This window comes from Platalea leucorodia (assembly GCF_965183815.1).
Source record: "Platalea leucorodia genome assembly, chromosome: 10".
In the NCBI taxonomy this organism is placed as follows: Eukaryota; Metazoa; Chordata; class Aves; order Pelecaniformes; family Threskiornithidae; genus Platalea; species Platalea leucorodia.
This window is the reverse complement of record NC_138832.1, coordinates 19,885,757-20,029,935: the sequence shown is the minus strand read 5'-3', so window position 1 is coordinate 20,029,935 and position 144,179 is coordinate 19,885,757.

Here is a 144,179-nt window from a genome sequence, read left to right as displayed (position 1 = left end):
CTTAGAATATTATACTGATTTTCTTAAAAAATTTTCTTAGCATTTGTAAACATTTGATAAGTAAACTTCAGACTTTTAACCAATCGTTTCTTTATGAAATACGGAAGAACCTCAGTGATTTATCATTCTCTGAGTCTTATCGTACTGCCTTTTTTGTGTATTTAGGATCAGTTAATATGATTTGTACAGCAGACCAGAGGGTAATTTAAATTTTAATATATTACAGTCAGGCAGCGTCAATGCATTATTTCTGTCTGTGGACAGGTACCAGTTCTCTGATTGACTGGTTATGGCAAAAAGGAAAAATCATATCCCCAAGCTGCATCACAAAACGACATAAAACGTACATAAGTGTGTCAGTTTATTATGACATCACAGGCACTAGCAGGATTTGCCAAATGTCTGTGCGTTGCAGGTATCTGCAAGCCTTAGTGATTCTAGATCAGTCACTTAGAAATAATGAGGAAAGATCTCACTTGGCTTCCGAGTTCAGCATGTTCACTGTGCAGAGGAACCCAGACTGATTTGTAAATCCCTGGCTGTTCAGAAAGGAACTAAAGAGGATGTTATGCTTATAATTCAGGATATTAGGGTCCAATTCTTCACTTGGCCACAGACCTTCTGCATGCTCCCCTGGTCCCTCGTACACCAGGCACCTGCTCACGTCCCACACCTTTACCCCTTCCCTGTCCGAAGGGAGCCTGCCTGGATGCAAATCCTTCTAAAGCAGTTTTGTCTCGTCTTGTGTCTGTATAGCATAATGAGCGATGGAGCTCCAATCTCTGCTGAGCTTTCCAGGCAATACAAGTAATACTGTTAATATTTACTAATCATAATAACGAAAGCTTAAGTCACAAGAGCAAGACAGTGGAAGCCTCAGCTCTTCTGAATGCTGCCAGTCAGCTGGTCTTCACCTTTATCCCCATCGTGTTTTATGAAGAGCCTCCCAGCTGGCTCCCAGCATGGTGCATGCAGTCTATTAAGCTGTTTTACAAGAGTAAGTGGCATGTTCATAAAGGCGATTAAGCAAGGTACAAGTATCAGAAAAAGCAAGGATTTTGTGGTGTGCTTCATCAGCACTCACGCAACACAGCTGAAACTGCAAGTGGAACCTTTGAATTAAGCTGTACTAAAGGGAATTATGACAAGGATATTCCTCAAAGTGAATCCTGTGATTATAAAATACACTAGTTGCTAAATATATAAACATGTTAATGGCTGACCATTAGCCCGTCTTATTATAGACATAGAAAGCAATTTATTCAACGCAAAAAGTAATGCAGTCTAGATTTTCCTTCTCTGCTGAATTACTCAGCAATCATAATGTAAGTTGACTTCTGTTGTCCTTTATGCAGTAAAGTTCAAACTTAGATGACTTAGGAATGGAGTCTCTGTACATCTATAAATGATATATATAATGAAGCTTTTGAAGTTTTACTGATTTATACCAGCTAGGGATACGACTCCGATTTTTTAAATAAAAGGCAAGTGGCTTAGTGACAACTTTGTTAATACCTGTTAAGCTGAAATCTGGCCCTGATTCTAAACCTTCTAGACAAATACAAATGCAATATCTTCTGATATTCCCATTTTACATGGTGCATAGATAAGAGTTTGGAATCAGCATTACAGTTTTGGTAATCATTAATTATACAGAAAATTTTGGACCATTTCTACTTAAATTCCATATACTGAGTATTGGTATTTACACCGTTTGAACAAAATATTCAGAGTAACAGAACTTGCTGTGTTGGTAGAGATCATTTATTCATGAAGTCCAGTAGCCATCTGCAGCAGTGAGCAATAACTGAGAAGGAGGCAATCATCTTTCATAATTACAAATAACCAAGTGTCCATCAGTGCATACTATTTGTTATAAAATTCTCAGTTTATTGTCACAAATAAACTCAGGGGTCAAACTCCACGTTAAAGACATGAGTAAGTGGATTTGAAGCTTAGGTTACTGGGAGCTGCAAGCTCTCAGTGCAAACATAAAACTCTGGACTATAAAAATCTCTGATTCACTTGCTAAGTGACTCAGCAGGATGCTGACTGCACATGTATGCAGTACTGAACAAAGCAACTCAGGAAAATGAGAGAAAAATATGATAAGCAAAGATGATGTGTCTGACAATAATAGTAGTGAATTATGTTATTATGATTATATAATAAAAATCTTTGTGCAAAAAAAATTACGGCAGCTTAACAAGATGTTTTAGAGAAAATATATATATAATGTAATTGTTACAATAACGGAGGGGGAAGAACAGATATTTTATGTCAAATGATCTGTTTTAGCTTCTTGATTAGTTAGATTTTACCAGAGAGAAACTGAAATTAAGAATTGACTACTATTATTAGACATGAAATTGAGGAATATGAATCTGTGCAAGCATATTCTGATTACCCAAGAAAGCTGGCATTCAGACACTTGCGCATAGGCAGGTACTCCGATGTTTTCCAAATACCCTGTCGAGTCCTTTTTGGAAGTATCAGTACTTTAGAGGTGGAATATCTAAAGGATGAGCTCAGACCTGCGAGTGCAGAGCATTTACTTTTTTGCCAAGGCCCTAAAGCCAGCACAGCCAGAGGTGAGGAAATGTCAAAATGCAATAGGATCTTCCAGCCGTATCTTGATCCCAGCGTACCGCGGAGGACAACCTCAGCCTAAGTCAGGCTGGTGAATGCAAATAATACTTGTCAGAGAGTATCTCCTCTTCTTGCATGACCTCAGGCACAGAGACAGCGCTGAGCTCAGGCCACTCCTGGCTGCAGTGGTGCAACTGGAAAGGAATGGTGCGGTGGAAGGGAATTAAAGTCCTAATTGCATATTATTAAGTACAAGGAATTAAATACCCAGTAGATGTTGACACTGCCTGAGAGTGTTCTGTGCAATTAAAAACCCATTATAGAGTATGGTGCATAGACTTAAATAAAAGATTCAAATGGCTGGATCTGAAATTTTTGAAAGGCCAGATCCATAATCTTTGAATATTTAACCTCTCTAAACTAGAGAATTTTATAGTGTGTACACTACGTCACTATATGACGTAGCTCAAAAACCTCAGCAATAGTACATAAGCGTTACTGTAACTGATAGCCAGAGAGGTCAACAGTGTTTTGCCTCTGTGGTGGTGGACAAAACGTGATCATCTTGGAGGCAGCAATTCTTACTTTTCAGAGGAGAGCTAACCAGCTACAAAGGAGCAGTATGATTTCTCCCGCCACCTTTTGTTGCTCTGTGACTTCTACAAGGAGTTATCCAAGCTGCTATTTGTAAGGGATGGTGCAAGGATGTATAAAAATGTGATAGCACATTACTGTGGCTGCATCCAAAAAAAATCCCCCCATAATAAAATCTGCAGCACCTCCAGGTCCCAAACCTATGTGCCCATCTGTATTGTAAAGTCATTCTGCTTCACCTGCCAAGGTCAGGGGAGGTGAAATGCACTTCTGTGCCGGCTCACTCGAGGAGGAACGCACTGGCTGCTACCCACGCTGTGCCCTGCAGGTGGAAAAGAGGGTTAAACGCTCGGCACTTAATGCGGGTGATGCTTACTTTCAGTTCCTTCTAGTGGTGACTTTCAGAAAAAATCCATTCTCTTTGCCAGATATCCTAAAGGTGTTTAGGAAAAATGGAGTGCCTTAGCACAGCTTTTCTCCCCGGTGGCTTTGATGGCCGATTAGGCTCCTTTTTTTAATTCACTTAGTGGCTTCCTGGCCCCAGGCCTGCCTCTCTCAGTCTCTACATCCAAAAGAAGTCAGATGGAAGAAATTTCTTCCAGGGCTAACTTGAAAAACAATCAGTTCTTTTAACTGTTGCCTTCAAGATGGCTGCATACTCCTTATCATATCTTGCTGTCGTCAGACTCAGTTACCTCCCTTGAAAGTGAGCAACAGATCCAAGCAGATGTTTTCTTATCAAGAATTCATACCAGACCTATTTATTTTAAATTAGCATATCTCATTAACTGTCTCAAGGACACTGGCTGAATTCATCTTTTAATGAGTATCTCAGAAATCTAGCTTTTCAAAAGCGAAATATAACCACAAATAGCTGTGCTTTTAACTCTCTCACTTCCAGCACAGGGTTTGATAGGCGAGCAGTGGAGGACAGGGCTTTTCTAGCCAGCCTTTGTGGAAAGCCACACTACTACAGCTGGTAGTTTGGGGTCAGGATACACCAGCCTGTCTTGATCCATATGCGGGTGTAGGGCTGCTCGAACAGCAATCAGAGAAACCCAGAGGGGAGGATCGGCCATGTGCCCGGCACTGCACGGGAGAGGCTCCGGGCCAGCCCCATCCACCGATGGGCTGCAGCCCAGATGGCTGCAAAACACCTTCTCCCTCCCTGTGACCCCACGGGGCAGGCACTGTTCCCCCGCATGTCCTCCCACCAAGATTTTAGGAGTGCCCTGCAGCGGGGAAGGGAATGCAATGAAGAGCAGGGGTGCCTCCATCGCTGTCTGCTGCATAACCTATCGATATGTGCATTTTCTCTGGTTCTCTGATCATATTTTCCCCCTAAATAGCTGCACTAAAATTATTTTGGTACAATATTTAATCATTCAAAAGGAAACCACAGGCTGATGTGATATTTCAATTGGATATAATCCAAAAATCCACATTTATTTGTTCTAATATATGACTATTAGTGAAGCTAGAATGCCTCCGAGGCTTCATGGATTGCATTTTTTTGTACTTAAGAAAAGGCCTCAGCAAGTGTGTATGATGTTGTCTATATCTTCCACAGAAAGGCATGCTGGTATAGTCCTTATTAAAGGGAATATAATTACACTAGAAATACTAAAATATTACACTGACCATGAGGTCTGCAGAAATGGGTTCTTCCAAAGGAATAGGCACATAAAGATATTTTAGAGTGAGTTTATGTGTGACATTGCAGCAATCAGCTAATCCGCTGTACCTGCTCAGGCGAATGCTTTTATGTGAGATACGAGATATTGGGGTAATGCAGGACAGGTGTGGGCATGGCCCAAGAGTAACCCAGAGCCCACTGTAACTTTGACTTTCATGAGGATATTTCTGTCCTAAATGCTGGTTAAGCAAGATCCAGAGAGACTCCAGCTACTCGACTGCCCATAGGAGGGAAGTGGAGACAAAACTAAAAGCGTAACGTGCATCCAGATGGGCCTCAGTACAATACGCTTTTGAAAAGCATATCAAGGGAGTTATGGCTGGAAAATAGAACGGAATAAAGGGATTATGGGGAATGAGTGAATATTTAGAAAAGAAGAAAGACTCAAGGGCAAGGATGTTACAAATAAAAAGAGATTTGAACTTCAAAGAAACCCACAAAAATAAAATATGTAGGAAACCAACCTGGAAATTCTGTTCACACTTGGGATGATTGATTTGTGAGACATTTCCAGCTCCTCAGCTGTAGTTATCCGTTCCAACGGCTCATTTGAATTTCACAGAATTTATTTTGAACCCGAGCAGTGTATCACCACGTAACCGTGTTGCCGAAATTATATTTCAAGGCGTTTGGGCCTTCAGTTCTGTGGGGGGTCAGTGTGGCTCAATCCATTTAGTGCAGCATCACAGCTCATGACGATGTAGTTAAGGGTGTGCCAGCACTTCTATTACAAACCCCATTTTCAAGGGTTTAAACTTGTTGAGTCCTTTAACAATACACTATACCACACAGCAGTGCTGGGGGAAAAATCAATATTATAATTCAAAAAGTAAGTAAAAAGTACCCTTTGCTAATGAAAGCAACGACAGCTGTGCTTTCTGGAAGAAAATGAATAGTGCCTAAATAACAGGCAAAACATACACTAACTCAAACATATTCATATTTATACATAGCACACCTAAATTTAACAGGATTGAAGCAGATGGAGGTAATACATAAAAACATTAACATTTCTGCAGCCAGAATATTCACAACAGCCAAAGAAACAGGCGCAGAGATCTCTCCTTGCTTCACGTTCCTTTAAATGCTAATGGAAATTGTATGTATGCACTTGGAGAAGAACTCAGAGTCTCCAAAGGAATTGTATTATCTGCTTAAATATATATGCTTTTTTTTTTTTCCCCTCAAGAGAGAGCTGTTTAGGTCTGCTTCTAGATAAAAACAACAAATTGCCTTAAGGTAGGGTGTTATTATGCAGAATACATTGCTGTGTTTATGCCATAATCCCATTAGGTTTCGAAGCACCTAACCCCTAGAGATTTCAAGAGAACAAAATCATGGACGTACAAGCATTTGCATGAGAAACACTGTTTTGATGGGCAAGGGAAACGTGGTATTAAATAGCTTTGAATCTTATTCTTAAAATAAATATTTGATACACATAAATAAATATGGTCCTAAAGATGCTAATCTTCCAGCAGGGAAAGGTGCATAGCAAGGAAAATAACAGTGTTACTTACTACTCCATGGGAGCACTAATCCCAGGTCAAACTAGCAGCATGCCTGGTGTTTACATTTATTAATTAGGTGATACGTGAAATATGGTAATGCCCTTATATGCTGGTTTTGTTCTTACTGTGTTGCTTTCTTTAGTTAGAAGGGGCATAAGCTACAAATATAAGTCATTTCAGGGAGTCCCATCCAAACTTCTCTGAAAGTAAATGTTTTTAGTCCTGACTGGTATTTAGTGGTGCTTCAGCCACAGCTATCCCTTGAAAAGTCTTGTTGCATGATTGTAACTACGGATTTGCTATGCAAGGCAAACTCCAGCTCTTTGTTAGATATATGACTTCAGCAGCAATGTACGTGAGAGCAGATTTTGACTTATTTTCACTGCCTCTACACTAGCAGTGTATATAAATCTAGAAGCAAAATCTCTTCAAAGTGTGTATGTTGTCTGAAGCCTCGCACAAATAAAGGCAGGTGAATTTCCATCCAGTCTGAAAAATCTTTTTGCCAAATAACTGCTTAATCATTTCTTCCATACTAAATGAAAGTGGCTAGAGTTTGGCTGACAGAGTTCAAGCTGCTGGACCTGGGCAACGTACAGCCGTTACACAGGGTCTTTTACGGCACTCAGTTGGGAAAGGATGCGATTTTACATGTCAGCAGCCCATACAGAATATACTTAGTCCCAAATCCAGTTCCCTTTGGGGACACTGAATGCAGCAAGAGCTGCTGTCCCCTAACTCAGTGTTTCTTTCTCTAAAATGGGATCTGTCATTATCTCTGGAGAGAATTACAAGGGACCAAGTTATAAACACTGCTTTTTTAATCATGGAACTTTTGCAATAATTTTTAATTTAAGATTTTGAATTCAATACACATTCCAGCAAGGACAACAAAACAAACTTAATTTTTTTCCCTAAATTCCACTTTTACCTGCTCACAATCTGTGGCACATTAGCTGGATGCACAATGCACGTAATTATTATTCTCTTCTTATGACAAATTATTGGGGATGAAAAGGGAATTTACAAAATTTTTCTTGAAAGAGAACATAGCATTTCTCTGTTTACCAGGAGTTAATTAGCCAAAGTTCACATTTAAACAGAATTTTATTTAATCCTACAAAAGTGAAGAAAAATATGCAAATCAGTCCCAACAAAATGCAGTTTTAAAATGGAAGAAATATCCACCTGCCACCAATTAAGTCTGTATTTTTTCATAAGAAAGTGATGGTTGATTATACTAATTTTACCCTTGTGGTAATTGTCACTAATCTTCAGCATATTGTATGTGTCTTGCTCTTATGAATCCCATATCCCCTTCTGCCATAAATATTTCATAAAATATTCAAAGCCAGTCCACAGCCAAGTAATAACAAATGTCAAATGACACATTAGGAAGATTCATAGCTATTTTAAGTATGAATTTTATATAAAAGCCTAACTCATTTATTGTGGTCAGTGTTAAGGATTGATTTTAGCAAAGAAATGCTCAGCAATTAGTATCAGCACCTTTACTGCCAGTTTGTTATTAAAGTAGAATTAATAGAAATTACTCAGAGTACTTGGTAGAAGACTGTGCACATGATGGTCTATGCAGTTGTGTGTGTGAGCCTAATTTCCAAAGGCCTAATTCAAGACTGCTCTAGTAAATGGAAAGATTTCTGTTGATTTTGGTGGGCTTTCCATCCTTCTACGCCTTTAATGAGTTTTCAAAGACTCCGTTCCTGAAGGCTAGGATACTTGGGTGTTGGTGTTCCCTTTATCACCATTAGCTTAAAGCCTAAAGCCCTTCTGTCTCACTCTCTCCCTCTATAAAAAATTCATTTTTTTTTTGGGTAAAGCACAATTTCAGGCTTCCTTTCCTTTATAAATAAAGAAAATAAGAAACAGTAGGAATAATTAGGCTCACGTTTCCCCAAATGTGAGTTTATTGAACTTGAATTGTGGTGGCCAGCCCAAAAGAGGGTGGGTGTCTGTGCACAGGTGCAGGCAAATAATGAGATGAGGATCATGTGCAACACATAAATACAAATTACTTGCCTGAACAGTGGTGGAGGGAGGGGAGTAGCTTATAAAGGGGGTTCCTTTAGTACAGCTGGGCTGGCTGAAGCAAGGTGGGTGTATTGCTGAAGGTGTAGACCTTGTTAGTGATGATCTTGTGGAGGCAAGTTCTTGGCCACATGCTGTGTGTCTCAAGGTGAGCTTTTTTGGGGAGCATTGACTACAGGTATGAAGAATGAGTGAGGAAAAACTGAGAGCCAGCGTAAAGCTGAAGGATACTGATTCTATGTACATGTTTTAATCTGTATTTTCCTGCTTTATGGTTTAGATCAGCACCTACCAGCATATCTTCTGAGACAGGCAGTGGCAGATGTTGCTGACTCCAAAGCAACAGGCAACTCATTGTTGCGCTTTAAAATAGAGTAACCTCAGCAGAGGAGATGGTGGCTTCTCTCATTGTGTCTTTGAATAATGAATGCAAGAAACTGCCCTAGCTGCAGGGGGTGATGCACCTGAAGAGGTGCCAGGCATACTACTTTGCATGTGCTGTAGACACAGGCAACAAGGGTAGGGAGCTGTACGCTGGGCTGGTTAGTTCTGTGGAGTGAGTTTCTCCAAACCTGGTCACAGAGCTACTCTGGTGAGTTGTGAGTGGCTTTGCTTCTATAAAATGTGAATTTTAAAGTTGGGGAAGGAGCAAGCAGGACTACCAGAATGGCTCTGTAGGCTACTGCAATGCTGAGAGCATTGCACAGGGATGGGCTTGTCCCTGTGTTGCTCTAAGCTTATTTGCCTTTCTTTTGAGATGTGTATCTACATTTTTCACTCTGGAAATATCTATCTTTGGGTGTGGAAGAGACCTTTGATTTAAGAATGATGTAAATGTTGGTTAAGTTATGTTTGTGATTATAAATCATAAATAACACAATTAATGAGGTTATGATAATGGGAAGTGGAGATGCTGCTTTTTACCCTGGGTGAAAAGGCTTGTTTCCAGACTGTGACATCTTCTTTGCCTTTTCTGTTCCTAAGTCTCTCTCTTTAATATTGCATTTGCTTATTTTGTGGTTAAATAAAACTAAACACATGGGGAGTATTATGAAGTTTCTGCTTTGTTTCAGTATAGCTGCTATGTATTTATATGCTTTTGTTGAACTTTGTTTTTTTTAAGCCACCTTTATGAATGGATCTGTACCCTGCGCAGGGTTAGGCCCCTGTCTGCAGCCTGTCATTTTACTCCTCTTATTGCCTTGAAAATACACAGACTGACTGTCTAAAGGGGTGTAAAGATTTGTTTTTAATTACTTTGGCTTCATTATGGATTATATCCTAGATTCCTCATATAAATAATAATGCATCAAATGACTTGCTAGAATAATAGAAAACATTCTACTCTTAGTTACCTATTCATATTACAAAAATGAGACTATGATATCATTTAAAAAAACCCAAACCTCTCCTTGGTTTCACTTGGGTCAGGATTTACCCCATAAGATGTTCAAGAGATGGGGTGAGCTGAGCAGGGTGTTAGGCACCAGGACAACTTCTGGTACTGCAGACGGCTGTGGCAAATGAGCTTTGCCCATTGACCTGAGGGTGAGCCAGGAGGTCACAGTCCTCCGCTCCCTACCTGATCCTGCAGCTGCAGTACCACCCGCCTTGCGGGCTTGGCAGAAGTGAACGTAGGCCAGCTCACACAAGGGTGTATTAATTCAAACTGCCATCAATTATAGGGTGGAGTCAGGCGAACAGACAAGGGCAGTAACCTCTTAGATTTCCCCATCATAAGTCAGCAGAGCTTGTCTAATGAACTCCCTTTGTCAACGTGGACAAATTAATTCTGTTCTCTGGGCTGAAGGAGACAGCATAACTCAGCACAGTTGCCCCAGAGTCAATGGAGTCCTTTGCCTTCACCAGCCTAGGAGATGGCCCCAATACTTCACCGTCCTTGGGAGAGGATTCATTATTAAAGTACAGTACTCTGGAGACTGGGTAACTGACTGGGTATTAAGAATTTAAGTTAAATTATCAGGAAACTGTGATAAAGCTGAGTAGAGAAGTGGGGTTTGTCTGAATCTCAGGAGAAAGTAATAAACCGCACATAGCACCAATCAAGCTTGGTGAATGCTTCTTGCTTTAGGAATCTGTTTTAAGGATCTTTGTAGAATCATGTTTAAACCAAATGTGAAAATGGCTCGGCGGAGACTCCTGTTAACCCGGAACAGATGCACATCTTTACAAATATATTCCTATTTGTAAATGTAACAAAATATTTTGGGCTGTAATTTTGTGTAATTGTTTTTCCAAATGTTTACTGTTCAGTGAGTATGAAACAGTTATGATCACAGCAAAATACAAATGTGGTTTGCTTCTGTGGGTTTTTCCTTTGGAAACGAGCAAACTTTCCAAGTACTTCTCCAGCCTTTTGCTTTCTGGTTGACTGAGTGGCTCTTCAGAGGGTAACGAGTGCCCAGATGCACGTCGAAATGATTCTGAAAAACAGTGGTAGTTTGAGGACAGTGGTTTGACTGACTGACACTTTTACAACTAAGGCCCATCTGAGGAGCTGATTTATATGAAGTGTAAATGTTGTAGTGTTACAGCCTTGTCACCCTATAATTGCAAGTACAGCTCTGCTGTTTTATGTTGCCTCTTAACTGCATGTTTCTCCCAGCTATGCTGTTATTAGATATGCAAGTATCAGGCTGATCTGGCAGCAGTATCTATCTCCATTTTTGATATTCATTCATTTAGATGTTGTAATTTTTGCTCACATGAGGCATACCGCTTTCTGTAGCAGTTCCTACTAGTATTCCACCTAGTTGTGTTCAATGCTTTAAAAATGTTATTGCTGCTATGTAATATAAATTGCTAATTAGGCTTTTTAATACAAATGTTTTGATTGAGTGGCATCTGGCATATCAAACATTCTTATTGTGGCCGTGCACGGCCCTTGGGCACTGCATGGAGAGCTGGGCACGCAGGGAGCCTCGGCCGGGTCCCGTTGGGCTGCCCTGCCTGCTGTGGTTAGAGCGCCCGGTGCTTGCATGCACAGATTGGCCTCAAACATGTACACACAGCTCTCGCTAAATTAAATGGGGACTGTATTCATGCATCCAGCTGACTCCTACAAGAAAATCAAGACTCATTTACTGATCAGCCTTTCTAGTTTGTAAGGGAGGTGTTTACAGTTGTTAAATGCGAGAGGAAAACAGGCAATATAGGCAGCACGTTTGCAGTTGAGGGAGTCTAACGCTTTTCACTTAAAGGTCCTGTTTTCAGTCCTTCATAGCTTTGATGGATATAAATCATGCTGGTTGACATTCTCTTGGCTGGATATTTGCTGCGCTTGCATATTCCCATTTTAGGAGTGTTTAATAAAACTATTGCAACCATTACTGGGAATGAATTCGGGAGATACTACAACTTGGTCTGTGTTAAATAAGTATGTCTCTGTGAAATGCTTTCCTGCATACTTTGGAGGAGAGATTGGAATCTGGCAGCTAAATGTCACCTCTATCAAAAGTGTGCTTTTGTGCTCTCTCAGAAACATGTCTGGATTTGATTTCTGAAAAAAAAAAAACAAAACCCAAAACTCAGTCCACATAATACTTGTTAGTTTGGCGGGTAACTTTTGTTCATCCCACATTATTTCATGATATGACTAGGGAAACGGCCTTTCTGGAACAGTAAATGATAAACTAAGCATGCCTAAATCATAATATATTGTTATATGTCCCAAGAGGGGTGAGCTAAGCTAAAAGTGCCAACCGCTGGTATTCTTTAGTACTTCAGTTCTTGACTTGACCACTTGTAATGCTATTAGCCTTCCTTGTAATACAGCAGAGATTATTGTCATAGATTGTACCTGAGTGAGAGAGCCAGTTTGTTAAGCTTTCTGTGTAGCATTTGAGTAGGAAACAACAGCCAGAAATCACTCTTTTTTTGCCCCTCTGCATTCTGATCGCGAGTTGCAGCTGTACAGGACTTGAGGAGGGGAAGCAACCTTGCAGCTCTGTGGGACCTGAGCATCCTGTTGTAAAGCAAATTCACATCTAGAATCAATTGGAGAATGCTTTTGCTGAGGGCATCATAGGATGGTAGGGCTTTTTGGATGCATGTATGTTATTTGCAAAACAAACAAACAAACAAAACCCAAAAAACCAAAATAAGGTTCTTTGAAAATTTCTTGGGTAAATACATTGTGCTTTGTATTTCTGTGATAAATCAGTAGTTTGTTTATTTTGACTAAACATCCAACATGGTTGTGTAAGTAATAAATTTCAGCTTGGCTGATAGAGCACATCTTGAGACCTGAAATACTTTTGCAATGTTTCAGAGCAGCAAAGTGCTCTGGTCTGGGATTTCTTTCTGCACCCCCTCTCTTCCTCCCCCCAGCAAAACCTTCAAATTTTTCTTTTTACAGAAATAATATCCATTTTCTGGCTATTTCTGGTACATGCCTCTCAGCTCCCATTCTCTGCCCCCTGACAGGGCGATTTTTCTGATTTTCCTGCTGCCTTTGATTCACCTATTGTTCCAGCTTCCTGCAAGGCAAGAGACATTCAATAGATAGTATTCTGGGAGGCATGAATTTCAAGCAGTTTTTCTTGAGTTATGTGCCTGAGGTTGCATTGCACAGGGAAGTACGTGGTATAAAGATATTGCTCTAGTCGTCCTTTCCTCATGTAGGCAGATTTTTACTCCTTGACATCTCCAAATTGGCAGGATGTGAATCATGGGTTTTTTACATGAAAGGCAAATGAAGGGTTTGGTCCAAGACAGCTCACTGAAGAACTTCATTTTCACTGCCTTAGCCTTTTTTTGCTCACTTTCTCTCCCCTTTTTTGCTGCTGTGCGGTATGATGGGAATAAACAAGAGGCTGCTTTGAGGGCTGGGTTGTCTGGGCAGGGAAGTGGCCGATGTCTGAGCAAACAAGTGCTTGAATGGTCTTGCAGAGTGTACTGTCTCTGGAAACAGCCAAAACCTACTAATTTAAATAACCAGAGAGGTTAATTTGAGAGACTGTGAACCCCACTCCCCCAGCCACTAAGGATACCCCAGGAATTAGCACGCACTCAGCATCTCGTAATCAGTTGCTCATCTCGGGACAGCGTGATAAGCAGCACAAACTTTTTTATAGTCAGTAGTTGTGGCTCTCTTACTTAATCATAGGTTAATAACAATTAGCCATTTCAATCTACTGCTTAATTTAAACAGGAGACTGTCTTCCAGTTTAAAGCACTATTCAAAAATCAACTTTATAATTAATTCTTTGGATACTTCTGGGTAAAAAATAATATTGAGAGGTATAGCAGATTTCTTCTAGGGATTAATGTTATCGCTGGTAAATGTCAGGCATACAGATGATATTACAACCTACTTGCTTTCTTCAGACATGTGTGCTATTGATTGTTTCATCGATGACTGGTTCCTGGCTGGGTTTCATTATACTGCACAGCAGAGGGTTGTTTGTGTTTTGTTGGGTATGCTTGACCTGTGATTGCCCTATAAGAAGTAGTGGAGAAAATGATTTAAAAACAAAAAAAGCAGGAACTCCTGAAATTAAAAATAATGATTTACTTTTACCACTCTTCATAAGAGTCTAGTGGATATGTGTATGCTGCTCTGGTATGGCCTTGTTAACCTGCATTGGATTAAAGACTGGATAAACTGGAAAGACTTAATTTTTTAATCACTTTGAATTCCTTAATTTGTTAAGAAGTAGTAGAGAGCATCAGAAACCATTACTAATGGGGTACTGAGCCTATTCTCTCTGTTCAGCTTGCCTGGCCACTAGCCCAATACAAAATGTTATCTCTTGTTGGTTCTTGTGTGCTCTCGATACTGGGCAGCCCTCACCACAACCGTGCGTTCCCCAGGATCAACTCCCATAGCTCAGTACAAAGCAAATAGGGTCTTGTGGATACACTGTATGGTACCTACAGCCTCCTGATGCAAAGCTGGGCTATCGATGGAGAAGCTTGTATTGCTCATGCCTCTACTTCCCTCCCTTTCCACCTACTGGTTTAGAAGTTACTGGACAGAGCCACATCTCTAACAGCAATTTTTAGAAGTGCAGATCTGCTTATAAATGAAATTAAGTAGAGAAAACTGACTTGAACTTAATCATTTAAGCCTCTACACTTACATTTTCTTCTAAACAGCTCTGATAACTCTTATGGCCAGACAAATAAATCAGCAGCCTTTCTTTCACTTCAATAAGTTAAAAATATTATCAGTCTGGCAGTATTTTGAGTGATGTTGCATTATCTGACTTTTTACTTAAGTGGTGTTACAATGTCACCAGAGTAGTTTTTAGAGAATTTCTCTTTACAGCACTCTAGCCTCTCATCCTGAAGTGACATTATAGACCACCGATCAAGAGATTCATCAATATAAGTAGGTACCATTTTCTGAAAAGATAGTTCCTACTCTTACCTTGAGAACTTTTAATCATTCATCTCCCACATTGAAACTTGCTATCACTTAATTAATCTTCCCAGTTTCACTGAAACCTCAATGGTTCCTGAGTAAATGCTGAAATAAGGGCAGCTTTGATGTTTGAAAACTGTAATAGAAGAAGGCAGGCGATGCTACTGACTTCAGAAAATATTTGAAAGGTCCCTCTCACGCGGCCGGGGCTGCAGCATTATGCAGCTCTCCCAAGGGGCTACTGCCGTACTACAGTAGGAGAAGCCGGCACTGTTGTGGCAGTGCTGCTCTGTGGGGAAAATGGGAGCAGCAATAGTTTAATTATCCCCTTGAGTCACAATTTAGAGGAATAGCTGCTGATATTAATGGGGACAGCAGTACAAAGTGGAGGACTGTTGCAGGCTTGTTCCCTCCCCTCTTGCTTCCTCTTGTTCTTTATTGCTTGAATTTGTACTGGAGCACCAGAATAACAGCATCTCCTGCATGCATTGCTTTACCTTTTATTTGTTTTCATATTTGTGGCTTTATTTGTGATTATAGTGGTGTTCTTTTCAATATGTTCTCATGTAGCAAAGATATAAAAAGGATGACAGGTTGTAATGAAAGCCCATTGCATTTAATGCATTCACTTAAATCAGTCGTACTTTGCACAGTGTTGCGGCCATCCGTGGCAACACCTGGCGCCATCGGCAGCTTTCAGGAGCGGCACGTGGCAGGGGTGGGCAGCAGCCTGCGATCCCGCGGCGGCTCAGGGACTGTGCTGCCGAGCTTGCGCCGGGGCGAGTTCAGCGCAGGACCGTGCCATCCTCTTGTCAAAGAGGGGCTGTAGCTTTCAAACCCTCTCCAGCTGGATAATACACTTCTCTTTCTGCTGGAAGAGAGCTGAGCACAGGGTATGGACTGTACCTGTTCTAGGGCAAATATGGAAATCTTTTTTCCTCCTGGACTAAGCGGGTATGTTGCCTCCAGCTCATTAATTCTCAGCGTGTTGAGCAGGTTCTCCATTTGAATTTTATTGTCCCATTCGTAACCTTTACTCCACTTTAACATAACTGCTAGGTGATTTCCCCAGGTTACCTGATACAATACATAAAATACTTTGTATTTTACACTTTTTCCTTTTGATGTAATAATAATTATACTTAAAAATTGCTGCTTAAGAAACAGTGATGACTTCTCTGGAAGCAAGTTAGAGTATGGACACTGTCCAGATGGGAACTAAAGAAGGCCTGTTTAGCCAGCAATACTGAAACAGTTGGTGGTTCCCAAAGAATTATTTTTCCACTTGTTAGCGGAATGCTAATTCCTCTAATGTCGTGTATAATAATGCTCATGCTAAACTACAAATTATTTGAGATGAATTCTTTTTTTTTTTTTTTTCCTGCTTTTGGATTGCTCATGCTGAACTACCAATTATGCAAGATAAATTTATTTTTTTTCCTTTCTTTTGAATTGTATACTGGAGCACAGCATCTCTTCTGATGTGAAAATGTCACTTTACAATATCTCCTAGAGCACTTGATCTTCTTCTGGGGAAGTAAATTATTTTGCTAATTCCACCCTGCTTCAGAGGGCAGCTTATAGACTCAGGTCTTCCAAGCAGTACAAAGAGCTGACAGAGGCTGCTGGAGGTTGAGCCCCTTACGCCCATGCTGTGCATCTGCCCCTTGTTCCCATCTAGAATTGTACAGCCAGAGAGCTGTAGAAATTTACTGCTGCAACAACCAGTTGCACACAAGTTGCCAGCCTTATTAAAAAAACTCACCAACTTAGCTGGTTTTGAGGTTCACTCTTCTCAATCTCCCAGGCCCTTGGGTTTCAATATATAGCGTGAAGCACCCTAATTGGCTTCAATTTCGTTGTATTATTTTTCCTCTGGTTACTTTGTTCCCACAACTGGGCAATTAATATCTCCTTGGAGACTGCTAGACTGCTGTGGTTGTTTTATGTGACCCACTGTGGGTTGCCTTTGTAATCTGTCTTACCTTCGGTAGAAAAATGCCTAATCACTAAGAGTATAGGTAATATATAAATCATTAAATAAAAATCAATAAGAACATCTAATAAAATCAAAGAACTCATCAGAGTATTGAAGATGAAGTGAGGCTCCATGCAGTCTTGCAGGGAGATTAACAGGAGGTGGGTTCCAAACAGAAAATGTACAGTCTCTGTCAGTCCTTTGACAAGGAGGCACCTGGAGGATCTGGGTTTTGCTTCTGCCAAGTCTCTAATGTCAAATATTTTTTCTTCTGCTTTAAATGCAGCTCCATACATTGTGTCATTACAACTCATTTAGGTGCAGCAGAGCTTCAGCCCAGCAGAAATCTCCAGGAGATGTGCACAGACCATCTTCTTGAACAATATGAGAGATGCAAAAGTTGACCTTAGAAAGTAGTTTAATGAGCCCATCTGCTCCAGGTCTTGTGCAGTATTGAATTTCTATTGAATTCAGTTTGTACCTTTTTGGGGTTTCCAGTCATGTGGATAATAAATGTGTCAAATGACAGTGGTCTGGCTAAAAAAAAAAAAGCAGCATGATTAATCCAAAGTATCCTCAGATCCAATTGGTTTACATACTCTAGGTACTGGTATGAAACTGAGTGCCGTTGTGGTGTGGTTTTTTTTTTTTAATAAACTTGCCACAGGTCATTTTTAGGCACCTTGTTTCTTATTCAGAAGTCATCTGTAAACCTCTGAATATAATCCTTAAACTGCCACACAAAAATACCAATTTAAAAGATCATACTTGGCTGAACCTCAGAGGAAAAATTTTCTTTTTTTCTTTTTTTTTTTTTTTACTTGGCTTGCTATGAGGAGTTGTATTTTTGTCCCATTTTCTTTAATCTGGTTTGCCTATTCCTAAATTCAGGTCTTAATTTTGAAATTTACTCGCTCATATATATTCCTGAACTCAAAGGGACTATTTATGTAAGTACATAATCTTACTTAGTAAGCATTCTGTGTTTTGGTGTTATGATTTGTGTGCAAAAAAAGTCAATGGCTTTGCCTACACTTAATTATTTTTTTACCTCATATTAGGGTTGATTAGAAGTAACATTGCTAATGACTATGACACCACATTGGTATAAAATTAGGGTGGAGAAAAAACAGAATCAAACTCTTAAGGCATAATGCTCTGTCCCTTTCCTTACTCTACATTTTTGATTAGTGTATTCGCAGTCATCTCGTGTTTCTGTGCAGCATGAGCTTGGATATTAGCCAAACTCAAACTGAACTTCTTCTGGCTTTGGGAAAATGTAAAGCGAGTGCACACATTCATTAAGAAAGAACAGCCTTTCCTTGGGGAGAGATGGACCTGGAGCATGCAGTGTTAACTGTCTGACCTGAATAGATGTGAATGTCAAGTCTACTCCATGTTTGCCTCAAGTCAAAAGTTTAATGCAAGGTGATGTCATTTATAGGTTTTTTTTAATTGAATCACTATTGTATATAGCTGTTGCTATGCACATGGGTAGTATATCCTTGACATGACACCATATATAAAAGAACATTTTTAGGGAGGAATATTTGGAGTCCTTTGAGAGGGAGCAGCAAAAGTGGGGCTGCTCCACCAAGGCAGGCAATTTAGGAGCCAAGGATGACCATGCACGGGTAGGGGCAGTGACCTTGCCAACCAGGGTGCAATCCCACAGCACCAAGCCAGGCGAGAAGAACGGGGCTGGGGACAATGTTCGTTAGAGAAATGAGAGGTGGCAGGGTCAGCCTGGGAAGTCCAGTCAACAAGTCAGGAACAGCAAAGGGCAGAGTTGAGTAGAGATAGAGGTCTGCCTACTGCACAGCTTGGGTGAGGACTGACGTAGAGGCCTCGTAAGGCTGCTCAAAGTGGTCAAGGCCTACTGGTACACTCTGGGCCATGAAGCTGTTCTTAGCTTCAGGCAGGGAAAACACTAAGGAATATCTGGGGTTTATTAAATGCATTGTAGAAGTTCTAGCTCCTCTGAGGAAAATGTGTTAGTGTTTTGGCTTTTTCTGTACACATAATCTGATGGCAACTGCATGCAAGAAAGAAGGGGTGGTTGGTCACCTAGCACTTGTTCAATTATATTTTCCTTTAATGGAGGTAAAATGTAAATATTTTAGTTGAGGTAAAATCCAGTAGATGTCACTAACACAAGAAAATGAAACAGTGAACTGTGAGGTTTTATTATGCTAACATATGCCATGAAAGGCTGTAGTGCTTTTTAGCTGGTGGTGGTTTCAACAGAGAATTTTGTGGTGCATGTGAATCGGTGCATTCACATGCATATAACACGGTGGAAACCAAAGAGAGAAATATCATACAAAAAAAGGCAGGGTAGGTTATTATCAAGATAATACTAGGATGGGAAAATGAGCAGCTGTGTGGTGCTTAGATGCTGGCTGGGGTTAAACCATGACAGGAAGGATGCTTTTATCCCAGAGGAAGTGGCCCATGCATATATTTTTTTTTTTTTAACCTCAAGTGCAGTAACAGCTTCTAATGAATTCAGTGTGCTTGTGTGATGGAGTTTTAATGCAACTGCAATGGTTTGCAGTATAAAAGGCTTGAGCTGCAGTTTATTAGTTTGCTTTGCTCAGCATAGCGCTGATGTTTTGGCGGGAGATATGAACACATGACACACAGTGATGAGGACGAAGAATTACTGGGCATGCTGCCTCATGCAAATTCTACTCCAGAGTTTCTTTAATAATTGCCAGGAAAAAATGTTTCAGTGATTTCATGAGTGTGAATTAAACCAGGAAGCTTCAACATATGAAGCCAGAGCCTGAATGGGTGAAGTTGCAGGAAAAAATTATTGGCAGAGCCTCCGTTTAGAACCAGCCGTCAGAGGAGGACATGAGGAACATGGGCTGGGGATCCATCATTATCTCACTTCATGTGCTTGTCATCTGTTCCCTATTGTGCTATGTGTGTGTAGCAGTAATAGAAGGGCTACGAGGACTGTCGCCTGATCCATGTTGTGGGGTAGTGAGCTGGAATCAGTTTTGCTCTGGTTAGCATCAAAGAGCTAATGTGTGGGACTGCAGTATTGGTGCTTATGAGAAATATTTGTGGCGATTGATAAATATATTTAATACATGAAAGGATAAATAATTAAAATGAACGTATGATACAGTAGCCCAGTTTGAGAGAGCTTAAATACTATTCAAAGCAAGCTCTGATTTCTGACTTCTGCGGTACAGATCGACATCCCAGCAGCACGTGTCCTGATTTGCATCATCTTAAACTGTGGATTATCAATTCAGTGTGCATCTGCCTCCTATAGCAAATACTACTTTCTGTTGCATCTTCCCCAAACCAGAGTGACTCTCATGTCCTCCCTAAATATTGGCCCCTCTGTAGGTGTTTCCCAACTTTTCCCAGTAACTTGGTGTGAAGGTAGGCAAAATGCAGATCAACCAGACCAGTAGGTACTGATGGGAGGAATAAGGCAGATGCATCCATTGAAGAGTCTTGGTTCTTGGCAAAGTATGTAGAGCCTAGAGATGGTGTCCTGGTGCAGTACTGGTGTTCTGCCTGCTCTTGCTTTTTTGGGGGCAATTTTAAATAGTTATGGGTCTGAAATCCCCGTCATACCTCCTACCATTCTGTACCTCTGTTGCGCATGGGTTCGAGGTGTCTCCTTTCAAGTGCTGCAGCTCCCCCCCAGCAGACAGTGCTTTAGTGCTTTAGAAATGACATCATTTAACCTTCTGTCAGTTCATCTTTGTGCTGTAAATCCTGGGCTCTCCTTGGGGTTCTCTTGATACATTTCACATTCTCTTGCTTTAAGCCAAATGGTGCTCTGTTCTACCAGGGAAACATTGGTGAAGTCAGTAGCGTTAGGCTTGCTTTCTTTTTTATGCTTATCTGAAATTCCCTACAGGCAAAAGAGAAGAGGAGATGCTGTGCCTTGTGGTTCACAGCTGAATACAAGCTGCTGCTTTGGAGCAGCAATGGCTCATCTCCAAAACACAATAAAACTGAAGGACAGAAAAGAATAGGCAGATAATACATGTTTTAAGCATCTCTCACATAATTTCTAGCTTTGTCTTCAAATGTTGCTTTCCCTTTTGACACCCAGATGAACATATTTCCATTTCTTAACTAGATGGGGCAAAAAGTGTTTCTTAAACACAGCTTAGGAACATACCCCAGTTTTTACTTTAAAGAAATTACTGAATCAAGGCCACCTAAAGTGAGTCATTTAAACATGACCATTTCAACATCTCTAATGAAACTACCCTCCTTCAGACCTTACAGATACTGTGTTAGAGAGCTGCAATGTAGCACTGAGAAACTTGGTCAATATTTCTACGATTTTAGAAACTACTGGAAAATTTTGGGGCACAACTCCAGCTGATCTGCGGAGGGGAATCTCTGTACTACTGTATGCTATTCTACTACTATAGAAACTCCCAAAATCTCACCAAACTGAGTTCTACATTTAAAACGGGATATCAGGTAATAGCCCATCTTTAGAAAAGGTACTAATGTATCACTTTTTCAGCAAAGTTCATAAGATTTTTTGGAGATGCTGCTGGTTGTTTAGCTATTCCCAGACAACAATGACAGAGCTTATTGGGTTGACTGTCCTAATTGCTGTAAGTGTGACCAGCCAACCGGAGTCACTGAGACTAAGAAACTTTAAAAATATTCTAGTATCTCTTTATGATGTTACAATAAATGTATTTAGTTTATAGCTAGCTACCTACCTTAAACAAAACAAAACAAAAACCCAAACAAAACACCCCACAAAAATGTCATTGCTGAGTAGTGTTTGCAAAAGTTAAATTCTTCATGAAGTAGAAAAGATTAAGATATTTCACAAAAAAAAAAAAAACCTTTTTCTGTTGTTTTTGTGGGTGGTTTTTTTTTTAGTTCTTGACTACCTGAGATGAAAGTATTTCCATTATCAAGCCGTTATTTTTTTGTGATATAGGATGGGTTTTGAACCTGTACCGTTGATGCTGAATCCACAAGCTTTTTCTCAGCTCAAGCAGCAAAGGAAGATGTCTGCATACAACCTATAATAATTCTTCTCTAATGTCAAGTATGTGTGAAAGATCAGTAAAGACCCACATAGGACTAGCACGGGCCTCACCAGGGAAAATGAGCCTGTCGTTACTAATGAACTAGAAGGAATTGCTCTGAAAGCAAATCCAGCTCAGCCCCTGGGCAGGCAAGCTGCTAGCAGTGAGAAAGATTTAAAAAAAAAAAAAAAACAGAACACCAAAACAAAAAAAAAACCCCACACCCAAGCAAAAAACCAAAACCCCTAAGGCTGTTATGCATAGGTGTTCCTCACAGTCCTGCCGGGTCACGGTGAATCTGCCATACCTGTCACCTGGGAAGCCCAAACACTTTGTCATCTGGTGAAGTACCACTGCTTTGAAATGAATAAACACAAAGTGATTTCTTAGCTTTCTTTTCTCAACTTTATTCCAGATCAGTTTTTTTTATCTATATATTTTTATAGTCTGCATGAAATGAGGAAACTTAGATAATACAGTTTAGAAGTGCCAATTGTTCTGTCACCTTCCTTTTTCCAAAGGGCTGTCACTGAGTTGTTATTTATCCTTTAGAAAAGATGAGGCTCTGTCTTTTCATTACATATTTGACATTACAAGGGAAATTTGATGTTAACTAAATAATAGACATCATAATGCATCTTGAAGAATACAAGAAACGGGTGAAATGTATATTGTGTGTGATTAGCATGCAGCCACAGATGCAGCAGAGAAGCAACCAGATTTACTTGGTTGCTCTAATTGCCTGCAAGTTTAATCGTATCTTTGATACCCCTGAACAATAGCAGTGAATAACTGCTGTCCTTTTTTCCAATGGACTCTAGAGTTGACAGAGTTTTAGTATTATAGCCTTCATACTGAAGGGAAATCAATATCTGAAGAGAAAGTGCTGAGTATATTCTGTTAATGCTGTCCCTAGCTTTGATCAAAGAAGATCCCCAATTGTTAGGAAAGCCTACTATTAAAAATAAGGTTTATTCTCTACAATTAAGGTTTTCATTTTCCTTGTCTTAATAGGTAAAATAGATTTTTTTTTTTTTTCTTCCCTGCAACATGAGACTCTGATCTTCCTGTAATTATTTAACAGTGGGAATCGGTCTCCAGCAATAGATCAGGAAATATCCTGGGACACCTAGTTAGTCCCTCAGCAATGGGTAGTTTGTGAGGAGGAAATAACATGCTGATTTGCAGTTATAATTGAGGAAAATTGCTCCAGAGGATTCTGAGAGTACAGAAAATAGGCCAATTAGTTACCCAGCTCTGATCCTCCTATGATTCGTGATTGCTTCCATTTAATTTTGCTGTCACTTATGAAGCAAGGTTAAGAATAGATTAGCTTCTTTTAGCCATGTCTTAGCTTATTCCTGCCTGGATTTTGGGGAAGTAGGTAGGCAGGAGAGTGTGGGATTGTTGTGTATTTTTTTTTCTTCATGATTTTATGACTTGAGTCTAAAAATCAAAATTTCTCAATGTTGCACTTAAGACTTATTCATCATGGAGATATAGATGATGATTAAAACCTTCAAACACAAACATTTCTTTTTTTTTTTTTCCAAAGATAAAATGTAGCCTACAAGTAAGTTAACACTTTCATGCTGTTACCTTACAGTACTCTACAGTAATTAATATTAAACAAAAAGGACTTCAAGAAAAAAAAAAAAAAAATCACAGCTCAGTAAATCAGCCAAGGGGAAGATAGCATGGCTCACCCTTGAGCAGTACCCAACAGCAACGAGGCAAATGTGGAGACTTTCAAATGCCAGTGAAGCCACCCAAAAGGCAGCCCGAGGACACCCCTCCCTCCGAAATCCTGGTCTGTGCCTCCCCAGTGGCTCTGTCCCATCGTCTTTTCAGCACAGGGTTTTTATTTGCACCAACCCATTTCCAAAATCCTGAGAACTGGCCCAAGCAGGGCGAATGCTGCCTTTTGCAGCACATTTTGCACACAGGTATAACCCTGTAGCTGCTCAGTAGTGCCCTTGCTTATTGATTATCAGCTGCTTCTAGCTGTCTCTTAGCTTACTCCTGCTTTCCACCGCAGGGGGTCGTTTTTATCCCTGTGAGAGAGGAGCACAGAGTAAAGCTAGGCCAAACATTTGCAGGTTTCTGTTTCTCTTGTAAGTGTGGTGGGCCTGGCTGAACAGTGACCCGAGCGCCTGTTGGCATCAGCAGTAGTGCTGGTCTGAGACCAAAATCCTTCTGAACCCTGCCTGGCACCCCACAGGTACCTCATTAGCCAGGTATGGCCCTCATCCATAGCTAAATCTGTAACTGGGGTCTATCTTAGATGTCACCTCTTCCAAAACTGTATATTATTCATTGCTTGATAGATGTGTTGTCATTCTTAAGCACACAACAGCTGGAATTGTTGCCATCTCATTTATTTAATGAAATTTTTTATCAAAATTAGACATCTCTTAAGGAGAATAATGAATCACTCCAACTATTTCCATTAGACAAAACAGCAGCATCACAATAATAGTTTCGTTACAGGAATCAAATGTATCAGAATGATCAAGTCATCCTATCTCTTTTTACTTTTCAAGTCTGCATTGCAAAGTGAATATACAAACATCAAGTAGTATGTTCCTCCTTGTGAACGCTGACCAAGCAGGTAAATGGAAGGGGATGATTATACCTTCTATTCAATAAGTGTGTTTGTGATGCATGTCTAGCAAAGAAAACCACTTGCAAACAAATGCAAAAGCAAAGGAACTATCTCAAAAAGCACATTTGTTTGTTTTACTTCCCCCATAAATACAGTGCATGCCTCCTTCTTGCAGGGAGTCAGGCTCACTTAAGCTGTTTGGCACTGCAGAGGGTAGACAGGAGACTGCTAAATTGGCAGAACCCTGTATTTTCTACCCCGGCAGATAAAATACATGGCTTGTTCTGTGTAGCAACACAAGTCACTTGCCTGCACAGGCAGTTGTTCTTAAATTTCAAGAGCACTCAAGAGTTGTATTGTGTTAGTATACAGAAAGAGGAGCACATGCATATTTTTTCTGTGGAAAAAACCCTGTGGTTCTTATTTTAACTGTGCACATTTTGGCTACTAATGTCAGATAGCTGTAGTTGTGTGAAGCCACTATCATGCATAGAAAAGGTTTCAATTCAAACTGAGCCAGGCTTTCCACGTACACATCTCAAATGCCCTTTTCACAGGAACTCATGGAAGTGGTGTCCCCCCTTCACAGCAACATAGACTGGGAATGGGCAGGTGAAAATAAATGTATGTGTCCACATAACAAAAGCAGGAATAAAAGAAAAAATACTAGTTGGAGCTTTATATAGTTGAAAACATGTTTTGATTTGACAATGTAAGTTTTTTTTTTTGTAACAAGTACCATTGTCGCTTATAGCTCATGCGATTTTCATTGACTTATTCTATATACTATATAATAAAAGTTAAGGAGTAGAACAAAAACAACTTGCAGTTTGGAGCAAGTTAATGGTATTTCATTAACAAACTGTAAATAGTAACAGCATAAGCTAGATGTGAAACTGCTTTCACAGGCCATAAATGCTTAATGTTTATTACCAATAAAAGTCAAAGGAGCATTTAGCAAAGCAGTTTACCAAACAAACATTAAATACTTTAATGCATTAGATTCAGTGGACAGAATCAGGTTATTTAATTAACAATGAGTAATCCGTTAGGGCTTTATTCACCACAAATGATCTGCAGCTTCACACATTAAAACAGCTCATGAAAGCTGTGTAGTGGTGGAAGAACAACTCAGAGGTGCCAGATGTAGAAAGCCCCAGTGGGTGAAGAGTTCACATTTGCGATTTCCAGACTGATACACCTTGGCCTTTGCATGTGCAGGTCTAGATTTCGTGTCTTTCTGATAGTGTAAGGATTCTGGATAAATCACGGTAAAACTCTCTTTTAGACACTAATCATCTCAGTTATCAGTCATGTTTTTCTGATGCACGGCATTTAGGCTATCTTTCCAAAAAAAACATGCAACAAATGATTAATGAGAATAATATCACATTTAAGATGTGAAACTCAATGATAGAATCTTCCCAATTAGAAATAGCAACATAAAATGAGTATTTGGCATGAAATTATGATGCCCTCAGAGTAAAAGTTGACAGTCTCTTTGGATTTGGTGACCTTGTATTTGAATTGCAGCAAATGTAAGAAAGTTTAAGAAATAATTACATTTGTTCACTGATACTATAGGATAAAATGATGCTGTCCGAGACTTTTGCATACCCCAAGTGGTCAGAAAGATGGGGATTTAATCAAAGCTCCTCAACAGAAACACGTCCAAAGAGGATCCATGTGCAGGATCTCAAACACCTTCCTTTGTGATGAATTCTTCCCTGGAAATGCCTTGTTCTCTATGATGGAAACTGTATGTCTGACTTAGACTGGGCATCCAACTTACAGACAGCTGATGTTAGATCAGATGAATCCCGCCAGATTTGTGAGGAAGACTCCAGTTTGAAAACCCTATAGGCATCTGCTCAATGTTTCTTGAGAAGGTAGCCTCATTCAAATAAATATCTTAAGAGTTTTCAGGGTTGGAAACTTGGCCAATTTAGCAACCTGGAGGATCTATGTGGGTTGCATCAGAATCAAACCAAAAGCATGGAACTACGGAACAATTCCAGTGGAAAATAAGACAGGTTGTGTGTGTTGAAGTTTTACAGGTGAACCAAGTTAGGACTGTGACAGTGATTAAACGAGTCAGTCTAAAGAGCAGAATAGATATAGTGTGGTATGAACTTCATAACTTGAGAGTTTGGAGTCTTATTTCACAGTCTTCCATTTGATAGCAGTTTACGATCATAATAATCATGTGGCTAATGTTCTGTAATTCAATTACTGCACTGTTGTGAACATTAACAATTATGTAGCAGATCTGCAACACAGTGGGACAAACTGGCAGTATTCATATTTCAGTTAGTTACAGCCTATTGCATAATTACTACAGATAAGTTACTGTTTAATCCATAGCAACATAAAGAATGAATTACAACAATAATTATGTGGCTACTACTGCCTCTTGAAATGAATAAAACATACAAAACCAAAATTATGGCAAAGTTACAGAGGACCTAGTCAAAGAAGTGTGTGCTGTTTCTTCAAAAGAGTATCGGTTGTTGGAAACTCTAGATGTGTGTTGCTTTCTATTTTGGATCTCCGTTTTTGCTCAAAATCATTATTAAAATATCTTTTGACATATTTGAATTTGTTTTGACTTTAGCATAATATGTGTTTTCCACTTAATAGCAGTGGTTTAAAATTCCCATCATGGCTTTTGTTAACACTACATAATAACATTGGTTCACTAACGTAATCCAGGTCATGACCTCATACACAGCTTTGGTCACCGACCATCACTTTTGGCTCACAATGAAAACAGCAGTGATTTGAGGTAGGTTACCCATTGCTTTGTGCAAATACTGTGATATATTGTTGGCCTTAATCAACAAGTTACCACCTTCAGAAATTCCCCTTTTTTTTTTTTTTTCCATTGTATCTCACTCAATGTCAGAGTAAATTGCATGATGGATGTTCTAGTCTGCTTATCAAGGAACTCATGCATTCCCTTTTTAAAATCAATATTTAAGAATAAAATAGCACTGTGATAATTTATTTTATCAATGCAAGTAAAAATATTTAATGTTTCACCTGAGGAATTAACTCTCTGAAGATTAACTAAAAGGTAAAATCGATGTAACTGGTGACAGGCTTGGCTGACTCAGCATTCCTCATGTTGGCTGCCTTCATGCAAGAAACAGGGCAAAAGTGAAACTATTAACTTCTGCTGAGCAGTGTACAAAAAAGTCATATGTTCCAAAAACATGGGTGGTGAATTACTGTAGAGGCCATGAAAAGCAGTTGTTTCACTTGGTTTTCCAACCTGCAGCGATTCGAGTCATGGAAGTGTATTTTCCTCTTCCTAGAGGGAAGAACTAAAGTGTACTTCATTAGCTTTTAATGCTAAAGAAAAAGGATGAAACGGCAATTAAAGTTCAAATTGCAGTGTGCCTAAAACAACTGAGTAAGATTTGAATTTATATTTGGACATGTGTTATATCAGTCCTCCGATACTGAAAGGTCAAAAGTACATCAGGACTACTATAGATCTCTTGTCTGGTCAAACACATCAGCCCCACCCGTCACCTTCATTCCAGGTATTCATATTTCTGGTGGAACATTCTAGCTGAAAATACAGATTCCTTATGAGTTTACATAAACTTACGGTGGTAGGTGACATTTCATTGGAGCGGTTGGTTTCACTAATGACTTGCTCATGTTTGTTCTGCCCTTGGACTTGTGCAGAGCATCACTGTCAGGGTTCTGATAACAGCGTATGCACTTCCATTGACATAAATGGCTCTTGAGAAAGATTAATTTCTTGTGCTGCATTTTTCTGTTTTTCTGGATTTAATACAAAATTGAATCCATCTAATGATAACATGTTGCTATGACCTTATTTTAAGGAAGGTATAATTTTGTTAGTACTCATTATTACGGTATTTATTTTTTTAATTCCTGTCTGAATGATGTAAATTGAAAGCACTCTCTTCTAATTTGCTCCCAGTCACAAGACAGATCCCGAGTGATTAAGGGGTATTTAAGTGCAAATGTAACTGCTGAAGACACCAGCTCATTTTCAGAACCAATGTGAAAGCACTGGCATGTATAAGTGGCAATACTTCCCTTATGCATAAATGTTCTTAGGTTTTCATATTTTCTTTACCACGGTGTCCTCAGCTTCTTTCTGTCGTCACCTGTAATTTTGGTAAAAGTGCCCCCCCCCCCCCCCCCCCCCCCCCCCATCATTTGGAAAATACAAACTTCTGTTCAAGGACGCTTCAAAGTCAGACCAGAACTCGTCGCTGTACTGAAAGAACCAGAACCACTCCTCTGATCAAGGTCTGAATTCTGGTTTTGGTTGGCAGGTTGTCTTACCTGTTTAATTTTTTCACATAAGCCAATGTTCATTATTTTTAGACTGTAGAAACTGTTAGCAGTCAAAATACAGCCAGAATAAATCAGATTCTCCTAATGCCACTCAGAGTGTGTACGTGCACGTGGGTTTATGTATACAGAAATAAATCAGTATGTGGAAATAAATAAGAAACCAAGTCCATATTTTCCTGTGGAAAAATCATTCAAGTTCCAGGGAAGCTGCCCAATATCTGATGGGTGCATCATCAAATCTTCATATCTCACATATGTTGTACCCGCATTTGTTGTACCTGTAGTCATTACACCTCTGTCTCCTGTCTGAAAACACAGTTTTCTTATTCTGCCTGACCTGTCTTACAGGGTCCTCCAGTGCTGTCAGTAATTACATCAAATAGTTGGATTTAAGTTCTGACCTGCAGTTCTGTAGTGCCATGCAATAATTAATGGTTGCAGTGAGTCACCAGGAAGGTTCCTGGATGTAAGAGGTGTTTTGGCGGGGAAAACTTGTCTTAAACAATGGTTGATCTACAAGACACCAGCTTACCCTGTATCTAGCCATGTTCCCTGTGGAAACGTTTGTGCGTTGTAGGCACAAATCTTTAGAGGTATTCAGGTATCCACATTTCTGTTGATGACTTCTGGCTTGTTGTTATTATACATAGTGGTTCATCGTCCTCTGAGGGTTAGCTAATGGGTTTTGGGAGAAACCCGAGAGTTGTAATGTCCTTCAACTTCATCTTCTCTGAACTTAAGTTTATAGACATATTGTAAAGATGGTTCACCTATATACTTGTATTACTAAGTATTTTAACTACAGATCAGTGCGTTCATACAGAACTTTAACTCACCACAACAGTACAGTAACTTTACCTTACTCATTAGATGAGCTTTGTGAAAAGTGCTTCTATCCTTGATACACGATTAGGATGTAATAGTCACCTAAATTACAAATGGTAAGGAGTTTTGTTTAAGCTGTGATTTCTTTTGCAGAAAGAAATAAACTTTATGAGTTTTTCGGTACCTCCTCATTCTTGACATTTAACAAGTGACTGGCAATTCATAGCCTGAGTCAATCTGTGACAAAGTTAAAAAGAGTCAATCCTGTGAAAGTCTAATGTGAGAACCTGGGCAACTTTTTATGAGCTTCTTTGAAGTGCAGGTTTTAATCCTGTATGTACATGTGACAGTCTCAAGACTTCATCTCTAGCTCGTCAAGTGAGAAGCCTGGCGATACAGGTTCTTCAGCATCTTCCAAGAGGAGATGCTCCCTTCCTTTAGCTTTCTTCTAAATCTCTTTTTAAAAAAAATCAAGGGAAAAAGCATTTACTGTGCACAATTCCCCTTAAGTTCATTGTGACGATGACAGCACATTCGCCTCCCATACTGAACGCATGGCAGTGGTGTTAGGTGTTCAAGCGCGTGTGTATCTGCCGCAACACTGTAATTTTCATGCTGATAAGAAGAATGCTCCCTAATGAAGCAACTCATTTTGCCTATACAGATGGCACAGCTGAGGAAATCTAACCTTTGACTACTATTTTTAAGGTTATAATGCTGTCTTTCACTCCATCGAGTTGATATTATTAACTGTGACCAGAAAATAATATTTAGTTGAAAGCTTAGTTTAGGTCTTGGTTAAGATTCTGCTTATTTCATCAGAGATGTCTTTATTTGGGATCTGTTTTTGCTGAAAAATTTTAAATGGTTTTTACTTGTGAGTGTTCAAGCTTTATGTTTGATTTTCGTGCTAAATCTCAGATCAGCACATAAAACTCTTTGTTAGAAAACACTAGATATGCACAAAATAGATATGCAAAACTTCAGAATAAGTGTTTAGACTCTCTGAAATCTCAGCCCTGTTATAACTTGCAAAGCGTAGTTAAATACTTAAGTCAGTCACCAAACTAAAATCATCAAAGTTTGACATGCAATCAGGATTATATTGTTAAAAGCTTATCCTGTGTGCTAGGAAGAATCATTTTACTATTCTCTTTGTCAGGACCCGTGTGATTAAAAGTTGGATGCATACGCATTGTTCCATCGGCAATGTGTGCAGTGCCTTCTGAGCAACAGATTAAAGAATCTCTGTATTTTAAATACTTTTTTTTTCTTGACAATGTGAATCACATAATCCCCTCTTACCCATTTCAATAAGCTGTGTTTTATGCTGATCTAGTGACTGAACATTTGATAAGGATTATAAAAACGTGTAACGTTTATGTTAAATCACCAACATTGCACTTTGAATCAGACTTCAATAAAGTATATAGAGATAGATATATTTCCTTTCCTTGGCCATTTTCGAAAGCACTGATCCCTCATCTAAGACTATTGTACCGTAGCTTCCAATTATATTAAACTTGTTATGATTGTGCCTATTATGGCTGCTTCCCTGGCTAAGGGCTCCAAACGTTTGGCTCCCTAGTTGTGATGGGAGGACAAGAGAGAATTTGCATGCAGACTGGTTGCTGTTGGCAGTAGGATTGTCTTTTGCAGGTAGCGCTAATGACGAGCCTCTGAATAATTTGCACAGCAGAACGAGCACATCCTCCTCCCTCTTCATCTTTTCAGTTCAAGTGCCTTCAGCTTACAAAAATCTGTCTGCAAGTTTCCTAATCTTGATGCTTTGAAAAAAGTGGTAGCTTCGCTTTTCATTACTTCAGTGATGGGTGCAGACGGATGTTCAGAGGGGTATGGAGACAGCATCGTCTAGCATCGTGAGGTCGGATCCAGCAAACCGTTATGCAGAAAAGTGAATCAGGTAAAACTGGAGCTGTGCAAACTCCTTGAATGTCTGCCATGCTTTACTTGTGGCTGTAATCTGCTACTGAAACAATCAACAAACTTGAGGCAACTTTGATTTGGCCGTTCATAACAGCCTTGCTCCCCTCCACCTTTCTGCCAGCGCCTGGAGGGAGCTGGTCAGGCACCAGCTGCTGCAGGGACCCTGAAGATGAGGAGAACGTTAAATACTGATCTATTGCTCAACAGATCTGACAAGAAAATTGCCTTGAAAAGCAGCTGTGTCAGCATCGTGCATGGCTGAGCTGGAGGTGTTCTCTTGGCTGCCTTCGCTCCCTCTGAAGCAGCGGTGTGCACGCAGACCCTGATGCTCTGTCCCTACTGCTGCCTCAATCCTCCCCGCGTTCTAGGCACCAAAACTGGATGTGTAGCTCTGGGCTGAATCTCACTGAGGCTTCAGGCTCCAATGAAAATGTGTTCTCCATCATAAGGAATACACTTATGTATATGGTGGTATCATTTCTGTGTTGTCTCAGTATTTTTCCTCTCAAATTGTTGAGTAGGGCAGGATGCTGTCATGTATATCAAGTAAACTACTCCACAATAGGTTTGGATTTCTAGGATCCTAGAAATGCTGTTGTTTGACCATTTTATCTATAGACAATAAGAAGGGATTTCCAGCCTCAGATAACATCAAAAGACCAGATGTGTCAGTGCAGTGAGAGAGCTAGAGCACATCAAGTTACAGTGGCATGCAAGTGCCTGGTAGAAATCTGCCCAGAGCTGCTGTATTTCCAACCTTAGCATGGGGCATGGCAGGGGTAGATGGCAGAATCAATCTGTGCTGATCCCCCTGTGAGCTTTTGTTAGCGGTGTGAGGCATGCGATACACAGCCCTGACTCCTGCCCTGGGCAGGTGTTTTGGGACTGGGGAACTCTCCAGCAGCTCCTTCCCACACTTAGTCAAACTCCTTTCTCCTTAACAAATGCATTGTATCTGATTTTTAGGGGCTTCTGACAGGACGATCAACTTTTATAGAGTTATGCCAATATATATTACCCCACAGTCTCACCAGAAAATCTCATTATAGCTGCTTGGGATGAACTCAGATGAGAGATTAGAGTTCAAGGGACCTTTCTGCCATAGCCAGCTGCTTTGCTTATTTCTGCTCCTCAATCCAGTGGGTCTGGAGTGCTCCCTGTGGGCTCACATTTCTCTAAGGTTCATTTTTATAAGTTCCTTCCTTTTTTTTTTTTTTTTTTTTTTTGTTGTGGATGCTTTGCATTGCTGCTCTTCAAGTGGAGAATTAAAAGGGAAGCTTGAAGAATCCACAAATGTCTTCCAAGCAAATCTGCACACTGATGGGGAGGGAATTCACACATGGAGAAACCAAATAATCCATTGCTTTCAGTGACAGCAATCCCAATGCTCCAGAAGCTCTTCCTGGAACAAGAGGATACTATAACAACATCCCTCATACAAATAAATTATAAATAGAATAGCTATGAAGAAATGTGTCAACAATACTTTGAACATCAAATAACCACAAGTCTGCATAAATAAAACATGCAAAAGAAAGGCAGTCTGGATCTGTATTCTCTTATTCACGTATGTAGCCTTTGCTCAAGTACCTGGGCCAGTTACAGTCAGCAAAGAAATGCAAGTGATTGACATGTGCGAGTAAAGGGTTTGGTATGAGATTCTGAGTCCATTTAAATAATGTATTTATATCAAAAATGACTGCATGGAACCAGTATTTATAGTGAAGACCTATGTAAGCTGTAACTAATAATGAGTAAATCAGCCATATAACCCTTGCCAGTCAGTCAAAAATAATGATTATTAGGTCATTTTAATTTGTATATGATTGCTTAGTAAGACTGAGCACTTAATTCTGTTAAAGAGATAAAGCTGTTACAGGAATATAGGACCCAAAGGATGTGTATTAAAAGATGTTTCCACTGTAATGTAGTAAGCAAAAATCACTGCATTCAAAGCAGCCCTGTCTCAGGCTCTAATGCCTCTGGGGAAATTGCTGGCTCCTTTTCACCTTGGTGTGTGTAAGCTGTGATGGTATAGTCTCTTAGGGCCCAAATCAGTATGAAAAAACCACCGTCCCCCAGGTTGTGCAGGAAGCAAAGAGGGAAACCAGAGCTGAACTCTCAGTCAGTGCCAGAGAGACCTAAAACTGGATTTACACCCACGTGCTATCTTGGTGTGGGGGGAAGGCTTTGGGCTTTGCCTAGCACTCAGGCAAAGTATCAGGGTTAACCTTTCATGAGAAAACCTAAGCGTGTCCATTGACTCCTTCTGATACTAATTAGCAAGCACTTGATGGTTGATTGTCATGTTGATAGAAGAAGGACAATGAAACTGCAAGCTGATCAGGAACTATTCCTTCCGAATCAACTATCCTTGCCTAGGAGTGTGTGCTCTCAACCACCTTTCCCAGCTTTGGACGCTGTAAGGTCACAGAGTGAAGTCATCTGGGTCTGGGTTTCTGTTCTTCTACAGCAATATCCCCTCCTGGGCTTTGGATTAGGTCTTTATTAATAACATATTCCCAGGTTTCATAATGGGAAATAGTGTCCTCAAATGCTGGACCATAACACTGCAGTCTTGTTATCTATGGGAAAACTGATTTATGTAATTTTGTGTTTCTTGACTAGTACTAACAATATTTTCCATGTCTTAGAGCATGTGCAGTTGGATTTAAGGTTACTAATGCTGCTTGTCCAATACAAAAGATGGCATCATTAACATTTTAAAGCACTCCTAAGTACTTCCAAGTTTTTATCATAAATTATACCACGCACATAGCACACCTGACAGTCTGGTGTAACAAACCAGCACTGTCAGCACTCATCTGCAATGCCTCATCCACTGTCAAATACAAGCCATTGAAAATCTGCTTCGAGAGCCTTAAAAACTCTGAGTTTGGCTTAAAATTAATAAGATTTTGTTTTAATATTACATTCTTCCCTTTCTTTCTGTGCAAATAATGTGTAGCTGCGTATGTATTGTTGGGGTGAATGCATGTGAATGGGTAAATGTTAAATGTATGAATATGAATACAGAGAAATGATTTGAATAGATACACATCTTGACTACGCAGCAAAGAATATAAGAACATCAGTGGTACAACTAATGAAGCAATAATCTTGTGAAGGACATCCTGATTTCACTGATTCTCTCCATGAATAGTGCTTTGCTTTCTTTTCTGCTACAAGAATTATCTGAAGTCTTTTGTTGAATTTTACTAGCAAAGTTGCTAAGGTGGTGTTTTTTTTTTGTTTTTGTTTTTTTCTCTGGAATGACTAATAAAAGACATCCTTGAAGTTCATGGGAGAACAAACAAAAAAACAACCAAACAAAATGGGGCTGTTACTGCCTGGGAAGTCATTTTGCGATGGATAAAAGGTCAGAGTAGCTTTTTGTCAGTGGATTTGCCTGTTGGGAATATTTATCATCTATAAAGTGCTGCATCTGCGACCTTTGTGAGTATTTTATCAATAACAAAGAACTGAATAATTCTACCATTTTTGAAAAACTACTCATCTATATTTAAACAGTGTGGAGGAGAAAATCTTAGTGCTGAGGGCTTTGGAGGCAACTTGTGTACAGTAAATGCTGTTTCTTATGGCCATTAATAACGTGCTGCACTTGGTTGAAGAGGCAACAGGGTGTATATAATCTCCATGTTTTATTCAGAAGTAATTAATTCAGTTGTATTCAGGTTTATGTTCACTTTCTTATGCATATTTGTCCATCATTAGCACAAGTGACCATAATACTCCACAGCCTGTGATGGAGCGTGGGTTTGGCTCTGAGCAGGTTCTGCCCGAACGCGGTGTCGCCGTGAGGTTGCCTCGGACCCTGGGTCCTCCCTCTGACTCCAGCAAAAGGGAAGGAGGCTTAATCCAGACTGGAGTCAGGTCCTCAGAGTGAAGCCCTTATTCAGGCCAAAGACTCCTATCACTGTGTATTTTTGAGGTGGATAATTTCCACAGAAGGGCGTGTGATTATTCTAATTGTGTTTTGTTCTTAATTCAGTGCAGCTTATTGAGCTGATGGATATATTTGCCATGTTCTGTGTTCTCCTCTGGAGCATCAAGGCATTTGAATTTGGATGAAAAGCCTGAGTGTTTTCAAACATACTATTAACTGCATTGCACACCAGAACTTAATTTTCACAAAGAAAATCTGCTGAGGATCTGAAGGAGTCTGCAGGAGATCTAGAACATTGTAAGAGCCTGATTAAATTTGAGAAATTTTACTAGCCAGAGCAAGCAATTTACAGGGTTACTTAAAATTTATTTTGGGGGAAAATAACTTGGTCCTAATCAGTGTGTTTTGAAAGTCAAAACATGTTTGTATAGAGGGAGGAGTACACTGGAAGAATAATTAAAAGACTGCTTGTAGTATTAATAATCTGATTAAACAGAAATGAACACTCAACTAGTTTCTAATTTGAAGATTAATTGCACTGGCTTAGCTAATTAGCAGGCATTGGATAAACCTGCAAGAATGACTTGTTTTTTGAAACTTTTATCAGAGGCAAAGCTGAGGTAGGATCCCAGCCTCATTAACAGCGTAAATAGCCACAGCCGTTGTACTTCAAATGGCCAAGCAGCAGTGCTCAACTACTCTTTGGTTATCACAGGAATTGTCATGAGGGTAAGAGAAGCCCATTTTTCTTAATGAGATAATGTAGTCTCACACTATGCACTGTGGTGTTTAATGGTAAATCAGGTAGGTGTGATAGCATGAATTAATGGAGCAATAGTTTGGGAATATCACTCAGATTAGTATATGCACAGGGACTTGGTTATGATTAAAGATGATACAGCATCTTATATTTTTTGCAGTTTCTTAAAATATTGTTTGGTGGTTTTTTTTCCTCCCCCGGCTACTATCCATTGTGCTATTTGGGCTGTCAAAGTTTGACGTGTAATGCTGTAGCTCGGGACTGCATGGGAGCGAGTAGGGAAGGGGTGCTGGGACTGCCAAGGATGCTTTCCCAAATACAGAGGTGTACAAAGGTGGTTTTTTTCTTTTTTTTTTTCTTCTCAGTGTGAATCATATTTTTAGAGGAATGTCAATATACCCAGAAGCATGTTCTAATGTTATATGTATAATGGTAGATGCCCAGAGCTACTATCTTGGGCACAAATTTTTGAGGTTTCTTTTTCTGTGCAATAAATACCCAAACATATACTTCACCTATAGAATCAATATAAGTAAGGGGATAGATGAGATTATTGCTTAAAATATCTGTCTTTTTGGTCTACCAAGCTATCCTGAGAAAAATAAAAACCCTGTGAGTATTTTCTTGGCTCAGGTAAGAGACCTTGGGTGGGTTACATAGCAGTGTGAGGTGGCCCTGCACCAGGACTCTCCAGGAGCTGCCTGGCAAGGCAGCTGCACAGGGGAAACAGGTTTTGTTGTAGAAGCTGGATGAAGAGATATCGTATGGGCAGCTGAAGCTAAAATCTCATTGTGAGGGGTGTAGAGAGCTTCATGGAGACAAAACTGAGTGTTCTGGAGGTGGATAAAGGCTCACTTGCTAACAAAAACCATTTCTGGATGATACCTAGCTGTGTCTGTGACAGTTTGCTCGCTCAGTTTCTTCCCTCCAATATCTCTGAAACACTTTTGTGGAGGTTGAAACTGGGCTGGGTCCTAGACCTCACATCTCTTCACATGGGCTTTGAAGAAATAAGAAATGAGCCCAGGCGGGTGGCTCTGACAGCCCGGCTGGGTGGCACAGCTCGCTCTCTTGCGCTCAGGGAAACACCACGTTTAAAGAACAAGCACAACCTTCTTAAGCCTGGGCTGCGGGCATGAGGACTTTTAAGTAAAAATGTGATTAAAGAGGGTTTTTTCCTTGTTCTGTAGCGAAATTTGATACAACCTGATTTTTTTTAATTTTTTTTTTTTTTTTAAAAGCTCCCCTAAAAACACTTTTAAACATTCTGGTGGAAGTCTAAAATTTAAGTTAAAGACATGATTACATCAGTGGAAGAATGAATGTAGTCCATAACTTTTCAGAGAACTGATTTCTTGAAATAATTAAAAAAATCATATATGTTTTTCTGATCAAGTAGTATGACTCCTTTTCCCCCTATTTTGCACGTGTCATGTTATACTTGATATTTAGTTATTTTCACCTCTTGCATGTTTCTAAGAAGAGCATTATGAGTGCATCAGACAGAACATTAATGAACATAAATTTCCTGCCACCCACTAGGCACTTGTGAAAAATTATAATACATTATAGGCAATATTAAGTTAGGGGTGCCAAAATTACATTAAAGTGGCTTGTTGCTAACATTTAAATTCAGCTCAGCCAGGGTCTGAGCTGAAGTGATGACCAGCTGCAAATATTATCACAATCTGTGTTTTCAGCTGGTAAAATCTTAACATAAAAAGCTCTCAAGAAAAACAGCAAGAACAAAATTCAATAAAAAGGTAATTTTGGGGGAAATTATGATTGCTTCCTAACATGCAGCTGTAATCTACTTCTGTATTTTGAGTTAGAAGAAAAAATAAATGTTCTAAAGCACATATTCCCTCAAAAATATTATGGCTGTTTTATAGGGAACATAGCAGTTCAGAAAACAGAGAGAGTACTGAGGATTATATTTAAATCTAGCCAAGCTTGATGAGAACTGAAAAGTTCTATGTAAGTTTTTCTTCCCATTATTTGCCATGTGCTAATTGAGAAAAGTCTAGCAAAAATACTATCGGAAGAGTAACAGTATTTTTATGCTGTCATCAAAAGGCGTTAAGCATCCTACGAGATTTCACATTTAACTTTTTATTAAAGATATAGGAATAAATATATTGGAATAAATGTAAAAGTATTTTTTGTGTGTTTGTATATATATATATATGTATATATATACACACACTACATGATAATAGCACGTGAAGGGAGTACACCGGCCTGCTGGATTCAGAGCTAGAAATGAAAGCCCAGGGTACGTAAACCCTGCTGTGCTGCCTGCTTAATGGGGGCTTCTAAATCATACGGCTCAGTAACTCCTGCCAAATTACTCACAAATTATTGAAAGGGATTCTGTGTCATTCCTGTGCAACCAAACAGATCCCCAAGTCTTTTAGATGTTTGCTCTTGCTCACAGGTGAGAAAATGCAGCAAAAAACCCCCTTTAGAATATATGCTAGAAGAAAAAAAAAAAGTCACTAACCTTCCAGCATTTCTGTTTCTATATTTCTGTAATACTTTTGTGTTTGGGTTTTAGTTGATTAATGTTTCCAGAAAATTAATTTCAGGGTTATGTGAGCGAGCAACATTCTTGGGGCAACATCTGCAAGAGCATTATTCTTCCTGGTAAAGCATCTGTATGAGTATGTTTAAGCAACCTCATGTCCTAATACATTGGCACAAAACTATCTAAGCAACCCACATTCATTGCACACACTTTCTATTTGGGTTTTGTCTTAAATTTAGTTTTAAGCTCTTCGTGAAAGAAACTGTCAGGTCCCCTGATTTTGCAGCTCCTAAAGTCACAGACCTCCGCTTCGGGGGCACAGATGTGTCACTGTGAAATGAGTATCACTGTTGTGTTGAAAGTGCTGGCACAGTCACTAATTTGGGAACATAAACACTGTTGTGTGATTCATGGATAATGACAGTTAATGTGTTTTAAATTCTTAAAAATTGCTATGAGATTTTTGTTTACTAATTTTGTAGTTAATTTAAACAGTGTAATTCAGACAAGTTCAAGGGTGAGCTAGAAGTCAAGATTCACCAAATACAGATCGGTAGAAGTCGGTGAATGTGAATCATCCCTTCTCACTCTGTCATTGAGTTCACCCTGTTATATAAAATTATAAATAACCCCATGATGCCTGGAATTTAGCTGGATGCTTGTCGCATATATGCAATGAATGCTATATAGGAATTGTGGTCCCAGCAGCTTGCCTGGAATAGCCGCAGAGAGGGAAATAATGAAATAAAATAGCCGTAGTCACAAAGACAGACACTTTCCATAGCATTCTAATAACAGCAGAGTGCAAACAAGGGAAAAACTGAGCAATTTGAGACAATAGGTCAGCAACTGAAAGTCAAGGCGTGACCCTCCCAAACCCGTTTAATACTGTTTGACACAACCTATTGTTTGATCTCACTTGCCAGTGTTGCAAAACACATTTTCAGGCATCTTGAGAGTCTTGTCATCTTGAAGCAGCATCTTTGCTGCAACATTTTTTGGCAAATGAATCACAGAAGTAATTAAGAAAATGAGTCAGTGTTATTGCTAGCCAAACAGAAAATTGTCAAGGAAACCATATGAATGTAAACTTTTAAAAGGCAATTTCAGAATTCCAAGGCTGTATTAAGAGCCTCATCCACTTGACTGCTTTTGAGAGTAGAGTTATACTGCTAGTGATCATTCACCTTGCTCCCGCATTGGATAGCTTTGTATTAGGTGTCTGACAGATTCTGTGTGTCTAAAATCAATCCAGAAAACTCAGGACAAGTGTCTACTGTGCTTGCACAGTTAATCTGCAGAGGCCAGAAGTGCCCCAATTTTTTTTTTTTCTTATCTTCTGACCAGCAACAGTAATCGTGGTTCATGCAACAGTTGCTTTTCTGGAATGTGGTACAATATGCTACTCGTTTCCTAAGCTCATGCTATAGTTTGTTATGAATAATCAGTAAAAGGGATTAAAATTCTATTCTCGGTTGCACATGTGTCAAGCCATTAAAAGGACTTAGAGTGCCTGTCGCAGAATACATCACTTTGCTCAGTACGTTTATGCATATACATATATATATATGCGTGATGTTTGCGTGCACCAGTAGTTGTGCAGTGTTGTAGTGTTACCATGATACGATTCCTTGGTGCAAATCATTCTGAATCAGAGTCTGATGATTATTTGCCCATTTTGGAGTCAAACTCAGAAGAGCTTAGCTTGACTTGCTGAAAAAGTCTTGTTTGGCTTCTCCATTCTGACTCTCAAAATATTAATGATGTGATGCAAAAGCCATTTAAATCATCAGTGGCTGCTTTCTGTTGGGTAAATATGAGATCTGTTCCCCACCATGAGTATCTTCAGAGATATCCTCTTTCTTTACCGCTATTTCCATGACATGGGACTAAGCCTTCTGTTTCAGGAATCAGTCCCTCGTGTTTCAGCTATCCTGCCTTTTTTTTTTTTTTTAACTCATATCCATGCAGTACCAGACTTGCTTCAGGTGAAGCAATGCCTGAAGTTGTACAGGATGAATCCAGGTGTTAGAGCTCTTCATTTCCATCCAAGTCTAGATGGAAAAAGAGATGGAAATGCTTATGGAATAACAGTTGCCACCGTATATATGTGGCACTCTTTGTATTTCCAGACCCAAGAAGTCTGGGTAGATGGGTAAGTTTTTAGATAAAATTATTTTCATTGCATCCAACCACAGTGTCAACTCTTTTGAATACATATTGGCTCGTAGTGTTGTTTACTTGAAAACTCTGGAAACAGCCTAGCTACAAGGAGATACTTAAATTCCCTCCCCTCTTCTCCCCAGGGATTATTTAGTGCTTAGTGTCTCAGAAGCTTACTAGAATCTTCCTTACCATAAATTTTAATAGGGTGTTACTGTAAAATATCAAAATGCCAATATATATTTTCTAAATATTTAAAAAGATTCTCTTGCTCAATTATTTAGATCACATCCAGAGTTCCCTTGAAACAAATCGCAAGTTTTACATGGATTCAAACAAAGTACACTGTAAACTGTACAAACATATTTGTGTAGTGACACTGCTGAATATAGAAAAAAATTCAGTCAAACTTCCAAATTAGAATTCAAGAAATTTTTCATGTGCTAAGTCAGATAAAAGTACTAGAAATTACAAAGAGGAACCGGAAATATTTTATTAATGTTTTGGCTTTGCTTTACCAATAATGTTTTACTTGTTTTCTTTTTTTCTTCTATCAAACAATATTCTGTATATATTCTTCTTCTTTTTTAGTTTTGTTGACAGCTCTTAAAATTAAAAAGGAAAACTTAATCTGGGCCTGTGTATACTGGGAATTTTAGGTCACAGACTTTAATCTCAGAATGTTTTACCCTTTGCAAATCATTTCTTTATGTGGGAGCAAACCTGTGGCTTCTCTGTAACTGAAAGAGCAGTAAAATAAGACTGGGAGGAGAAAGCAGGCAGATGTTTAGGTCTTCTCTGCAGGCAGGTAAGAAGAGTTTAGGCAGCATGAGGAGTATGAAAAATTTAGCGTTTTTCCGCTGCTGACCCCCGACACATCTGCAGGAGCGCTGGCATTGCTCCCTGCCTCTGCGTGCCTGTTGCACGCTGGCCCTGAGCATCCCCAAATCTGATGTTTCCACCAGCTCTGTGCCTTCCTGTGTTCACGTTTGGCCAGCTCTGTGCTACTTTGCTGCTCTGCAGCTGCCACGGAAGAGAGCTCTGTTTAGGACCATCTGGTTAATGAATCTGGGTCTGTGCTCATTTTTGCTGATTTTACCTGGTGTGTTAAACAACCAGCAGGTAATACCAAAAGGGTTCTGTAAGCCTCAGTTTTCTCCAAAAACTGCACTAATTACTGACAGTTCAGAGGTTGTTACTTCTATCCTTCCCCAAGGTAATAAAATCTACAAAAATCTGTTGCTAATCTTGTGAGTTTTGCACTAATTACATAAATAAACATTGGATTGATTGACTGCCCTTATCTATTTGATAATAAGCAATGAGGGTTAGGGTTATCATGTGGTAATGAGACCTTCTGGTGTTACATGATTCATCATACAGATGAGTTCCTTGATTTCCAGAATACAAATAACCAGAAACCCCTCCCTGTGCTCCCCACTTCGGGGTTTTGCTGCAAAAAATGTCCCTTACAGGTCCCTGCCTTTGATTTTGGTGTCTTTCTCCCCAGGTTATAGTATACTTTATTTACAAGCATGCTTACATCCCTCCTTTTTTCAACACAGCAGGAACATTGGGGAGTTCAGTTTGTATCCTATTTATTTTAAATTTTCAGCTGTAATTTTGCCTGGAGTCGTAGTATAGAAAGCTCTCCTCACCAGAGATCACAGGCGTGTTGAGTCAGATTTTAAAATAGCAAGCAACAATATCTTATCTAAATTTCTCTTCTTTTTGGTTGGATCCTCTTTCCTCATAATACCAGTCATTCTGCTTTATTTTGGATGCCAGTCAGACTGATATACCTGCAAAAAGCAGAATTCCCTTCAATGTGGTTTTCTTTTGAGGTACTGCAGCAATCCAAAATGCCCCCTTTGGCTCCTTTGATCTCCAAACCACTCTTGGTGCTGGAAGGTTTCAGCAGTGCCTTCTGCACCATCTCTCCACATGACCAGCTAGACTGCTGCTTTACTCTGCTGTGATACAGTTCACAAAATAAGTGGTAAATTCAACTTAATAGGAGAGAGTAATCCAAGACCTTAAAAATACATTGCACTTGAATTTTTTAGTATTTTAAAGATTGCACTAGATTAGTTCAGTATTCATAAACTGAAGCTTGAGGTTTACTTATTATTTATTAGGTACTTTCTTATTTATTCTCCTGTTTTATTTTTAAAAGGAACATTAAAAAAGCACTAAGTCAGCACCTATCAGCAAACATTTTCACTTGTTACAAGTAAATTTGCCCCCTCTAGCAACCTGCCCCTTACAAAAATCTTGGGAAGATACATATTCCTTGAACACCAGCAAGTCTGGGCTCTCTTCAGCACTGAATAGGAGAACTGCAGTGGGGGAAATTCCTTCCCCTCCTCCATTCAAAGCAAATACTGTCCAGAGGAGCCCCTTATTTCTTTTCTCTGCCAAAGAAAGCCACAAACAGCGAGTTTCCTTGCAAGATTTGCTCCCAGTGAGCAGGGCCAGTTACAATGCAGGTCTACACTGTTACAATGTGAAACCTGATTTTGAGATGCAAAAGGCCTGAATATTCCTGCTGCCGTTATTCCTTCTTCTGCCCTCAAAGGTGGAGGCAAATAAGGCCCAGGTCCTCACTATTTTTACTTTCTTCCCTGCACACCATTGTAGCTCTCCAGAGCAGAGTTTAATGGCAATCTTTATAACCCTTGTCAAAACTCATAATTTTAAAACAATAGGAGGAGAATTATCAGGGGAATATATGTCTGGCATGGGGCAATTTTACTTCCTAGCTAGAAGGAGAATCCAGGACGTTTAAAAATATAAACCAATTTCTACCGGTTATTTTTCACTTTAAGACAGTAAGGCAGCTTGTAAAGCCCATCAAATGCCTGATGTGAGCTCTAATGAGTTTTAACCTTGCTTTTTGCACAAAAAGCTTTGCAGACTTCCTGTGCTCATGGAAAAATGTGGTATTTACTGATGCACAGATTGTTTCAAAACCACTCTATAAAATCCCTATGGACACAAGCACTGCTAATATTCATGTGCTAGCATTTGAATCTTCCTAGAAATGCAGTTTTTAGCTCAATTTTTTGCTTCCTACTATATTCAAGAGGTGAGTTAATCTGTGACTGCATCAACATGAGGCTACCATCATGAGGATGTCGTTTTTTCTTAGTGGCCCACAGTTTTCCAATGTGCTCTTAGAATTCAGATGAGAGGGAATTGCTTTATTCCCCTTGATCAGGTATTCTAGAAAGAAAGATGGACCCAAGCACAATGTTACACATTTAAAATGCTGACAGACTGATTTAGTACTTACTTACAACTTGGGTATACACTCTAATCTTGTTTCAAGACACTGTCTAGAACAGTGCTGTCGAAATAGTGTTCAGAAAGTCACTCTCCCAGCAGTCGTAGTGACAAACCTCAGGATTACGCTAATATTCTTTTTAAAGAACTGAATGTGGGAGGTATCACCATAAGCTGTGTCCATGCCCCTTTTTTTCATTTCGTAGGTAATGGTTATGTGGTTTTACATAGCATTTGTAAATAACGCACAATAATGAATGTTGAATGTAAGGTAGAAACATCCCCAACATATGTAGAAAAGGCTGTTGCCTGTTCCCAAGAGCCTGGTAATAGGAGGAAAGCCAGCTTTCCTCCTGCTGGAGGCAAACACTCTCCACATGTTACACACATGCAGAAGTGGGTTGTCTGGGGACAGATAAAATCAGCCTAGAAGGAAGGTGAATCCTGGTAAGGGATGGAGAGAGATGCTAGAGGAGCACTTGGCCTATGTGTGTATTCATATGTCTGACTACTGTTAAGGCAATTATTAGTAAACACAGATTGTGCTTTGCTTTCTGGATGAATTACTTCCTCAAAGCGAAAGGGGATCTTCCTCCAGCTGAGGGCAAATTGTGGAGGTAGGCTGAGGCCAGGTCATGGCATGGATTTTAGGTAGTGATGGAAAGAAGAAACAGCATTTATCTCAAACAAATGCTTTTAATTCTCCTTTATATTGAGAGATACTTTTAAAACCTGTAGATTATCATAATTCAAATTGGTACCTGATGAGATGGTTTGTCTCTTTGACAAGCATGAGGAACTCTGCCCCATCTGTTTTGCTCTACTGCAACCCTGATAATGACCATTTCTAGATTGCAAAGTGCTCATAATCAGCTCATATCTCAAGTATGACAGACCAGTTCACTTTGTTTTTAAGCCATACCATCTTTCAGTGTGCTAGCATTATTGACATAGCTTTAATGGTAGATTTAAGTTCCAGCGTAGCAGAATGCCAATTTTTTTTATTTTTTTTTTTAATTTATTGTCATGAACTCCTCATTCCCTGCAGAATTTCCTGCATTTTGGCCATCTGACCATTTGTCTTCATCTTAGCCTCTGCTAAATTAGAGATGGAGAAGAGGAGCAAAGACTTGAACCAAGCAATACTGATCAGAATTTTTATAGTGTCCAAATAGGCCAGTGGCAAGCTGAGCCCCCCTCTATGCATACTTAGCTGTTATGCATATATGAGCAAGTCTTATACAGTCTTAGCAAGCTTCTCCCCTCTTCAACCTGTTGCCTATTTTGGGTGCATCGACACAAGCCACCCAGCCATGACCTCTCTCTTTTACTTGAGTTAATACAGAGGCAGGCTATGCAAAGAGATGTGGAAATATCAGCACATACCTTGTAAATGCAGGTCAGCTCAGGCTGGATCCTTGGTGATACGTACACTTTCATTGTTGTTTTCTGTGTGCTTACATAGGCATTGCTGACCAGAACAGAAAGGCTGCTGTGCAGGTGTGCTGGTTTTGACTAGGACAGAGTTAATTTCCTTCACAGTAGCTGGTATGGGGCTATGGTTTGGATTTGGGCTGGAAACAGGGTTGATAACACAGGGGTGTTTCAGCTGTTGCTGAGCAGCGCTGACACAGAGTCAAGGCCTTTTCTGCCTCTCACCCCACCCCACCAGCGAGGAGGCTGGGGGGCACAAGGAGCTGGGAAGGGACACGGCTGGGACAGCTGACCCCAGTGACCCCAGGGATATCCCACACCGTATGGCGTCATGCTCAGCACGTAAAGCTGGGGGAAGAAGGAGGAAGGGGGTGGACGTTCGGAGTGATGGCATTTGTCTTCCCAAGTAACCGTTACGCGTGATGGAGCCCTGCTTTCCTGGGGATGGCTGAACACCTGCCTGCCCATGGGAAGCAGTGAATGAATTCTTTGTTTTGCTTTGCTTGTGTGCGCGGCTTTTGCTTTCCCTATTAAACTGTCTTTATCTCAACCCATGCGTTTTCTCACTTTTACTCTTCCGATTATCTCTCCCATCCCACCAGGGCGGGGGGAGTGAGTGAGTGGCTGTGTGGGGCTTAGTTGCCGGCTGGGGTTAAACCACGACCAGAATAAATAAGCCTCACAGCTCTCTTTCTGCAGTCTTGGCTGTGTCATGGAGGAAAAGAAGCAGGAATTGGACACGCTTCCTCAGTAGGTGTTGCTCTGAATGTGCACAGGACAGACTTTCCCCAGTAAAACCAGGCTGGGGTGTTCCTTGTAAGACCCAGACCTCCGCCTTGCTGGGACTCACTGTCTACTTGCAGGAGGAGTGGGGGAACCAAATTCAGACCCAATTCACTGTAGTATTAACTAATTCAACTTAGATGCTATAATTTGTGCCTTGGCAGGGTGATTTAGTCCTGCGCTCACTGGGACTGCTCTCCATGTCTCCAGCTGTCACAAATTCACTCTCAAGATCATCTGTTCAATCCACAGTGTTATGACAGAGAATGGGGAGAGATTCCAGTGTAGGCTGAGAAGCAGAGCACTGTGCTGTATGATCAGAAATCTAGCACTTTGCCCCCAGTTCAGTATATCTATGTTGCATTAATAATTGAATATAACTGAAAATAACACATAGGACAAACCCCTAGAGAACTGTGTGTGGTGCCGCTTGTTACTGGGCTGGCTCCTGCACAGGCTTCAGCGGTGCAAAGGAGCCGCTTTGCTTGGGGCCCTTACACGACCCCCTTCCCTAGCAATTAACACAAGCAGTAGGACACCCCTTGCTGCGCTATTCATGGCCTGGGAACAGGGTGCAGCACCCCTACACCTCCTGGTACCCCCTGCTTTAGCTCGCATGGAGGAGATGGCATCTACCTGCTGATTAGAGGGCCTGAGGAAGTTTAATTTAGTAATTATTACGATTTAGGGCCTTGAGTTGTGTAATCCTTTATTAATATAAAGCATTTTAAAAAATTCAGATGTTTGAACTTTATAAATGCTAATGTATAAAGCACCAATTAAAAGAACAAGTATAGCATTAAAAATTTCTTCAGCCGGGGAAAAAAAGTAGCACTCTAATCTACTTTTCTGTTTTTAATACTTGTAGCAGTGATCGCTTTTCCTTTTTACTTACTAATTATTCATGTTAAATATTTTACATATTACTATAACACTGTGATTCTGTTGTTTTTCCTTTTGAGAGGGAGACTTTTTTTCCAGTCAGCAAGAAATGAGAGTTATACGGTGTTTATTCAAAGAATTATACGGAGTAAAGAGACAGGAAGAAAAATCAAGACCATAATAACCAGTAACTAAGTCAGCTATGAGGCTTACTATTCCCAATAAAATTTTACCTTGTATGTACAAGTGCATGTGTGTTTCTTGGGTCAAATCCAACGCACTCTTTGCACTTTATTTGTTCCTTTGATGTCAAAGGGACTAATTCTAGCTGTTGAAAATAAAATAAGAATTATAATTTTTTGTTTCCAGAAGCTCTATCAATTCTGTATATCCTTGGGCAAGTTTGATATTTTGAGATATCTGGAAGACCAATAAGCAACCTGTATTTTCACTGCTGGCCAATCTGAGTCTATAACCTATACTAACTATATCCAAGGACTCCTGTTGGATATCTGTTCTGCTCTGTTGCTATTTACCTCTGACTACTTGTAATAGTATAGATTTATTCTGGATGTGAGCGCAAGTTGCAAGACAAGATATTGATTCAGAATACCTGGTAATAGAACAGTAATTGCTTTGCTTTAAAATTAAGTGACCATACTCATTTTAGAATCTATAGTATTTCATCATTTCTAGTAGTATCTCATGATATGAAATAGAAGAGACTCCACACCCAATTACCCTCACAGAAACAATAGTTCATGTTGTATTTCACAAACAAATGACAATCAGGAAAGCTCTTCTTACTTACCAGAAGTGCATCTGATTTGAACACGTTCCCTTTCCGGGGCGGGGACCAATACAAGATGTACCTTTTGAATTATTTGTAGGTACCTATATATATTCACAGAAACTATTTTTACTTTAGTTCATATAAGTATGTTTCAGTTTTATGCTAAACTAATAAAGTAATGGGGAATTAGATATACTCTATAGTTTTTCCGTGAATACAAATGCAATACAAAAGCAATAGTCTTCAGTAAATAACAGCGTTTTCTCTCCGTTACCATATTTAACAAGTCAAGAAAAAAAAAGTGCTGCTTCCAGTACTGACTGACTTTGTTACGCTGGAAATGGGGTCTGATGCATTTTTCTGCTTTCAAAGATTAAATTCCCTGCGGCACATAAACTGCATATTTTCTGAACTGTGAATGAATTTGCATTTTTTAAAACATCTGTTTATGAATATCTTTGTGATAATAATTACTATTTACAAAATTTTAATCAGGAGAGTGAAATTTTAAATGAAGACTACTGGGGGGAATAGATTTTTACCTTCTGGTCGTTATTGCTACAATTTATTCTTCTACAGTCTGCCAGTTCATTCTCCCCCAGTTATTTTGTCTTCATTTTAAGTCCATTTCCTTTCTCATTTGTATGTTTTTCCACTTCTTACCAGGGGCATGAAAAACCAAGAATGAAGCTACTGTTTTACTTTGTAAACAAGGCCTTGTTTGAGAGGGGATGAGAGGAAGGATTTACTGAGGGGTTTTTGCTTTCAAAAAGATTAGCGCAGTCTTTCATAAATTTGGAGCAACATAGGAACCTGATGTGACTGCTAGACACAACATAGGCATGCACTGAGCAAGGAATTGCCACCAATAATGTAGCAGTTTACAATAAATTTGGTCAGAGTTCTACTGGCTGATTCAGAACCTCTAAATGAGAAAAACCACATCCGATGGCCATATAGAACTTCAGACAAACCTAGTAATTGGGCTTGTCATTCAAAGCAAGAAACAATAACTAAGCAGCTTTAAGTGTTTGTGCTAGTTTTGGCTGGTTTTCTCCAGCTCCTCAGCAGAGCTGCGGAGGACTTTACAAAAGATGCCCTGAGCCAACTGTGCACAAACAAGTGGAAAATCTCATTAGATTTTAACACCTTGAAGGAGCTGCACTTTCTACAGTACAACCGTTTTTTGGTTTTTTTTTTCAGGCCCTCCAGCATCTTAATCAATTAAGCACCACAGTCCTGACACTGATTCACACAAAGGTTACTTTAAAGTGTTTTTGCAGTGCGGAAAAACATATCTTTAAAGTCAATGTAAAGGGATTTTTGTCTACATGAGAATCAGTCCCGGTGTTGTCATATGACACTTCCTTGATCTGCTGCACGTTTTTCAGATCTGCTGCATGTTTTTCAGTTCTGCAGACACTAGACCTGGGATTTCTGGAAGTGATGGTAAGAAAAACAAGAGGAAAAGTCTTTGGCTTTTTTTATCCGGGGTGGGAGGAAAGATGTCTTTGTCTTAATCCTCCTCTCCCTCTCCTCACCCCCCAATAAGTTTTCTAATACTGGGTAATTAGCATAAGGTAAAATATTATCGTGGTCAAGCAGCTGGAAATTTAGTATGTTGCTTAGCTGAGAAAAATATGCTACTACTCTATTGGCTAATTCAAGATGGGTGACTTGGATAGAAAGCTTAAAGAAAATCCTAGAAAAGATAGATGAGGTCAAATCTCTGTTCTCCTTCTCTTTTTACACAAAGGCAAACCTGATAATCCTCACCTCTGCTTGGCTTGTACCTTGTTATAACTCATCCAAGTGGGTACCACCGCTGCAGAAACTTCTCCATTCGTCCTAGTTAAGACAGCCCGCACAAAGCGTTGTTAGGTGGACCAAAGTGTAGCATCTATTCACAATGTTCTCTATAACTCTATTACATAGGTTGAGTCATTTAGCTATCAATTAACTTAGAGTAAAACACTTGAGAAAGACAAGCCCTTTAGGGCTGTGATGAAGTAAGGTGCTGTAATGCTGAGCTATTACGTTATCACGGGGTTTGGCTAAACAGAAATAACCAAAAAAAAGTAAAACTTCTGCACTATTTATTTTTTACATCATACTGTATGGTTTTTACACCACACTCGTCATGATAGTTGTTGAATACCCTTTGGTAGTTCATTGAGCAACATTAACATCAGAATTGTGTGATTTTCTCTTTCTTATGGTCAGAGCAGTGCGTGAAGCATTCTGCTTTCTTTTTAGATGTTCTTGTTTCTCAGCTTCTGGAAAAAGTGGGCTTAAAAGAGAGTATATTTTACTCAGAGCAGAAAGAGCGGAAGTGTTTTGATTTGCCTTTCCACGTGTGAGAACTTATTTCAAGTTTGTGGACTTTTGCCCCAGTAGTGTTTCAATTTAAAAAGTAATTCAGAATTAGAGGTGGCCAAGAATTTCCTTCCACGATGATTATGTAATGGGAAATGTACAGTCTCAGGCTTTTTTTTCCCAATGAGGAAATTTTACTAGATTTGAAATATTTCACCTGCTTCATACAGCTAAAGCATTTTGGGTTTTGTTGATTATGCATTTATGTGCATCTACCTGGATGCTGGGAGGATATAACATGGGAATTAAAATTGAAAGGAATACTTTATTCCTTTCTCTTCTTCAGTGGACCAAAATCTTAACACAAACTTCTAAAACTATGTCGACTGCCTTCTAGTGGCACAGGCTCTTTTCTGAACCATACAGGGTGCTATGGGGCTGCAGCAGAATGAAGGCACGAGTTCCCCTAAAGCCTTTAAAGTGCTTTAGAAGGAAGCGAACAATTTCAGAATTTCCAAACTTAAATTTGTTCAGAAACCCTGCAGAAAATGTTGATTGTTTCAGTTTTTATTCCTAATCTAAGAAAGAAATTGGGAAATTGGGAGTTTGCATAGCTCACAAGGGGAAGAATAGCGGTCACGCCATAACCCCCCTTATTGAGAGGGGTCATTACTTGTAGTTGTTGTCTCCCATCCACTTTACAGGCTATGCTATTTGTCTGCAGAAAATAGTTATTTGATAAACTCAGCAGCATTATCAGTCTCGTACTTCCTCTTCCTTGTATTCTGTATTTCTTCGTGTGAGCATCACTAAGTTGCCTGCCTACCTTTTTTTTTCTGGTTACTGCAGCTGTGATAGCAGAAAGCCCCAGGCTAAGCATTGCTAACAGCAAGAACACTTTTAAGGCTGCTTCAGTAGACAAGTACCCTACATGGCATATCTATATGTTATCCCCTCCTCAGACTTTTTGTTGTTTGTTCTGCTTCTTCTGGAGCAGAGTTTCACTCTTGGCAGCCTTCCTCTGCAATCTAACACACCATCTTTCAGCTCCTCTTGTCCTGAGACAACGGGGAGCCCTGTCAGCGCTAGTGGAATCAAGCATTTCTGGAGAAAGAAAGAAACCCCCTGACAATGGAAAGAAGATCTAGCAGGAGAAATAATTTGATATAGTGGTGGAAAGAGGAGGAGGAGCATGAAGACAAAAGATAAAGGCAGAAGAGACAGGATCAAAAGGGAGGGGAGATGAAAAGCAAAAGCAGAACTGTGGAGGAGAGAACAAGGGAAATACTGCAGCAGCACCAAAGAGCTTGGAGACTCTAAAAAAAAATGTTAAGAGCATTGGTATGTTCAGAAATCAACTTTTCTTTAGCTGTGTGTAGAACAGTATGTCCAAACTTAGTTTTAGCATCTGCATAGCGGCAAAGCAACCACCTTATCCATTATTTTAATGCAAAGTGTCAAGGTTGACAGTGAGACTTTGCCCTAGACAATGGCAGGTGTCTTGTCTCCTTTGGGGAAAAAAGACCGCATTTTCCTTTGCTAGGTCTGCACTTGCATCCTGAAGCTACTCTGTGCTTTGCAGAAATAATGCAGAAGCAGATGTATAAGCTATGTCGCACACGACCTGCAGTCAATTTCTGCCCGCTCACATTTGCCCAAGAAAAGATAAATATTCCTTTGAAAGCAACAGGCAGATTGGGTATCTGCCTTTTCGTATTACCTTTAAGATTAAGAAGATAAGTGGTGTTTTATTTTTTTGTCTTTTAAGGTGCCATTTAACTTTCCCAAGCAGCTGATTACATGTTAGAAATGGGAGGATAGAAGGGTGCTTTTTGTCTTATCTCTGTGATTTATTGTTGAACTCTCAAACCATTGGATTCAGCCACCTGAAACCCTCACTCATCTCACCAGCACTAAAGAGAAAAGTGCTTCTGGTTTTGATTTATTCTAGAAGTACATATTTTTTATTATGAAGCACAAATTTACTATAATGGCTTTCAGATCCCTAAGGAGAAGCTTTTCCAGCCTAATTCACATATTGATAATGCAATACAATATATTTTCCCTTATGGCTTTGAAGTGCAGGTCTCAAAATCTCAACTTAAAAAAAATCTGTCTGAAACTTGTAAGTTACTCTATGGAGGTGATTTGTGTAAGGTGGCAAGACATGCCTGCAGACCACCCTGTCTGTATCGGATGGAAAACAGCACCTTGATATTAGCAATGCTGAAACAGAGTACATCCAATATTTAGTTTTATAAATGTTTCATTCCTTTTTTGAGCAGCATTTGTTTTATATCTGCTTCCCTAAGGTGACTGGCATGGCACTGTGTGATTCATCACAATATGACATGACAAGAAAAACACCTCAAAGATACAACATTGTTATCAGAAAAAGATGGGCCTTTTTGGCATTAAGAATGTTTAAGGACATAGTCTATAGATGTAAATACATGTAACTCCTATTGGGACTAAATGTCATTTCTGTTCGGATAAGAAGTGCAGAATGTAAGAGCTTTATATTGTCAGTGAAAAAACATGACAAGATTTACCAGGGTCTGCTGACTGAAATCACTTCCCTCGAATCCATGGGTGCCACCAGCCTCACTGAGGGGCTCGGCTGTGCCCTGCGGTGGGGCAGCCCCTCAGCTCTCCTCAGAGGGGACCCTGCATGGTGCCAACACTGGACATAGACACCCAATCCTTCCCCCTAGATAATTCAGCATATCTTCATCTTTGCAAAAACGTTTGACTTCTGAAGTGTGTGCTCAACAGGATTCCTGGGTGCCTCCCTGAAGGCTGTGTGGCTTCTTGGCATCCAAAACCTTCCTGTCCATCCGCTGTCCCCGTCTGCCCCACCACTTTGGGGACAGCCACCTTCGGCAGTCTGTCATGGAGGTCCTAGGTAGAGACGAGAAGTTGAGTTTGCAAGATGAGGTCAGGACCAGTGAGGTACCTGGTGGGGCTCAGGTGAGGGCTGGAGGAAGGAGGGATCTGCCCAGGACCTGGGGAGCACCCCCAGAGCCATGGCACCCACCAGGCGTCCCTGCAGCCCGGGGCACGGCTGCGTGGTTGGCAGCCCTGGCCTCTGTCGCACTGGCTGGAAAGCCACTCAGTTTCTGGAAAAGCAGAGGTTTTCAGCAGCATTAATTTGCTTGGCTTTCACTGGAGTTATAGAAAGGAGAGCTAAGAAGCTGGCAAACCTTCAAGATATTCCAGGAAATACAGCACACTTCTAATTCATATAATTTAAGCATCTGAGAAGCTTAAAAGCATGATAATAGCACTTCCGTCCCCAATGCAGCCATTTTGCAGGCCTTTTGGAGATAGAGGGTGGTTTTAACCCCAGTTTCTGCTGTAAGTTTGCAATCATCTCTGCTGAATGTTCTCTAAATACATGCTTACATTTTGATGCTTGGGGCATGCTTGAAAGCCCACTAAGTTACCGGCAATGTTGATCTTTCCTCTATCAGGTATTTTTATTAGATCCTCTGTAAACACTCTCTCTAGTAAGCATACTTTCAAGAATATATTTGGGAAAGAGACAAAAAAGGATTGGGATATGTCTGTGAAGAAATTCTTTCTGCAGTATTCACCCAGGCCAGTGGCGGGGAGGAGCGAGGCTGGCTGGGGAGGTGTGAGAACAGCAATCCCACTTCTGCTGGTGAATGAACCTCTGTATAAAGCACCCAGGACTGTTGTTAAAGTAAATCAACTAAAAGCCTACATGAGAAATAGAAACATTTCTGAAAGTTAACCCAAATTGGGATTCATTTCAGTAGTGTGGAGATTCAAAATATTTGGATTTTTTTTTTTTTTTTTTTTGTATTTCAATGCTTTCAGTGCTGTTCTCCTTATTGTGCCACTATAAGGGGATAATGGCAAGGGGTGAGCTCCAGGCACTAGGACAGTCTTTGGTCTAGTAAACGCCAGATAAACTTCCCCCAGTGGCCTGTTATCAGCCCTGCCCGATGGCCTGGTTAAAAACCATGCCCTGTAGGGCAGATCTGCTAACATTGCCCACGAAGATGAATTGTCTCCAGGTGCCATCCACGAGCGAAGTTTTCCTGTTATCTCCATTCCTACAGAGTGAAACAGCACCCGGTAAAGTGGTGCTGCAGCACTTGCTCCTGCTGGGGTCTACAGGCCTTGTACTGCTGGAGGAGGCAGCATCCCTACAGCCCCCTTTTGTGTTACCCACTGGCATCGTGGCAAGTCACTGTCATGGCAGAGGAAGGCAAGCACCTGCTTTTGGGCTGTTTGCTGGGTGGGAGATACGGTGATGAGGAGCTGAGCTTCCCTCCCCACGCTATTTCTATGCAGGCAGCTGGGTACCTGCTTGAATGCTCAGTGCACCTGAACACTTCTCTCTCTCTTCCTTACATTTATTTCTGCTCTTTACTGGAGCTATTAGAGGCATCGGGGCTTTAACAGTCCCAAAAGTGCATCTCCTGAAGCAGAGGTGCTCTGGATGGGAATGCTGTGAAGCAGCGTAGACAGCTGCTTGGGGAATACACTGAGGGCGGGAGCTGGTGGAAGTGGTTAATGTGAGCCATTTCAAAGTAAGTTGATGCTGAAGTTACACTTGATGAATTGCAAGAGGTGCATAGCAGTTAGGGATGTTACAGCAGCGGCCACTGGAAAAGTCACCGTTTCTGAACAGCTACCACGTACTGGTACCAGAGATACCACCGGTGTTTCCTGTTGCGCAGGCAGGAAATCCTGACACCTCACGTGCAACCCCGTCCCTGGAGTTAGCACACGGAGTAAACGCAGGGTGATGATGCTTGGGAAGGGCTAACTTGGAAGTGACACATGGAAACCAAATGCTGTTCTTAGTCCATATGGCAAGTCACTGACATTACAAGGAAAGGAGTTCAAGGAAGAGAAAAAGGTTAATAAGCTTAATTTGTCTTTTAAGAACAGCAATCTTCAGAATTAACTTTCAAAATGGGGTCATGGCCCACACAATGGTCTCTGAATGCTGCTCCCTCACAATAAATGCAGAAATAGTACAATAGCCACACTATCAGCTACCCATTTTACATTCAGTCTCTCTGGCTTTAGCATTTCAATACAAAACAGTATTAATCATAGTGTCAGAGCTGGAGTACCTTATGCCTCTAAACATTTTACAGAAGGAGGGTTTCCATGGCTGCCAACGCTGTCATGTAAATCTTCTGGGACAGAGCATCTCCATCCTCTGCAGTGGCCCCTGGCTACCCCAAGGTCTTTTCCAAACTGCAAGATGCTCTGTGATCAAAAGGATCATAACAACACAGAGCTGTTTCCCTTACATTTTTGCTTGGCATGAACCAGGGCCTGGTCCCAGCCCCAGAAAGGCAGACAAATCAACAGAGCTTTCCAATAATTTGAAGATGCGCTGGGATTCTAGTGCTAAACAGATTGAAAGAGAGCACTGCAGAAATTACCACAGAGGGGAGGTCCTGACCACAGCACCATGCAGGGAATGCTCTGCAAAGCTGAACCTACTATCCTAGGACTGCTGAACATCTGGCCCTTTTTCTAAATTGTGTGTCTCATTTTATTAGTAAAAGACACACTTTTTTTCCAGCATTGACTGAGGGAGGAAAAGAGAGGTTGAGGAAGAAGATAAGCACGTGCGAAAGGTACACTGTTTGACTTTACCCTGGTTTCAATAAGAACACAAAGGGGGAAACCACGCTCTCCTTTGGCTATTTTTGGCTGAAAACCTGGTGTCAGCATTACTACCTGTGCTCCACTTCTGGCCACCTGTACAGTGAAACTCAACTCTACGCTATGTGTGCAGTGAATCCAGACTGTTCCCACCCCACGTGTAAATCAGTGGTGTTTACAGCAGGGATAACAGATATGGTACCACGTCTGTTGTCCTCACAGCGCTGTGTCAGAGCTCTTTCCAGATATGTGACAGCAGCCCCCATCCCTGCAGCCCATTCATTCAAATTATACTGATGAAACGTTAAGGAAATTCTGCTCTGGCAGTCTGATGTTTTGCTTACAGAAATGGTGATGTTCTAAATAAAAATAGTTTGAGATCCTGCCAATATGAAAACTATTATAAAACAAAAAGCTATTTTGTATCAAAAACAGTCACTTATTGTCCTGGAGAAACACGCAAAACATTCTGTCTTGAGCCGCCTTGTGTGAAAATCAGGAAGAAACCTAATGTTGTGTTTCATGTAGCTTCAATCCCCCCTTCTGGGCCAGCTGGCAACCCTGGAATTTGCAGTTTGTAGTTGCTTCTTTAATTGTTTTCCAATTATTCATTTTAAGATTTTTAAACATAATCCCAGGCCGTTCAATTAACATCACTTCACAGTGCACACACTCTGCCATCCATCTGCTCAAGTTGTCTTTAACTGACATCGTCTTGTATCTGGTGTTCATAACTATCAAAAGTATCTCCAACATAATCCACCTTCTGTTCCCACCTAGAAAACAGATTTTGCCATTTTTTATTCTAACACCTGTGCAGCTATCAACATTTTTCCACTGGAGATTTGTCACTGGTGAATGTACACGTTGGGAACTCAGGTTACTTTAACACATTCACAGAAAAAGCGAGCGATCGTATATTTTAAGGCCAGAAGGGATTATTGTCTGCTCTGGCCTCTTTTGCAACACAGACCGTAAAATTTCCCCGCTCTAGTTCCTGATACTGGCTTAATAATAATACTTGAACCAAAGTCTGTCTGTTAAAAAAAATTAGTTTCTACTTAACATTTAATTGGTAATAAATCCATATAGGTATCCTGGGTATTAGCTACTCCCACTGATAAAAATTTGCACCTTATTTCTCACTCTGAAAATGTTGAATTTTGACTGCAAACATTTTGTTTTATTTCGAATGAAAAGCTTTCCCATCCACCTGCTGGCTTTTGCACAGGTTCTTAAAACCTGAGCTTGTCACATCTAAACCTTCTCTTTGGATAAATAAATAGATTTACACCCCCATTTTTTTTACCATAAAACACATTCCTAGACCTTGATTATTCTTAGAGCTATAAAACCTAAGTAGTTAATCACACTTTTTCCTAAAATGTGGCTATAGAAAGAAGACAGTATACTTGCTATTGTGTGCCAACAGTTGTGAATGTAAAATAATATAGCCTCCCTAGTCTGACCTTAATCTCGAGAAAAAACAAGTGATCATTCCCTATTCATCTTCTTTGCACTGCACTATGGTTTTATAATCTTTTATTCTGAGCCTGTCAGCAGCTCCTTCCCCAGGAGGAAGCTCTTTTCCCCCAGAAGGTACCATGGCTCTCCCTACACTGACGCTTTCCTGCCCTTCTCTGGCCTTGCTGTAGCTCTACTACTTTGCTCCTGGTTTTCATGATACTGGGCACATTGTGAACTTTTCAGGTAGGCAGCTCAAAAAAAATACCCCAATAAAACCCAAATAACCCAGGAGGAAGTCACTGTTTTCACAAAGCTTAATTAAACTGCAGAACTCATTACTAACAGATATTGTGGATGCTGAAAGCTTGATGAGTTCAAGAAGTGAACAGACAAAACTATTGGGTGAGTGAATTCAACCAGGCCTATCAAACACCTGGAACCTCTGATTCAGGAGGTCCCTCACCCACAGATTAGCTAAAGCTGAGGTCACTCAGTAGGAAAGGGTCAACACCTGTGTTTCTCTCCTTATATGCATGCTGTTGAGTGCCTACAAGTGTCCTTCATCAGGAGCAGGGAGGTGTCCTGGTTCGGACTGCAGTAAGCTGGCTGGTGCCCTTGAGGAGTGCCCTGCTGCCAAAGGATGGGTGTAATGCCAGCTACAGAGATGTGAAAGCTTTGAGCGCTTTTGGCTTAACTTTCATGAGGATTTATTGATCATCCTTCTGTGTTTGAAGTGTTGTTCCTCAGAGCAGACTGCAGAAGGTACGATGAGATTTCCCACCTATGCTATGCCCTGCAGCACCTTTCCTGGACCACAGAGGGATTCTTCTCTTCCTCTTTTTTTTGTTGTTGCTGTTGTTATGCTTAAGTTTGGTGAAGTTTGAAGGAAAACTATGTTACAATATGGTTATTTTTTTATGATGCCTGTATTGGTGTAAGTAGACTGTGGTCCTGATATTCCTGTATTATCCTAGAAGGGAATTGGACCTCTGTTTCTTGTGTGTGTTAAATGAGTAGCTTACATTTGGGAGTATTACAGCTTTTCTGTATATAGTCATCTGTGGACTCTTCCTATCTCGTTAACACTGCAGGTGATGTCCTGCCCCTATAACTTTAAGGAATTACTAAAAGTAAGCATCACAGTGTTTTTCTGGTTGTGGCATATATTAAGCTGATGTTTGTAAGGCACTTGTTTTATGTAAGGTCTTAGTCTTACGAAAATAGTTTTTGTTTAATGAATCACTCGGGTTCCTCCAAAATTCTACTTTTCTAATGTTGCTAGAAGTGTTAGTGTGTAAGACACAGCATTCCTCCTTTGGTAATCTCTTTAATTTCACAAAGAAGCGTAGTCCCACATTTCACACATACACAAAGTATTTTCTTATGTCGCTGTCCTTCCCAGTAATGATTTATGGAATAGCCTTATTGAGCAGGCACACGATGAACAGAAGTGTTATCTAATCCCTCCTTGCTCCATTTTTCATCTCCTCCCTCTATTTTTGCCTGTTGGGAAGTACACGACTGACTTGTGGCTCCTGCTGGTCCTGCCTAGTGGATAGCCGTGGTCTTGCTGCCGCTACTGCTGTTTGTCTTTAGGATCATCAGTTATGAAGTAGGACTCTGCTATAAATTCAAAAGCAAAGCTACTTTGAAGTAAATATGCACTAGAAATCAGAATTGCACTGCAAAACTTTTAAAATGAGGTTGTGAATTCAAACAAACAAGTCAGGAGATGTAGGAATAAACAGGATTTTTCTACGTGTATGTTATGCTACAGACCTAATTTCATCCTTGTATGCTGCTTTTGCACATATCAAAGATTTGCATAAGACTTACACAATTTTTGTATGTTTTACAGTTGGCATCTGTAACGGGACAGAGAGGCAGAGCAAGGCAAGGAAAAGCAGCAGGTGGCGGGGAGTGGGCTTTGAATAGGATATGAATTTAAGACCAGGTTTATTTGCAGAGGGCTCCAGCTGTATTTGCTGCTGATCCTGGTGCTATGGCAATCCATGGCAATTTCATGGGGAGCTGATGCCTTCAGTCTCTACCTCTGCAGCTGTGAGACGTGCAGTGGTGCCCACCAGTGCCCCATGCCTGCACTTTCAGCCCTGAGCGTGGCAGGGATGTGGCCAGCGCTGGCACAGAAACACGAGAGGGGTTCTTGAAAATGGGGTGTTACTTTGGCATACCAATGTACATTCTGGGTACTAACCAAAGCCTAAATTATCTAATGATCTTTCTCTGTCTCATATTTATACTTGCAGGTTTTTAATATAGCTGCCATCTATTTATTATGTCTCCTATAATTAAAGTTAGCCAAAAGCACAGGGAGCTCCATATTGCTCCTGTACTCAAGCTAAGCCGTGCTGCTGTGCCTGGGCTGTGTATATTGTCAGCTGAAAGCATTCCCATTTTTCAGTGCCTCAAAACCACAGGGTCCAGTTCTGCAAACCTTAAGCCACATGAGCGATCCCTTGTCCACCAAAATCAATGGAATCCCTTGTGTGAATAAGGATTACGCTAGTGAATAAAGGGTTTTCAGATCAGGGCCCTAACCCTTTTTTAATTAACCTTCTAAGAAAGAATTTATACAGGAAAACTCTGGCTCAGTGGTGAGCAGTCAATAAACCATGTCTTTGTAATTCCTTCCTTCCTTTATGGGCCCTTTGTGTGAGGCTTAAGTGAAATGGATCTCGCTGTCTATATCCCTTCCTTAGTTCCCTCCTGCCCAAGCCAGTCACTTTATAAATGTCATAGTATCTCTCTATTGTTCCCTTTTTGGGTATATTTGCTCTTTTCTCATCACTGACTGCTAGCTTAAACATTTCTTTTTACATTAGGGGAAAAAAAGCAGACAAAATGGACTGAAATGTCGGGAAGAGAGATTCCATCTTATTTTAACCTCTGGGAATCAAAGTACTAATTTTTATATTAAGAATCCAGTAAGTCAGTTTTTGCTATATGGAAGCTTCTGCTTCCTATATTTCAATATTGCAGATGATCTGTCCTAAATATAAAGTTCTAGGATTTGGAGGATTATCTTTAAAATAATCTCTTGTAATTTTCCATCTTCAGGTTCACCTCCATGCCTTAGAATGTCACAGTTATTGTTTGCCATTACAGATTAACCATGGTGGCCTAGAAGCAAGATCAGCAAATGACAGAAAATAGAATAATACTAAGATGTGCTTGTTTAGCTAAAGTGTTTTTTGATAACATTGAAGACTGGATAATCGAAAGTGGTAGAAAATGGTGGAGATAGAGAAAACAAAGATCGCCACTGGTATCCACAGACAAGTGCAAGTTTTGCTGCAATCTGCAGGACATAAGGGATTCATAACCATTGCAAAGAGTATAATGTTGTTTTCTCAGTGCTGAAACGAAGCTGAAGGGTAGGTGAAATGTCCTGCCTTTATGTTAGTCAACAGAGGTATTCTGTTCTTTTTGTTTTCTAATTGCCCACAAACAGTTTTTTAATTTCTGAGAGTATTTGCAGTTACCTGTAAATTGTAATCACTCCACCACGTGCGTCTTGCTTTGTGTGTAGCTACGTGGCTGGGACCGTACGCCTTGGTGTGACGGTCTTCCTGCTTTCTAACTGGATAACTGTGAGTTAACCACAATGTCTCCTAGTGAATATAGACGCTCCGCTTAATTTTGGGTAAACATGTGCAAGTCAGGTTGCAGAATGATTTACGAGAAGAAAATTTCCATTCACACAAACATTTGCAGGTGCATGGATAGAACAGAAGCTCTGAACATCTTAATTCATGACAGTACCAGGATAAAAATGTTCATTAATAATTTTTCTGCTGTTGGTCCAAGTCTTAGCATTTTTATCTCTATGAAGATGTTGAATTAGCTGGTAAGTGGCTGAGTTGATACACTGAGAAGCAATGTTAGTGTTACACGGACACTTTGTAATCCTGAAATATAAAAGGGATGTCAATTAATGCTCATATTGGCCTCAGTCCAGTTATTCCTGATGGATACCTTGCACTGCATTTGTTTGTCTTTCCTCTGATCCTTCTTTGAATACATTCCCTCTTTTCTTCTCTCTGCTCAGTCATTCATAGTCTGTTCAAAATAATTGGTTTGGTTCTGTGAAGATCTACGTCTGTAATGGCAAAGTCTCATTTTTCTCTCTTATTCTTTTTTTCCACCATGGTGGTTAGGAATAGAGATTTTTCTCTTAAATAAATGCAGGCGCAAGTACAGAAACATGGCGGATAGTTTCTGGAATTTCAGCTTTGGAGGAAGTTGCCTTTGGAGAGGTATTCAGTGGAGCATCTCTCCTTTTTAAAAGTTCTCAGGAAATTCAATATTTTTCCTCTTTCATGGGCACATTAGGCAAAGACAGTAGGTTTATGCCTGGGTGTTCTACAGCTTGGGACTACTGTTAAGAGAACCTTTGTCTTGTTATCTTTCTGGGTACAGCATGTTCTTTGCTGGAAAAAGCCCAATTCCACAGTTGCCAACTTTGCGAATGGTCTAAGGGTATTGTCAACTCTGTCTTTCTGTTAACAAGCTGCAAGCAGGGATTTAGTAGGGTACAAACAAAGGATTTTTTTTTTTTTTTTTTTTTTTTTTTTTTTATTTTTAGCTCCTCCCAAGTCAGAGAGACAGGGCAGTGTTGTACAGGAGCTGTGAGTGCAAACAAAATTTTATTCCTGACTCGTGACTTTGTGGCACTGAATACTGGTACTGCCCTCCCAGCTCTATGCATCCTCGAAACCTGGCATGGGGCAGGGATAGATGCCCTCTGTTAAAAGGCGAGGGTGTTATATTGTTTAAGTTTCTTCCTACTATTCTGGCATACAAGCTGAGGTGGGGAAGCTATTATTGTGAACCTTAATATGAAGAAATGTTTTCTCTGTTTCTAACTGGTCTTGTCATGGTGCTTCCTGGTTGCTGCATTCCCCGTCCTCTAATGCTCCTTTACCAGACCTCCAATAAGACACTTCACTACTTCTATCTGAGACAAGCTGTTGCTTAATCTCAAAATTTCCCTCTTCCTCTAACTTGCATTTCCTTCTCCTAGTTTGTTGCATCGTACTCACAACTCCCTTGCTAATGCTCTCTGTGTTTTCTAGACTTCATCTCTCGGTCTCAGAAAGGAATTAATAATCCTTCTGACAACTTGATCCATTTAGCCTTTCACCCTAATTTTTCCTCAGATAAAATTTTACAGCCTAAAAATGTCCTGGTATGAAGTCACATATGGCTCTTAAACTCATTTTTGCCTTCAATGACCTATCATCTTAAGTAGACTCAAATATACAGTCTATTATGTACAGTACTCATTTGTTAACCCAGTCAATCCCAAGTTTTAAACTCAGATTTACCACCATTCTAAAAAACTGGTTTATTTACTAGGAACGACTCCTTTTTGTAATCGGAGAACCTTTAAACCTCACATAAAAACAGTTTCTTAAAACTGCAACTTATCTGATCCCCTCAAAAGAGATGATTTTAAAGGGCTGCATCATTATTTTAGATTTCTAAGTATTCCTACTTCTTGGTTTTCAAAACAAGATGAGCATTAAGATTCTCTGAAGGCAGCAATCTTTTTTTAATTAAAATACCTATTAATTTTTGACATATAATCTAAATTTAAAGCTCTTATTATGACTGTCTTGATGATAAAACTTATTAACAAACATTTCTTTAAGGGGATGGGCTAAAAGTGTCATTTCTAAGCAAGCTGAATCAGCAGTAGATGTTTCAGCAAATTTTCTATTAATTTTTTTAGACAGTCTAAAAGAAATCATTATGGGTGATTTGCATGGATGGAAGGAAAACTCTCATAAATATAATTTTGTTTCTTGGTAATTTCTTTATCGATAAAATAATAAGTACTTTTTCTAGCCTTCTTCCAAGATCATGTCACATTCCCAATGCAGTTCAGAAAGGCCTGATTCTTCTAAGTAGGCATTTCCCATTGCTGCTGGGTTGCACCAGTTTGAACCTCTAGTACCCCCTTTTCAAGTCAGTTTTTGCCAAATGTAATCTGTAAGTTTTCTGAGGATATGTTCTTGGTGTCTCAAATACAGTACTCTTGAATATACTCCTGTGTTTTCCAGAGTAATTACAGATACTGAATGAAACTGAATTTGATTTATAAGTGATCATTTGTTCTTTCAAGCCCAGTTAAGCTATTCCTTTTAGCACCCATTTAAATAACTTATAAATTCCTAACAGTTTTATTTCCTTGGTAGAAGATACTAGATTATTATGGAGCATTGCTGTGTGTCTAGTCATTCTGTATTCATCTGGAATGACTAAAAACAGGTTTTGGAATCCGATGGCCTGTGTGATTTCCTTTTAACATCGAAAGATAAAACGCTGCAAATGTGCGGGAGAGCCAGATTCAAGAACACAGCAGCAGAGAGGGCTTACAGAGAGCTTGGGGTTTGCACCATGAGAATGGCAAACACTGTGCAAGGATAGAAAGGAGTTCACAGGGATCAGAGAAAGCATGGTTGTTTGATAGCTCAATAGACAACTGGTCTGTGTCAGGAAATTGGAACACTGTATTATAACAAATGATATCAGTGATGAGAAAAAGGTGACACTTTTACCGAGTGTAATGAGGGCTAAAGCCTATAACGTGCTGTACAGCTTAACAGCTGGCATTAAATCAGCAGACAAAACATTTGCTGAGATTGTGGAAAGTCTACAAAATTACCTTTTTGGTATCTGCGGAATGTATCTGCTTTTATAAAGAGGATCAAAAGAGAGAATGAAACAATTCTTGAATTTGTCAGTTCAGAAAGAGTTTAAATGATGTGTTAAGAGACTAGATGGTGTATTATATGCAAAAATGAAACAGTCCAAAAATGGTTATTGACTGGAGTAATTGATCCAAAGCAGCACTTGGGAGAGCGGCACGGTAGCGGAGGACACTGAAACGCTGTAGGCAATCTGTGTAACGGCTAAGTGGTGTTCTAAGCAGAAAGCTCACACCAGGCAAGCAAAGCAGCATGTCTTGTCTCTGTCTTATCTTGCAAATGAGTGCTGATCTGAAGTAGCTAAAAGAAATTGGGGTACACGGAGAAAATGTGCAGGTCGCTTCCAAACCTATTACCCCTTACGAAGGCAATATAAAATGCATTCAGAGCTGTGATGCTGCAGAGGACAATGTCTATTGTAGTCCATTGTAGTCTATTGTAAAAGCACTGGTATCTTTACAGCAATTTAAGTTAGGATACAATAAGCAAAATGTTATTGGATTTTGTTAGAAGTGGAGGGAGTAGAATCTGAAATGTATTTTTGACAGTATTCTCAGACACTAGAGAAGAAGCGGCAGTAAGACTTGATGCTGTAAATGCACAGAAAAAAATCCGCATCTTCTAAGTGTTTTTGCAATGAAGGTAATGTGTAACTATAAATACTGCATTCTCCAATGCTTTCTCAGAAGACAACAGGACCCATCAGTGAACAGAGCATATTGCTTCTCATTTTCTGGTAGTTTATTACACAGTGGGGCCTCCTCAGTACATGTCGCCTCCTCCTCTGGCGATATTCTGAAATCTTTGCCTTCTGGCCAGTCCATGATCACTTCCAAGATTCCTGGGTGACTGGGGTTTCCTATTGGAGCCTGTTGTGTGATCAGTGCAACCCACTTACTCCACGTAGTATCAGCTGCACGGTGTGTACGGGGGACCCTCCCTTTGAACATCCAGCCCAGCACTGGCAGTCGGGGTGCCAGGAGGAGCTGTGCTTCAGTACCAAACACTTCCAAAGCAGCTCGAGCCCCTTCGTATGCTGCCAATATCTCTTTTTCAGTTGGAGTACAGTGGGCCTTGGATCCCTCTGCATCCTTGACTCCAAAACCCTGGGGGCTGACCTCGCGTCTCCCCCGGTGCTTTCTGCCAGAGGCTCCAGGTAGGGCCGTTCTCACCGGCTGTGGTGTAGAGCACATTTTTTACATCTTGCCCTGCCTGGACTGGCCCAAGGGCTACTGCATGAACTATCTCCTGTTTAATTTGTTGAAAGGTTTGTTGTTGCTCTGGGTGCTATTTGAAATGGTTCTTCCAGGTCATTTGATAGAGAAGGCTTATGATCAGACTGTAATTTGGAATATGCATTATCCAAAAACCCACAACACCTAAGAATGCTTGTGTTTCTTTTTTTGCTAGTTGGTGGAGACATAGCTGTTATTTTGTTGATCGCATCCACTGGGATCTGACAACATCCATCTTGCCATTTTATTCCTAAAAACTGGATCTCCTGTGCAGGTCCCTTGACCTTACTTTGTTTTATGGCAAAACCAGCCTTCAGAAGGATTTGGACTATTTTCTTCCCTTTCTCAAAAACCTCTTTTGCTGTGTTGCTGCATATGATGATGTCATCAATGTATTGCAGGTGTTTGGAGCTTCACCCTGTTCCAATGCAGTCTGGATCAGTCCATGGCAAGTGGTGGGGCTGTGTTTCTACCCCTGGGGCGGTTGATTCCAGGTGTACTGGACACCCCTTCAAGTGAAAGCAAACTGCGGCCTGGCCCTACTACCAAAGGGATTGAGAAAAACGTATTAGCGATATAAATTGCAGCATACTGCTTGGCTGCCTTTGACTCCGATTCGTACTGAAGTTCTAGCACGTCCGGCACAGCAGTGCTCAGTGGTGCCGTGACTTCGTTCAGGCCCCAATAGTCTCCTGTTAGTCTCTACCGTCCATTAGACTTTTGCACTGGCCCTATGGGACTGTTTAAGGGTGAGTGAGTCTTGCTGACCACTCCTTGGCTCTCCAGTCAACGAATCAGCTTATGGATGGAAATTATGGAGTCTCTGTTGGTGCGATATTGCTGCTGGTGCACTGTTGTGGTGGCGATTGGCACCTGTTGTTCTTTGACTCTCAGCAAACCCACAACAGAAGGGTCCTTCGAGAGACTGGGCAAGGCAGACAGCTGTTTAATTTCCTCTGTCTCCAAGGCAGCTATACCAAAAGCCCACCGGTACCCTTTTGGGTCCTTGAAATACCCTCTCCTGAGGTAGTCTATGTGAAGGATGCAGGGAGCCTCTGGGCCAGTCATGGGGTGCTTCTGCCACCCATTCCCAGTTAGGCTCACTTCAGCCTCCAGTACAGTCAGCTGTTGGGATCCCCCTGTCGCTCCAGAAATACAGATGGGTTCTGCCCTTTTATAGTTTGATGGCATGAGGGTACACTGTGCACCAGTGTCCACTAGAGCTTTATACTCCTGTGGGTCCGATGTGCCAGGCCACCAAATCCACACAGTTCAGTAAACCTGATTGTCCCTTTCCTCCACCTGGCTGGAGGCAAGGGCCCTCTAGTCCTGGCTGTAGTATTTGTTACTCCCTTCTTGTAAATGTGAATCAAATGTCCCTTTATTAAGATTGGAAGTAAAATCAGCCCTTCTACTCTCTCTGGGGAAATGCTCACTGGAAACTGGGGCAGCAATTTTTCTGGAAGAACCCCCTTGTATGATTGTTTTTCCTTGCAACTCATGTACCCATGCCTTTAGGGTCGAGGTAGATTTTCCATTTCACTACCTCATGTTGTCTCTGTGGTCATGCAGGTAAAACCACAGGGTGGCTCGTGGTGTGTATCCACTATATCCTCTCTCTTGAGCAGAGGGATGCTTACTCCTAATGGCTGAGATACTGGTCCATACGGGTGCGGAGCAGGACATATCCTCTTTGAGTTGCTGGACCTTCTGGGACAGTTTCTCCACAGCCGAGACGAGGGAGGAAGAGAGACTTTCTTCATATTGCCATAGTTGGCCACTGTCTGTTCCTTTCCATCTTTCCAGGTCATTAGTGCCAATGAGTTTGCACGCGACAATGGTGCGCTCCATACAAACTTCTGCCACATGGGTCGTGTGCACCTGACTTCATCTGGATTTTTGGATAACTGCTCATTGTTCAGGTCATCATAAATCACCTCCAGCATGGCTAATTCCCTCAAGTACTGGATACTTCTATCCATGGTGGTCCACTCGCCTGGGTGACATATAACATCTTCCTTGAAGGGATACCTTTCCTTCACACCTGACAGGAGTTGCCTCCAGAGGCTGAGGGATTGTGCCCCTTTTCCAATTGCTTTGTCAATGCCCCCTTCCCTAGAAAGGGACTGCAGCTGCTTGGCTTCCCTACCCTCTAATTCCAGGCTACTGGCTCCATTATCCCAGCATCCGAGCAACCAGGTGACAATGTGCTCGCCTTGATGATGACTGAAATCTTTTTGCATGTCTCACAGCTCACTCAGGGATAGGGATCAGGTGGTTACCATCTCATTTATGGGTTCTGCCTCTTCCTCCTCCTGTTCTTCTGATGGCCCTGCTTCATCTTCATCCCTTACCGTTATTTTGTCATCAGATTTGGAGACCTTCTCTTCCCCCGGAGGGTTCTGAATAGTGTTGAACAGGGCTCAGTAGGCATGGGCCAGGCCCTAGCACGTTGCAGTGATTTGTGTCTCTCTGGAGTTGACACGGTGACAACATACTTTTTCCAAGTACTTTACTAGTCTTTCAGGATTCTGCACTTGTTCAGGGGTGAAGTTCCAAAACACTGGAGGTGCTGCCTGTCCTAGGTACTTGCCTGTACTATCCCACATACCCTGCCACTCATAACTATCCAGCCTTGGGGCAGATCTCTGGATGATATTCTTACACCGCTTATTAACCTTAGACAAAGTTGAAACAATATTCCTAAGAAATAGTGATAGAAGCATCTTAATTACCCAAGGATGTTCAAGACACTGAAAAGCTGTTGTAATGAAGGAGGAAACATCATAGAAGAAGGCAGCAAAGGTGCCATTCTGTATTTTCTCCACAAAAAAAACGTCTCGGAGGAAGAGGTATAATTGCTAATTGTCTCCATTAGGTGGTACCTGCAGTACAGTAATGACTTGTACAAAGCCCAAATACCAGATTAAGCACAAGGCCAGTGTTTTAATAACAAATTTCCCAGGCAAAACATCACTAATCACTGCAGAACACAGCAAACTGCAAAAACCAACACCAGTCTTTAACGTGTACAGCAAAAAAAAGAGCATGGCGTAGATCAGATAAATTAACACTGTGAACAGATGAATCAATATTGTGATTGGCATCTGTTAACAGATATAAATTCCTTAATATGCTCTGATTAATTTGTTATTATCTCCAACCCTTTGTGACCCATATTGGGTACCAAAAAGGACTGTCGTGGTTTAACCCTAGCTAGCAACTAAGCACCACACGGCCCCTTGCTTGCTCCCAGCCCCTGGTGGGATTGGGGAGAGACGCAGAAGAATAAAAGTGAGAAAGCTTGTGGGTTGAGATAAGAACAGTTTAATAATTGAAATAAAGTAAATAATAATAAAAGAATATACAAAGCAAGTGATGTATAGTGCAGTTGGTCACCGCTTGCCCGCTGATGCCGAGCCAGTCCCAAAACAGTCATCACTGCCCCTGCCCCCAGCTTATATACAGGGTATGACGTGATGTGGTATGGAATAGCCCTTTGGCCATTCTGGGTCAGCTGTCCTGGCTGTGCCCCCTCCCAGCTGCTTGTGTACCTGGCAGAGCATGGGAAGCTGAAAAGTCCTTGATTTAGTGTAAGCAGTGCTTAGCAACAACTAAAACATCAGTGTGTTATCAACGTTATTCTCATCCTAAATGCAAAGCACAACGCTATACTAGCTATTAGGAAGAAAATTAACTCTTATCCCAGCCAAAGCCAGGACAATGCTATGAAGGGAGGAGGCCATTTATTACACGATAGACAGTAGCTAGGAATGTGATTTAGATAGACTGATAGAGCTTAACACTTCTCCAGGCTTTCAATGGTGTTGGGAGGAGGTCATACGTGACACACAGTGGAAATTAGCTGGACTCTTCTGCATAGTTTCCCCCAGTTTTTAGGACAATATTAGGGTCTTAAATTTCTGTTCTTTAGGAGAAACCAGTCATACAGGTTGTTAGGCTTCTTCAGTACTTCAGAAAGCAAAAGAAAAAGGTGGAATATAAGCGCCTTGCAGACATCACGATACGACAATGAGGGTGGAATACTACAACACACTTCCGCTATCTATGATAAAAATAGATGAGGTTCTATACATCCAAACATAATTCAATATTAACTCATACTTGCAATTTAGTAACTTTTAACTGAAACAGTGGATGAACTTATTCCATTACTTGATAGTAAGATCCCAAGTCTACCTAGAAAAACATGTCTATAAAATTGGAGATTGAAGTTGATAGCAAGAAATGCCTCTTCAAAGACAGTTGTAATATCACCAGCTAATCCTATCAATGCCATCAGAACTCATTTTTTTTATCACTAAACAATAAAGCAGATGTTTTATGACATTCCTAGCACTTAAGTACTATGTGGAAGTTAGTGCTATAGAGCACCTTAAATAGTACTGCTGAGAAATTGTCAAGAATTTGAATGGAATAAGGAAAATCTGAATTTTTTTTGAAGATTCAACTGTGTTATGGCTGGCAGAGTTTCACCTAAGCCTTGTGATTTATCTTTAGGAACCTTAATCTTCAAATGTTCCCCATGTGTACCCCTCTTTGCAGATAGTTATTTCTGTAGGCTTTTGCCTGCAGCAGTAACAGTATTCGATCTGCAGAATGAACTGTTTCAGAATGAATAGAAACACATTGATTCACATGGCATTTTGGGACTTTTCATGAGTAATGGTGCTCATATTGTGCGAGAGAGTCCTTACACACCTTTGTCTATAAAGTTACGTTATGATGCTTCCCTAAGTGGAACAGGAGCAGTAATTTCACTTCTGATGGAAGATCAGAGTGAAAGGGCCATTGCCTTTGCCTCTAAATTCCTTACCTTGGCAAAACGGAGCTGTGTGGAAATTGAGTAAAGGATCCCTGAGCTGTTCTTGGCAGTTAAAACTTTTCACCAGTGTTGTAATGATTTATGCTGGTTGAAGATCATCAACTTCTAGTTTCATCTTTAATCCCACAAAAAGGAGTTCCCACCATAACTGCTACAAAGCTTTCAAGATGGGAAGATAGCTCACTGTAGTAGTATTGATTTCAAAACTATCAACAGCCTCAGGAATGCAGATTATTTGGCAAACTTTCCGTTGAAAAATCACCTTTAAGGGTACTGAAATTGAGTCAGAAGCAGTCTATAGACTCTGCATGGCACAAATTAAAGCTCTCAACAAATGCATTAGCATTCAAAAATAATCTGAAGACTAAAATTTGTACAACATAAAGTGGGCAGGCGTATTTGTACAAACTTTGCGTGAGCAGCATAACTAACATGTCCTTTCTACAAATTTGTGTCTTATACCTCTTCCTTTTTCTCATATTTGGAAAAAATTTGTGCTCCTCTGTGGCTTTTACAACTTCATCCTTGCCATAGTATTTCCAGTCACATTCTGCATCCCCTAATTTCCATCAGATTAGTTTCTGTTCTCTCCTGTGTATTGTGGTGAAGGCAAGAAGTAGCTTGTGCTTCAGCTCCAAACCAAGCGTATGCAAACCCGTGGCTGCTGTGCAGCTGCCCCACCTCATGGGCCAAGAACACAAGGTGATGCGACGCAGCCTGCTCTGTGGGGTCACTCACTTGCAAGTGGCTCCTGGGGCCCGTCTTGATGATGGCTGGGGTGCGTGTGTGGTTTGTTTGTTTTTGTTGGTGTGTGTTTGTGCCTTTTTTTTTTTTTAATGAAATTAAAATCTTTGAGCTCTTTACTCACATGGCAGGTTTGGCTGAATTTGGTCGATGGATCCAGAAGTTGTTGGAGGACTGAAATAGTTAAAACAGGCATGTTTAACCTCAGACATGGCATTCTGCTAAGTACCTGAGAAGTTACAGGATAAGCCTGGTAAAATTTGATTGCTCCTCTTATTCTTTGATGACAGAGTCATCACCTAGAAACCAGGCTTAAGATAGCTCTGGTTTTAATTCTATTTTATTAAAAAGACCTGTTGGGTCTCTGTCACAATTATTAAGGCGTGACTTTTAAAGTGCCCTTTTTTTCCAAATTTGAGGTCCAGAAAACTCCTAGGTATTGATGTCAGAAATAAAATACTAGAAGCCCAGGTTAAGTCTGCCTCCCTCCTCTATCTCAGTGGCTAGGAACTTCTACAGAAATAGAAGATACAGAATAATTGTCTCAAGGGTTTTACAAAATGCATCTCATGCCTAAATATTTTCATTTTCACCTGAGTTTTGCTAGCAGTGTTTTGTTTAGACTATTCTGGGCCATTTATCAGGTATGTACGTATCTATATTTGTGGGATCTAATGTTTTTTACTTCATTAGATATTCGCTCTAATGCCCAGGATATAGCAGTGCTGGGACTGGAAAGTGTAAAATTCTCATTTCTGAAGCAAGGCGTTCCTGGATAAATTGCACAAACTTAAAGAGCAGAATGTAATACTCACCTTGAGGGCCCTAATTGTTTTTTGAAATGAGTAGGATACAAAATGTCACAGCAGCTCCTTACCACCCTTATGCAGTGCATTACTGCAAAGATTTATTCATACTTTCAAGAAAGGAGCGATTCACACTGTAACTATGGGCAAAGATAGTTTACAACAAAATATCAGGTTTCTATGGGGCAGCTGGAATACAGAACAGACTATTACAAATCAGATCTTGGCTATGGCGCTGAAGAGCTGCACTTTGAACTCTCTCAAGGTTGTTTTTTTTTAAGCCCAATATATAGAGGGATATTGGAAAGAAACAGAGTAATCAGGTGGCTCCATGAGTATTGCTTTTATGTAAGAGGAAAATGAAGTAGCGAGATACAGCAGAGATAATTTATGGAAACTTGGGGTGATAATGTCATAGCTTTATCCTTTGCCTTATTAAGCAGAAGTGGTATTGAATGCGACATAGAAAAGTAGGATGTTTATTTGGATGTTCTGCAGGAGGGACGCTTATTGAAAATACAGAGCATACAATACAGCCAGACGGTGATGTGTGCTAGTTGGCTTTGTCCTTCTGCTTTTACTTGAAGGAACTCTCTCTCAGATATTTTCTACAAAGAGAGAAAGTATAGCTAGAACAAATACCCTTGAAAGTTCCAGAGTATTTGTTTCATGTCTGCTAGTCATACCCAAAGACACATTATACATCATCGCCTACCAGGCTGCTTGTGTATTGCATTACATGTCAATTCTAATTTTGATAGTTAAGGTTGGAGTAGTATTTAGTACACAGTTTCTCAGGGCGTTCACCTTGCATAGCAGGAGAGCCCACTAATGAGCACAGAGCAGCTGCTTGGACACCTACGGAGTGGCGGGGGTAGCTCTGGCAGCATGCAGAAGGGCAGTGCAGCAATATGGGCCAGCTTTCCAGCCCTTTGCTGTAGGACGTGTTTGTTTGCATCCAGAGTGCTGGTTATTTCCCCACACTTCACATTCTTGGAGAAATGCTGGTGTAAGATTATTGTGCCATGATCCTGCTATGGCAAATGATTGCAGATTATTATAGATCATGTCTGTATGTATGTACAATGCATAATTAGGCTTTTTATATTGCAACACAGCGAGTATAGATATGTGGAAGTCCTAATATTGTGTAGGGCATACAGACACACTGGCAATACGCAGAGTAGTACAACTGGCACTGTATCCCTGAAGTGGATGTTATTTGAGAAGTGGTCACCAGATAATCCAGATGCTCAGAATTTCTGAACTGGTTACGGAAAAAAAGTATTTCTTAAATCAGCTCGTCTAACAATTTCTGCTATTACCTTTGCAGTAAAATTTGTTCAGCACCTACCTGATTGAGGTATAAATGCTATACAAAAAGGTGCAACTTGGATCTTACGGGGAAAGCTTTAACGATGCATTGATCAGAGTCAGATGACAATCTTGGATTGTGATGAAGCCATGAAGACCCTTTGTTTCCTCATTTAGTGTCAATAGAAGTGTTTATAACCTGACATATTTGAGGTAAACTTTTTTTTTTACCACCTTTTCTTAAGTCTTAATTTCATAAGTGGCTGTTGACATTTTGGAGTGAATGACAAGGTGAGAACGTTAAGCAAACGTTCTAATCAACCTGAAAATATACTGAAGTGGGACTGTAACAACACCTTCTCATCCTGGTACCCATGCAGTGTTTGCATCTTCAACAGGTTAACCCTGTTCTAATGCTCTCCAGAAAGGCTGCCAAAATACTTCTCTTCATTAAATCATACAAGAATGCCTTTATAATAAATTTACCATGATTTACTCGCTGACAAACTAGTTCCTCTTTACTTCTTGAATAATAATATTGTGGTATATTTATTCTTATTTATTTAACATAACTTTAATATGAAGTAGGTCCACAAGATGGCCCTTTTGTCTTCCCAAGTCTTGGGTCATGGGTGAGCTAAGAAACCAGCGCTGTTGCTATTGATCTCTTCTGCCCTGAAGTCCCATATTCAGAAACACAAGCTGATTTGTGTGCTTCATTAATGTTTGTTTCTTCTTCTCCATGATAATGCGCTGCTTGTGTCTTGCTCAAAAATAGACATAGATTAATGCAATGTCGACAGTAAAATCACCAAGGAAGAAAACTGTTGCACTAGATAAACTTTATAGGTCATGTTCCTCCAGTTTCACAGTCTGAGACGACTATTTGTGTAATAAGTCATGGCAGGGATTGTGATTATCACAAAATAATCAAACCCTGGAGTATTTTAAAGGTACAAAACATAACTGCCACTGTTTGACTTCCTAGAAATAATCATATTTGGTAACATTGAGCATCATTCAGTTTCAGGGATCCCTGTTTCAGCCTAGTTAGTAAATACATACATGCTTACATATATTTATACATATCCGTACACACAGAAACACACAGGCACAAAAATGTACATTTTTTACGGAAGAAAAGCATCAAGAAATTAGAACTGGAAAAATGCAAAGCAGTTCTATGCTGAAGAACTAAGGTTTTCATCTTGCTTGTAGTATCAGTAATAAGAAGAATTGCTATTCCATTTCTGATGCAGGTGCAGAGATATCTTGCACTGAAGTAAAACGTATCAGCACTGATTCTGAGTGGTTTCTGAACATGCCAGAGGCAAGGGATTAGAGCAACACTCAACTCAAGTTAGGGAATTTCTCAGCCACATACATTTATCAGTTAAAAATAAACATCTGAACATCATTACGACTTTCCATGTAGATGTTGATGGCATGATCTGATCCTTTTATTTTTTCTTGAAACATTCTCTGTACGTATTTCTGAATCTCAGCAGAGTGGATGACACTGCATATTGAATACGTTGATTTGTCTGTGCACAACAAATCCTAAACTGAACCACCAGCTTTGCTTTTAAATTTCTGTGGTTTTGTCAGGCCGAGTCAGGCATATGCCTTTTGTTTTCTTCAGCACTGATCTGTAATTGCTCTCTCGGTTTAACCTGAATTTCAGCAAGTGTAGGATGGTTGGACGTATTTCATCTCCACATTCTTCACATCTGCTCCCTTAAAAGTGTGAGGTTAGTGCAAACATGCAAGACTGCTTTCATCAGATAGAGCAGGAACCAGGTGTATCTTCAGTCCTGTGGATCCTTAGAATATAGCACCAAGGCACTGGGGCTCTTTTTAGTGTTGTACAGGAAATATTTTTCTTACAGCAAAAATCTTCAAGAATTTAGAAGCAATTTGCAACACTTAAGAATGCCCGATAATGAGAGACTTTCCTGGAAGAATCTGGTTGCTGGACAGAATGAATCAAAAGGCCTCTTCAATGGTTATCCTAGACAACCTTTTTAATAACGTGTTTCTTACCGGACACAATTTTTTCAGTGCCTATAGATTATTTTTTTTTCTCTTTGAATTAATTTTTCCAAAATATTTTCCTTAATATCACTCTTGTCAGAGCATGTGACATACACACCCCTTTGTAAACACTGGGCTCAGACACAAAACTTTATTCTGAATTCAAACATTTACAGTCTTCAGGAAAGCTTAGAATTGTGTTTGCAAGGTGCAAGTCCTAGTGTAACCTCACCAATTAAAAGCACAGATTCGTGCAGATCATTACACTGAATTTCACTGGCATGAATCTGAATTCAGTGTAGACATACCTAGTGGGCATCAGCATGAGATACAAATCTTATACCAAAAGTAATCTGCATATATGGACCTGAGCATCATTTTGGGCTCTCGTGGGTTGACCAAATGCAACCTCCAGTTCTTAAAGCTAGTGTGCACATGCAAATTGAGTAAATGCTGTTATTTAGGATGCAATGTTAGCTTCTTTGCATAAGCTTCTGCATTATTGCAGTTAGTCACACAAGCATGCGCTGTGTTTTGGAGCATGTTAGTCAATCTGTAGATGTGTCATAACTTGTCGTTAAGACAAATGACTGTTTATGGAAGAAAGGTCACACCTGTGGAGAAGAGGTTCTACAAGACAACTTGTGTATCACCTCAGTAGATGATTCCCAGGTTGACACATGTACTGAAGTTAGAAGTGCCTAAGATGTTAGATTTCCGACGCTTTGTTTTGTGTTAGCTGATAGATGCGTAGTTAAGTGTATGAAGACAAATGCACACAACATATTTCTTCCTAATATTATGCTGATGACTCTTCAAGCCAGTGATCTTCAGGACTTTTATTATAAAAAATAAGCTGTCATCCTACAGTATTTCACTCTGTCATCATGTTTTTACATGAATCATCAGTTTGGTTTTGTTTTTTTTTTTTAACATTACAAAACATACTGTCTACCAACCAGCTGCAGAACACTTACAATGGCCTTGAAAAATGCAAAGCGCTACTTCACGGCATCTAATAAAAATATTTAAGGCCCCAAAGTATAATTTCTCTTTATCTTCTTCCTTCAGCTGTTGATATCATACTTGTTGCTCAGTTAACTTAGCAGTATAACCCAGGGCAGGAATAATTATCATTAGCAGTACAATTATTTAGGTACTGCTAGTGGTTTTCTGGACAGTTTATAAACAAACGTAAACATGAAAGAATATGCAAACAAATTAGCACGGCAGGTTAAATTTAGTGCCAGAAAAAGCAACTTGATTCACATTGCTAGGTTACAAACTAATTGTATCTGTTTTCTACCAAACACAGAATTAATCTGTAGAACTCATTGCCACAAAATAGTAAGCTCTTAATGGAGTTCATTGACCAGATGGCTATTGAATGTCCACAGGGGTGATAGACTGTGTACGCTCATAGTTCTGACTATTGCCAATCCGCTCAGTGCCTGCAAATTAGAAAGAAACCTTCCCCAGAAAGTGAGTTATTCCATAATCATCCGTGATAGGATCTCCTGAATCTCCTGCAGCTGCCTCGGGTTGCTCCGGGAAATGCAGTGTCCTGTCTGACACAACATAGGTGTTGCGAAGTTAAAAGTCATTCTTACTAGCAATTTAATGACAACCTAGCTATTCATCAGTGCTCAGTCAGTTTTTTGTCCTAGAAAGCACTGAAGTCTGATCAAGTGCTTATGACAGCTGTCCTGCTGGGTGGGCTTGTATCTGGAAGCAGCTTGAGAGATGGTGAGCAGTAGTTTATGAAATGTCTTGGTGCCATATATAGAAATGCTTTTCCTTTGTTTTATTATGAGGCATAGGAGTCTTTCCCTATCCTGCTCCCCCCATGCGATTCTGCCATTCCTCCCCAGAAGTGTTGAATGTTGTGGCTAATATAAGACTAATCTGATGGAGGTCAGATGTCCACAGACTACTGTGTTCTGGCAACAGAAAGACAGGGAGTAGTGAGAAACTCAGACGGACACCCACCCTGGATGAAGGCTGAAGCTGGTTTCCCTGGACGCCGCACTGCTGGGCTTCCTGAGTGCTAGTGTCCATGGAGAGACCTGCTATTCCAGAAGGTGCATATCAATCTTCACCTTCTCCATCAAAATCAGAAATTTTGGCATCTTTTATCAATTGAGCCTGTCTTACATGATACCCTGTGGCCTGTTTTGCTGAGTTACTTTCAGGAAGGCAAAATTGTTCTAGATTTTACAGTGCATTTTTTTTAAGCTAATGAGGCTGCATTGGAAGAAAGCTGAAATAAAAATGAACTTAAAAGCAATATGAAATACCTCTCCTGGGAAGGTGAACCGATGGGAGGTGAACCAATGTTTGCACAAGGAAAAATGAGTATATCTAAATAAACAGAAGACCTTCAGTTTGTGCCATGTAGCTTCTGAAGATTTAGAATGAAAGGGTAACTTAGCAAATAGTTAAATATTCATATTTAATAAGTAATGCACTTCAATAAAGTGTATTGTTGTAATAATGCATGATGAGGAACATTAAATGGTAAGGATGGCTTTACTGTCATTTAACATTCATTCTTTTGTGGTCAGAGCAGCGCTCTCAGTAGGAAGCACCAGACAAAGTTCCATCTTAAACTGACAGTGGAGGAGTGTGTTGAATTGCCAGGGAGCCTGACCCATTATTCTTGTGGCACTGACTCTGTTAAGCTACTGGTGTGAAGAACACTTTAAGGGACCTTGTCCTTTTGCTGTCTGCAGTCCGAGTTAACCGGTTAAAAACAGGACTGCCAGCCTTCAGATAGCTATCACTGTGCTGGCTTTTAAAAGCTGGGGTTTTTATGGTGTAAATTTGCAACCCAAGATGTTCAGGGATTCTGACCCTGATTTTTCTTTCACAGAAGCTTTACTCTCTTGTAAGTACAGTATGTTCTCTAACGTTATTGTTACGTTATGGAGCTGCTGTAAATGAGATGGGTAACTTTAAACAAACCTCCTTAAAGGCCTATATGCTATCAAACACACATTTAGAGTCCTGATTGGGGGGGGGGGGGGGGGGGGGGGGCGGGCGGGGAGGCTCTTTTCTAAATTAGTAGTTTTCCCCCCAAGATTCGATCTCAGCTGTTCAAGTGAGTTAACTAAGTTTGTGTTCTCTTTATAGCTATCTTGTTCTTTAATGGAACCTCTCACCCCAACACGCAGAATCATTGCTTCTGTACTATTAACGCTCAGATGAAGATGGTGACATTGCAACTGCAAATTAATATCCTCTTTTTCTTTGCCATCAGATGGGTTGTTGATATAGAATGTGAAGCAGTGAAGTGAAATACCCAGGGTGATGTGTAAACGGGTCAACACGTTTTTCAGGCACCTTTGCCAGGAATCGTAAAGTGTGTGGAGCATCTATTTAAATTTTTATATTTGGCTGCGTCTCATTCAATTAGTCTATCAAATTCCTCATTAAAGTTCTTGAGCATTTAGAACTACATAATTAAAATACCATTACACTTGGTGGAGGGGAAAAAAATCCTTTAAAGTGCTCTGTATCATTAAAAAAAAATCCCATCAAGGAGTGATATTGCATTAGTATTCATTACTATTAAAACATGTTGGAAATGGAAAGAATAAAAAGGATTCATTTTATAACGCCAACTCCAGGAATGAACTAAGGCTTCAACTTTATATCGATTCCTTTGGTTTCTGGTTTCTCTGGGATTGCTGTGTACATACAGGAAGACTTGACTGAGGAGAGACATTTCAGCAAGGCTCCAACATCTACCCATACATTCCTAAACCAATGATTTCAGCACCAATTCTGGTACTCTGCTTTTAATGACGTGATTATCACTTACAATTGTCACTTACAAGAATGATAATGAATGATAGTTTTATGAATAGTACCTTTTATGTCCCCTCAGTGATTGCAGACTATGGTATGTAAGAAATAAATAAAAAACCCTAACAAACAAAAACCAAACCCCAAACCCAAACAAACAGAAATGCAGCAGCCTCTCAATGCAACAGGGAAACTGTCCCAGAACTAGATACAGTGCCTAATCAGGGGTTTAAATAAGGCAACTTGAGTTTTTTGAATAATACCGTAGACTTTCCACCAGAAATCTGCTATGCTATTGGCATGGTAGATAGCTAATCTTCTGTTTTGTTTTTGCATTTTAATAGAAGGGGCAAGAACACGAAGCCCATGGCACTCATGGGAATGACAGATTATAACAGTCTTTGAGCAGGGTGGAGAGGTGTATATAACCAGCTGGTTCGGCTGCAAGCAGTGTTTGGCACAAATCCTGAGCAAAAGCAATATGCCTTATTCATGTATAAGAAACAGGATACAGCACATTTGAAAAACACTGATTTTCATATTTTCATAGAGAATAACCTCTGGCAAAATTGAATTTGCTCTTCCCTTCACTTTTTACTGCCTTTTAAAAATAATTGTATCCTTAGGATTTTCAGTAATTGGTTCTATTGCACTTACAGTTAATTATATATTTTTGATTAATGTATTCTATTCTGGAATCATTTGCTTAGAATATCTGATAGTGATTTAATTTCCAGGTTATTGTCCTTCTTAGCAACCCAAGGAACTGGCTTCCAGATAGCGATGTTAATAGGTTTTGGTGACAAGCATTGTGGTCCAAGATAAATCACTGTATTGTAGTTAGTAAGCTTTATGTTGTCAAACCATGTCAAATATTACCTCTTAATTAAAGTGAAAAAGGAAATCAGATAAATTTAGTGCTCATGAAAACCACTGGCAAGAGCCAAGTTCAGAGCAAGAGCTCTTAACAGACCTGGAAATGAAAACGTGCCCAGAAATGCCAAAGATATTTGTGTTCTGTCTGTAACAGAGATGCAAAGCAAGACGTGGAGTTCAGTCTTTGACCTACTCTTAACCTGGTCTTATCTGGGAATGAAACAATCACATTGTATTGGGTTTGTGTGGCAAGGTTTTGGTAGCGGGGGGCTGCAAGAGTGGCTTCTGTGAGAAGATGCCAGAAGCTTCCCCCATGTCCGATAGAGCCGATGCCAGCTGGCTCCAAGGCAGACCCGCTGCTGGCCAAGGCCGAGCCCATCAGTGATGGTGGTAGCACCTCTGGGATAGCATTTAAGAAGGGGAGAATAGTAGCTGGGAGAGAGGAGTGAGAATATGTGAGAGGAACAGCCCTGTAGACACCAAGGTCAGTGAAGGAGGAGGGGGAGGAGGTGTTCCAGGCGCTGGAGCAGAGGTTCCCCTGCAGCCCATGGAGGTCCATGGTGGAGCAGGTGGATGTGCCCTGAAGAGAGCTGTGACCCTGTGGAGAGCCTGCGCTGGAGCAGGCTCCTGGCAGGACCTGTGCCCCCTGTGGAAAGGAGCCCAGGCTGGAGCAGGTTTGCTGGCAGGACTGTGGCCCCGCGGGGGTCCCACACTGGAGCAGTCTGTTCCTGAAGGACTGCACCCTGTGGAAAAGACCCGTGTTGGAGAAGTTCATTAAGGACTGTCTCCTGTGGGTGGGCCCCCGCACTGGAGCAGGGGAAGAGAGTGAGGAGGAAGGATCGGCAGAGGCAACGTACGATGAACTGACCACAACCCCCATTCCCCGTCCCCCTGCACCGCTCGGGGGGACGAGGTAGAGAAAATTGGGAGTGAAGCTGAGCCCAGGAGGAAGGAAGGGGTGAGGGGAAGGTGTTTTTAGATTTGTTCTTATTTCTCATTATCCTACTCTCTTATTAATTGGCAATAAATTAAATTAATTTCCCCAGGTTGAGTCTGTTCTACCCATGATGGTAGCTGGTGAGTGATCTCCCTGTCCTTAATCTTGACCCACAAGCCTTTCATCGTGTTTTTTCTCCCCGTCTGGTTGAGGAGAGGGAGTGACAGAGCAGCTTGGTGGGCACCTGGTGTCCAGCCAAGGTCAACCCACCACACATACATTGAACGGTTTTGTTTATTTCGGATTGCTTCCTGTTTTGCAACATTTTCCTTTGGTTTACTTTTAGATGGGCCCTTCAGATCCTAAAAGCTGCTGATTTCTAAGTTAATTTTCATTTTTCTTTGTTTGAAGCAATTAAGTGGCTTTAACATTTAGGCAAATGGAAAAAAGTGTAGTGTCAAAAAGAAAACATGAAAAAACCAAAAGTACCCACATTATTAAATCACACTAGACGTTTCTTTATGGTAGCTGCATAGTACCGTATCTTTATTTTCTAGGGTGATTGAATTAGATTAGATATCTATACCTAGAGATCAAATGATGTTTCTTACCATTTCATGAGACACCTGTCTTTGAATTAAACCTCTCAATACCCAAGCCAAGTAGAATAAGTACTGATATTTGCCTTGTAGAAGATAAGGCAGTAAAAAAACAGAAAGGGAAAGGGATTAAATAACTGACTCTAATTTACCACTTAAAACATATGGGAATATGGTGCCTAAGTGCCGGTGCCTTTTTTTTTGTGTGTGTGTGTGCATTGTTAGGGTTAGACTGTCCTTGAGTTCCTAAACACGGAGAAGCAGCAAAACATGACAAGAAGGCTCTGGTAGCTGAGAAGGTAATTCAAACAGCATTACTGTCTGAAGAAAACCCAGTTTCATTTTAATGAGATTTCCAGAAGTTTGAACTGTTCGCTTGTTTACACATTCTTGACTCTTTACTTCAAGAGTTCAGCCAACAGTACTTGAAAAACTGCTGGAAATCCTGTCTTCGTGTTTTCCTTGCTGAGATTTTTTTCTGAGAAAATCTTTTTCCCGGAGATTTCCTGTCCAATTTTTCAGGCATTGGCAACTTGGATACTATTAAAAGACACTGCGTATGCCAGCTGATCTTTTTCTCGCTAAACTTCTGAAAGTTCTGTGAGATGCTGATTGCAGCTCATAAGTTTCAGGTTTCAACGACACTTGTGGCGTTTGCAGGTGATAAATCTATCTCCTTCGTCTTCAAATTGCCGTGGTGTTATCTGTGTGGTAGTTTGCTAATGATTACTGCATGTTTATTTTCACTCAGCTAATTTGCCCCTCTGTATAGGATTTGCTCTTTAGCAAAATATCTTCCTCTGAAATTCGGCTGACTTCTATGAGTAACATCAAAATGCCTCACACTGAGCTAAAATGTGAGTTTCTAGGTAGAGAATTTTTTTGGAAGAAAAACCCCGTACTTAAGAATAATGGGAATTCTTGTTAGTCCTTTCTAAACACGAAAACTTACTTCTGAATGACCTAAGGTGTAACGTATACTTCAGACAGCCTGGTATTTTTCATATAATTTTAGTACTCCCAGACATGGTCATTTGAGATTTTAAATTAATTAATGTGGCTCTGCTGCATGGTTAAAGAATAGACAAGATCCAAATAATAAAAAAGACCAGTCAAAGAAGAGAATTGAAACTGCTGGGTGTTACATTTGCCTTTGTGTCAACTTTCCTTTAAAACGCTCCTTCACATAAATCTAATGAACTAGAACAATCTAAATCTTCATCAACAGCTAACCAAACACATTCTGATTTTTTTAATGGTGCTGAGAAACCACAGCTCCAGTTGCAGTTAATGGAAGCTGTGGTAGATAAGCACTCCTGAAAATTGTTTTTTAAGGAAGAGGCAGGATCTGGCAATGATACAGTCCAAAAGCCTCTGAGAACAGAGCTGGCCAATACTGTGTTTTCAGTCAGAAGAGAACTTTCCAAAGCTGTAAATTTTAATTAACAATTTATTGAAGACGCTGATGAAACCTAGTATTTCCCCCCTCCCCCCCCCCCCCTCCCCGGGACTACAGGAAATAAACATTAATAATGACCTCAGTATGAAAAGTTTAACATTATCTGGCTTCTCCTAATCACAAATTAACTTCTCTTACATATTTGATAAATGACAAGAACATACCAAAACTGCATTTTTTATATACACACACATACATGGTTGTGTAAGCATATAGATATATAAACAGATATGCTTATACATATACACACTAAGTGTGTGTGCACGTATACATGCACATATACTTAGAATTTGTGGATAATAAATAAAACCTTCCTATGCTGGCAAGGCTCTCACTACTGTTTTTAAATAATGACTGCACTCCTTGATATCAAGAATAAATATTCCAGCTATCTTCATGAGGAAAATATTAATTTAGTGTGTACAACCAGCAACCTTAAAAGTATCAGTAAATACAAGACAGCTCTTATTTTGTCTGTTTCTTCTTCATCTTATTTTATAATTGAATAGGCTCTATAGATAATTAGATTCCTTTATGAATTTTATTAGGTTTTTAAATCGATTGATGGTTTTAGCGTGAGGCGTCCAGAAATCTGAAGCTCTTGGACTTGCTATATTTTTCATATCTGCTAATACATCTAATTTTAAATTGGTGTCTGCGTGTAACATGATGGAAGCACTTTCATTCTTATCACTTCTTGTCTGTAAGCTCCTCATAGACAGCTGCTGAATGGCATGAGAGGGAGGCGTGTTGTGTTTCACTAACCTGAGAAGTGCAACCAGGGTGCCCCGATGTGCTGGGGTTGTCCTGCTGCCCTATTGCTCCCCAGAGGGTAACGGCAGCTGCCATAAATTACAGCAGCCTTTGGGTTCTTTTAATGACTTCAGAGAAATATAACAGAGAGTAATATTACACTCGGTATTTCCATGTTTGTTTTCATGCTCTCAAAGCCAAACACACAATTCATATTTTCAAATATTTTTGGTGTTGGCTAGCCTTACTATTGGAATGTTTGCCTATTTATAGGGAAAAGTTACAGGAAGTCCTCCTAAGCAGAATACTTCCTCTAGGAAGAATGCAGGTCACAGTCTGGGTCTCAGAGTGCAGATATAGGCTAAAACAAGGTTTAAATTTTCACGAAAATGCAAACAACTGTGCTCCTCTGCTTGCTTGGACGCTTATTGATAAGAGAAACTGTACCCAAGGTTTCATAACAGGATCCTTAGAAACAAAACTCGGTATAAATACAACCGAATTAGAGCAAGTGAGTCATCTGACCTTTTCTTTAAAGCTACAGGATATTGGGTACAGCAAAGATGTGTTTGGTGAAGTTGGTCTGTATGACACCTGAACAAAGCAGAGCAATATACCATTCTGGGGCCCAGGATGTGCATGTTTACCATCAGGATTGTGTGTGTTTGGGCTGGCAAGGAGATCCCCTAGAGGACTGGGGCTGATGCAGAGCCGTCCCACGCGTTGGGTAGGATGGTACCCACGAGTGATGATACCCTGGTGTTGGCACCCCTTGTAACACTACCTGTGTCATCACCTGTAGCGTGGACCACATGCATCCCTATCCCACTGGCTACACATGAAGCAGAATTTGTCTAGCAGTCTCTTTTCTGCTTCTGGGTTTGTCATGGGCAAGCAGAAGGCAGATTCTCACTCACAGTCAGCTGGGACTTGCCTTTCTCCAGTACAGCAGCACATGCACTACTGACTTGTCCCCTCTGCTCCTTCTCTGGACTTGGGAGGTCAAGAGTGCCAAATGTCTGCTGCTAGCCCTCTGCCTGGCCAGAGCTGGGGCTGGCTTTTCCAGTTTGTTGACCACATTGCTACATAGAACTTGAGAATACAATGGCTTTTGCAGCACTTCTGATGATCAGTGGCTGTGGTCATCAGCATAGTGCAAAATGTTCAAGATGGCTCTCAAAATATGTTCTTCCTAAGCAGAGTTTGGTCTAAAGCAAACCTATGAGTAGAAGCCCAGGTGTGGTGAAGGGTATGTAAAAGTTACCTTGGCTTTATAGGTCAATTTTGTGCATCTGCAGCTAATGGTATTGATCTTTCATATTTTCCATAGCTACTTTTACCTGTTTTCCTCCTGTCTTCTGTTCTTTCTCGCCAACATTTTTTTTAACTTGTTTTCCTGCAACGAGTCCCTGCCACTTGATGGGCACCAGAGGAGCAGTACACTGTACAAAAACTTGAGATTAGCACACAAGTTCTATTTAAACTTCTAGTACTGAGCTTGCAAAGATGTCCTGAGCTGACTGGGTGCTGGGTAATCTACCTGGCGCTTACGCAAGTTTAAGGGGTATGAAGCTGGTCCTTCTGTCCTGGGTAACTCATGAAGACATGCTTCAGCTTCACCCTGAAACCTCCCTCGGTTTCCTCCTTGCCAGGGAGCAGCAAATGTGGGAGCTGCCCAGCAGGGATGAGCTGGGGTGAGGCTCCGTGGGTGGGTGGCAGAACCGGGTGCTGCCAACAAGGTCCAGCAACAGCCCCAGATGTGGCAAGGGCTGGGGGCCCTGGGCTGAGCCAAAATGGGCCCCTGAGCAGGACTGGGTGGGGGTGCCAGGTGAAGTTGGTCAGGGTCATTAAGACCTATTAGTGCCCTCAGGGCTGGGATGGCTCATTTGACAGGATTTTAGGATTTTCAAATGCTTGAATTTTAGGAGACCGAATATTAAGAACAGCTTAAAATCTGTATTTTAAAGGCCAGGAGAGTCAGCGTCTTTCTGATTAAAAAAAAAAACAAATAACCCCCTCCCCCGCCATTCTGTTCAGCACATGTGCACAGTGAATTTCAGTCCTGCACTGTTAAAAACACACATTATTGCAAAATGTCCTGTTCTTTATCTATAATCTGGCAGATGTCACGGCCTTTGGGATTTGTGGAAATCTTCAGCTGTGGAATATGCAGTATTAGCCTCTGTAGGATTTATGGCCACATTTGTTCTCAAAGAGGAAAAAATGTTTCAGACAAGAAAATTTAAACCCCATATATTAAGCCATTATTTATTTATAAATTTCCAAAAGGGGGCCTGTCTAAACTAGGACTTACTTTTGGTTTCTTTCAATCATAAAAATGTACAAATGCAAAATATGAACAGGATGAGGGGACAGGTATGTGTGGGCACAGATTTCGGCATCCAATACACCCTCAGGGACAGATTCCTCATCCAAGATGAGAGGCTCCGCTGTAGCTGCCACAGTCATGGTACTTAATAGTTCAAATTAATGGTTAGCCCTAGGCACATTATCTTGTTCTGGATATGGCAATTTTCTAAGGCTTTTTACACCACTGAGCAATCCTGTTGGTTTGTGGATCAATGTCTGAGTTTGGATGTCAATTTTCTCACAGTTTAAAATGAGGTTATCACAGCAGGTGGTTTGATTCAGGATCTTATACAGCGTATACTTAACTTTATATAGAAAATAAGTTGTTTTTTAAGGTGCATCAGTAACCTTTACAATGATAGCACTCTTTACATGGAAATTTTTGTTTGGAAACAAATTTTTGCTAGACTTTGGATGAGGCAGAAATCCAGGCTCTGTAGAGTTAGCGTGAAGCTTTACAAGCTTTTCCGTAATTAGCTCAGTGATAACTGAGCAGCTAAAAATTGAAAACACAAAGTGTTTTAATGCGTATTCACATGGGATACTGTTCATATCGGTCTGGTCATTAAAAAGCTGGTTCTATCAGTATCTAAAATCGGAGAACAACATATTTGTTATCATTTATGGAGATTCAGCAGCACTAAGTGCTTCCTGTGGAGCCCCAGCTATTCCTGCAGAGAGCCTCTGCTCCACTCCCTCACAGCTGCCGCTCCCTTGTAGTTTGTCTGTAATAGAACTAGAGGAAAAAACATGTTCATCTCTAAATTTTACAACCAAAGTATATAATTGGTTGCATGGCTGTGCTTTGGGAAGAATGCACTAGGGATTTCCAGCAGCCGTGTCCTTGCAATTCGATTTTCTCATATTTACTGTACCTCTCTCGCAGACTGGCTGTTCATTTGTGGTCGTTTGCCATGTTGTGTGCTTCAGAGCTACCCTTCATCGCCTCTCTGTACTCCAAATGTGAGTGTTAGAAGGCTCATTGGGATGTCTCCAAAATTGCTGTGGTTTGGTCAGATGTGTTTGCAAAAAACCATCAATTTCCATGCCTTCAGTGTTAGCAGTGCAAACTAACCTTCACCGAATATTTAATGTTCCCCTGCAAAACTACCTCTGTATAGCGCTTTTCACTAGCTCCATATATATATATTATTCCATTTTACTATTTTGTACTTATTCTCCTTTACTCTTGTTATTTTTTATTTTTTTTTTAATAAACTGCACTAGTATCACATTCAGCCTTTTTCTGCTTACACATTCATAGGACAGAAAATGATTTGTAGAACTATAAAGTACCTATAATGTGGCTGGTGAACAACCCCAAAAAAGGTAAGTACTTTCAGAAATCAGTACAGAGAATACATGTAGAAAAACAATGACTCTCATTGTAAGATGCACTTAAAATTCTACTTTTAATATATTTTCCTACCCTGGATCTTTTTTTGCTTATTCCCTCCCTGGAAAATATGCAACTTTTGTAGCTACTTTTTCTTATTGCAATAATATTACTTAAAAAACAATCTTCTTGCATGTCCTCTAAGAACTGTGGCAGAGATCCTGGTAACATTTATTGAAGTTTTCAGGGTAATTGAGCTTTGATGGAGCATAGACATAGAAATAAGCTGGACAACTGCCAGGAGCCATTTCTTAAGTGCAAAGAGGTATTTGCAGTTTGGGGAAGCAATACACACAGAACGCACATAGTATAGCAAAAGCCGACAGGATAAATCCTGGCTACAGGTCAACAGCATTATCTTCACATGGGGTTAAAATTGGGATTTTGTATAAAGCCGTTCTAAACAACTTTTAAAGCAACTAAAGAATGAAACATTGACTAGTTTCTTTATTATTCCAGAATTTGAGCTTATTATAGAGTCTTCTAGCTATAAATGTAGTGCTGTCCTTGGTTTCTTACTCTACTGAGGCCTTTTATCTGATTTTTTTTTTTTTTTTATTAATACTTCCCCCCCACCTTCCATCAAAGGAGGACTGATCTTCTGTTAAGGTAAAAGTCTGGAATTGAAGGGGAAAAAGTGCTATTACCATTTAACTACCTCTCAGGCATGTAACAATGAAGTTGGAAACACGAGTAATTACACTGAAATCTGCGAGCCACATTTTTCATAGTTGGCCATAAATCGTTGCTGCATTATTGCAGAAATGTGGTATGAATGCACAAGCTAGCGCTGGGCCAACAGTGTGAATACTGTGGACGTGTATAACACGTGCAGCATCCCTGTTTGCATCAGTTAATGACCAAGAGAAACCATCGCATTTCTGGACGCTTACTCCAGTTAGGAAGGGAGAGGCCTTTGGCCACAGTGACCACAGCCTGAGAGAACAGGCCACTGCTCAGATTTGGCAAGGCATTTCCCATTTTCCTCCTTAGAAAGATTACAAAGATTTGTAGCAGGATCTGTTTCTTCATCTCAAGAGCATTGTTTTACAAAGTCTTAGACTGCTAGGAATTCCACGGGGGGGGGGAAAAAAGGCGTGGAGGAGGGGAGAGATCATGAAATCATGTAGGCATGTGGGTCCATACAGTTTGAAACAACTGAAAATTAGTTTCAGGCTCCACTGTTGGTGGCACATCCATGACTCAGCCTTGTCCCTGTTGGGCAGGCAGTGCCTGGCTTTCTAGGACGTGCAAGGACTTGAAGGCGTTAAGGTCTTCATGCTGTGCCCTCTGTAAAAGCTCAAAGGTAGCGCTCGATGGCTCAGATGGACAGGAGATGAGGCTGGAGAGAGCCCTCGTACTGCTGTGTGTCATATCTTGTGGTGTTTGTAGGATCAGGACCCAACAGAAATGCTGCAGTGGTTTTCATTCATAGGGCATTATCTACTGGCAATTTGTGGCTGGATTAAGGCCCCCTTGAGCCACTTAGGTGGTATAAAGGGGATGAATCTCATAACGAGCACAACTCTTAATAATATTGATTATTCTCACCAGGCACATTCTCCCCCCACTCCTGGCACATACACACAAATCCAGCTCTTGCGATTCTTGGTTTGTAACAGCTGATGGATAATCCTCTGCTTTGCTAATGCATTTTGCCATGTAAGTCTGGGTCTGGGGAAACTGGCAGGAACGTACTACTTGCTCTACCCTGAATTAGTAGAGCTGCTCATCACGTAGTCACTTGGTAAATCCTTTTCCTTTTTGCTTCATGTCTCTTTGCCCCTCTGGAGAACCAAGGCATTTATGACAAAAACTACTGCAATTCCAAAAATTGTCATTGTAAGTAAAGATCTATTTAGCTTCATTCTGACACACAAAAATTTCAAGAACAGTTATTGCTCTTGATGAACAGTGAAATCCAACTCGGACGTACAAAAAGAGGTTTATTCTGCAGCCCTATATTTGCCTGTGTGTGCTTCCAAACAAGCCTGCCACATTTTTTCCCCTGTTGCTTCACTCACGTAAGAGGAGCTCTTTGTAAACATCTGCAAGCATCCTGCTTCAGAGCCCCCTTTGAGATCTCCTGTGCTAGAAAGGCTGCAAAAACTTGACAAGGAGGCAGTGGGTGATTTAGTATCAGCGTTGCCTCCCCTGCTGAGAAGTATGTTCTCAGAGGTTTTGGTGCTCCCTTTGTTTTCTCTGTCTCCACGTGTTTTCTGTTGTATGAGCTCTCCTGAGGAAAGAAGCTATCTTTTTTTTGTTGCTGTTACTGGTTTATTCAACAGCAGGGACAGCCAACTTCCGGTCCCATGGCTGTAGCTCTACGCATTATTCAAGTGCAAATAAATAAGTTCGTACAGTGTATATTCAAGAAGGAAGGATGCAGCTCTCGTAAAGCATCCCCAGTCTCTCAGACAAACTCGGAGACATTTTCTGCACAGCTGTTGTCAGACATGGAAGGAAATAAGCACTTAAATGAACAAATCTAATGAAATTCTATTATTTAAATAGCCTAATTTTTTCTTCCAATTTTGTTGTATTGATATAATTTTGAAAGTCTGAGGGGAATGTTTTAGTTAGGTCTGAAGTAGATATAGTTCATCAAAGTGAATCCAAATGGAATATACATTGTAATGTGTTTGCTGCATAATAACTTAGAGGTTTTGTGTCTTTTGTGCATGTTGAGATGGAAAAAAGGGAGATTTGTTGGTATCTCAGTAATTGCCACACATCTAGCAAGAAAGGACAAAAAATTCTAGGTCTATTTGCTAAGCACACCTGGCTTCCACACTAATTTGCTTTAATGGTAGATACTCGTTTGCATGATATGCTATTGCTTAGTCTTTTATGCACACAATTCCAGGCTGCAGACAAAAGGTTTTCTTTGGGACTGCCTCTCAGCTTAGAGTTATGCAGCATTTTTCTATGCAACTTGCATAAAAATCAGGCAGATTTCAAAATCAATGTTTGCCTTCTGTAAATTCTCTCCCTATGCATGAATTTCACATATTCCAGAGTCAGGTGAGAAAAGCCCCCACTATGGTACGATATAAAAATGTGACAGCGACAGCGTAATCTGTTTGTTGTGCATGAGGCCTGTAGCATGGCAGGCTCCGTTGAGGACACAGATCAGTTTATTTTGCATTAGTTCATAAACCTTCATTTAGCATTAATGTACAGTATCTTACAGTATAAAAATGACATGGCTATTTGAGGAAACGGAGACAACATTTGCATACTAACAATAAAGAAGGGATAAACACCATTTCACTGAAAGGCAGAATTAGGAACAGAAACAGCAAGTGTAAATTAAATTATTAGAATCATTACTTCCAAGCCATTTAGGATTTCTTTTCATTGGCAGGCACTGCTAGCCCGCTTTTATCCAGCAGGGAGAAATACACTTCTGTGTAGCTTGTTATGCTTCCTCCCACCTCCTGAGAGGTGCCTTCTGGGCATTTTATAAAACTTGGTTGGGATTCTGAGGTATGAGCTATTGCTTGCTATGTGGGAAAATCACAAAATATACTGTGGTAGCCAGAGGCAGAGGAGAGGATGAAAGGTGTCTGAAAGGACGCCTGATGCTGTCATTCATGATATAGAGCAAAAGAGCTGGAGTGTTATGGTCCCCTGTCTTCTGGTGGCCTAGCTGATCTGTCTAGTTGTTTCCTTTTCATCTCTTTGGTTTTTGTTTTGATGAAGAGAAAATATCACCTCTCTTAATTTCGGGGAGGGGTTAACCAGGTTGAATAGCTTTACATTATGACTTGCTTCCTTTCTCTTCCTTTCTATCTTTCTATGCAGTTGTGGGGTTTTTGTTTTTTTTTTTTTTTTTTCTTCATCAAAGTATCTGTGTTTACTGTTTCAGTACTTTGTGCAAACATCTTCATTTGCTACACAGTTATAGAAACCAAACATAAAAGCCCACCAAGACAGACTAAGTAAATTCAGCAATGAAAGTTTACAGATTTTTTTTAAAATGGGTATTTACTATCTTCTAATTCTCTGGGGATGGTGACTCTGTGGAACCAATATATATGCATTCAATATTAATCAAACATTTTGGTATAGATCACAAATGTACTGACTGCAACAAGACAGGCTTGCATAGGTCCCCTGGAAAGAGGTGAGAGTCTAGGTAGTTATTCCAGTGCTGTCCTGCCACCTTGACCTCAGAATAACAAATAGGCTCATTAATGGTATCATTGGTTAAGAACGGCCCAAGAACTGTGAAGATGAGAGTGCAATGGGTCAGGTGGTGCTTAGACTCAAAAATGAAGGCAGGGGGAGAAGTCCTGTACCTAGAGGTCCTGCTATTACTAAGATGCACAGAGTCGCACATTACTGCTGGAGACCTTTCCTCATAGGTCTTGGCCTTAGGTCTATGCGTGTATCGTTGTGCTCTAAACGTAGATGCCCCTGTATCTGCACAGGGGCCAGAAAGACCATTAAAAAGGATTCTTTATTCCCCATGTTGTGATGTGCGCTTTTTCAGTTATGATACAGAAGTGTGAGATAAACTATTTCTTTTTCTGCACAAAGGAGTACGGTTTCGGGTCTTTGCTTTTTTCCCTAAGAAGTTGGCCATTGTGTAGCAAAACGGAAAAGCAGGGTTGAGCTGTAACTAAATTTGGTCTGCTTCTGAGAGTGTATTTAAGGTATGTGATGTCTCTGTTTGGCAACTTGCAGTAATTCCCAAATCCAAGCCGTGCAGCGTTCGTATTGGCAGTGCTGACTTGAGTACGTCTAATGGATGACACTGTGGTGACAGACACCAGGCCCTACTGAGGCCCTAATCTCCAGACTTTTCTGTGAATAATACTGGTATCCATGGTGAAGAAAAGGAGTCGAATCATCTTGCTAGTCAAACAGATTGACTATTTTGCTGTTATTTCCCCAATATTAGTAGCTGATGTGATCTCTTCATTGACTTATTCTCCATCTATTGGGCCATGTATAATCTTAATTCTGTTTAAAAACAAACAAACAAAAAGTTATGCTAATTTTGAAAAAAATGTTTAACTATAGTTACGCTGAGTTTCTGAAAGAGTACTTGAGGTGTCTGCTACTGTCAGTCTTGCTCCTGTTGAATCATCTCATATGATTCTCCTTTACAGATAATAATTCTTTACCCATGAGAATTTGTTTTCATTTTGTTCTGAAATGAAAACAAGGAGCAGAGGAGCTGATTTGGATTATATTGATTAAAATTTATTTTTCTTCAATAAAGTCAAATAGAGTTTTCTCACAATATTAATTTGATGACGATACTGAGGGCTTCATGTAGGAGTGCCACAAGAGAAAACACAGTACGAAAAGATACAACGTTAAATCCAATATGCTTAAACAAACTTCTGTATTCCACTAATTCCTAAAGATATGGAGACAATATCTTCTGAGCATCTGAGTTACTATATTTCTACAGAAGAAAGAACTGGCTGAATCCCTAAATATCTTTTTGCATCTTTTTACAAGTGGGGAAGCTAGAAGCACCCCTCATTTAGAGCAAGGAACAAATATTCAGTTTACAAAATTTAGTCCAAAAAATTCTAAAATTTGAAAAGTTCTCTGAAAAGTTTTGCATTACTTGGATCTTGTATCTGCATGTCTATGTTCAAATTAGCAACCAAGGTGAAAAGACAAGAGATAAAGAGGGAAAATTTAAATTGACCAGTAGTATAAAATACTTGGGATACCAGGGATATTGAATTAAGTTTTAAGTATAATTTAATTTCACTTTCTTCTATTAATGTTTTATGACCTACTTTGACATTACTGAATGTAGAGAAGGTACATGGGTATTTTTGAGTGAGTTCTACAATATCTGAGTTATAAATTCTTATCTTTGCAAAGGTCATTGAGTCAGGACTTTCTCACAAGGGCACTCTAATATTATATGGGGAGGAACCTGAAATAAGCACTCAGAATAAAAATAAGCCATGTTGTCTCAAACACTAAATTAAAATATCAGTCCTCCTACCACCATGTGCAGTGTAATATGCAGAAAAGTGGTTAGAAATTGCTTGCGATTACTTACACGGCACACGTCCACACGAGTAAAACATCAGGTGGTCTTCCTGTCTGTCCTTTTACAAGCCTTAAATTCTTTAGTTCTTCCCCGCCCCCCTTCCTAAGTCATTGAAATGGAAGATTTTGTGAGAGCATTCATTTAATGTCTGCCAGCTGGGACCCGAGGAGCTTTCTGGGCTGTATCACAATTTCATCCTCTGGCTTTATCCAGACTTTTTAGCACAATTCCACATGAATTTGAACTGTACTATCACACCAGTCAGCTGAACTGTTATTATTAGCTCGTGTTTGGTGCCTGGGTTTGCTCTGCAAATGGAGTCTGTGATGCACTGTACCTCATAGTGGAACTGGTTCAAGAGTGAATTTTCAGGATGCAATTTTGGCATGGGGCATCAAAAGTGAACTTTCCTTTAAGCTGAACATTTTAGTTTTCCTGACTAAGTCGCTGTCTTCTAACCTGGAGTTTTCAGCCTATTGCCCATGAAGAAAAAATACCTTTGACAAAACGATCACATAGGAAATGGTGTATGCTAAATGTGCAGAAATACGCCCTCTGCCTTTTAAAAAAGAGTAAAAAAAAAAAAAAAAAAAAAAAAATCAATATTTCAGAGCTAGTCCTAGAGTCTTAGATCCAAAATGTAATCAATTTCATAAATATTATTTTTGATGCACTTATTAAAAATGAAATAAAAGTTGAGTTCATTAAAATAAAAAAGGAGCATGATGCTTTAGCAAAGCACTATAGAGCCACTGGTGGTACAATCGCTGGAAAAGTAATAATGCCTCATGATTAGCTACTAGTTTCTCCAGCTGTGCTGTTTTCACTACATTGCTAGGAGTAGATGCTTTGTTTTCTCTGGGGTGATACAACTTGATTTAAAAAGGAAGTCATAAACTATAACATATGATACTGAGAAATAAGGTTATTAAAGGAATTAGCAGACAGTAAGCTGCTGAAGGCTGTCAGGGTCTATAAAATTAGAATGGAAAGGGTATTTCTTGACATTTGTTTTATCTTCAATGGCTGAGGACAGGAAACCCAAATAGAGTATAAAGTTGTAGGATTCTGGTAACTTGTAAGGAAGTGTGAGTTCTTCTATAACGATATATTTTTGAGAAAAATGCAGAAGTGATGATAAGACTGAAGAGTGTTTCTGATATGTGTAAACAGTCTGCAGATAATTAAAACTGAAATTTTAGAAACACTGCGTATTAATTACCTGACAAAAGTTAGCTTTGTGACCATTTTGCAATGCTTCTGGTACTTCACTGCTGCCGTTACTGTCTTCAAAAAAGTCTGATAATATCTCTTGGCTGTACTTTGGCTGAGCAGATGCACAAGAGGAAAGTTGGCACGCTGTCTGAGTGCTTCATAGGTTACAGACAGATATTCTATCATTTCTCATCACTGATTTATATGGAGGGCAAAAAAAACACTTGCAGGATTTGAGGTTTTTGTTTTTGTTTTGGTGTGGGTTTTTTTACATTGGGAAGATACTTCAATTTGCAGGATGCAAACTGGTATAAAAAACAATTTGAAACAAATACATAACCCAGAAAACTCTGTGCTTCTGAAATATTTGAAAACATTATTCTTCTCCACCCCTTTTGCCTTGGGAATCGAGGGACTGATTGTGCCTCATTGGTCCCAAAGCAGCATTGAACAGTTTTAGATCTGCTTCAAATTTTGCCCAGCTGTTCATGGCTCAAAGAGCGAGTCTCTGAAGCAACATTTCTGGTGTTGCGGCTACATCTGTGCCTTCATGCCCAGAGCCCCACAGAGGCGGACACAGAATGGCAAACTGATTGGCCTCTGCGGTTCCTTCATCTTATAATATATGTAGCTGTACCATTACATACATGGGGATGTTGTTGTTATTATTTCGGTAAAAATACGGCTATTATCCAAATTGTTCATTTTGGTTTTGGAGAACAAATACATGTCTGAAAAGACTTTTTTTTTTTCTTAAAGTTGTTTAATAAGCAGTGTGTTTCCCCTCTGGGGACACATGAGGGGATTAATGTGCTGTATTATACATCTCTGCATAAATCTCTCTGGGAAGTCAAAATTGATTCACTACAATTGTGGTTATGCCCTGAAATTTCACTGAAAAATACTGTAGTTCCCAATCTTGCTGTCCACATTCACCATTCTAAAAGACTGAAATAAGATCATATCATCTCATTGGGACCAATTTTCTTCTGTCATATTTAAGCACTACAGAGGTTTTAACGATTTAATAGCTATATTTCACCGCTTAACAAGAGAAACACCATAATATTTCTCATCCTGTTACGAGTGCCCCTCTCCTGGTGCTCTGTTATTAAATATAGATTAGCTTTCCTGGGAAGAAAAAAAAGTGCTATCTTGTTCTGATGTTTTAGATCTTTCTTATTGTTCTCTAAATAGTTTGCAGAACTTCCTCTCCTATTCTAATCCACAGCATGATCATTTCTATTTTGAATATTTAAATGCTAAACAACACTGCTTAAATAACTTTTTGATCAAAGCAGGTAGTACTCTGTGCAGAGTTTTCTACCCATCTCCCAATGGCTTGTGTCCAAAGGTTATGGGAGTTGGGCACCCTGCTCTTCTATGTCCTTGGGAAAATACATATCCAGAGGAGGAGACTGGATCGGTCTCCTAGAACAGAGTTTGAGAAAACACTAATTCTAACAGTTGGACTGAATTATATTGGTTACAGTGAATAATAATTTCATTTTAATGATGTTCTTTATGCAGAACAGAAAATCAGAGCTAATCATATGAAGCACTTTTTTTGGCCTCCATCCTTTTTACACTTAAGCTCTGTCAGGTAATGAACAAGAACATTCTTTTCAAATATAGCCAGTATTTAATGAAGATGCATGATAATTTGCCTATTGCAAAAGCAAACTCAATACGAAAGAAAAAAGCAGCATTTTTCCATCTCTTTTTTCAATTCACAAATAACAATCACTTTAATCTTTAGGCTGGTCGTGTGCCAACTGCTAAGCAGACTTCTCTAGTGTATCTTTGAAGGCTTGCTGCTGCTTCTTTTTGAGAGAGAACTGTATGTCAAGAGAAGTCATTGGCTTGTAATAGAAATAGTCTCAAACTTATCTTGGTGGGCCAGAATGTTGTGTCCTTGCTGAAAACATCTCATACTTCTGAGCAAGTGAGGAGCGAGATCAGCTTCATGTCCTCGCCCCACTTCCAGTTTTCAGTTTATAATGCAATGTCAAGCTTTTCTGGTTATCATGCATTGAAATTATTATCACTAAAGTTTGTCACCATGGAATGGTGACATTACCATTCTGCAATAAGACTTCTGAAAGTTACACACCAAGAGGCACACAGCTTTTTTTGCTTGTGACACCTGCCAACAGCAATAAGGAAAGAAGCACCAGGATATCTGAAACATGCATATCACATTTTGGTAGGCAATGATTAAAGTCTAGCTATGTAAGATAATAACCCTAACATTGCTATGAATAATATATCATCCTTTTATTTTAGAACTAACCTTTTGATTTAAATGTTTATGAATTTGTTTTTGGATGACTTTATTTTCATTTTGAATATGTGCTGCTTCTTCCTTTTTTCTAGTAAGGCAGAAAATACCTTTTGAAAAATCTTCGTGTTTCTGTTGACATATACAGTTGTGTAGCTTTCAGCTTTAGATGGTCTGGGTGAGCAGTTGAGCTTTGTTTTTCAAAGGAATCAGGAGTTTTAGAATGGCTCCTTCCCCTTCCCTTCCTCCCCCTCGCCTCATCCCCCCAAAAAAACCCCCATCTCCATTTTATTTCAGTGGGAATTGATTATGCTGTAAATCTATTAGTCAGCTTCGACAGTGCAAGCCAACATTTTGTTGGAAGACATAATTAATGCTTAGAAAATTGTATAGTGCATAGTGCTTTGTGTCCATCCTGGTAAAGTGTGAGAGTGACAGGTATATTTTATACTCTATTTCAATATCTGTACTTCTCAATAGGTTGTGACTGCCAGCTGTTTCCCAATAGCCTTTTCAGGAACAGGAGGACTTTTACTCTACTGTCCATAAAAATATGCCTCTGCTGTTGCCACTAAACTTTATGTAAGCCATAAAATATCTTTTGGCTCCGACTTGAAACACAAGGAGAATGTTTGCACAATGAACGTCAGACATTGTCAATGTTAATGTGTAATGTCTGTTGGCAGAGTTGTCTGTAAAGATTTTTTAGCCAGCCAAATGTTACTTTTATTTCACTCAGAACTCATGTCTGTCATGGGATAGGAAGAATAACAGGTTGTATTAAAATTGGCTACAGGCGGTTTCATTTTTTTCCTGTTGCTAGCCTTTTGAGTAACTCCTGGCAGCAATTATATATAAAACACATTCTTTTCAAGCCTTCTTTCGCTGACTGTGGATAGTGGAGTGCTCTACTGAAAATCTTATGGCAACTAAAAAAAATATTTATACACACACACATATATGTTTGATATAAATATCTTAATGGATATCTTCAAAGTGACATGCTAGGTCTTTAACAAAAAATGCGTAAAGGAATGGTCAAATGTTGCAATTAATTTCACCAGATTTTGACTTATGTTATTAATATCTACGGTGACAATATTTGCATCAATTTGGACTATACTTGGAATAGAGATTTCAAGCTTCATAATTGATAGTGTGCTAAAAACATCTTCTTTTAATGGATATCAAAGCTATGCACAGCAAAAGAGAAGAAACAATCCAATAATACTTTTTTTTTTCTTTTGTCATCTTTTACCTTGTAAGGTTGTAAGGCTTCAGTACTTGCTATTGTGCAATACAGATGTATTATTGTGCAGACATTTGTGCATAATTTCCAATGTATGGATGGTATGAATACTTTAACTAAATCCTTCAGATTTTTAATACAGAATTATAAACCAGGCCTGTAGTCTATTCTCAAGTAGTGGCACTATTTCATGTGTAGGGTTTTTTTGTTTTGCTTTAACAAGAAGTTTCAAGAATTTTTATGAGAATTTTCAGTCAAGACATTCAAATGAAAGGGGAGTTCATTATGTGGATGCCCAGGTATAAAGTTAGTCATTATTCTGTATGACACTGTGGAGCAGACTATTGAACAGAGATATTTTGCAATAGGCTTTTCTGAATCTAAACTATATCCAAACGTTTTTTCCTGGCTTGAAGAACATTTACATAATATATGGAAGTAATAGACTGGAAGAAATTTACTAGTGGAATTCATCAAGAATCAGTCTTGGGACCAATTAAAAATATTTTTTTCAAGAACGATCCTTGTATAGATGTGCTGATGAAGTCTGCGGCACATAAAGATAAGAGGCATCGTCAGTACAAAGGAATGTTAGAATATCATCTACAAAATAGAGACCCATAAGAACGGTGAGAACAAAAGTAAATAAAAATTTACTAGTATGAAAAGCAGATCTATGCATATCAGAAACCCTAACACTAACTTCTGCAAGGTGAGAACTCATCCAGTGGGAAGGCTTTAGGTATACAAGTTGATAATGACTATGGTTGCCTGAGTGATAAAGCCATAAAAAGGCAAATGCAGTCTTTCAAAGCACAACAAATTATTTCTAACAGAGAGGGAAGTATGCTAATATTGTAATTGCACAAAGTGTTTTTCAGCTGTCTGCTGGAAACCATGCACAGTCCTGGTCACTCATGCTCAATATAAAAACAAACCCAACCAACCAAAGAAACCGCCTGACACTGAACTTGGAGAAGAGAAGGGCCGCCAGGCATGTCAGGATTTCAGAGCCTTCCTCATAAGAAAAAAATGAAGGTAGGCTCCCTTTAATCAGTCATCCAAAGCTGAGATCCTTTCATAAATAAGCCAAGGAGATAAACAGCACAGAGGGAGAAAAATTAGTTCAAGAAAGGTTGACTACGAGCCAAAGAATATGTGGCTATAAAATTACTCTGAATATACCAAGAGTTCAGGCGAGGTTCCTAACCACTAGGGCAGTCAGGCCTGGGGTAACGGGAAGGTAGTGAAATGTCCCTGGTGGCTCTTGAAGTTCCTTCCAGCTGTGTGCTCTTAAGAGTGCTTAGCATCATCCAAGAAGGAGAAAGAGCCCTAATACCTTAGCAAGATGCACAATAGTACAGCTTTATGTGGACTTTGGAAATAATGCCAAATCGGTATGTCTCAGAGGGAAACATGCTTACCCCATGTGGTAGCTGCTAGTAAGCAGATCTGGTGTGTACTTTTAAAGTTTCGAGTTAGTGCTCTGAAACTGCAGTTGTGTGCACTGTTTTAAAGCATGGAGAAGGCTGTATCTTTGTACTGAGCCATGTGGTGTGCAAAATTTTTTTTCTTTCTGTCCTAGTATAAGCTTGTTCTTGTTGTGAAGGATTCTGATTTTTATTTTTTCTAGTGTCTTATGAATGCATAGAAATCCTTTCTATCTCACTGCTTTTCCATATGCTTTTCACCATTGCTGTACCTAAACATCTCAGGATCATGAGTGACCATATTCTTCTTCTGTTCTCACAAGACTCCTGGGCTAAGTATTTGTTCATATTTCACAATTGAGGGACCACAGTAGAGGATAAATGTAATAGTTTACCTATAGTTTTCCTCAAAGAACTCAGGAATCTAAATCAGATTTCAGAATCCTTACTTGGTGCCCTACCCTGTAGGCCATTCTTTCTTGTTTAAACAGGTGAGTGTTTACTATGGTGGGGGAAATTAGCAACTGATGGCCAGTACAGGTGTTATAAACAGGAGTTAAATTTTGAACACCTTTTCCCACAAGAGAAGATGGACATATCAGCCAACGTCCCCCAGGTCTACCAAAGCAGAAAGCCAGACATTTGACCATGTAGTCATTGCTTGCATTTAAAAAAAAAAAGCAAAATGTACAAATATATTAGAAAATCTATCTATCCCTGTGATTCATGCAAGGTGTTCAATGTTTTTATGTCTGTTCTCATTATTAACTGGGTTTATGCTTACTGGAAAGCCATTGAGAAGTAGGCAGCAACATCACTCGCCTATGGAAATAGAGTGGTATTAACTGAACTTTGCCTTTACCTCACAGGAAAGAAGCAAACCTGAGAAAATAAAAACAAAATGCAGGAAAGAAGCATGTTCTGAACATGCTGAATAATAAAGTTAATTTGCATAAATAATCAGCACTGCAAACCCATATGAGCATTCAGCAACCACACTATTCATAAAGGAAAAGTTGGGCCCAAAAGCTTTGATCTGCCTTGAGCTCCTCCCCTGTGGTCAAGAAATGAGCAGGTTTTTTTAATGCTTTGTAACTGAGAACCGAATCACTGATTTTAAAAACAACAACAAAGTATAAGCAGTTCACATACTAGCACTCATTACTGTACTCTTACACCTGGGCAAGCAATGGGATTTTTCACATAATCATATATAGCCTTATTTATTTTGTGTACTTCTGTGAGCGTGTGCGTGAGCAGCTAATACAGACAGATAGGCCAGAGCCAAATCCCCAGATTCAGGCACTTCTGAGCTGTTGGAGTGTTCAAAATCCAAATCAGGGCTTTACAGCTTGAGCCCTTCTCTAATATTTATTCAGATTTATGATAAATGTAGTACTTTAGAGCTAATTCTTGTTCATAATGTAGCCGTTGTTCAGTCGTGACTATAGTGTATAAATATCACGCGTTTGTTTTTGAGCCTGTAGACATTTAAGCCTCTGTGTTCTTCAGGGCTTTATTTATTTATTTACGCCTTTGCTTGTTTGATAGATGGCAGCAGATAAATGTTTCCTAACTGGGGATGTCTCATTAGTTCTTGCTTTTAGTATCATCTGTCATATGACAGCAAATAACAGGGAATTTTTGCACATTGGTATGACTGTACTGTGTTTTCACTTGTAGCTGCTTCTGTGTTTTCACAGGTGAGGTGATCTATAAATATAACCTTATCCTTAAATACTATCTTCAAAGAAAATGCATTTATACTATAAGCAGAGCCCTGCCGTCTTGTCATTACAGCCCCACTGTTTTCGGAGAAGCGAGCTTGTTCTGTGATATAGAAGGTGGAGACTGGGAAGCTGGCTCTGCTAAGCCTTGCCTAATGCAAACTGCTTTAGTATGCACATCACATCATGCCGGCTATACTGCAGGGAGCAGGCAGTTATCGCACAAGCGTGCATCCTCAGAGCCAGGATAAACACTCCGTTACTCTCCCTCTAAACTGCTCTTCTGGGAGGGAGAGAAAATAAATAGGGAGCGAGAGAGGCATTTGAAGTAACCTTTTTAAGAAGGAGGCAGCAGCCAATAGAACCTTTCTTTTTTTTTTTTTTTCTTTTTTTTTTTTTTTTTCCCCACTTCTTACTAGAGAAATTCGTGTTACCTCAGCAATTAAGGAGAAGAGCCAGCACCTAGGGTTCCAGGCTGTGAGGGGGAGTAGCAACTTGTACCAGGTAGGAAGCCCTTTCAACATCCTCTTTAATTCATGGAGCTCAGTTACTACTTGCTATGTTACTATATGGTGGCTGACTTCTGGAGACCTTGTGTCTGCTAGCCACCGCTCCCCGAGTGAAAGAGACCTTGGGGAGCTTTAATTGCCAATGACCTTCAGGGTATTTCTTGGAAAGACACCGGTACTTAGTGCTGTAAAGTAAAGCAATCTATAATTTAGTCTGACTGCTTAGAGGTGTGCATTTAGCATCAGGATGCAGCTGGGTGAAACTGCAGCTGTTACCCATCTACGAAACCATGTCACAAATGAGTAAAAATTAGCCATTTTATAATAACTGAAGCAGCTGCTCTGCATTTTTAGCAACACGGCTGTATTACTTTCCAAAACTTATTACCATAAATTCTTTGTGTGCTGGAAAGTAAGCAGATATGCTTTAGTGTATTCAAAGTTATTTTGACAGTTATCTACTATATTTTCATAGTCACTTATGCATATTTTATCAAGACTTTTCTAAACTTTCCTGAGGCAGCCATGTCTTATGTGGCAGATTAATATTCCTGCTAACAAATAATTAGTGTAATAATTGTAGTGAGCTGGTTACAATATTTGATTTACTGTATTGCCTACTGAGAGCCTGTGGGAATGCAGACATCTCTTGCAATGTTTGAGGGCTGGCGTGGGATGGAGCCCGAGGTCACGTATGCTCATTTTATCTGCCTTAGTGCTACAGAAGGACAGAAGGGAAAGTGAGGAGGAGGAGAAATCTATAATTGGGCTTTGTGATCCTGTTGTGCAGCGTTTTCTGCCTAGTACGTTGTATTGGTGTTCATTCACATGAATGAACTGTTAGGTGACTTCCGTTCAACCTTTTTGTATTGTGACAACAATGTGATTTAATAAGTTTATGAAAAGCAAGAGTAGCATTTGCATGCAACAAAGAAACAAGTTCAGAGCTCAGGAGTCAATCCTGCAAGGGTCACCATGATGTCTGTGAGACTCTCAAAGTTTCAGGGTTTGATCAATATTAAGTTGCTGTCTCCTGAGCAGTAAGGGAGTCCGAGGCAAACTTTTGCAAGCTTTAACATTCTCTTCTGTGAATCGGACCAGTGACCGTGAATTCTTAAGGGTAAAAATATATATGTATTTTTAAAGTGTAAGCAGTGGCGTAAGCAAGTATACCATGTCTATGGATTGTTTCGTGCAAGAAAACCTGAAAATAGTGTTTGAAACAGTCAGAGCTTAGGCACCAGTGCTGTAATAAAAAATAAATACTGATAATAGTAGAGCTTTCTTGGATGACCGTACCCGCACAACCTCTTCTTGTATGTAATTGCTCTATGCAGAAATAGCTCCATATATATTGTTTAAAGGTATCTTGTGACTCTTATCTGTATGAAAAACTATTGAGGATGTCTAAATCCATAGTCTTTTTTCTGATGAGCATAATGAAAAAAACAATTCTTAGGAAATGAGAATTATATCTGATAGTAATAAAACCTAAGGAAGTAAAAAAGAAATAGCTTTGAAAATTATAGCTGTGAAATAGAGGTGAGATCTAGTTAGTGACCAGGGCTGGTTAGAGGACCTGCCAGCAGGTGAGAAGAGTTTTTACCCTCTGTTTCATCTGTTCTGAGAAATTCAACGCTTCAGAGAATTCACACTTAGAAAGTACCAGTTCAATTAGCAACTAAGATAGGAAGAAAACTGGAATGGGGAAGTGATGTCTTGACTTCTTTTATTTCTCTTGATATATGAAGTATGCGATGAAGAAAATGATACCCATGGCCTTCTTTTTTTTTAAAACAGGTATATATTTGATGTAAAACTGAAGTGAATTATTACCTTAAAGAGAAAAAGGGGGGAGTAAGGGTAGTTAAGTTGAACGCTTTAATGCATTTCACTAGAAAATGTTATAGAATTCAGGTTTCAGAGAAGTTTAAGGCAAAGTATAGCTGTTTGGGTGTGGTGTTTTTGGTTTTTTGTTTGTTTGTTTGTTTGGGTTTTTTTTTTGTGTTTGGTTTGTTTTGGGTTTTTTTGTTTGTTTTGTTTTTGTTTTTAAACCTCCAGTTCAAATGCTCACCCTGGGAATATGTAAAATCCTCAAACATTCTCCAAAAAAATTATGAATTGACTCAGGCCTTAAATTTTGGCTTTTACGTCAGGGTTTATTATTTATTAATTCATTGTCACACTTTGTAGGTCTCTCTGAAAGCAATCATCAGAGAACTGTGCATTGGGATATATAGGTTCCTTAGCTTGGTGTTGCTTGCAGGTCGCTACCTTTCCATGCCTCAGTTTACTTATATGTAAATACAGGTGTTGGCAGCTGCTTATTTGGAAACATACTGCAAACCTGAGTTTTTCCACATTATCCTCATTCACAGTAGTGGAATTGTTTTGTATGTAATTTGATTTTTTTTTTTTGTGACTCTAGTTCACCTTGCAGCTTATGAATTTGACTTTTAATAATTTTTCTCGGTATGTTACCTGTTGCTCACCCTACTAAAAGCCTGCTGAACAAACACTGTTTTCTTCATGACTAAAAATCATTTTTAATTTATGAAACAGGTAGCAGAAATGCATTTATGCTTCATCCCTACCCTGGAAGAGACTACCTTTACTGCAGATAGCTCAGTGGCAAGGCCCTGTCCCATTGGGGAATCCTGTTACCTTTAACGAGACCCAGGAGCTCAAGAGTCACTGGTAGCAATTCTGTGGTGTTTACAGATCTAAAAGTACTGTGCCATAAATCTTATGATTTCTCAGCAGAAATGGTGCTATCGGTTATTCTGAGTTTTTTTTTAAATAGAAAAATAGACTAATCTGACTACAAGAGGAATTATTAGCTGACATCCCTGATTGTCACATTGCAATGTGTGGGTACCCCTTATGGAGGTGGCTTTGACCAAGGCTCCCTGCCTCTCTATGATTTTCCTTTCAGCATCCGTGCTGTGGAGAACTGGGACTCCTAGTGCCATTGGAAATAAGATGAGGAAGCCTCAGATTTGTTGCAAGGGTCTTATCCGTTGACATATGAAAGAAAAGGTCCCTTTGTAAAAGTACAAGTAATAGATGTTTCTCGGTGCTTTTTGACACTTCACTGCATCAAGAAATTAGCCTGACTGGAGAGTATGTTGTTAGTATAAGGACTATCAAAATGCAATGTATGAAATTCTAGGTGTTGATATAATTCTGTATTATTATGGGTCCCCAGAGTGGCCATTATCTTTTGATCTAGCTTTAGTTAATTTTAATAAGCTCCTTGCTTTTTGGAAGCAAAACACTAAACACACAGTCCCAGTAATGTATGATGACTCTGCAAATTTATACGTGAGGATTTCCAAACAACCTCACAGTATGCTTTTGAGGGGCAAGGGCTGCACGATGATACTGAACAGACACATCCACACTCAAGCATGTATTCTTTCTACTTTGAGCATGAATGAGAGTATAAGACTAGATTTTCCTTTTTCCACTGTCAAGGTATTTGGTAACATTTTTCCAAATGAACTCTTGAAGACCATCAGGGACTTCTGTACTTTGCTTTCTATGTATGCAAGGGATTAGAATTAATGGTTGAACTCGGGGGATCAGGATTAATAGTAAGGCTGACTAACATAAACTAGCATGACTACCATTGGACTTCAATGCCAACTTTAAGAAAATAGTAAGTTACTTAATAGCACACGACTTTTGAGATTTATTTAGGCAATAATCCCCAAGAAACCAATCATTACTAGCAATTAACAGCTAGTTTGTTTGTTGCTGGACCATTAATGTTCTAACAAACTGACTGTTAACTAAAGTAACAGCAAATTCTGAGGTGGGTATTTGCTCTGACTGTGTGTTTCATGTGATATAACTCCTTTATTTGTCCTATGCTTTTTTAACAGCTAGGGACTCATTAAATAATTTCTTCCCTCTTAGTGCCTTTTGATGCTATGTGGAAAGGCTGTGATGTTGGAGCTGGATTTGTAATACCTATAAGGCTATACTTTAGACAAAATGTGGAGATTTTGTTGTTGTTTTTTCCCCTGAAACTTTACTGCTGCTTTTTAAAAGACACCTTATGCAATACTATTATTTAAAGAATAATTAAAAAAAAAAAAGACTTCTCTGACTATTTTTGTTTTTCTCTAAATGAAATTATAACTTTGGATAGAAACTCATCCCTGTTCTTATTCAATCAGTCCTGGTAGCAGTGTTTAGCACAAATAAGTTCTTCTGATATAGGTCATTCTTAGGACAGGCAGAATTGGAAAAAAAATATCTTGGGATGTTTTGGCCTTCTCATTATCCTCAGCCTCATTCAGAGTTCAAAATTGAAAGCAAAACTGAATGGTGAGAGACTCAAAAAATAAACTGGAAGCTGAACAGCTGCTATTTTAATAAGTTTATGTAAAGTTTCAGGTTTATTTAATGTTGTATTTCTATTTCATTGTTTTACTTTTCAGTGGCCAGAAAAAAAAGAGAGAGAAGCAAGCTAGATAATATTATTTCTTTTAATCTACTACAGCTGTTTTATCTTTGTGGGCTTTGCTTGCTTGATCCAGAAATTGTCAATAGTTTAGGGTGCAAGTGTGTGTGTGTGTTGACTTTTTGTAAATGGAACTGAGGTGGGCAGCTCTACTAAAGCTGATTACAACCATCACAAAATCTGCCATGCTACAATGAAATGAAGGGAGATGGATTTAGGTCAGTATCTAATGAGCCCCACGTACAATGTTGGCAGGGAAAAAAAAACAACATCAAAAGTTAGATATGTAATCTGAGTAATTTAGAATTAAAAAACCCCAGACACTGGCTTACATGAGTCTTTAGTCTGAATCTTACCTAGTACAGAAAATTATACTATTTTTCCAAATAAAAAGGAAATATCACGCAAGTACTTGTACCATACGGGGCTTAAAAAACCCTGAAAATACAAAACTTAATAGCTTTTTGTATGTGTTTTATGAAAACATTATTGACCCTGTGTACAGTTCGCAAGATCCTTTTTTTATATTTATTTTAAGCAACCGGGCAGTGTCAAGGTTGATGGCTTTTTCCAGGGCTGGTAAAATTTCTCAGGATTAAGCTTCTTTATTGGAGAGCTGCAAGGGAGGTGGAGAGATGGGAGAATGATTTTTTTATTATATTATGGTGCATTAGTTTGGTACAATAAATGTCACTCTGAAGTACTTTGGATAAGCCAACTTGTTGTTGAAAGTATGGGGGGGTGGAGAGAAGGAGGATCATTCTGTTCAGCATCCTACCTAGTGAGATGTGCAGCAATTTGAAGTCATCAGTAAAGAAGCAAAAGTAAGCAACTGAAATCGTGAGGAAGAAATGATTTTTGTGAAGTGGCCACGCTGTTGGGTGTATTCTCCTTCTGTGCTTGTTCCTTACTTCAGTGTCAATCAGACTGGCGCAAATCTCTTGGAGAAGATAAACATCATTAAAGAGAAGCAGTAAAGGTAAAAAAGTTGTTATTATAGTAAACTTCTTTATTTTGTGATGTTCTTTCTTAAAATGACAGCTATTTAAATGAAATAGGTTTTCCTAGTATAAATATATCCATCAAGCTATTGACATTAGTGGTTTGTTGAACGCGAGGCATACCCCAGTGTTCCGGAGCGGCTGGTACCTTTATTTACATTTGCCTACAAAACACCTGCCAGATTTAACATCAAACCACAGCATAACATAATGAGATCTTTAAGTTTCCAGAAATGAATGACAGGCTTCTGTTTTCTCTTGCCAGGAAAAAAGAATACTAGTATAAGATACTAAAACAGAAAAACAGTTTGCATAGCACAAAACTAATTTGGCTTTATTAATACTTTATCTGTAGACCTTCTAGGAATTGGAGAGGATAGACACTACTTAGCTTATATAGGGAAGGATATCAGAACCCGATTTTCAAGTGAATTGTGACCTCTAAGTACTCAAATATTTGAAATTAATTGTTCTTTGGTATATTAATATCAAATGATAGTCTAGGATCAACATTTTTCATAAGTGATCATAATTCAGGCAGAATGACAGGAGAATTACATGTTGCACTGACATGAAACCCAAGCAGTTCAGTGTGATTTTTACTGCAACAGAAAGCAAAGGTCACCTGCTTGGAGCTGAGTTACTGGCTGTGTTGGGGTTCTGACCCTGTGTTCACCATTGGGTGCCTCTGTAGCTATACAGAACAACAGCTGCACTTGAATCTTTCTCCCTGTTAACCAGGAAAATTGCCCAAATATTTATTTGAGTTTCCTAAAAAGCTACTTATAAGGTAGCCTCAACATGAGAGATTCCTAACTCCGTTTGGTCCATCTTCCCATCCTATTCCCAGACACAGCATGCCAGTGTTGTGTTTCTTTCCTGGCACGGGGTGCAATGCCAGCCTCCCAGGGCATCCTGGCAGCTGCAGTATTTGTCTGGATTCGTAAGACACTGAACTCTCTCTAGATGCGTTTAGAACACTATTTAAAAAAATACTTATTTGTACTCTTCCCTGCAAATGGCCCTTGAAATACATATTGTGGTTAGAATTTATAGACTTAAAGAAGGGACTGGCATTTTTTCCAGGTACTGTACAGAGACCAGTGCAAGGTGGGAGGGAAGCAATAAATAATAGCAATCTGAGAATGACATGTTCTTTATGTGCTATGTCCTTGAGTAACATCGTCTCTCTTAACACATGGGAACATCCAGTGGGTGATGTAGATCAAATGCAGCTATCATCAGCTTACTTGCAGAAGCTGCTCTTGGTGGCAAACTTCTGGTTCAGAAGAGTGTGATGACTTGGAGGCCCGTTGGGTTTGCAGTACTGGCAGCTTAGGCAGTCGCTTGTTGCCTTATGAAATGGATACACATATTATGGAAAGGATGGAATTCTTTACCTGCATTTAAGCCAACACCACTGATATCTCTGACATTCTGTTTGCTCAGTTTCTACTTCTCATCAGTGGCTGCGTCACTACCATAGCAATTTTCTACGATGCTGAATTTTCCCAATTCATGCAAAAGGGATTTCAGTATCTGCACCAATGATAATACCAGAGGAGACCTTCCCGTGTTGCTTTGCAAATAAGCCAGTGTCCTGTCCTATCTTTATCTGTTTATACACACTGCTGCTCCACACGGCAATTTGCTTCCCATCAATGTTAGTATGTATGGAAGTCTGGCACTTTGGCTAGTCATGGGGCTAGTGACGAAACCTGGCTTCCTCAGGGGCGCTCGTTTAGGTACAGGAGGTAAAGAACAGTGAATGGGGCTTGGCTAAGCTTACGTGAGAGGGAGAGAAGCCGTGTTTAAATGTTGTAAACCTGGCCAAAGAATGAGTTTGAGAAACGTTGGCAGAAGTATCCCTGAAATTCTGAGCATATTCGGTTTTTTTGTTTTGTACATTTCATTCCTTGAGAGCCCTTAATTAAAAAATACAGCAAAGAAACTATCAGTAGTTACCTTCAGAATTTCACTTTGTATATAATTTATCATTAAAAGGGTCAAAGCAAAGTCAGCAGATGTCTGAAATAACAAATGCATGGAATATTTTATTTTTTGCCTATAGTTTGTGTACTTCTAGCCTTGGTGTACAGTGGTGCATCCCACAAAGTTTTCTTTCATGTCTAATGCAAGGGATTACCAGTCAATGCTTTTCTTGTGACGTGGGCTTTGTAAAGATGTCTCAGTTTATATCGACATTTGATGAACTATGCACTTAATTTTTTAGTTTTAAGAAAAAAGCAGGTGCAGGTGCCAGGATGCCCTCAGGAGAAAAAGACAGAACAGTATCTTTTAGGGCACAGGCAGTGATAGATGTGTCAGCTGCAAATTACTCTTTTTGGTGGTTACTGAGTAGAGAACACCAAGTCCCTGTCATTTATGCCTGTGTTTGATTTTTTTCTGTCCTTTTTTTCCTTCATTAAGCACATGCTTAGAAATAAGTGTCCTATCGAATGAGCTGACAGAAACTAGCTTGAGTAGCCCAAGACATTAAATGTTTTTTACTGCCATGGCTCTTGGCAATTTTTAAGAGATTTACAATAGGACACACACTCTGAGAGTTTGCTTCTCTTTCTGCAGTAAGCCTGAATAGTTTTCTTCCTCTGTGTTTTTCCTCTCTGAAATTATATTAGAACATTTGACACAGAGCTGTAATATTTAACTATTAAAAACCCAAATATATAGTATTATGCAGAGAAATAAAACTGAGGGTTTTTTAGATCTCATAAAATTGTTTGAAGGCGATTCTTCCAATTATGCATATGAAGAATGTAACAAAACCAAAGGAAAAAATTTAAAAATTATGAGAAAGTCTGTGCCTACCTTTAAGTCTATTTAGATTTTCAGAATCTGTGTTCACATTACAGTCTTTGGAATTAGCGTGTTTGGAGCTTGTTTTGACACTGGAAGAGTTTTGCTATTAGACTCAGGTGAATCCTCCGGGAGGCTCTTGGAAGAACTCCAATTCTTCCACTTTGCTATCAATTAATTACACTCTTACTTGAAGTTCATGAAATTTGCCTAATGATTTTGAAATGTTTTGAAGATACATTTACATTTTGAGCAGTAACACTATACGAGAATAGAGTCCAGTGAATGCCATGTGTTGAGGAACTGAGATTCTTAAATGTTCTGTAACACTTTAGGAAGAAAGGTGTTAAGAATTGGTGTGTAGGTCTGCATGGTGTATACCTTGCATCTTGGCAAGTGTGTTCACTGGATGAACCTACCCAGCAGTTTAAAAGGGAAGATCAGTGTAGATATGTCCTCTGTCCTCCCAAAATGACATATGGTCAGAATGAGTACCGAAGGGGACACCTAAGTCCATGGTAAAAGGTTGTGTGTCCTCCATGTGTGTTTCTAGAGAAAGAAGGATGCTGAGAGGCAGAAAGAAATTATTCTCTCAGGGTGCTGGCTTTTTGCTATGCAGCACATTAGCAATACCTGCTTCCACGTTCATTATTTTTGTACTGTGTAACAGCAGAATGACTGTTTCACTAATATTTTCCTGCAGGATAGAAATGGACTTCTGAATTTCAAAACATTGTTTTACAGCTGCTTAAATAAACCCAAGGGCAAAAGTGAAAAGTAGTTTCTGTGCTTTTGATCTCCCAGTTAAGGAATAAAAGGACCCTTCTCCACTCTGCATTCTTCCTTTCATTATTGCTGGTTTTGTGGCTAATGTTTCTGAAGTCCTGATGTGTATCAATTGCATCATTTTCTAAATATTTCCAAGCTGTCCTGTAAAATACTACGAAAACATTTATTCTCAAGATAGATCATCATTCAAGCCTTTGAGCCAGAAAAATCAAAAGCAAGAGGAAAAAATGCTAAAAAATAGATTTCTTTGTAATGCAGAAAGATTCATCATCAGGGATAGGCCAAGACTTGACTTCACTTTCATGGGGTTAGCACTGGTTTGTTCATAACTCAAGTTGGTATTTCAGTTTTCCAGTGTCCTGGAGCTAGGAAAACCATGCATTTTTCTCTAAACTTAGTTAAGAGGAGGTTTCAAATGCTGTAAATTGATAAAGGTTAGACTTGTCTTTACAGGTAGACAGTTTTCATTGGGGTAACTTCATGATAAATGAAGAAGCTGCTCTGTATCTGGCAAATGTGTTGCAGTCAAATCATACCTGGCTACATCTCCAAGCAAGAGTTCATGCTACGCGTTGTGTGTGGCTATGTCACATCAGTTCTGCAGCTTACAACCGCGTTGCTGTAAAGTTTTAAGTATGATTACTTTGGTTTAGACAACACTGTGTATGGAGATCATCAGAAATGTGAAAAATATATGAAGCATCTGATACCTTGAGTAAGTAAAATGCCCAGATGTCTGTGAAAACTCCGGTAGTATTTCAGAGAGAAAGAGCAACATCATCTTGAATTTTGCTTCAAGTACTTCAAAGTCATCGCAGTAATGACATCCATTAGTGTAATCTGCTGGAGACAAACTGAGATTACACCAAGAGGACTGTAGTGGGGCTAAACGTAGGTCCCTCAAGAATTGCTCCTGGTGTATCTTCTTTAAAAATTTCAGTAATTCCCTTGAAAAAAGAAATTAGCAGAAGCAATTTTTCTGATGCCAGCAAAATTTGTGTGCCCTGTCACATGGGGAGTTTAGAATACCATACAGGAAGAATAAAATGACCTTGAGGACTACAGTAATAGTAGCTGAATGAAATTCAATAGGACAAAGTGCAAGATCATGCACAAAAACAATACATTTCTGTTATAAGCTAGGAGCTTGTTAATTGGAAATGACAGAGGAGGAGAAAGTCACAGGATGACTGCAAGCCACCAGTGCAACACATCAATGAAAAGGGCAAATACAGTCTTGGGCTGTGTTGGATGAGATATTTGCATTAGTAAAGGAAATAACAAATACCTGCACCAGGTCCTACAGAAACCATAATCTAGGATATTTTTAATAGTTCTCTTTGCCTGCTTTTAATTAAGGTGAATTCAAACCGGAACAGGTGGAAAGAAAGATAACTAGGATGTTCAGGAGCATAAGAAGTCTTTCATAAGAGGAGAGACTAAGAGACTTTGTTGTGTTTAGTCCAATCAGATACATTTATCAAAAGATGAGTAGTAAGTTAAAGGATGATATAAATATATTTAAGGTGGAAATAAATGTGTCTGGCTCTCAGAAGTGTGATATTCTGGAGCTGATTTTAACGGTGGTCAAAAAAACCTACCCAGCCTTTGAGCTGGCAAAATCCCCTTTTCTTAAAGGAGAAAATCTAACCCGCCTGCCAGTGATTGAAGGGAGCTAATTTCAAGAGCAATCATTTCCAGTTCTTCTAAGCATTTAAAAGGAAAGGCCAATATTGAAATCAGTTCTATAATTCAGATACTGCTAGGTTCATGTGTGGTTCAATCTCTATTTATTTGGATTGTAATGAAGGTGGGAGAAATTAGCATAAATCATAAACTGCTGGACCAGTGCTGTCAGACTAGAAAGAGTTGCAGTGTAGTAATGACATTGATAATGCAGCTTACGCTTACTGACATATTCTCTTTTTATTTTGTCTGTAAGGATATATCCTGCAAATATCTTCCTGGCTATTTGTTCAGCTAAAATATTGGGTGCCAATCTACTTTTAATCTGATTTTCCCAAATCCCATGGCTTAGATCCAAGTGGGCCACACGCTAACCACAAACAGAGCAAAGACAGGGTTGAACTCCTGTCACGTAAACAGTTCTTTACTTGAGAATTTGCCGTAATATATTAATAGACTCCCATAAAATTGCAATCTCTCCCATCCTGCTGATCCGAATTTTTAGCTTTGTAGGTGTTGGGTGGTTTGTTTTTTGTGTGGTTTTTTTTTTTTTTTTTTTTTTTTTTTCCCCCCTGTAATGAACTGACACTAATTTCTTGCTGCTCTTAGTGTTAGCCACTTCTTCCTTGCTGAGCTGAACTGGTACTCTGGAAAACAGCATCTCTTCTCTGGTGTGTGAAATCAGTGGGCATGAAACAGGAGGAATTGCTTTGTGTGCACAGTCCATTCAGTATAGCAGGGGAGAGCTGGTTGGGAAGAAAGGTGAAAGAGTGAAAACTGAGTGACAAATGCAATGGAGAAACTGGGATGAAGAGAGAAAAAGCACGAAGACAAAAAGGGTGACAAGGAAAAACAGGGAAAGAGGGGGGAAATATTAGTAAAAGCAAGACCAACACAACCATGACAAATCACCCCTTTTAAATATTCATTTCAGCTGAAAAGAATTGCTACAGAGTAAAGCCACATAAATTTTAATTTTTACTGCAAAGGTTGTGGTAGAGCTAAATATTACATAGCTAGAACTGTGTGCTAGCCTGCTCCTGAGAAGTATCCAGTGCTGTTGCTACACAGAAGGAAGCTTGAAATCACACCCTCATATGTTTAAGACTATCTTTAAGCCCAGCCTGAAGATCTTTCAGCCTGAAGCCTGCTCTCCACAGGCTGTTTTGCCACCTCAGATGTTTGACCTTATTGTAGCTGTTTCCAGTTTTTCCACGACTGCTCCACATCCAAGGGTGTTCTCGGTTGGAAGTAGCCATCTCGCCAGAAGACCCTCCCAGGTTAGGAGAACCCTTCCACAGCTGATATACTGTTTCTTACAGGACTGTGTGGTGCTGCTGGAGTGAGAAAAGTTGCACAGGAGTGCTGTGAGATTAGTGAGTCCCAAGAAACAAATCTGACTTCACTTAGATCTTGTGTTATACTGTAATATTATCTCATTCCTTCCCAAGGTTTCACTTTGGGATCCACATCAATGTAAGCTCAGTAACCTTGGGAGAACCTCTTTTATTCTTTCTCTTGTAGAACACTTGTGGCAGAGAGCATCTCTCTGATCCCCCTGCCTGCATACATCCAGGAGATAGCAGTAGAAATTTATCCTTTTATTCTAAAATGCCTGAGGGTACTGGAGTAGCTCTGAGAATAGATAATAACTGAAGTTCCTCAAATACTGTCAAATGGTAATTGTGGGCTTAAATTGCAGTTTTATTGTCACAGAGTAGTATTGCTGGGAGGGAATTCTTAGAACCACCATGCCCATGTACAGAACTTTTTTTTTTTTTCCCCTCCCCCCCAACTTGAGTTTTCACTGGATTATATTTTCTTCACCTTCAGTATCAAGACTTGTTTATCTTTGTTTTTGCTGCGGAATTATTGGTTGTACCTAGTTAATGGACAGCATTTAGGCAAGCAATGGTGAGGAGCAAAGATGTTTTCTTTTAGAGTGTGTGATTGAGGGTGACCATGAAGTAACTTTTTAAAAGAAATAGTCTTATTCCAGAATGATGATCTATTTTGCTTTTTCTTAAAATTTGTTCTTATATTGGCTGCACACATGTTCTTCTGAAAATGAAAGCCAAAGCAGGAATAATTTTCTATGCATACTTTCACTCAATTCCACTGATAAGAAGACAATTCCTGCTTTAGTGGAAAGTAACCGTGTTCATTGTCCTCAGAAAATAAATATAATGAATCTCTGCAGCAGAATCAAACAAAACCAAAAAGAACCCCTAAACCCCCCAAGTGTGTTCTCAAAATATAATTATTGCCAAAATAGACTTGATTTTATTGGCAGCTTGAATACTTAAGACGAGTTAGCAAGTAAGAGAAGCCTTAGGTTTTGGGAGAAATAGTCTAAGATAATAATTTAAAACTTCAAATTCCAGTATTCTTCCTTGAAGCTTGAAAATTCTACTTTTTTATAGCATAATGTAGAGAACAACTGTATCATGTAGAAAAACTAAGCACTGTAACGGATTGATTAGGACATATATACTTTTAGCACGATCACTATCAGAAAAACGCATGATTATAGAAGACTGAAGGAATAGAAATGACTCTTCATATCTGTCACCTCTTCTCACACCATTCAGAATCTCTGCCTGTGCCTCATAAAGAGTTTCAGTTCTTCTCTATTAAGACTCTATAGCTCGAATCACACAGCTGACAAACTTTCATATAAATTTATCCTAAATCAATTCAAGCAATACTCTGTGAGATAAGTGTCTTATGTCAGAGAGACATGGGTCTTAACCTGTGCTTTTTGAAGTAATTAGTTTTTGCTGCAAGTGTGAAGAATACATAGTTCTGTTAATGTGACAGTTTTATAAGGCACAATGATGCCGAACATGGGAAAAAATTAAGTCTAAAGGCAAGGTTTAGCGGTATTGTTGAGGGCATCCTGAGGTGTAAAGCTGGGCCAGACTGACTTTACATTAGCTTCAGGGATAGTCTTACTGATGCTAAAATAAACTCCTGTTGGGAGACATTGGTCACAGTCACAGATTAACTACTGGAAAACATCTGTGTGGGGTTCACACCAGACTCCATGAGCTGCTGGTGCCAGAGTCATGCTACAGAACTTCAGGCAAAGAGATAAAGCAAGAGAGTACTGGAATTGCAGCCAAATGCCAATACACCTTGTAAGTACTTTTAATCTTTTTAGAGACATTAAAAATACATTCAGTAGACCCAGTTTCTTGCATGTTTTGTTAAGGTATGTGAACCTGTTAATGGGGACACCATGCAGAATGGAGATGAATGGAGAAAAAGAGAGAACAAATGTCATGACAACAATCAAGGTGTTTCTTGGGCTTTTCAAAGAGAACTTTCCTTGACCCTCTTGAAGCACATAATTTATTACTGGAAGTATCTAACAGATGAAAAGTGAACTCTGTTCAGCAACACTGTACATCAGGCTACTTGTTTGTAACTTGAAGTGCTGCTCACGCTGCTGTATCAGACTTGGGTGCTCTCAGGGTTGCAAGAAGAGCGAGCTGTAGCCCCAAAGTTTAAGGTTATCTACAGCAGTTTCTCTCATGCTTTCAGGAAAACCAAGGGCTCTGGGGCTGCCCCGAAGGGGGGAAGAGGGGTAATGCCTGCTGCAGAAACTGCTATTGTACCGTTTGCTGCTGAATCCCTTTGTTTGCTCCTCTCCTTTGTTGCAGCAAGTGTTCCTGCTATGCTAGCATTTGTGGCATCTGCTCCTGTCACACTGACTCATTTACCTTGGAAATAAAATGAAGCAGAACTGCATGTTGGTAGTGGCAGGGAGGAGAGCAGTGATTCTCAGCTTTATTTCTCTTTGATTCTCATGGAGCCCTCTCCCTCATTTGTTAATTCTAGTAAGCATTCTCCATATGCGTTTAGTATTTTCACATATGTTTCTGTGTATATTTAATTGTCTACAGTAGACTCTTTCCATCTTTTCTTCCTGCTTCTTGTGTCAACTGTCTGTTTAGATTTTAAGCTACTCAAAAAGAGCCATTTCTTTGTGTGTACTTCCACGCAGCATTCAGTAAGATGCAGCCCCGCAGTTAATTGGAGGCTCTGAATAATCTTGCCATATAAAAAGTATAATTACTGATAGTACTCTTTTTTTTTTTTTTTTAAATGTCACATTCTATTCAGGGAAAATCACAGCAAGGAACCTAGTTCTTATCAATAACCACTTTTCTTAACGTGCCTGTGTGGATTCCTACAACCCACAGAGAAGAAGTCTACCAGTAGATAGCGGTGTAACTGTAGTATCTCTGTAGCTGACATTTTAACAATGCCCCAATTTTTGTGCTAGTTGTAAAATCCCATTGTTCGTGGTATTGGGAAGATTTTTAGGCTATTCTGTAGAGAGAAGTCAAGCTTTATGAAGGTAAAAAGACAAAAATAGGAATGCTTCCTTCCTGAAGCATACTCTGCAAAGGCATGTGAAGGCTGCTGTCCAGAACACTGTATGGATGATTTACTGGTAAATGCTGTGTCTTTGTAGCAGTCCTCTAATACTTTAGAAATCCGAGTTTAGCCTCAGGAACTGTTCATTACTGATTGATCTTTATCTCAGTGATTTGTAATCTTAGTTTTGGTGTAAAATGCTGGTACAATTAGTTTTTGTTAATGATTATGATTTTTGTCAGCAAGGAGATGATATAAAGTATGACTTAATGTCCTAGTCTTATATTACTTTGCCACCATTTCCTTTTTTTAACTTTAAAAAAAAAGTGCCTTTTTCTTTTTTAGGACTTATCTGTGTTTTTAGGTCCTGTTTCTTAATACCTAGATCTTCAGTGGTTGCAGTTCTAGCATTTGTAATTATACTAAGAATGGAAATAACAAAAACCCTGCGGCAAATGCCAAGTTTTCTTAATAAGCTTGTACTTAATAAAAGTCGCTCATTCCACAGTTAGCACCCGCCATCTTCAAAATACGTTAGTGCTAGACACCTTTCAGAGATGAGAAGATGTACTTTCCCTGAGAATTGCTGCTATGAAGTGTTTAAGATAAATGTGAATCTGTCTTCCTGTCCTTTTTCATGACAGCAGCAATAGGAGAGCGCCAATCAGTTGGTTAATGAATCCGTGTGATAACTTCATGACTCTTCATTTTCTCCTACTCTGTCTGTGCTTTTGGCAGTTCTAGAGATGATAATCTCTCAACATTTGCACAGGAGAGGTCTGCGTTTGAGAGAGGTCTTTACCCGCTCTACCTACAAAAGACCAGTGTGTCAAAAGGCACCACTGTTGATCTGATCTCCGTCTGATTAATTCCAGCGCGTCCACTGCCCGTCCCAGGAGCTGTCACCCTTGCATTTCTGAATCTACCACTCAGCTGTCACTTTGGGTGTGATAACGGCTCCATCACCCCGTCTCTGCCGAGCTGCTCTTTGTGCATCCTCTGCGCCAGGCACCGTTCAGAGCCAGGCTCTCTGACTCGGTCTCTCGGACGGTTGGGCTTTCGCTGTTGTCCATGTGAGGCGTGGGAAGGCAAGTCACTGAGGTGAAACCCCTGAGCCTGGGCAACATAAACACCCTTGCTTCTAATTCTCTAGTTTTGCCTTTGTTTTGTTTCCAGTTTCAGGTGTTCATTTTAAGATGGCAATGACTTGATACAAATTTCTCTTCAGCTGTATTTAGGATTCAAAAAGTAGTCTTATTTGATGTTTCTGTCTTGCCCATTTGTGGCATTACAAACTTATCAGCACACTGTCACCCAGGGCGTGACAACAGACACAGTTTTTGTATTTGCGTATGGTATAAAGTGATCCTTAGATCACAGAGTTAAGGCATTTTCTTTTTAATAACTGTTTCTTTCTGAGATGTTAGGTAGTCTTCTGGTCTTGTGGATTGGCTGACAGTTACTTGTAAGAGTTTCGCCTGAAAAATCTCCTGATACTTAACTAAGTCAATCTTCAATGACAATGTGATTTCTGATAGCTGGGGGCGGGAAAGGCTGGACACTGATAGCAGCAGTGTGAACTATTTTCTTATGTCCATGTATATTTTAGTTATGCATTTCCTCACCATCTTATCCTCACGTATATCAAAAAACAAAAACCCGCTAATGCTGGAATGGGTGTAAAAAGGGCAAAGATCGACAATATGGAGCAGCTTGGGAATGAGACAATGGGACATGTAGGACTTCTCTGGAAAATTTTAAGTAACAGAGCAAGTGAGTCGAGGATAACTGTCCACTCTTTCATAGACTATAAGAACTCCTTGCAGGATGGTGGCATTTACAAATGAAAACATCAAAAAATGAAATTTAAACAAGCAAAAGGAAGTCCTTTTTCACCAACATTTTAAAATTCTGGTTCTCTGCACTATTTAATGTGTGCAATACAAAAGTTTATAAGGATTCAGAAGGTGATCAAAGAACTTCAGGAAAACCCAAATCTGCTGAAGACTATCAAACCCAAAGGCGTAATCTCCAAGTTAATTTAATCACGAAGATAAAACCTAGAAAGATATACAAGGGAGTTATCACCAGACGCTTTCAGTTCTTTCAAGCTTTTTTCATTTTTTGGCAAGACCTCCTGTGGACAGCAATACTGCATTGCTTAGAAAATGCTGTTAACAGTTTGATATAAAAAAGGACAATTTTACTATCTTGAAATTAAATATATGAAAATAATCCCGATTTTTTCTGTCTTTATAAAAATCAATAGTTTTGGATATTCCTATATATAAACTGAGCAGTGGTTAATGGCATTAGGGAGAATGTAAGTACTGAAGTTGGAAAATCACTCTTTCACGGTTGGTTTTGGACTTTTTTGAAAATATTTTTAATGTGTTCATCCTTGTTTGTACTCCTTGATTTTCATAATAATTGGTCTATTATTACAGTGAGTCAGACCCACCCATAGTGCTTAGATATGATCAATGCATGCTCTATAGAGAAAATAATAAAGTAAAAATTGAAGTTTTTAATGATCTTGCTGATATTTTCATTTTTTTACATAGGTAAATTATTATACTTTTTAATTTCTGAATTCATTTGAATTAACAGCATGGGTAATATTTTAAGCTTATAATGCTTTTCACATAAAACCAGAGCAAAACCAATTATTCTTTTCCTACTTGATACTGCCATCAATCTTATGGGAAGAAATTGTTTCTGCACTAACGGGGTTTTTTTTTTTTGGTTTTTGTTTGTTTGTTTGTTTGTTTTTTTGCTAGGCCATTGCTTAAATGCAAAGTGTATCACTGTATTATATCACAGTGCATATTTCAATGATCAGGGTGGCATGGTTACAGCACTGTTGATCTTACTGTAGTGCTGTGTAATGAATAAGTAAGGGCTGACAACTGGCAGTGAAATCGATATGTGCTCTTTTAAGGTAGTGCTCATTATTGCTGGACACAATAGACCAGAACTCCCTGTTAGTATCAGGAGACTATTTCCAATGCTGCCAAGGTCAAAACCAATACACTACCTGGTATTTTAGCTTCCTTGTATGGGTGAGAAAACCCAAAGCAGTGCAATCACACTCATGTATGGCAGATCATTTCAAATTCTCACATGAGTGAACACTTGCAGGCGTGTAAAGCTACTGGGGGGAGCGTTTTTAAGAGCCAGTCCATTCCCATTGTCATCCTGACTGGGGATCTAGATGATCTCTGTGGAGGGGGTGGCTGTGCTAGCAAGGCTGAGACATTTCTTCCCTTCCTTCCCCCTCTTTCAGAGAGGGCACATTGACCTTTTCACAGTTCAGCTCTCTCCTCTAAGTAGGTAATCTCAAATTTGCGTGACTGGAGTGTCCTCCTTGGACCCTTGCCTGCCCCTCTCCTCAGAAGAAGGCCAGAGACATCAGACGTGACCTGACTCCTGTGGGCAGGCCAAAGCAAGGCCCGCCAGGGTTAACAGCTGAAGAGCGAGGTCTCTGTGCTAGAAATGGAGGAGAGTTGTGTGAAACCCGTAGAGTATTAAATAAATGCAGGAGTCCACGTCAGTCTGGTCTTGGTACATGGTTCTGCATAGCAATAGGACTGACGCTGTCCTGTTTACTGTGGCCAAGTAAGGAAGGCCTGGTTCAAAATGTATAAAAATACACAAAATGCATAGCTTGAGGAAATGTTAAATGATTAATTAGTTATGTCTTAAAAGGACTTTGGAAGTACACTACAAAGGCACGACGTTTAAATTAGGATCATCTTAGAGTAATGCTTAAGCAGCTTTGAGAAAGTAAGCGTAATTTTACTTGAAGATGCACTGTAATTTTCATCGTTTGGACAATAAACAGAGCATTGACTACAACAGCAGTAAAAGCCTAGAATAGTTAAAATGATGTCAGGTTCAACTTCTGCCAGCAAGTGGTGTAACCCAATGTTCAAAACTAAAGTACTATGTCAAATAATAAATAAAATAGAATGAAACAGCTTACAATCACAAGGAGATTATGTTCTTAATGCCTAAGAATGGATAAATGTACTATTTTCTGCACTTGTACTCTTTGATACATGAATGAAAATATACTTAAAGCAGCTGACGCATTAAAATTCCACGATAATTTATTCATAATATAAATACTAAATTCAAATGCAATATGACCTAAAATTAATCCATTCTTCTTGGTAAACATTGTAATGCAAACACACAACACAGATACTGCAATCTAGCTTCTGACAGTCGTCTTTATTACTTTTTATTATCTATGAATTATTTGCAAGATGGTTGAAACATGACTGAATGCAGGAAGCTGTTTTTATTGTGTATAGGTCAACGTTCCTGAAAATACTTTCTCTTGGAGCAAAATGTTAAGAATACCATGAAACACATCGTGTTGCTTAAAGCTAAATGCTAGAGATACATGGATCACCTAATTGTTTTTCCTTTACAGTAATGTTCTGCTCTTTGTCAAGGGATTACTTTTTTAGGCACTAGGGAGCAACAGTTCTTCACTCTTCTGTTATCCATATTTTCTGCTCTTTCTGACTTCCCTAAACAGCAGTTATCAAAGAACAAGTGGAACCAATCCTGGGGTATTCCACAGCTGTTGCTTCATTTATGGCAAATGTCCCAGACATGCTAGCCATATTCTTGTTGTTGTTATTATTTCAGGATCATCATAGTTGTTCTTTAAAAAAAAAAAAAAAAAAAAAAATCTTTTCTCAGAATGGCAAAAAAAAAGGTAAAATAACCAAATGATTTAAGTAATGGCTCTGTATTTTTCAGCCAGGTGTTTAATGTCTTTTATTCCTGACAACACTGCAAAGCTCTCGCAGAGGCTATTAAGGCCAGCCTCATTCCTTTCAGCCTTCTGTACCAACAACCTCAAGCTATTTAACTGATATGTGCCTAGGGTATGTGACTGTATAATTGTGACTGTAGCGATGTGGTGGAAAAATGACCATTGTAAAGCAATAATCTCCAATTTTTTTGCAAGGGAGATAGGTTGAAGGTGCTTCAGCTCTTCTAAATTGACCTGAAAGCTGACTGAAGCATAGTAATGGCATTTTGAATAAGAAATATTGCCAGTTTTGATTTCTGCAGTGTTGTCTGTGATGAGCTGGGCCTGTGATCCTCATTAGGCTAAGCTTAGAATAGTTTGATAGAGCTTTGGTGAAAACTGTTTTTTTGAGACTTTTCCTGCCTGTGTCTCAAGAATTTTAGAAGCACGCCTGAATACCTCCCTCAAATACGTTAGATTTCAGAATTTATCTAACACGTCCGACTCAAGACTGCTCTGGGTCCCTGCGTTATCCCATGTGCCCTCCCTGCTTCTGTCCTTTTCTCCTTTGCCCATGCTGCTGGGCCATCGGCTTAGAGATGATTTAGGTAACCTCCTCGGAGAATTCCACCCACTGAATGAAACAATTGTCAATGCTGCCTAGTTTGTCTTACGAGCACAAATTTCACTGCACACTTAGTGGCCCTCTGAGCATTAAATAACATGCAGTCAAGCAGCTTGTCAGGCCGTATCATTACTGTATTTGTAACATGCTCTGCAAAGTGAGCACTTTGCCATCACATAGCTGCTCAAGGAAACAGTTAATAGGGTCACTGCCTCATTTATCTGGAAGGGAGAGTAAAATTGATGGGTAGGGCATTGACCTATTATGGAGGTTAAAAAATAAGTTGAAAAATCTGTCCATTGAAGGTGTGCTAGACCACTAGGTAATCCACAGCAATGGAGAACAGATTTGTAATTACATTGAAATATTTCCCTAGAAGGGCTGTATTCCTTTAAACTATTTTCCTGTTGTCTATGCGACACACATCTTGACAAAATATTCAGTCTAGAGTATTGTGTGGACAACTTGACATACTGCCTTCAAACTCTCACTACTTTTGGTACATTTATGCTGGCAGTGTACAATTTGGTTTCTAGATTTTCATGCCAAATAGCAGATCTCTCTGATTCATGGCTGTCAGAAGCGCACATTAGAAACTGCTTTGAGAAGTTGTATTTGGAAGTGTGAGATGACAGTGTGTTGGTTATTTTTAAGCATTATATCGGTTTATACATAGTGGAAGTGATTAGGAATGCTTTTGCTGTTTCTTGCCTCCTTGCTTCCGCATCCCTTTCTTCTTCCAAAGTTTTGTCAGTGGGTGTCACTCAGTCAGATCTTCAGTGCTTTCACTTTGTCATTCTTGTTATTCGGTGCTGTAACCTCCAACTTGTAGATATTATTCTCAGGCATTTTTCCTAGTTTACATCCAGAATTGCAGATGGAAAGATAGTTGTACAGAATATTGGCTTATACTAGTATTTGCCAACTATAATTGCACACATGAATTAAGAGGTTTGACTAACCTAACTAAAGAAATTGTAGATGAAGTGGGTATACTTCACTTTGACTCTTAATACAGCTCATTTCACACATCCTATTTTCATTTAACATGGAATAAACTGAATTTATTTATTTGCCTACACACTTGTCTACTCAAGCTTATTGGCATTGCTACACTTGTTAGCCTAAATCTCATTTGATTATGTTAGCGACACAAATTTTTGAGAATGTCTATTTCAAAATACATTCATGGTTTTAAAAAGTAGTAAGAAATAAGTAGGATTGCTATTTTAAAATGAACTAGGACTTTTACCTACTTATCTTCCTGAGCCAGAAATACAGTGGATTAAGATGAACTAACCTGATAGGTACCCATGCTTGTTGAAATTAGATCTAGCTTCGTAGGACTCAGTCTCCCAAAGAGCTAAGACCCTTCTTACAGGTTGACTGGGTGTTATAATTTATTAATTCCTAACCAGTTAGAAGCATTTCAAGTCACCCCGATTCAGAGTCAATTCAAACATGCAGTTGGCTTACTGAGGTTAATGGGCCATAGTGAAGGTCCTGATTCAGCAAGTCGTAAGCTCCTTGTGGACCACATTCCTGTTCTTCTCATGGGATGTTTTCCATTTCTTTTTGTTGGCCAAATGACTTTACCACCCAAATGACCATGATTCATCTGAAAATACTACCTTACATGTGAATTAATTAATGCTTTAATTTTGAAATAATCCAAGGTAACTTAACTACATTTATAATTACTTTTGACTTGTATTAAAAACTCAAGACCTCCATGACCTATGCTCTTAATTCTTGTTACCAAGAGAGATGTGATGTTTTCCTAATAACTACTGACATCAAATCACATTTAGACTCTCTAACACTGTCAGGTGAGGACATGGATGCCAAAAGGGACTTTGCTCTTATATAAAGGTATACTAGTGGGAGTATTTTTGCACTAAATTTCCTGATCTTTAAGAAATTCAGGGTAAATCCGTCATTTACACATCTGACAAATACCTGTTAGAGTAAACTATATTCAAATGCAGCTCCAACGTATTTTTCCAAAGTATACTTCTTGATATAACTTGTACTGCTTGACCAATTCAATTTTGTACAGACTTGATTACATTTTCAAAAAGCTTTTTACAGGCAGCAGTTGCCAGAACCATTATATAGCTGAAATGTTATTAAAGTAAAAGGAGCAGGGAAGTCAGCGATACCATGGAGGCATTCAGTAGATATGCACTTAAGCCATGTGTCTTCCTGCCTTACCACTGGGTCTAGTAATTATTCTGTTTTAATGTGAGAGTTTAAATTAAAAATCTGTTAGAAAACATTGTGCTGTATTTATATCAAAGCTTCAAAGTCTGCCTCGTTATCAAGGCTTGCTTCTGATGTTTTTTTATCCTCTTTTATCTTCTCTCTTTGAAACAAAGGTATTTTGAAGTATAAAACAGGTATCTTTTGTAACAGATTCATGAAAAGGAAGCTGAGAGAGAGAAGATCTACACAGTAGCTGAAATGCAGCAGAGGAGCATCTGATAGAATTAAATGGAAAATGATAATGGAGTTGTGCCAAATTACAGGCACAAACAAATTCTTTTGCTTGGTTTACATATCGGAAATCAGCATCAGGAACCATATTTAAAAATATATTTTTAACATTTGCGCAAATTATGTTGCAACATCAGTCATTCCTTCAAGACTTTTGAATGTAGAGCCATACAATCATGCATGATAAAGACATGTACAGACATAAAACTTCCCTTTCTGCTTCATACAAGTCAAGAGTTTTGGACTTATGGAGCATCTTTCATTGAATAAAGAGATGGAAGCCTTCCATTAATTCTCATTAAGAGCTATTACAACTGTCTAAAATGTCTGTATGTAAGTATGGAAATCAAGATCTCTTCTTTGCCATCGCACTGTTTTTGTACATCACCCTTGATTAAAATCTTCTGTTAGTGCCGTTATCTTCAAGCATACGGAGATCCTACAGCGCTGCTGCGTCCCAAATGATGGATAGTTCTGAGCTTATTTCCTAACTGATGGCCCTTCAAACTGGGGACACGTACACTTCGCCCTTTCAGTTATTCCCAGCTCCAGACTTGCTTCAGCTTGCTCTTTAGGAAAAAGAGAGATTGTTTTATACTTTATTCTGACTTTTTTACTATCTGCTTTCTACTTAATCTGAGGATAGAGGAAAACTTCTATAACTGAATTCTCTAACACCTGTGAGAAGTTAGGCTGACTTGTTCATAAATTTGGAACAGACCAGTCACTGTATAACTATATAATACTCTGCAGAGTATCTGAACGAAAATACATTTGAGGCAGTACTGCACTAAAACATTAGTTTTTCAGAATCCGCTTATTCCTTGAGCCTTATGAAACAAGCAGATTGGTAGAGCTAGGACTAACAGCTGTGTGCAGTTTCTGGTACAATGGAAAGAGTATAATGGGAACTATTGCTTTAGCAGCGAAAAAGGTGCTAATTACAGTAGGTTTAAAAGCATGCTACCACTTTAACATTCACATATGACTTAGTACTTGGCTTTCTAAATGTGGTACCTTAGTTTAAGGGCAGCAACAGTTTGTCGTTGCATAGTACAGGGGGACAGTACAAGATTATCTCTTACTGAATGGATGAGAGCGTAAGAACATCCCATACATTAAATTAGGCTCAACCATGGACTTTGCATTGTCCAAAAGTTGACTGTAAAATGAGCACTAACCTTAATTATATTGTTAATATAATAAACATTAAGCTCTGAGGAAGATTATTGTAACAACTGTCATCTTTGAAGCAGAGTAATTGTCACTTCAGGTCCATCAGGACATAAATGAAAGAATACAAACTCACTGGTATGGCATGTAGGAGTGTTCTTCATTAACTTCATTCCCCCTGGTCATTTTAACAGCTCGAACTGAATTTCAGTGCTGGTCCCTAGAATCTTAATGACACAGGGCATATGTGAAAAGGAAGCAGAAGACGGTCACTCTGTTTAGAGCTGTATTGAGTCTATGCCTTTCTTCCTTCTCTGCTAATGCCACAGCTTAGAGAGAAATGTTTTCTTAATGGCAAGTGCTTAAGCTTTGACACCTACGTAGGCATTTGAAAATTGCTGTGCTTGTTGAGGTGGTTGTGCTCCTGTTTTGCTAGTGCAGATGGATTTTTACCAAAGAAGCATAGGGAGACTCTACCTTCATGACTGGAATCAATTTTATATATGCAAATGGACAGCTGGAATGGGAGCAGGCAGAATTGCGTCCTTACCTGGTTTTCATTTTGAATTGGATTATGCAGGAGACTACAAATGTAACTCTAAAAGCTATTAAAGCATCTTGTAACCTGCTGGACAATAATTTAGGAACTAAAAGTGTCTTTAAAATAATCCAATGTCATGTTGGCAGAAAGCTTTCAGGAAAAAATCCTATTCTAAGATCCAACCAGCATGGAGCACATGTAAACTAGCAAACCCTGTATTCAGAGCTGTGCTGACGTCTTTAATTACACCATCAATTATGCTAATTTTAATGCATACTTGAGAATGTGATAAAAATAAACCAAAGGAGATTATTCGTTAGCTGCATGGCTGAAATTGAGCTGAATACTTAAAATAAGTCTGGATGAAACACTACATAATGTGCCATAGGGAACAATTCTACACAGGCAGCAAGTGGAGCAGGGTGGGAACTAATAATTCTTCCATCTTAGTTCTATTTTATGACTGTCTGGCAAGAAAAACTAGCTCAGATTCTTTTTTTTTTTTTTCTCCTTCCTTTTTTTTTTCTCCCCTCCTTCCTCTCTCCCATGGGGGCTGTAAGCTCTTAGCTGGAGCCAGGACAAAACTGAGCACTTTCTAAAGAAAAACCTCTTTGTAGTAAAAAAAGGTCATTGTATTGGGGATTACACAAAATTATACACTTGGTGTTGACAAGAAGTGATTTTAATGATAACAGCAGAACAAACTTGGGTCCATCTCTTGTATTGAGTCTCTCTGTCATCAAAATCTGATTGTCCAGATCTGGTTTACTACTACTGTAAATTGTGAGTCTATTTTCATAGCTGAATTTCTTCTGATTTCTTTTGGAGTACATTATATTTCATTTATTAATGGCCAAATCACTGAAATCAGAAGGTTTCCTTCGATGCTTATTGGAAACAGCTAAGGCTGTCCAACTTGCAAGTATAGAAACTGGAATTCCACATCATGCCCTGTAAAAGGGAAAAACTCCAAGAATAGTCATTTTGTCCTTCCGAGAAACTACATTTATCACTTGGATCTCAGTGAATACCTCACAATCTTAACCCAGACCCTGTATTTGGGTTGATCCTGACTATACTATCCACAGTTTACCTCCCATGAGCTCAGAATTCCATTCTTCTACAGTCTATCTATACAATGAAATCTATTGAAATGTGTCATATGTCCTAGAGCCATCTGTAATTTTCACAGTAAGCCTTCCTGATTTTTTTAAAAATGAGCATATATATGATACCTCATAACTAGGAGACCTGTAATATCCTTTGTTAGAAATAAATTATCTAAGATTTAGTTTTCCTGAGGTATAAATGAAGCAACAGGTTTTAAGTGGCAAAGGGGCTAAGCAAACAAAGAGGAATTGTTTAATGCTGGAGAGCAGCTCTTCTTCATGTTTAACAAGTTTTGCTTTAATAAAATTCTTTTCGTTAAGATACTGTGAACGTCAGCATAAAACATATACTGTTAATAAGTATACTGGGAACTTTAAGGACACTGTAGAGCAGAGCAATATACTTGGTTGTGTTATGGTCTGCAGAAGCCTTAGCAGAAAGTATTCCTACCCCTTTTCTGGGATCTTTGTCACACATCAGAAAAAGAGCTCCATAGATGAGCAAGACAATGACCAAAGGTGGTGGTGGGGAATCTTTTAATCCAAGCCTGCAAACAAATGCTATCTTCTTTTTTTTTTTTTTTTTTTTCCCCACAAGAATAAGAATAAATGCAGAATTTAATACTGACTTGTTATTAATGCAATGTATTTATAGTTCTTACCAGTCTTGCACGTGTACACATGCATGCTTCATTTGGGGCACATGGATTTTTTTCATAATGTAAACCCTGTCCTTATGTGTATCGACAAAAGGGACAGTATCTACAAAACAGATATATATGGGAATATCGGGGTCTTAAGACAATTTTAAATTCTGTATGAATAATGGTATGTGTGGTCATGATAGAATGTCTGGATAAACTGCACCATGAAGATAGCTATGAATTTGCTTAAGGTCAAGAAATCTAAATCCTTTGCATTATTTTTCTCCTTTTTAATCTCTAAGTGCAATGACATGTAGCATCTCACTAAGAGCCAGCTTTACATTCCCTTGAAAGTAAGTCAAAAGTGGTACATGTGAACGTATGTGATCTGTTCCTCTGTCCTTCTGTGTAGCGTCCATGGTCACCGCGTTTGCTGACTGCTTCAATTTGGGAGCAAGTCACCTGCTTGGGGAGTGTAGCACTTAATAGCTCATGTCCTTTAAAAACCAGCCCATTGCAAGCTGCTCCGTGGGTGAAGTCTATGCTTTGTCTTCACTCCAGTTTTCTGTTCTGGGCTCCTTTCTGCAGAAATCTGGTGAGCCATAGAGGAAAAAGTATTGGCTGTGTGCATATTCTGGATCTGTCAGCAGCTCATCATCTGAAGCTACCTAAATACACAACCAGAGTTCTACTAGAGCAGAAATCCGCTGTATGAGTGCATATTGTTGTAGGTACTTAGTTTTGCAGTGGAAAAAAATGTTTCTACAAGGAGAAATCTACAAATTGTCTTCCCATCCCACCCACAACAAAAGCCTTTGTATTTGAAAGTTCTGGGTTAAATGTGAAGTTTTCATAATCCGTAAAATGAAGTTTATCCTAACTACTGTTAGAAGGAAACCTTCCACCAAAATATCGTTAGCAGAGTTTCAGCTATGTAGAAATGCATCTAACTTATGCTAGCTTACTTTTACCAAAGATCCAGCACTGCTTGCTTTTCAGTAATCCCTCATTCTTACAACTAGACATCGTAAAGTCTTCCACGGTATCTATGTCTACTGACTTCTGGGAGAATGAAATTCTGTCTCTAATGATGAATTCCACAGAAACTTCTTCAGTAATTCCATATGTCTAAGGATTTAACTGTGGGGTTTGCTTCTGCTGTTGACCAAAAGGTGAAGTGGTGGTGTGCTTGCCCAGAAGCAGATCAGGAGTCATATGGTGCTTTATAAACAGTGTAATTCCTATATTCAAGAAAAACAACCTGCTACTGCCATTTAGATATTCCAGGTGCATAGTATCAGTATGTTCTTCTGAAGCTTTAATAGCCTGAAGCACAGTATAAAATGAAATTGCTAGTGCCAAAGTAGAATTAGACTAAACAACTTTAGCATCTGGACTCATAGGTAATGATAAAGAGCAGAAGACTGTCTATCTGTAGCTGTCCCCCAGATGGTTTGCTGCTCCTTACTTGAGGTGCATATTGAACAACTCGATGTCGCGCTTCCTTAGCCTGCTGCTTAACGTTTCCAGGTATCTTTATGCTTCAAGGGCACTAATGCACGTGTAGATTAAAATTGCACAGCCTTAGTCAAGATATAGAGATGTGTAAAGTAAAACTTATTACAGTAGAACAGTGACTCTGCTAAAATCCTAATGTTCTGCCCTGCTGTTTCATTCGTTCAACCACCTCAAGGAGCCACCAAAGCAAACAAACTCTGAATTAGAGAGTATCTGTCAAATATTTGAGTATATAGATGGCACCTGGCATTCAACAGAGCAATGGCATTGGCTGGTAAGCATAAAAAATGGGAGTACGGGCTGCTGGCTGGGGGTAGAGAAAAAAGGAGGAGTGTGAGGAACTTGAAAGATGTAAAGGTCTGAACAGGAAGAACAAGATGATCCGGGACAAGGGGATCTACTGAGACAATTGTTTATAAGGGAACATGAGATCGAAATGTTGATTCTTGTTTTTGTAACCATAGTGGTTTTGGGTTTTTTTTCCAACAATCGTTAACTCATGATGATTCCCCGGTAAATAAATAAAATTATAAAATGCCATCAAAACCTTTGACTATCATGTGATTCGGAAGTTTCTGTTAGAATTCTCTCCAATTATCCTCTCCCCCAGCTTCAAAACTGTCATGAAGGGAATGACTATGGCAAACAGGGATGCTACAAATGTGTCACTGAATTAACGTGTTCTTGTCTTTAAGCTTTTGAAGAGTCTTTCTCATTGAAGGAGACCATCGGGTCAGAGCGAAGAAGATGGCTTGGAAACAAATCCATTTCTGAGTGTGACTGGTCTGGGGGCAGAGCTAATAGGAGGTGGTAATATCAGGCTTTGGTTGTCCTGCTGTGTAAAATAAAGCTGTTCTGTTTTGCATGTGGCTGTAAATACTACCTGGTGGATATACACAGAGAGTAGTCATTATTTCAAGATTATAAAGAATTGCTGAATCTTTTTCTGATCTAAAGCACACACAAAACCACAGAACAAATCAGGACTTTTCAACCTACTTGTATTTTATTTGGGCTTATCCACTGAGATTTAACTTCATTCTGGAGAAAGAAATTCTTTTAACCTGTTGTTTACATTTAGTGGCAGAGTCATCTTGTTGTTGGAGTTAAGTGGATGTGTGACTTTATTCTTTGGTTGCATTGAGGAGGCGAGAGAGGGCTGATGGAAGCCAAGTTATCTATTTCTCTAAAAAGATGGCTACTGATGCAGGATTTGAGCTGTTCTCAACAGTAGAGGAGATAATGAAAAAAAAACGTGTGGAGAAGGTGAAGAACTAATATTACCCTCAAGTAGGTGCTTGACAGTATTTGTTTATGTGTTAAGTGTTTTCTCAAAACTTGTGGAATCTGTAAAAACTAGATTCAAGGACCAGAGACGTAGCTGGAAGCAGACACTAGACAAGAGTTTGAGAATATGAGGGAGGAGAGCAGGGAAAAAACCCCACATTTCATGGGTAACTAGCAATTTCTTGACATATACCTAGGAAGAGGACCTAAAGGCAGATCTTTGGACAAGCAGCATGACCTATTTAAGCACATAGCCTTCAGCATATGGCAAGGGCAAGTGAAGGAAATAGAGTTAAAAGGTAAGGCAATTTCAGTAGAGGATGTAGGAAAACAAAAAGCAATTGGGTCAGCTGACATGGAAGTTAGGTAGTTCTAGAAATCAAAGAAATGAGACAGCGAGCAAGCACGCACCAGAGCCCAGTGCCCAGGAGGTAATGAAGATGGTCTGTGGAAGTCTGTGAGAAATAAGATCTTCTGAGAGATTGGGCGTGGCGGCAGAAGATAGGAAGAGGAAAAACAGATCAGCAACAGGTCAACTTTATGATGGAGAACCCTTTCTTAAGACTTGACAGGTTTGCATCAGAGCATATTTAGGACCATGAGGAAATACGCGGAATACGAATCTAAAAAATGGAAAGACCCTAAAGTGAGATAGGATATATTCACTGATTTCTCACTCTCTCTTTTGAAATAAGTGACCTCTAGAAACTCACTGCTATGTAAGGATGGTGACTTCACCATGATGGGAAAGGTGGAAGCTCAAAAAATTCTTAATTAAGTCTTCTGAACCTCTTTGAAGAAAGGAAGAGGTATTAAAAATGATTGGTAGTAAAAGGATCTTGTGCTATGAGAAATGTTTTGTATTTAAAAGTTTTACACTACAAAGAAATTAATTTCATGAGGATTATCTAAGTAACCATAGAATCTTTTTATATAATTCTACTCATTCTCCCATGTCCTTCATTCGTACAAAGTTTACTTGTTGGGGTTATGTTTGCCACTAAAACGTAAAGTGTGAAACCGATCTATGTATTCGGGTCTTGGTCTGGGTAGTGATTTGCGTGTGCTGATATCAAGATGTTTAGGTGGAAGTGTCATTTTTATCCTTTCTTCAATTTACAGCACTATTGGGTAATTATTAATGTAAGGCTTCTGGGTTTTTTTGTTTGTTTGTGTGTTGTTTTTTTTTTTTATTTGGGCATTTATTTCAGTATTTGTGATTACACCCGAGTTTTGTGTGCAGGATAGATATGATGCTACATACATAAATATTCAACACACAAAACAAAAGGTCATCCAAATCATATCTAAAATATGGGTTAAAAAGGGTCACTTGTCTACAACTGCTGTATGTGTGAAAAATAGCACTTGCTGGGAGGTTTTTGTGTGCTGCTTTGTACATGATTTGCTACCATGTACCTTCTTTCAAAGCCTGGATCTTGAAGTTTAATGCATCATAGAGTTTTTTTCCACGTTTTATAAAAGGGAAAATGGAGGTTATATTTGTGTCTGTGTGTGTGCCTGGGAGGTCCTATGCCGTGTTTTAGAGAAATTATCAAGATTCTAAAGGTACTAATGCATCATTTTTGCCAGTTTAGGCAACTACAACTTTCAAATTTCCACAAATAGCTGTCTTTCACTTCCAAATTCTGCAGCAATAGGAATAGGCAAATTCAAACAACCTGGCAGTCTAAAACTACCAGAAACCAATGAGTAGTTTCAATTTATCTGGATCCATTGGACAACATTTTACAGAATCATGCAGAGGGAGCCACTGTTTTCACTTCAATCTTAAGAACTTTATCAAAAGGATTTGTCCTTGATAATTGAGAAACAGAAATTGATATTAAACTTTTGTTTAGTATACTGTTTTACCAACACCTCTCTCATGATTCCACAGGAATTTTTACAAGATTATTTCTGATGCATTTTAAGAAATACAATGCAATCTGTAAAGGAATTATATAGCCCACCAGCAGCTATGCTTTAGAATGCCAACAAGTATTATGAGAAACAATTCCCCATGAAGGCACCCAGGATTTCCATCCAACTCTGCTTGAGAAGGGGGCTTGTTGCAATTCTCTCAGAGAGGAACCAACATTTGCATCTGGACCTCAATGCGAGGTCCTCGTATGCAGCTATTAGCAATAATGTTCATGCACTGTGTGGTGATGAACATGATGCGGTTATACTCATCCTGAAAAAGAGAATGAAATGTTCTGTTTTGTTTTGAATCTATTTGAAAGATTAGTTCTTTCTTTCTCACTTAATGTACAATAAGTCAGTATGTTTTGACAAGAAGCTTAAAAGCCAGTGGAAATAAGCATGACATTAAAAAGTCTTATTTTTCTCTCATACACACGCACACAGAGCGATGTGAAATGAGAATGAAAAGGTCAGTTTTGGAAAGGTTACAGAATGGTAGCTCAGAAGACACTTAGCAGCTTGCTGAGCTCCAGACCACAATACTAATTGGTGACAGTGTGCACGTGGCCTTCAGAGGGGAGAACTGAATGCATCCCCAGCAAGCCACGAGCAGCTTACCGGGCTACCCAAGACCACAGGATCCACCAAAATAATATTTCTTTTCTGCCTGTGGGTTTTTTCTTTTTTTTCCCTTTACTCCTTCCTGTTCCTCTTGTATTTTATTTATTTGTAAGGAAATGTGATCCTACACAAGCTGTAACCAGTACTAGTGCCTGCACTTATTTCTCTGAGAGACGCAGCAGCATGCAAGTCACTTAGCTGTCGTATTACTGAAAAGGACCGATCTAATATTGAGTTTCAAAAATGCCTATTTGGCCTAGAAAGTGTTGCTTTCTAGGAGGAATATAAATCTGAGATTTATATTCATTTTTCAAACCAAGAAGCCAGTGGCAAATAGACCAAAATAGTTTTTCACATGAGCTATTATCTGATTTTATATATTTGCATAATTTTTGTACCAATAAATGCTGCTGTTTGCCCTGATCTGAGAGCCTTCTCACTCCTCACTATCAAACTGCAGTCCTTGTGCTAGCTTGTCTCCCTTGAGCACCAGGTGCTAAGAATGAGGTGGTGGTAAATTTTACAGCAATTATTGCTCCTTTAGTTCACATGTCAGTGTTGTGGTGCAAATGCAAACCTCATTCGTCATGACAGTGGCAGTCGGTCCACTGCCCCATTTCCTTATTTATGGGCTTTAAAAAATATATAGACTACTGAGTTGAAGAGAAACTAAAACGTTTTATATGTAGCAGTTGATACCTGTAATCCTCATGGCTGAAGAACGGGAGTTGTGTTAAAAGCACAAGATCAAACCCTGCACCATAAGGATGGGATTGAATTGAACGCATTGCTCGAGCCCCTCCGTGTTTCAGCAAGAGAAAGCAGAGAAAGGTCAGAGAGGCTGTTTAATAGGCATCATTTAGACTTTATCAAGTTGTAATTTTATAGGTGTAATAATTTGTTTTATTTAAGTGCATCCTTGCACTTTTCCATTGGAAACTATTTTGACTCCTTATGACCAAGCTGTACAATTTGCTGTATATATCTATACAACGATCTATACAAACTTTGCTAGGCCAAATTAATCTCAATTAGAGCGAGGAAATCCCCTTAGCAAAGGATATGCCTCTCGGGCTGTGATGGCTGCAAGCTAGCGTGGGGCGTACCTGCACAAGGGCTCAGCTCTCCCCTCTGCTGTTGCTGTGGGTTCATTCAGACCCATCGAGTCTCCGCGCTGGGAAGGAAGCGCGCTGTACAGCTTGTTCACCGGCCAATAACCTTCCATGGATTGGTGCAGAAAAGATGCAATATAAAAAGGTGGCTGTCCCACATCATTTCCACAATATGAACAGCTTAAAAATGCAATGAAAGAAATAGGCAGATATTCAGGGCTATTTCTGTGGTCAAAACCATCCTTTTTTTTCTTCCCCATGTTTAAAACTGCTGAATTATGAGGGCCTGTCCTCCTGTTGATACGGCCCTAGGACACGGCAGGAGGAATAGGAGCAGCAGGGTAAAGCAAACTATTAAGTGATCCTGAAAGTCGATTATCCTGTTACTTTTGTTTTAAAAACTCCAGGGATTCAGTCCAGAAAACTACAGCACAAGTGTTTAGCCTAGCAGCTGCCAAGGTGGTTCTTTTTCTGTCATCTGTTTTTGTAGAGTTCATTTGCTTCTTTAAGTGTTTTTATATGCCAAACTAAATCTTCAGGGCCATTCTTGAACAGGTGAATAGATAATTCTTTGCCAGCAATTCACCACTTGCAAGCAGTCTTTCAATAACAAGGTATGCCTGCTACTCCTCTTAATGGGGGAAAAAGATGTCAGGAAGGAAATGCTTTTACATTTCTGTAATTATCATGGTTCACATTTTTAAATGACAGCATTTTAAAGCCAAGTCAGACGATGCACACATACAAAAGACCCCCTCCAACTGATGGAAAAGTTGTTTTATTCACAGTCTGTTTTCCAAGACTTTGGTTCATTTCTAGTCTTTTTTTTTTTTTTTTTTTTTTCCATCAAAAGCATTAGTGTCTCACTAAAACTATGGTTCTCATTATTGTAAGTAGCACTTAGAACGTTAAGAAAAATGCAAACTGTCTTGAAACCTAGTAAGATTATGAAATTGAAATGTGAAGTATCTTTACATAATTTAAATCCTGCAAAAGACCCACAAAGCTTTTACACAGCATGAGCTTTTTTTTTTTTTTTTGTGGGGAGGGTTGGTTGGTTGTATCCCTACCGCTTTTTCATATTATAAGAAGTTAACAAAGATAATGGGTATCACAGTAAATCCCATACTGGAAATTAGTGCTGTGCTTCTAACGCAGACAATCTTTTTTTCATTTGAGTCGCTAGAAGACCCGTCAACGCTTAGGCTACAAGGTGAGGCGCTGGATTTCCACCCTGAAACTTTCTATTAAAGTTTTCTCAGCCCCAGTTTTGGGTGATTGTTTTCAATCCTCAGTTCTGTGGGTTACAACAGAATACAGACACCTCCAAATTGCAAGCTGGCCCAGTTTTGTGATTTCACTACTTAATTCTTCATAGGATCCATATCTACAACAATTATCTTTCCCTTCATTCTCTCTGCACTGATAATCCTGTACATACAGTAAATTTTGTCCACATCTAAGTGTTCAGCATAGTATGTTTTATAAATTTGAAATATTTACTATAATTCATTATGAGGTAGAACATGTTCTGGTTAAAATTACATTATTATGCATTTACTGAAATTAATACTTCAAAAATGTCTTAGTCATGTGCTTTGCAGTTATTACATATTTTTTTAAAACTTAGATTTAGATAACTTTCAGACTGAACTGAAAATATTTTAGACTTCTCTTTTTCTGCAGCATGCTATCTCTGCTCTTCCAGTATTATAGTAAATCTAGTCTACTCCTGCAGTGCAGAACTTTCTCATTTAAAGCGCGGTTGTTCCTGAGGATAATTGCAGTCTACTATGTGCACGACATTCGTTCTGTTAATAAATTAATATAGTTGTTGTTTTAAGTCTTGTAAGCAATCAAAACCATGCAAGGCCTCCTGCCCTCTTTATTAAATAGACAATATACTGTTACGTGCAATGTGGTTTTAGTTTGAGGGGGGAAAAAAAAAAAAATAAAAATCAGAGTTCCTTTCCTCAAAAGGAAATTGAGCAAATTGAGGTCTGAATCCCTACTCCAAAGCTGGTAAGTGTGGATTAACAGGAACTTTGGACCAAGTTGTGATGTGCATGTTTTTAAACAGAGAAAATTCCTACTGCTTTCAGTGGAGGGTTTGTTTGCCTAAGGATGAAATTGCTGGGACTTTGCTATTCAGGAGAAATGTCAGGAGAGAAGTACTAAAATGTTTTCAGGCCAGATGAAGGCATCGACTAAAAATCTCGGAGCATTAGCAATTTTTGATTTTTCAAAAAGATTTGAAAATAATCAGTTAAGTTCCTAATCATGATTCTTCAATATTTGGTTTTAAAAATTAAATAAAAAAATCTACAAATTTCTATGAAGGGGTCTATCTGTGAAATTCCTCTGCCCTCTGTGCCATTGACAGTACAGTCCAGCCAAGATCACTTGGATCATTTTTCCCTCTGATTCTGTCCAGAGTTCTGTCCTCATTTAACCACTTCAGGCTCAAGCTTGGCCTTTTCTTCTCCAGTTTCTCAGCTTGATTCTGAACATATCGAGAGACTTTTAGATCAAGCAGGAACATAAATGAATGGCTAGGTGTCACACCATCAGATAAAATGAGGTCATCTAAATCAGGATAATTTATGGAGGATACAAGAAAGCAACTCTACAAAAAAGTGATAGTAAAGTAGGCTCCTTTTTTTCATTATTATACATATCCATGTACACCTATATTTATATTGTGCTGTGTATCATCTTTGGGCTTGACTCCTAAACTCTGTTTTCTGCTAATCAGTGTTGTAGATCTATTAAGCTGGCTTAGGCTGTCTTTCATTATGTTCTTCCTATTCCGGCTGACATTCCGTGGTTCAGCTAAAGTTAAAAATGAAACTGTATTGTAGGAATTTATGTAGTGACTATAGGCCATGACAAAAAAGAACACCCAAGCCCCAACCCCTGTTAATATTTTCAGCTTACAGAACTCCTGAAAGTGCACAGTTAGAAGTAAAAAAACCCAACAAACAAACTTGGGTTACCTGTTGAGTAACCCAACAGGCTGTGTTCACTCACAAGAGTCCCAGAAGAAATAACCAGAACCAAGTATAATCACTTAACAGAAAAAATGTCCAGTTTTATAATCTCAATATAATAAACTGAGATGAGAGAACTGGGAGCACTGCTGTTAATAGAATATAAAGTACCTTTATGAAAGTTTTCATGTACAAATGCAAACAAGAAAAAAAAAAAAAGTAAGAAAAAAATACAAGCATTATTTTGAAGACGCTCCTCTGAAGACTACTGGCTAGCCTGTGAATGCAGTGAAAAACGCTAGGTGCTCACAAACATCAGACAATGACCTGAGCCTTCTTAAAACTGAAAACTCTAGTTTGGCTATAAGCTTTGTAAGACCCAAATACCGTCAAAACCTGAAGTTTCTGAAGCTGTAAGATCAGATCATAAATAGGTTTAGGAATGTGCATGTGATGGTGAGCATAGCAAGTGAAATATATGAAAACCTTAATATTTACTTAATATTTTTTGTTTTAATATTTTGGTTATTTTTAATATTTTTGGTTTTGATCATGTGAACCATCATAATCCAATCCAGTTTTCAGAATGTCAGCTACGTACCTCAGCTTTAATTTTGTGAGACAACAATTGCTGTCTCTAAATCCACTTTAAACAATGAAGGTAAATTCCTTCCTTAGTCAACTTCATATTTAAAGACTTTTTCTGTTGGAGGTCTATCAATTTAATAGGATGAATTGTTCAGTTAGTTACTGGTAGGGGATTAACAAGTTCCCTTATTAAATTGTTTTTCGTAATGAAATTTGAGATATTCATCAAGAAATTAAGACAACTGCTGGACTTACTATATAAGATAATTGAAAACAACTTTTTGAAGTGTTAGCAAATATAGTCTGTTATGTAAGATGAATGTATTTCAATTCCAACATATTGAGAAAGACCTGAAAATACAGAAATCAGAAGTTGTGCCAGGTTCTGCTGAACCATGAATTCAAGAACTTGACTAGTGTTTTCTAAAATATCACACATCAGCACTCTGCTTTCTTGTTAGCTTATCTGTTTAATGAAAATCTAGATAAACCTACTTTTTTCTAAATTACTTAGTATGCATAAAGTACTTCATAAAATGGTATTTCTGAATAATCTGAAATATGTTTATCATCTGAACCATCGTAGTCCAGTTTTGCAGTTCTCAGTTTTACTCTTGAAATTAGCATTTTTATAAATAAGTAACTCCTCCTGTTCCAGTTTTATAATACCAGATATCTTCTTTGATTAAACTTTCTGATCTGACATAGTCTTAATGGATTGGCAACATATAGTGAGAGGAGGAGTAATCTGATAGACAGCAATTGTGTGTCGCCTTTCTCAACCTTACTTAAAATCAAGACTATTTTTAAATCCCCATCTCCAGCTGCGCTCTCTAAATGATATATCCTGATCATCTGCAGTGAGCTATGGTCATTAATGAAAGATTATTATCTGCAGTAATGTATTATTTTTATGCTTCTCTGTTGTCCACTGAAGATAACTACCATAACTACCCCCTACCATTGATTAAATATTAGATTACAAAGCCAACAGTATTTTAAAATTTCAAATACAAAGCCTCCTGGTTTATTCAGTGCTGCAATTTTCAATTCTTTGTAAGGTCTATCTAAGTTATTGACATTGAGGCACTTCTAATAGATACAGGACATTGTCATTTACAGAAAGTTTAAATGTCCTTAAAAATATTTCACAAAGGAGTCAAAACTAACACAAAATAAACTTTAATGATTCAATCTGCTGCAGAGCTCTGAAAAAATAATCTTTAATATGTCTCTTGAAAGTACTTTTTCTTTTCCTGTTGCACAAGTTATTTGCCATAAGAACATCATGTTCTGTAGTTTATTCTTCTTTGGAGACAATCCAAATGGGAAAGAACGTCAGGACCAGAGTGAGTGCTCTACCAAAAGCCTAAATTAGTTTTCTCCTTGATATGAAATATTTGGCTTAGAAAGTATCAGCTTTTAGTAAGGTAGCAGATTCTGAAGGCCAGAAATATGGAAGAAATGTTGCAACAATATTTTATAAAGATTAAAGGTAGACAGCCCTGGTAATAGCAGGAATACCACGCTGGTGCTGGCATTAAACAAAATAATGGAACAACTCAGACTTCATTAAGTAAATAACTCAACAGTGGCAACATAAGCAAGCTTATAATTTTGATCTTATGGAAGCCTGCTTGTTTTATGATGCTAATTTTACGATCTAAATTAATAGCATAGGTGTAGTATACGTAGAACCATACAAGATGTTTGACTTGATACTGTAAAGCATTTTATCTGAGACATTAGAATTATACAAACTAATGATAGTGAATGTGGAACTGATCAGAAAACATGGGTATCAGCAGAGGTGTATGATTAATGAGGTCTCACAAGTATGTATTTTCGGCCCTTTATGATTCGACATTTTAGTATTTGTGGCCTGGAATAAAACATGAAATCATCTCTGCTTCTGTTTACATATTATGGAGAAATCAGAGAAACGGTAAATAAGAAAAGAAGGGAGAACATTAATACCAGTTAAATGATGATAATGGACTCTGGTTTCATAATTTCTTGTAATTATTTTCTTTCAGTACATACATACTGCTGTCTAGAAGATTCTGCCTTAAATTGTACAAAGACAACCCTTGGCAAAGCTTGCCCTTATAAGATACATTCAGAAAAATACCAGCTATCACAGCAGGATGTTGTAAAAGTTCAAATAGTGTTTTTGTTGTGTGTTTGTTTTTCTGGCATTTAACTTTCTTAGATTCTTTCATATATTTTTTATCTGATACCATAAAAATAATATCTTCCCCGACTTCCGCAGAGACATTATGCAGAAATATTGCTTACATTCCCTGTAAAACAGTTGTATTCTCATTTCAAAGTTTTATTCTTCATTTGAGAAAGCTATGATTTAAAGGAACTCATCTGCTGGATCAAGTAATACAAGAAAGATAAGCTCTGGCAATGTGGGAAGAAAAACTCTCTTTTTGGTAAATATAACAATTTGGCCTGCATTAGTCTACTACAATGAAGTACTTGTGTACTTCATGCAGGGTATTTAATCAGTGCATGACTGGAAAAACTATCTTCATTAGCTTTGTGTTCTTTGCAGTTGAAATAAAATTACCATTTGATTTCTGCTAGATGGAGATTTCAAAAATAGTTTATTGGTTGGGTTCCTGTCATCTACTTTGGGGCAAACCGACTAACTACTTTGTTATATTAAACCTTTAGAAGCATTTTCACAACTCGCGTATCCTGCTTAGGAAGTCACATTGCCCATGGAGTTACTTGTACACACAGAATCTGGAGTGTGCCATTTGGATATCTTCATCAATCAGTCTGTTATTGCAGCTAAACAGCACTCGGCACTCCAGGCACGGCTGGTACTGAGCCAACAAATATTCCAATTAGTTAAAAAAATAAGCATCACCAAGGTTGATGATCGCTTGTGTTCGCTCTCGCTTTTCTCTGCTGCGGAAAATGACCCCCACTTATGAACACATTTTCTTTGTGGTAACCTTGCAGTTATCTGACTTTTTCAGATTAAAAATTCCTCTTATAATATTGAGGGGGCGGGGAGAGAAAAGCCTTAGGCCAGATAGAATAAAATCTATTTCATAGAATGGAAAAAGAAAGCTCCTTATCTTTACCCTGGTGGAACACCAAAGAAGAACCTTTTTTTTTTTTTTTTTCCCCTAACAGCATATACAATATATGCTTTCAATTCAGTCAAGAATCTAGACACTTTCCTCATTTTTCTCTTTCTCTGTTGACTGCATGTTCTTTTTGCTTCTATTGGCAACACTATAAATGTATGAAGTGAAAGGATTTTCTAGGTTAAGTCACAGTCTCCTATTATTTCAGACAGCAGCATCATATATCTTTCCTTCTAAAATTAGCTAGGTGTTTTTCCCTTGCTCACCTCTCCTTTGCATGGCTACTTCAAACTCTTGAATGTGGGACTTAGACTCTTTTCTTAGATAAATGTTTTTGTACCCATTTGTTTTTGTGCCAAAATTGTCCTTTAGCTTAAATACCTCTTCTTCTGTTCTGGTCTTTACTTCAGATAAGAGTGCTCTGGGGGAGCAGTCCATCCTATCTCCACTCAATTTTACAAGCTAAAAAGGGTTATCTAAGTGTTCTGGGACAGGTACTTCCATTCCTGATCCATCTTTCTAGCCCTCCTCTACCCATACTAATTTGTGCCCATTTTCGTCTAGACAAATAACCAAAATTGTCCACAGTGTTTCATATGTTACCCCAGTTAACCAATCCACTATAACCATTAACCACCCCTTTGGATAGCTATGACAGTTCTATTGTACTTCTAAAGATCTGAAGTTAAGCTATTATTTAGAGGATATTGTTAAACATCTCCTGACATTCTTACTAAGTATGCTTCCTCCACACTGCAAATGCTTATCTTCTAACAGCTCTACCATATTTCCACCTTGACCACTAACTACGGTGCCATCTTTGTCTTATTTTCTATATGGCATGTTTTGTATGCGCGTTAAAATACACGTTCTTCTTCAGATAGTATTTTTTTCCCCACAATATCTCATTCTTGAGTTTAATCTTTAATTGATCTTCAGTCTGGGTGGATCAAAAGCATTGATTATTATACATTCTCTGTTAGGTGATAATTAGTAGTGTCCTCATGAACTACAGTACTTTCCCTTATGATGTGCTGAATTTTGTCAGTAAGATAATAGACTGCAATACCAAGGAATATACTAATCTGTAAGCATAATTTAATTGGATGGCCTGCTTCAGCAAAGCCCCTTCCCTTTGGATCTACACACTGTTTGCATAGTTAAAATAGAGACAGCTAAAATAGGAAGGGCATCATCACCCAACCAGCCCAAGAGGTGAGTTCCGTCGGCGGTCATTGCCCTCCCAGAAGGAGCTTAGCTACGGTATCCACTCGCCAGAAAGGCTGTGGCAACCTAGAGCTCCCCCAGGAACATGCAGCCGTCCAGGCCCCGGGCTGCAGGGCGGGCCAGAGCCTGTCACTGGGAGCGGGCGGCAGCGGTCAGAGCGGCTGTGTGAGGTGTGAGCAGGCGGGCGATCTGCTCGGCCTGGTGGCAGAGCTGCGAGGGGAAGCAGAAAGGTTAAGGAGCATCGGGGAGTCTGAGAAAGAGACTGGCGGAACCAAGCTCTGCCCTCCCTGAGACAGACACAGCCACCAGAAAAAACCCCAAGATCGAGGGGCTCCTGTACCCTCCGCCCGCCAGGCTGAAGGCAGTAGCTTAAAGGAAAGGAGGGAATGGAGGCAAGTCCACGCTCGGGGCGGCAGGCGAACCCCCTCCTTGCCCCCCTCGCCTTCCCAGCTGCCTCTGTACCACCGGTGTGAGGCCCTGGATGGGGAAGGCCAGTCCATGGATGATGGGGATGACGGTCCATCCACACCAGAGGTGTGGCCAAGGTCAGAAAGGCCTGCCCCCTGTATCACGACCACCTCCACGAGGAAGAAAAGATGGTTATAGTTGTAGGTGGCTCCCTTCTGAGGGGATCAGAGGGTCCGATGTGCCAGGCAGACCCTCCTCTTAGGGAAGGCTGCTGCCTCCCCGGGGCCCGGGTCAAGGACACCAGCAGGAAACTTCCCAGCCTGGAGCGGCCCTCCGACTATTACCCATTACTGCCTTCCATGCGGGTGGCGATGAAGTTGCAATGCGTAGTCCAAGGGCAATCAAAAGAGACTTCAGGGCCTTGGGACGGTTGGTAAGGGAATCCAGAGCACAGGTTATTTTTTCCTCTCTCCTTCCAGCTGCAGGCAGCAACATTGGAAGAAACAGATGGACCCAGGCTATTAATACGTGGCTCCGTGGCTGGTGTCACTGCAATTTCAGTTTTTTTCGATCATGGGACGGCCTACGTGGCACCAGGCCTGCTGGCGTCAGGTGGGATTCACCCTTCTCAAAGGGGGAAGAGAGTCTTTGCTCACGAGCTAGCGGGGCTGACTGTGACAGAGCTTTAAACTAGACTTGAAGGGGGAGGATGGATAATCTCAGGCTTGCCCGTGACAAGCTGTGGGATCATGCGCTAACATTAGAGGGACGGGGTGCTAGCGAGGGCCCTCAGCCTGTTGCCCTGAGACTTGCTGGGTACACTGTAGCACACTTGAAGACTTATGGAGATGAGCCAGGGGCTCCTGAGGTAATCGGAACAAACAGGGGAACACTGGTGAAATGCCTCAAAGGAATTAAGGTGTGTTCCTCTAAGAAGGTGACGCAGCCGACAGCCCAGCTGAAGTGTCTCTACACCAAAGCACGCAGCACGGGCAAC